This window comes from Eleutherodactylus coqui, unplaced genomic scaffold (assembly GCF_035609145.1).
Source record: "Eleutherodactylus coqui strain aEleCoq1 unplaced genomic scaffold, aEleCoq1.hap1 HAP1_SCAFFOLD_65, whole genome shotgun sequence".
Taxonomy (NCBI): domain Eukaryota; kingdom Metazoa; phylum Chordata; class Amphibia; order Anura; family Eleutherodactylidae; genus Eleutherodactylus; species Eleutherodactylus coqui.
This window is the reverse complement of record NW_027101698.1, coordinates 296,221-439,649: the sequence shown is the minus strand read 5'-3', so window position 1 is coordinate 439,649 and position 143,429 is coordinate 296,221. Positions and strand designations below refer to the sequence as shown.

Genomic DNA, 143,429 nt, shown 5'->3' with positions numbered 1-143,429 from the left:
AGTGAGTTTGTGTTAGACGCGAATCGTGCTCTGATTCATGCTCTAGGCTGGGAGCGCAAGCTTATTGCTTTTTCAAACACGGTCTACACCTCTCAGGTGCCGAGTTATAGGACGGTGAAAACAGTGAGTTTGTGTTAGACGCGAATCGTGCTTGGATTCATGCTCTAGGCTGGGAGCGCAAGCGTAATGCTTTTTCAAACACGGTCTACACCTCTCAGGTGCCGAGGTACAGGACGGTGAAAACAGTGAGTTTGTGTTAGACGCGAATCGTGCTCTGATTCATGCTCTAGGCTGGGAGCGCAAGCTTATTGCTTTTTCAAACACGGTCTACACCTCTCAGGTGCCGAGTTACAGGACGGTGAAAACTGAGTTTGTGTTAGACGCGAATCGTGCTCTGATTCATGCTTTAGGCTGGGAGCTAAAGCTTATTGCTTTTTCAAACACGGTCTACACCTCTCAGGTGCCGAGTTACAGGACGGTGAAAACAGTGAGTTTGTGTTAGACGCGAATCGTGCTCTGATTCATGCTCTAGGCTGGGAGCGCAAGCTTATTGCTTTTTCAAACACGGTCTACATCTCTCAGGTGCCGAGTTACAGGACGGTGAAAACAGTGAGTTTGTGTTAGACGCGAATCGTGCTGGGATTCATGCTCTAGGCTGGGAGCGCAAGCGTAATGCTTTTTCAAACACGGTCTACACCTCTCAGGTGCCGAGGTACAGGACGGTGAAAACAGTGAGTTTGTGTTAGAAGCGAATCATGCTCTGATTCATGCTCTAGGCTGGGAGCTAAAGCTTATTGCTTTTTCAAACACGGTCTACACCTCTCAGGTTCCGAGTTACAGGACGGTGAAAACAGTGAGTTTGTGTTAGACGCGAATCGTGCTCTGATTCATGCTCTAGGCTGGGAGCGCAAGCTTATTGCTTTTTCAAACACGGTCTACATCTCTCAGGTGCCGAGTTACAGGACGGTGAAAACAGTAAGTTTGTGTTAGACGCGAATCGTGCTCTGATTCGTGCTCTAGGCTGGGAGCTAAAGCTTATTGCTTTTTCAAACACGGTCTACTCCTCTCAGGTGCCGAGTTACAGGACGGTGAAAACAGTGAGTTTGTGTTAGACGCGAATCGTGCTCTGATTCATGCTCTAGGCTGGGAGCTAAAGCTTATTGCTTTTTCAAACACGGTCTACACCTCTCAGGTGCCGAGTTACAGGACGGTGAAAACAGTGAGTTTGTGTTAGACGCGAATCGTGCTCTGATTCATGCTCTAGGCTGGGAGCGCAAGCTTATTGCTTTTTCAAACACGGTCTACATCTCTCAGGTGCCGAGTTACAGGACGGTGAAAACAGTGAGTTTGTGTTAGACGCGAATCGTGCTCTGATTCATGCTCTAGGCTGAGAGCTAAAGCTTATTGCTTTTTCAAACACGGTCTACTCCTCTCAGGTGCCGAGTTACAGGACGGTGAAAACAGTGAGTTTGTGTTAGACGCGAATCGTGCTCTGAATTATGCTCTAGGCGGGGAGCTCAAGCTTATTGCTTTTTCAAACACGGTCTACACCTCTCAGGTGCCGAATTACAGGACGGTGAAAACAGTGAGTTTGTGTTTGACGCGAATCGTGCTCTGATTCATGCTCTAGGCGGGGAGCGCAAGCTTATTGCTTTTTCAAACACGGTCTACACCTCTCAGGTGCCGAGTTACAGGACGGTGAAAACAGCGAGTTTGTGTTAGACGCGAATCGTGCTCTGATTCATGCTCTAGGCTGGGAGCGGAAGCTTATTGCTTTTTCAAACACGGTCTACACCTCTCAGGTGCCGAGTTACAGGACGGTGAAAACAGTGAGTTTGTGTTAGACGCGAATCGTGCTCTTATTCATGCTCTAGGCGGGGAGCTCAAGCTTATTGCTTTTTCAAACACGGTCTACACCTCTTAGGTGCCGAGTTACAGGACGGTGAAAACAGTGAGTTTGTGTTAGACGCGAATCGTGCTCTGATTCATGATGTAGGCTGGGAGCTCAAGCTTATTGCTTTTTCAAACACGGTCTACACCTCTCAGGTGCCGAGTTACAGGACGGTGAAAACAGTGAGTTTGTGTTAGACGCGAATCGTGCTCTGATTCATGCTCTATGCTGGGAGCTCAAGCTTATTGCTTTTTCAAACACGGTCTACACCTCTCAGGTGCCGAGTTACAGGACGGTGAAAACAGTGAGTTTGTGTTAGACGCGAATCGTGCTCTGATTCATGCTGTAGGCTGGGAGCTCAAGCTTATTGCTTTTTCAAACACGGTCTACACCTCTCAGGTGCCGAGTTACAGGACGGTGAAAACAGTGAGTTTGTGTTAGACGCGAATCGTGCTCTGATTCATGCTCTAGGCGGGGAGCTCAAGCTTATTGCTTTTTCAAACACGGTCTACACCTCTCAGGTGCCGAGTTACAGGACGGTGAAAACAGTGAGTTTGTGTTAGACGCGAATCGTGCTCTGATTCATGCTCTAGGCTGGGAGCTCAAGCTTATTGCTTTTTCAAACACGGTCTACACCTCTCAGGTGCCGAGTTACAGGACGGTGAAAACAGTGAGTTTGTGTTAGACGCGAATCGTGCTCTGATTCATGCTCTAGGCTGGGAGCTCAAGCTTATTGCTTTTTCAAACACGGTCTACACCTCTCAGGTGCCGAGTTACAGGACGGTGAAAACAGTGAGTTTGTGTTAGACGCGAATCGTGCTCTGATTCATGCTCTAGGCTGGAAGCTCAAGCTTATTACTTTTTCATACACGGTCTACACCTCTCAGGTGCCGAGTTACAGGACGGTGAAAACAGTGAGTTTGTGTTAGACGCGAATCGTGCTCTGAATTATGCTCTAGGCGGGGAGCTCAAGCTTATTGCTTTTTCAAACACGGTCTACACCTCTCAGGTGCCGAATTACAGGACGGTGAAAACAGTGAGTTTGTGTTAGACGCGAATCGTGCTCTGATTCATGCTCTAGGCGGGGAGCGCAAGCTTATTGCTTTTTCAAACACGGTCTACACCTCTCAGGTGCCGAGTTACAGGACGGTGAAAACAGTGAGTTTGTGTTAGACGCGAATCGTGCTCTGATTCATGCTCTAGGCGGGGAGCTCAAGCTTATTGCTTTTTCAAACACGGTCTACACCTCTCAGGTGCCGAGTTACAGGACGGTGAAAACAGCGAGTTTGTGTTAGACGCGAATCGTGCTCTGATTCATGCTCTAGGCTGGGAGAGGAAGCTTATTGCTTTTTCAAACACGGTCTACACCTCTCAGGTGCCGAGTTACAGGACGGTGAAAACAGTGAGTTTGTGTTAGACGCGAATCGTGCTCTGATTCATGCTCTAGGCGGTGAGCGCAAGCTTATTGCTTTTTCAAACACGGTCTACACCTCTCAGGTGCCGAGTTACAGGACGGTGAAAACAGCGAGTTTGTGTTAGACGCGAATCGTGCTCTGATTCATGCTCTAGGCTGGGAGCGGAAGCTTATTGCTTTTTCAAACACGGTCTACACCTCTCAGGTGCCGAGTTACAGGACGGTGAAAACAGTGAGTTTGTGTTAGACGCGAATCGTGCTCTGATTCATGCTCTAGGCTGGGAGCTCAAGCTTATTGCTTTTTCAAACACGGTCTACACCTCTCAGGTGCCGAGTTACAGGACGGTGAAAACAGTGAGTTTGTGTTAGACGCGAATCGTGCTCTGATTCATGCTGTAGGCTGGGAGCTCAAGCTTATTGCTTTTTCAAACACGGTCTACACCTCTCAGGTGCCGAGTTACAGGACGGTGAAAACAGTGAGTTTGTGTTAGACGCGAATCGTGCTCTGATTCATGCTCTAGGCGGGGAGCTCAAGCTTATTGCTTTTTCAAACACGGTCTACACCTCTCAGGTGCCGAGTTACAGGACGGTGAAAACAGTGAGTTTGTGTTAGACGCGAATCGTGCTCTGATTCATGCTCTAGGCTGGGAGCTCAAGCTTATTGCTTTTTCAAACACGGTCTACACCTCTCAGGTGCCGAGTTACAGGACGGTGAAAACAGTGAGTTTGTGTTAGACGCGAATCGTGCTCTGATTCATGCTCTAGGCTGGGAGCTCAAGCCTATTGCTTTTTCAAACACGGTCTACACCTCTCAGGTGCCGAGTTACAGGACGGTGAAAACAGTGAGTTTGTGTTAGACGCAAATCGTGCTGGGATTTATGCTTTAGGCTGGGAGCGCAAGCGTAATGCTTTTCAAACACGGTCTACACCTCTCAGGTGCCGAGGTACAGGACGGTGAAAACAGTGAGTTTGTGTTAGATGCGAATCGTGCTCTGAATTATGCTCTAGGCGGGGAGCTCAAGCTTATTGCTTTTTCAAACACGGTCTACACCTCTCAGGTGCCGAGTTACAGGACGGTGAAAACAGTGAGTTTGTGTTAGACGCGAATCGTGCTCTGATTCATGCTCTAGGCTGGGAGCTCAAGCTTATTGCTTTTTCAAACACGGTCTACACCTCTCAGGTGCCGAGTTACAGGACGGTGAAAACAGTGAGTTTGTGTTAGACGCGAATCGTGCTCTGATTCATGCTCTAGGCTGGAAGCTCAAGCTTATTACTTTTTCATACACGGTCTACACCTCTCAGGTGCCGAGTTACAGGACGGTGAAAACAGTGAGTTTGTGTTAGACGCGAATCGTGCTCTGAATTATGCTCTAGGCGGGGAGCTCAAGCTTATTGCTTTTTCAAACACGGTCTACACCTCTCAGGTGCCGAATTACAGGACGGTGAAAACAGTGAGTTTGTGTTAGACGCGAATCGTGCTCTGATTCATGCTCTAGGCGGGGAGCGCAAGCTTATTGCTTTTTCAAACACGGTCTACACCTCTCAGGTGCCGAGTTACAGGACGGTGAAAACAGTGAGTTTGTGTTAGACGCGAATCGTGCTCTGATTCATGCTCTAGGCGGGGAGCTCAAGCTTATTGCTTTTTCAAACACGGTCTACACCTCTCAGGTGCCGAGTTACAGGACGGTGAAAACAGCGAGTTTGTGTTAGACGCGAATCGTGCTCTGATTCATGCTCTAGGCTGGGAGAGGAAGCTTATTGCTTTTTCAAACACGGTCTACACCTCTCAGGTGCCGAGTTACAGGACGGTGAAAACAGTGAGTTTGTGTTAGACGCGAATCGTGCTCTGATTCATGCTCTAGGCGGTGAGCGCAAGCTTATTGCTTTTTCAAACACGGTCTACACCTCTCAGGTGCCGAGTTACAGGACGGTGAAAACAGCGAGTTTGTGTTAGACGCGAATCGTGCTCTGATTCATGCTCTAGGCTGGGAGCGGAAGCTTATTGCTTTTTCAAACACGGTCTACACCTCTCAGGTGCCGAGTTACAGGACGGTGAAAACAGTGAGTTTGTGTTAGACGCGAATCGTGCTCTGATTCATGCTCTAGGCTGGGAGCTCAAGCTTATTGCTTTTTCAAACACGGTCTACACCTCTCAGGTGCCGAGTTACAGGACGGTGAAAACAGTGAGTTTGTGTTAGACGCGAATCGTGCTCTGATTCATGCTGTAGGCTGGGAGCTCAAGCTTATTGCTTTTTCAAACACGGTCTACACCTCTCAGGTGCCGAGTTACAGGACGGTGAAAACAGTGAGTTTGTGTTAGACGCGAATCGTGCTCTGATTCATGCTCTAGGCGGGGAGCTCAAGCTTATTGCTTTTTCAAACACGGTCTACACCTCTCAGGTGCCGAGTTACAGGACGGTGAAAACAGTGAGTTTGTGTTAGACGCGAATCGTGCTCTGATTCATGCTCTAGGCTGGGAGCTCAAGCTTATTGCTTTTTCAAACACGGTCTACACCTCTCAGGTGCCGAGTTACAGGACGGTGAAAACAGTGAGTTTGTGTTAGACGCGAATCGTGCTCTGATTCATGCTCTAGGCTGGGAGCTCAAGCCTATTGCTTTTTCAAACACGGTCTACACCTCTCAGGTGCCGAGTTACAGGACGGTGAAAACAGTGAGTTTGTGTTAGACGCAAATCGTGCTGGGATTTATGCTTTAGGCTGGGAGCGCAAGCGTAATGCTTTTCAAACACGGTCTACACCTCTCAGGTGCCGAGGTACAGGACGGTGAAAACAGTGAGTTTGTGTTAGATGCGAATCGTGCTCTGAATTATGCTCTAGGCGGGGAGCTCAAGCTTATTGCTTTTTCAAACACGGTCTACACCTCTCAGGTGCCGAGTTACAGGACGGTGAAAACAGTGAGTTTGTGTTAGACGCGAATCGTGCTCTGATTCATGCTCTAGGCTGGGAGCGCAAGCTTATTGCTTTTTCAAACACGGTCTACACCTCTCAGGTGCCGAGTTATAGGACGGTGAAAACAGTGAGTTTGTGTAGACGCGAATCGTGCTTGGATTCATGCTCTAGGCTGGGAGCGCAAGCGTAATGCTTTTTCAAACACGGTCTACACCTCTCAGGTGCCGAGGTACAGGACGGTGAAAACAGTGAGTTTGTGTTAGACGCGAATCGTGCTCTGATTCATGCTCTAGGCTGGGAGCGCAAGCTTATTGCTTTTTCAAACACGGTCTACACCTCTCAGGTGCCGAGTTACAGGACGGTGAAAACTGAGTTTGTGTTAGACGCGAATCGTGCTCTGATTCATGCTTTAGGCTGGGAGCTAAAGCTTATTGCTTTTTCAAACACGGTCTACACCTCTCAGGTGCCGAGTTACAGGACGGTGAAAACAGTGAGTTTGTGTTAGACGCGAATCGTGCTCTGATTCATGCTCTAGGCTGGGAGCGCAAGCTTATTGCTTTTTCAAACACGGTCTACATCTCTCAGGTGCCGAGTTACAGGACGGTGAAAACAGTGAGTTTGTGTTAGACGCGAATCGTGCTGGGATTCATGCTCTAGGCTGGGAGCGCAAGCGTAATGCTTTTTCAAACACGGTCTACACCTCTCAGGTGCCGAGGTACAGGACGGTGAAAACAGTGAGTTTGTGTTAGAAGCGAATCATGCTCTGATTCATGCTCTAGGCTGGGAGCTAAAGCTTATTGCTTTTTCAAACACGGTCTACACCTCTCAGGTTCCGAGTTACAGGACGGTGAAAACAGTGAGTTTGTGTTAGACGCGAATCGTGCTCTGATTCATGCTCTAGGCTGGGAGCGCAAGCTTATTGCTTTTTCAAACACGGTCTACATCTCTCAGGTGCCGAGTTACAGGACGGTGAAAACAGTAAGTTTGTGTTAGACGCGAATCGTGCTCTGATTCGTGCTCTAGGCTGGGAGCTAAAGCTTATTGCTTTTTCAAACACGGTCTACTCCTCTCAGGTGCCGAGTTACAGGACGGTGAAAACAGTGAGTTTGTGTTAGACGCGAATCGTGCTCTGATTCATGCTCTAGGCTGGGAGCTAAAGCTTATTGCTTTTTCAAACACGGTCTACACCTCTCAGGTGCCGAGTTACAGGACGGTGAAAACAGTGAGTTTGTGTTAGACGCGAATCGTGCTCTGATTCATGCTCTAGGCTGGGAGCGCAAGCTTATTGCTTTTTCAAACACGGTCTACATCTCTCAGGTGCCGAGTTACAGGACGGTGAAAACAGTGAGTTTGTGTTAGACGCGAATCGTGCTCTGATTCATGCTCTAGGCTGAGAGATAAAGCTTATTGCTTTTTCAAACACGGTCTACTCCTCTCAGGTGCCGAGTTACAGGACGGTGAAAACAGTGAGTTTGTGTTAGACGCGAATCGTGCTCTGATTCATGCTCTAGGCTGGGAGCTAAAGCTTATTGCTTTTTCAAACACGGTCTACACCTCTCAGGTGCCGAGTTACAGGACGGTGAAAACAGTGAGTTTGTGTTAGACGCGAATCGTGCTCTGATTCATGCTTTAGGCTGGGAGCGCAAGCTTATTGCTTTTTCAAACACGGTCTACACCTCTCAGGTGCCGAGTTACAGGACGGTGAAAACAGTGAGTTTGTGTTAGACGCGAATCGTGCTCTGATTCATGCTCTAGGCTGGGAGCGCAAGCTTATTGCTTTTTCAAACACGGTCTACATCTCTCAGGTGCCGAGTTACAGGACGGTGAAAACAGTGAGTTTGTGTTAGACGCGAATCGTGCTGGGATTCATGCTCTAGGCTGGGAGCGCAAGCGTAATGCTTTTTCAAACACGGTCTACACCTCTCAGGTGCCGAGGTACAGGACGGTGAAAACAGTGTTTGTGTTAGAAGCGAATCGTGCTCTGATTCATGCTCTAGGCTGGGAGCTAAAGCTTATTGCTTTTTCAAACACGGTCTACACCTCTCAGGTGCCGAGTTACAGGACGGTGAAAACAGTGAGTTTGTGTTAGACGCGAATCGTGCTCTGATTCATGCTCTAGGCTGGGAGCGCAAGCTTATTGCTTTTTCAAACACGGTCTACATCTCTCAGGTGCCGAGTTACAGGACGGTGAAAACAGTGAGTTTGTGTTAGACGCGAATCGTGCTGGGATTCATGCTCTAGGCTGGGAGCGCAAGCGTAATGCTTTTTCAAACACGGTCTACACCTCTCAGGTGCCGAGGTACAGGACGGTGAAAACAGTGAGTTTGTGTTAGACGCGAATCGTGCTCTGATTCTTGCTCTAGGCTGGGAGCTAAAGCTTATTGCTTTTTCAAACACGGTCTACTCCTCTCAGGTGCCGAGTTACAGGACGGTGAAAACAGTGAGTTTGTGTTAGACGCGAATCGTGCTCTGATTCATGCTCTAGGCTGGGAGCTAAAGCTTACTGCTTTTTCAAACACGGTCTACACCTCTCAGGTGCCGAGTTACAGGACGGTGAAAACAGTGAGTTTGTGTTAGACGCGAATCGTGCTCTGATTCATGCTCTAGGCTGGGAGCTAAAGCTTATTGCTTTTTCAAACACGGTCTACACCTCTCAGGTGCCGAGTTACAGGACGGTGAAAACAGTGAGTTTGTGTTAGACGCGAATCGTGCTCTGATTCATGCTCTAGGCTGGGAGCGCAAGCTTATTGCTTTTTCAAACACGGTCTACATCTCTCAGGTGCCGAGTTACAGGACGGTGAAAACAGTGAGTTTGTGTTAGACGCGAATCGTGCTGGGATTCATGCTCTAGGCTGGGAGCGCAAGCGTAATGCTTTTTCAAACACGGTCTACACCTCTCAGGTGCCGAGGTACAGGACGGTGAAAACAGTGAGTTTGTGTTAGACGCGAATCGTGCTCTGATTCATGCTCTAGGCTGGGAGCTAAAGCTTATTGCTTTTTCAAACACGGTCTACTCCTCTCAGGTGCCGAGTTACAGGACGGTGAAAACAGTGAGTTTGTGTTAGACGCGAATCGTGCTCTGATTCATGCTCTAGGCTGGGAGCTAAAGCTTATTGCTTTTTCAAACACGGTCTACACCTCTCAGGTGCCGAGTTACAGGACGGTGAAAACAGTGAGTTTGTGTTAGACGCGAATCGTGCTCTGATTCATGCTCTAGGCTGGGAGCGCAAGCTTATTGCTTTTTCAAACACGGTCTACACCTCTCAGGTGCCGAGTTACAGGACGGTGAAAACAGTGAGTTTGTGTTAGACGCGAATCGTGCTCTGATTCATGCTCTAGGCTGGGAGCGCAAGCTTATTGCTTTTTCAAACACGGTCTACATCTCTCAGGTGCCGAGTTGCAGGACGGTGAAAACAGTGAGTTTGTGTTAGACGCGAATCGTGCTGGGATTCATGCTCTAGGCTGGGAGCTAAAGCTTATTGCTTTTTCAAACACGGTCTACACCTCTCAGGTGCCGAGTTACAGGACGGTGATAACAGTGAGTTTGTGTTAGACGCGAATCGTGCTCTGATTCATGCTCTAGGCTGGGAGCTAAAGCTTATTGCTCTTTCAAACACGGTCTACTCCTCTCAGGTGCCGAGTTACAGGACGGTGAAAACAGTGAGTTTGTGTTAGACGCGAATCGTGCTCTGATTCATGCTCTAGGCTGGGAGCTAAAGCTTATTGCTTTTTCAAACACGGTCTACACCTCTCAGGTGCCGAGTTACAGGACGGTGTAAACAGTGAGATTGTGTTAGACGCGAATCGTGCTCTGATTCATGCTCTAGGCTGGGAGCTAAAGCTTATTGCTTTTTCAAACACGGTCTACACCTCTCAGGTGCCGAGTTACAGGACGGTGAAAACAGTGAGTTTGTGTTAGACGCGAATCGTGCTCTGATTCATGCTCTAGGCTGGGAGCTAAAGCTTATTGCTTTTCAAACACGGTCTACACCTCTCAGGTGCCGAGTTACAGGACGGTGAAAACAGTGAGTTTGTGTTAGACGCGAATCGTGCTCTGATTCATGCTCTAGGCTGGGAGCGCAAGCTTATTGCTTTTTCAAACACGGTCAACATCTCTCAGGTGCCGAGTTACAGGACGGTGAAAACAGTGAGTTTGTGTTAGACGCGAATCGTGCTTGGATTCATGCTCTAGGCTGGGAGCGCAAGCGTAATGCTTTTTCAAACACGGTCTACACCTCTCAGGTGCCGAGGTACAGGACGGTGAAAACAGTGAGTTTGTGTTAGAAGCGAATCGTGCTCTGATTCATGCTCTAGGCTGGGAGCTAAAGCTTATTGCTTTTTCAAACACGGTCTACACCTCTCAGGTTCCGAGTTACAGGACGGTGAAAACAGTGAGTTTGTGTTAGACGCGAATCGTGCTCTGATTCATGCTCTAGGCTGGGAGCTAAAGCTTATTGCTTTTTCAAACACGGTCTACACCTCTCAGGTGCCGAGTTACAGGACGGTGAAAACAGTGAGTTTGTGTTAGACGCGAATCGTGCTCTGATTCATGCTCTACGCTGGGAGCGCAAGCTTATTGCTTTTTCAAACACGGTCTACACCTCTCAGGTGCCGAGTTACAGGACGGTGAAAACAGTGAGTTTGTGTTAGACGCGAATCGTGCTCTGATTCATGCTCTAGGCTGGGAGCGCAAGCTTATTGCTTTTTCAAACACGGTCTACACCTCTCAGGTGCCGAGTTACAGGACGGTGAAAACAGCGAGTTTGTGTTAGACGCGAATCGTGCTCTGATTCATGCTCTAGGCTGGGAGCGGAAGCTTATTGCTTTTTCAAACACGGTCTACACCTCTCAGGTGCCGAGTTACAGGACGGTGAAAACAGTGAGTTTGTGTTAGACGCGAATCGTGCTCTGATTCATGCTCTAGGCTGGGAGCTCAAGCTTATTGCTTTTTCAAACACGGTCTACACCTCTCAGGTGCCGAGTTACAGGACGGTGAAAACAGTGAGTTTGTGTTAGACGCGAATCGTGCTCTGATTCATGCTGTAGGCTGGGAGCGCAAGCTTATTGCTTTTTCAAACACGGTCTACACCTCTCAGGTGCCGAGTTACAGGACGGTGAAAACAGTGAGTTTGTGTTAGACGCGAATCGTGCTCTGATTCATGCTCTAGGCGGGGAGCTCAAGCTTATTGCTTTTTCAAACACGGTCTACACCTCTCAGGTGCCGAGTTACAGGACGGTGAAAACAGTGAGTTTGTGTTAGACGCGAATCGTGCTCTGATTCATGCTCTAGGCTGGGAGCTCAAGCCTATTGCTTTTTCAAACACGGTCTACACCTCTCAGGTGCCGAGTTACAGGACGGTGAAAACAGTGAGTTTGTGTTAGACGCGAATCGTGCTGGGATTTATGCTTTAGGCTGGGAGCGCAAGCGTAATGCTTTTCAAACACGGTCTACACCTCTCAGGTGCCGAGGTACAGGACGGTGAAAACAGTGAGTTTGTGTTAGATGCGAATCGTGCTCTGAATTATGCTCTAGGCGGGGAGCTCAAGCTTATTGCTTTTTCAAACACGGTCTACACCTCTCAGGTGCCGAGTTACAGGACGGTGAAAACAGTGAGTTTGTGTTAGACGCGAATCGTGCTCTGATTCATGCTCTAGGCGGGGAGCGCAAGCTTAATGCTTTTTCAAACACGGTCTACACCTCTCAGGTGCCGAGTTACAGGACGGTGAAAACAGTGAGTGTGTGTTAGACGCGAATCGTGCTCTGATTCATGCTCTAGGCTGGGAGCGAAAGCTTATTGCTTTTTCAAACACGGTCTACACCTCTCAGGTGCCGAGGTACAGGACGGTGAAAACAGTGAGTTTGTGTTAGACGCGAATCGTGCTCTGATTCATGCTCTAGGCGGGGAGCGCAAGCTTAATGCTTTTTCAAACACGGTCTACACCTCTCAGGTGCCGAGTTACAGGACGGTGAAAACAGTGAGTGTGTGTTAGACGCGAATCGTGCTTTGATTCATGCTCTAGGCTGGGAGCGCAAGCTTATTGCTTTTTCAAACACGGTCTACATCTCTCAGGTGCCGAGTTACAGGACGGTGAAAACAGTGAGTTTGTGTTAGACGCGAATCGTGCTGGGATTCATGCTCTAGGCTGGGAGCGCAAGCGTAATGCTTTTTCAAACACGGTCTACACCTCTCAGGTGCCGAGGTACAGGACGGTGAAAACAGTGAGTTTGTGTTAGACGCGAATCGTGCTCTGATTCATGCTCTAGGCTGGGAGCTAAAGCTTATTGCTTTTTCAAACACGGTCTACTCCTCTCAGGTGCCGAGTTACAGGACGGTGAAAACAGTGAGTTTGTGTTAGACGCGAATCGTGCTCTGATTCATGCTCTAGGCTGGGAGCTCAAGCTTATTGCTTTTTCAAACACGGTCTACACCTCTCAGGTGCCGAGTTACAGGACGGTGAAAACAGTGAGTTTGTGTTAGACGCGAATCGTGCTCTGATTCATGCTGTAGGCTGATAGCTAAAGCTTATTGCTTTTTCAAACACGGTCTACACCTCTCAGGTGCCGAGTTACAGGACGGTGAAAACAGTGAGTTTGTGTTAGACGCGAATCGTGCTCTGATTCATGCTCTAGGCGGGGAGCTCAAGCTTATTGCTTTTTCAAACACGGTCTACACCTCTCAGGTGCCGAGTTACAGGACGGTGAAAACAGTGAGTTTGTGTTAGACGCGAATCGTGCTCTGATTCATGCTCTAGGCTGGGAGCTCAAGCTTATTGCTTTTTCAAACACGGTCTACACCTCTCAGGTGCCGAGTTACAGGACGGTGAAAACAGTGAGTTTGTGTTAGACGCGAATCGTGCTCTGATTCATGCTCTAGGCTGGGAGCTCAAGCTTATTGCTTTTTCAAACACGGTCTACACCTCTCAGGTGCCGAGTTACAGGACGGTGAAAACAGTGAGTTTGTGTTAGACGCGAATCGTGCTCTGATTCATGCTCTAGGCTGGAAGCTCAAGCTTATTACTTTTTCATACACGGTCTACACCTCTCAGGTGCCGAGTTACAGGACGGTGAAAACAGTGAGTTTGTGTTAGACGCGAATCGTGCTCTGAATTATGCTCTAGGCGGGGAGCTCAAGCTTATTGCTTTTTCAAACACGGTCTACACCTCTCAGGTGCCGAATTACAGGACGGTGAAAACAGTGAGTTTGTGTTAGACGCGAATCGTGCTCTGATTCATGCTCTAGGCGGGGAGCGCAAGCTTATTGCTTTTTCAAACACGGTCTACAGCTCTCAGGTGCCGAGTTACAGGACGGTGAAAACAGTGAGTTTGTGTTAGACGCGAATCGTGCTCTGATTCATGCTCTAGGCGGGGAGCTCAAGCTTATTGCTTTTTCAAACACGGTCTACACCTCTCAGGTGCCGAGTTACAGGACGGTGAAAACAGCGAGTTTGTGTTAGACGCGAATCGTGCTCTGATTCATGCTCTAGGCTGGGAGAGGAAGCTTATTGCTTTTTCAAACACGGTCTACACCTCTCAGGTGCCGAGTTACAGGACGGTGAAAACAGTGAGTTTGTGTTAGACGCGAATCGTGCTCTGATTCATGCTCTAGGCGGTGAGCGCAAGCTTATTGCTTTTTCAAACACGGTCTACACCTCTCAGGTGCCGAGTTACAGGACGGTGAAAACAGCGAGTTTGTGTTAGACGCGAATCGTGCTCTGATTCATGCTCTAGGCTGGGAGCTCAAGCTTATTGCTTTTTCAAACACGGTCTACACCTCTCAGGTGCCGAGTTACAGGACGGTGAAAACAGTGAGTTTGTGTTAGACGCGAATCGTGCTCTGATTCATGCTGTAGGCTGGGAGCTTAAGCTTATTGCTTTTTCAAACACGGTCTACACCTCTCAGGTGCCGAGTTACAGGACGGTGAAAACAGTGAGTTTGTGTTAGACGCGAATCGTGCTCTGATTCATGCTCTAGGCGGGGAGCTCAAGCTTATTGCTTTTTCAAACACGGTCTACACCTCTCAGGTGCCGAGTTACAGGACGGTGAAAACAGTGAGTTTGTGTTAGACGCGAATCGTGCTCTGATTCATGCTCTAGGCTGGGAGCTCAAGCTTATTGCTTTTTCAAACACGGTCTACACCTCTCAGGTGCCGAGTTACAGGACGGTGAAAACAGTGAGTTTGTGTTAGACGCGAATCGTGCTCTGATTCATGCTCTAGGCTGGGAGCTCAAGCCTATTGCTTTTTCAAACACGGTCTACACCTCTCAGGTGCCGAGTTACAGGACGGTGAAAACAGTGAGTTTGTGTTAGACGCGAATCGTGCTGGGATTTATGCTTTAGGCTGGGAGCGCAAGCGTAATGCTTTTCAAACACGGTCTACACCTCTCAGGTGCCGAGGTACAGGACGGTGAAAACAGTGAGTTTGTGTTAGACGCGAATCGTGCTCTGATTCATGCTCTAGGCTGGGAGCTCAAGCTTATTGCTTTTTCAAACACGGTCTACACCTCTCAGGTGCCGAGTTACAGGACGGTGAAAACAGTGAGTTTGTGTTAGACGCGAATCGTGCTCTGATTCATGCTCTAGGCGGGGAGCGCAAGCTTAATGCTTTTTCAAACACGGTCTACACCTCTCAGGTGCCGAGTTACAGGACGGTGAAAACAGTGAGTTTGTGTTAGACGCGAATCGTGCTCTGATTCATGCTCTAGGCTGGGAGCTAAAGCTTATTGCTTTTTCAAACACGGTCTACACCTCTCAGGTGCCGAGTTACAGGACGGTGAAAACAGTGAGTTTGTGTTAGACGCGAATCGTGCTGGGATTCATGCTCTAGGCTGGGAGCGCAAGCGTAATGCTTTTTCAAACACGGTCTACACCTCTCAGGTGCCGAGGTACAGGACGGTGAAAACAGTGAGTTTGTGTTAGAAGCGAATCGTGCTCTGATTCATGCTCTAGGCTGGGAGCTAAAGCTTATTGCTTTTTCAAACACGGTCTACACCTCTCAGGTGCCGATTTACAGGACGGTGAAAACAGTGAGTTTGTGTTAGACGCGAATCGTGCTCTGATTCATGCTCTAGGCTGGAAGCTCAAGCTTATTACTTTTTCATACACGGTCTACACCTCTCAGGTGCCGAGTTACAGGACGGTGAAAACAGTGAGTTTGTGTTAGACGCGAATCGTGCTCTGAATTATGCTCTAGGCGGGGAGCTCAAGCTTATTGCTTTTTCAAACACGGTCTACACCTCTCAGGTGCCGAATTACAGGACGGTGAAAACAGTGAGTTTGTGTTTGACGCGAATCGTGCTCTGATTCATGCTCTAGGCGGGGAGCGCAAGCTTATTGCTTTTTCAAACACGGTCTACACCTCTCAGGTGCCGAGTTACAGGACGGTGAAAACAGCGAGTTTGTGTTAGACGCGAATCGTGCTCTGATTCATGCTCTAGGCTGGGAGCGGAAGCTTATTGCTTTTTCAAACACGGTCTACACCTCTCAGGTGCCGAGTTACAGGACGGTGAAAACAGTGAGTTTGTGTTAGACGCGAATCGTGCTCTTATTCATGCTCTAGGCGGGGAGCTCAAGCTTATTGCTTTTTCAAACACGGTCTACACCTCTCAGGTGCCGAGTTACAGGACGGTGAAAACAGTGAGTTTGTGTTAGACGCGAATCGTGCTCTGATTCATGCTCTAGGCGGGGAGCTCAAGCTTATTGCTTTTTCAAACACGGTCTACACCTCTCAGGTGCCGAGTTACAGGACGGTGAAAACAGTGAGTTTGTGTTAGACGCGAATCGTGCTCTGATTCATGCTCTAGGCTGGGAGCTCAAGCTTATTGCTTTTTCAAACACGGTCTACACCTCTCAGGTGCCGAGTTACAGGACGGTGAAAACAGTGAGTTTGTGTTAGACGCGAATCGTGCTCTGATTCATGCTCTAGGCTGGGAGCTCAAGCCTATTGCTTTTTCAAACACGGTCTACACCTCTCAGGTGCCGAGTTACAGGACGGTGAAAACAGTGAGTTTGTGTTAGACGCAAATCGTGCTGGGATTTATGCTTTAGGCTGGGAGCGCAAGCGTAATGCTTTTCAAACACGGTCTACACCTCTCAGGTGCCGAGGTACAGGACGGTGAAAACAGTGAGTTTGTGTTAGATGCGAATCGTGCTCTGAATTATGCTCTAGGCGGGGAGCTCAAGCTTATTGCTTTTTCAAACACGGTCTACACCTCTCAGGTGCCGAGTTACAGGACGGTGAAAACAGTGAGTTTGTGTTAGACGCGAATCGTGCTCTGATTCATGCTCTAGGCTGGGAGCGCAAGCTTATTGCTTTTTCAAACACGGTCTACACCTCTCAGGTGCCGAGTTATAGGACGGTGAAAACAGTGAGTTTGTGTAGACGCGAATCGTGCTTGGATTCATGCTCTAGGCTGGGAGCGCAAGCGTAATGCTTTTTCAAACACGGTCTACACCTCTCAGGTGCCGAGGTACAGGACGGTGAAAACAGTGAGTTTGTGTTAGACGCGAATCGTGCTCTGATTCATGCTCTAGGCTGGGAGCGCAAGCTTATTGCTTTTTCAAACACGGTCTACACCTCTCAGGTGCCGAGTTACAGGACGGTGAAAACTGAGTTTGTGTTAGACGCGAATCGTGCTCTGATTCATGCTTTAGGCTGGGAGCTAAAGCTTATTGCTTTTTCAAACACGGTCTACACCTCTCAGGTGCCGAGTTACAGGACGGTGAAAACAGTGAGTTTGTGTTAGACGCGAATCGTGCTCTGATTCATGCTCTAGGCTGGGAGCGCAAGCTTATTGCTTTTTCAAACACGGTCTACATCTCTCAGGTGCCGAGTTACAGGACGGTGAAAACAGTGAGTTTGTGTTAGACGCGAATCGTGCTGGGATTCATGCTCTAGGCTGGGAGCGCAAGCGTAATGCTTTTTCAAACACGGTCTACACCTCTCAGGTGCCGAGGTACAGGACGGTGAAAACAGTGAGTTTGTGTTAGAAGCGAATCATGCTCTGATTCATGCTCTAGGCTGGGAGCTAAAGCTTATTGCTTTTTCAAACACGGTCTACACCTCTCAGGTTCCGAGTTACAGGACGGTGAAAACAGTGAGTTTGTGTTAGACGCGAATCGTGCTCTGATTCATGCTCTAGGCTGGGAGCGCAAGCTTATTGCTTTTTCAAACACGGTCTACATCTCTCAGGTGCCGAGTTACAGGACGGTGAAAACAGTAAGTTTGTGTTAGACGCGAATCGTGCTCTGATTCGTGCTCTAGGCTGGGAGCTAAAGCTTATTGCTTTTTCAAACACGGTCTACTCCTCTCAGGTGCCGAGTTACAGGACGGTGAAAACAGTGAGTTTGTGTTAGACGCGAATCGTGCTCTGATTCATGCTCTAGGCTGGGAGCTAAAGCTTATTGCTTTTTCAAACACGGTCTACACCTCTCAGGTGCCGAGTTACAGGACGGTGAAAACAGTGAGTTTGTGTTAGACGCGAATCGTGCTCTGATTCATGCTCTAGGCTGGGAGCGCAAGCTTATTGCTTTTTCAAACACGGTCTACATCTCTCAGGTGCCGAGTTACAGGACGGTGAAAACAGTGAGTTTGTGTTAGACGCGAATCGTGCTCTGATTCATGCTCTAGGCTGAGAGATAAAGCTTATTGCTTTTTCAAACACGGTCTACTCCTCTCAGGTGCCGAGTTACAGGACGGTGAAAACAGTGAGTTTGTGTTAGACGCGAATCGTGCTCTGATTCATGCTCTAGGCTGGGAGCTAAAGCTTATTGCTTTTTCAAACACGGTCTACACCTCTCAGGTGCCGAGTTACAGGACGGTGAAAACAGTGAGTTTGTGTTAGACGCGAATCGTGCTCTGATTCATGCTTTAGGCTGGGAGCGCAAGCTTATTGCTTTTTCAAACACGGTCTACACCTCTCAGGTGCCGAGTTACAGGACGGTGAAAACAGTGAGTTTGTGTTAGACGCGAATCGTGCTCTGATTCATGCTCTAGGCTGGGAGCGCAAGCTTATTGCTTTTTCAAACACGGTCTACATCTCTCAGGTGCCGAGTTACAGGACGGTGAAAACAGTGAGTTTGTGTTAGACGCGAATCGTGCTGGGATTCATGCTCTAGGCTGGGAGCGCAAGCGTAATGCTTTTTCAAACACGGTCTACACCTCTCAGGTGCCGAGGTACAGGACGGTGAAAACAGTGTTTGTGTTAGAAGCGAATCGTGCTCTGATTCATGCTCTAGGCTGGGAGCTAAAGCTTATTGCTTTTTCAAACACGGTCTACACCTCTCAGGTGCCGAGTTACAGGACGGTGAAAACAGTGAGTTTGTGTTAGACGCGAATCGTGCTCTGATTCATGCTCTAGGCTGGGAGCGCAAGCTTATTGCTTTTTCAAACACGGTCTACATCTCTCAGGTGCCGAGTTACAGGACGGTGAAAACAGTGAGTTTGTGTTAGACGCGAATCGTGCTGGGATTCATGCTCTAGGCTGGGAGCGCAAGCGTAATGCTTTTTCAAACACGGTCTACACCTCTCAGGTGCCGAGGTACAGGACGGTGAAAACAGTGAGTTTGTGTTAGACGCGAATCGTGCTCTGATTCTTGCTCTAGGCTGGGAGCTAAAGCTTATTGCTTTTTCAAACACGGTCTACTCCTCTCAGGTGCCGAGTTACAGGACGGTGAAAACAGTGAGTTTGTGTTAGACGCGAATCGTGCTCTGATTCATGCTCTAGGCTGGGAGCTAAAGCTTACTGCTTTTTCAAACACGGTCTACACCTCTCAGGTGCCGAGTTACAGGACGGTGAAAACAGTGAGTTTGTGTTAGACGCGAATCGTGCTCTGATTCATGCTCTAGGCTGGGAGCTAAAGCTTATTGCTTTTTCAAACACGGTCTACACCTCTCAGGTGCCGAGTTACAGGACGGTGAAAACAGTGAGTTTGTGTTAGACGCGAATCGTGCTCTGATTCATGCTCTAGGCTGGGAGCGCAAGCTTATTGCTTTTTCAAACACGGTCTACATCTCTCAGGTGCCGAGTTACAGGACGGTGAAAACAGTGAGTTTGTGTTAGACGCGAATCGTGCTGGGATTCATGCTCTAGGCTGGGAGCGCAAGCGTAATGCTTTTTCAAACACGGTCTACACCTCTCAGGTGCCGAGGTACAGGACGGTGAAAACAGTGAGTTTGTGTTAGACGCGAATCGTGCTCTGATTCATGCTCTAGGCTGGGAGCTAAAGCTTATTGCTTTTTCAAACACGGTCTACTCCTCTCAGGTGCCGAGTTACAGGACGGTGAAAACAGTGAGTTTGTGTTAGACGCGAATCGTGCTCTGATTCATGCTCTAGGCTGGGAGCTAAAGCTTATTGCTTTTTCAAACACGGTCTACACCTCTCAGGTGCCGAGTTACAGGACGGTGAAAACAGTGAGTTTGTGTTAGACGCGAATCGTGCTCTGATTCATGCTCTAGGCTGGGAGCGCAAGCTTATTGCTTTTTCAAACACGGTCTACACCTCTCAGGTGCCGAGTTACAGGACGGTGAAAACAGTGAGTTTGTGTTAGACGCGAATCGTGCTCTGATTCATGCTCTAGGCTGGGAGCGCAAGCTTATTGCTTTTTCAAACACGGTCTACATCTCTCAGGTGCCGAGTTGCAGGACGGTGAAAACAGTGAGTTTGTGTTAGACGCGAATCGTGCTGGGATTCATGCTCTAGGCTGGGAGCTAAAGCTTATTGCTTTTTCAAACACGGTCTACACCTCTCAGGTGCCGAGTTACAGGACGGTGATAACAGTGAGTTTGTGTTAGACGCGAATCGTGCTCTGATTCATGCTCTAGGCTGGGAGCTAAAGCTTATTGCTCTTTCAAACACGGTCTACTCCTCTCAGGTGCCGAGTTACAGGACGGTGAAAACAGTGAGTTTGTGTTAGACGCGAATCGTGCTCTGATTCATGCTCTAGGCTGGGAGCTAAAGCTTATTGCTTTTTCAAACACGGTCTACACCTCTCAGGTGCCGAGTTACAGGACGGTGTAAACAGTGAGATTGTGTTAGACGCGAATCGTGCTCTGATTCATGCTCTAGGCTGGGAGCTAAAGCTTATTGCTTTTTCAAACACGGTCTACACCTCTCAGGTGCCGAGTTACAGGACGGTGAAAACAGTGAGTTTGTGTTAGACGCGAATCGTGCTCTGATTCATGCTCTAGGCTGGGAGCTAAAGCTTATTGCTTTTCAAACACGGTCTACACCTCTCAGGTGCCGAGTTACAGGACGGTGAAAACAGTGAGTTTGTGTTAGACGCGAATCGTGCTCTGATTCATGCTCTAGGCTGGGAGCGCAAGCTTATTGCTTTTTCAAACACGGTCAACATCTCTCAGGTGCCGAGTTACAGGACGGTGAAAACAGTGAGTTTGTGTTAGACGCGAATCGTGCTTGGATTCATGCTCTAGGCTGGGAGCGCAAGCGTAATGCTTTTTCAAACACGGTCTACACCTCTCAGGTGCCGAGGTACAGGACGGTGAAAACAGTGAGTTTGTGTTAGAAGCGAATCGTGCTCTGATTCATGCTCTAGGCTGGGAGCTAAAGCTTATTGCTTTTTCAAACACGGTCTACACCTCTCAGGTTCCGAGTTACAGGACGGTGAAAACAGTGAGTTTGTGTTAGACGCGAATCGTGCTCTGATTCATGCTCTAGGCTGGGAGCTAAAGCTTATTGCTTTTTCAAACACGGTCTACACCTCTCAGGTGCCGAGTTACAGGACGGTGAAAACAGTGAGTTTGTGTTAGACGCGAATCGTGCTCTGATTCATGCTCTACGCTGGGAGCGCAAGCTTATTGCTTTTTCAAACACGGTCTACACCTCTCAGGTGCCGAGTTACAGGACGGTGAAAACAGTGAGTTTGTGTTAGACGCGAATCGTGCTCTGATTCATGCTCTAGGCTGGGAGCGCAAGCTTATTGCTTTTTCAAACACGGTCTACACCTCTCAGGTGCCGAGTTACAGGACGGTGAAAACAGCGAGTTTGTGTTAGACGCGAATCGTGCTCTGATTCATGCTCTAGGCTGGGAGCGGAAGCTTATTGCTTTTTCAAACACGGTCTACACCTCTCAGGTGCCGAGTTACAGGACGGTGAAAACAGTGAGTTTGTGTTAGACGCGAATCGTGCTCTGATTCATGCTCTAGGCTGGGAGCTCAAGCTTATTGCTTTTTCAAACACGGTCTACACCTCTCAGGTGCCGAGTTACAGGACGGTGAAAACAGTGAGTTTGTGTTAGACGCGAATCGTGCTCTGATTCATGCTGTAGGCTGGGAGCGCAAGCTTATTGCTTTTTCAAACACGGTCTACACCTCTCAGGTGCCGAGTTACAGGACGGTGAAAACAGTGAGTTTGTGTTAGACGCGAATCGTGCTCTGATTCATGCTCTAGGCGGGGAGCTCAAGCTTATTGCTTTTTCAAACACGGTCTACACCTCTCAGGTGCCGAGTTACAGGACGGTGAAAACAGTGAGTTTGTGTTAGACGCGAATCGTGCTCTGATTCATGCTCTAGGCTGGGAGCTCAAGCCTATTGCTTTTTCAAACACGGTCTACACCTCTCAGGTGCCGAGTTACAGGACGGTGAAAACAGTGAGTTTGTGTTAGACGCGAATCGTGCTGGGATTTATGCTTTAGGCTGGGAGCGCAAGCGTAATGCTTTTCAAACACGGTCTACACCTCTCAGGTGCCGAGGTACAGGACGGTGAAAACAGTGAGTTTGTGTTAGATGCGAATCGTGCTCTGAATTATGCTCTAGGCGGGGAGCTCAAGCTTATTGCTTTTTCAAACACGGTCTACACCTCTCAGGTGCCGAGTTACAGGACGGTGAAAACAGTGAGTTTGTGTTAGACGCGAATCGTGCTCTGATTCATGCTCTAGGCGGGGAGCGCAAGCTTAATGCTTTTTCAAACACGGTCTACACCTCTCAGGTGCCGAGTTACAGGACGGTGAAAACAGTGAGTGTGTGTTAGACGCGAATCGTGCTCTGATTCATGCTCTAGGCTGGGAGCGAAAGCTTATTGCTTTTTCAAACACGGTCTACACCTCTCAGGTGCCGAGGTACAGGACGGTGAAAACAGTGAGTTTGTGTTAGACGCGAATCGTGCTCTGATTCATGCTCTAGGCGGGGAGCGCAAGCTTAATGCTTTTTCAAACACGGTCTACACCTCTCAGGTGCCGAGTTACAGGACGGTGAAAACAGTGAGTGTGTGTTAGACGCGAATCGTGCTCTGATTCATGCTCTAGGCTGGGAGCGCAAGCTTATTGCTTTTTCAAACACGGTCTACATCTCTCAGGTGCCGAGTTACAGGACGGTGAAAACAGTGAGTTTGTGTTAGACGCGAATCGTGCTGGGATTCATGCTCTAGGCTGGGAGCGCAAGCGTAATGCTTTTTCAAACACGGTCTACACCTCTCAGGTGCCGAGGTACAGGACGGTGAAAACAGTGAGTTTGTGTTAGACGCGAATCGTGCTCTGATTCATGCTCTAGGCTGGGAGCTAAAGCTTATTGCTTTTTCAAACACGGTCTACTCCTCTCAGGTGCCGAGTTACAGGACGGTGAAAACAGTGAGTTTGTGTTAGACGCGAATCGTGCTCTGATTCATGCTCTAGGCTGGGAGCTCAAGCTTATTGCTTTTTCAAACACGGTCTACACCTCTCAGGTGCCGAGTTACAGGACGGTGAAAACAGTGAGTTTGTGTTAGACGCGAATCGTGCTCTGATTCATGCTGTAGGCTGATAGCTAAAGCTTATTGCTTTTTCAAACACGGTCTACACCTCTCAGGTGCCGAGTTACAGGACGGTGAAAACAGTGAGTTTGTGTTAGACGCGAATCGTGCTCTGATTCATGCTCTAGGCGGGGAGCTCAAGCTTATTGCTTTTTCAAACACGGTCTACACCTCTCAGGTGCCGAGTTACAGGACGGTGAAAACAGTGAGTTTGTGTTAGACGCGAATCGTGCTCTGATTCATGCTCTAGGCTGGGAGCTCAAGCTTATTGCTTTTTCAAACACGGTCTACACCTCTCAGGTGCCGAGTTACAGGACGGTGAAAACAGTGAGTTTGTGTTAGACGCGAATCGTGCTCTGATTCATGCTCTAGGCTGGGAGCTCAAGCTTATTGCTTTTTCAAACACGGTCTACACCTCTCAGGTGCCGAGTTACAGGACGGTGAAAACAGTGAGTTTGTGTTAGACGCGAATCGTGCTCTGATTCATGCTCTAGGCTGGAAGCTCAAGCTTATTACTTTTTCATACACGGTCTACACCTCTCAGGTGCCGAGTTACAGGACGGTGAAAACAGTGAGTTTGTGTTAGACGCGAATCGTGCTCTGAATTATGCTCTAGGCGGGGAGCTCAAGCTTATTGCTTTTTCAAACACGGTCTACACCTCTCAGGTGCCGAATTACAGGACGGTGAAAACAGTGAGTTTGTGTTAGACGCGAATCGTGCTCTGATTCATGCTCTAGGCGGGGAGCGCAAGCTTATTGCTTTTTCAAACACGGTCTACAGCTCTCAGGTGCCGAGTTACAGGACGGTGAAAACAGTGAGTTTGTGTTAGACGCGAATCGTGCTCTGATTCATGCTCTAGGCGGGGAGCTCAAGCTTATTGCTTTTTCAAACACGGTCTACACCTCTCAGGTGCCGAGTTACAGGACGGTGAAAACAGCGAGTTTGTGTTAGACGCGAATCGTGCTCTGATTCATGCTCTAGGCTGGGAGAGGAAGCTTATTGCTTTTTCAAACACGGTCTACACCTCTCAGGTGCCGAGTTACAGGACGGTGAAAACAGTGAGTTTGTGTTAGACGCGAATCGTGCTCTGATTCATGCTCTAGGCGGTGAGCGCAAGCTTATTGCTTTTTCAAACACGGTCTACACCTCTCAGGTGCCGAGTTACAGGACGGTGAAAACAGCGAGTTTGTGTTAGACGCGAATCGTGCTCTGATTCATGCTCTAGGCTGGGAGCTCAAGCTTATTGCTTTTTCAAACACGGTCTACACCTCTCAGGTGCCGAGTTACAGGACGGTGAAAACAGTGAGTTTGTGTTAGACGCGAATCGTGCTCTGATTCATGCTGTAGGCTGGGAGCTTAAGCTTATTGCTTTTTCAAACACGGTCTACACCTCTCAGGTGCCGAGTTACAGGACGGTGAAAACAGTGAGTTTGTGTTAGACGCGAATCGTGCTCTGATTCATGCTCTAGGCGGGGAGCTCAAGCTTATTGCTTTTTCAAACACGGTCTACACCTCTCAGGTGCCGAGTTACAGGACGGTGAAAACAGTGAGTTTGTGTTAGACGCGAATCGTGCTCTGATTCATGCTCTAGGCTGGGAGCTCAAGCTTATTGCTTTTTCAAACACGGTCTACACCTCTCAGGTGCCGAGTTACAGGACGGTGAAAACAGTGAGTTTGTGTTAGACGCGAATCGTGCTCTGATTCATGCTCTAGGCTGGGAGCTCAAGCCTATTGCTTTTTCAAACACGGTCTACACCTCTCAGGTGCCGAGTTACAGGACGGTGAAAACAGTGAGTTTGTGTTAGACGCGAATCGTGCTGGGATTTATGCTTTAGGCTGGGAGCGCAAGCGTAATGCTTTTCAAACACGGTCTACACCTCTCAGGTGCCGAGGTACAGGACGGTGAAAACAGTGAGTTTGTGTTAGACGCGAATCGTGCTCTGATTCATGCTCTAGGCTGGGAGCTCAAGCTTATTGCTTTTTCAAACACGGTCTACACCTCTCAGGTGCCGAGTTACAGGACGGTGAAAACAGTGAGTTTGTGTTAGACGCGAATCGTGCTCTGATTCATGCTCTAGGCGGGGAGCGCAAGCTTAATGCTTTTTCAAACACGGTCTACACCTCTCAGGTGCCGAGTTACAGGACGGTGAAAACAGTGAGTTTGTGTTAGACGCGAATCGTGCTCTGATTCATGCTCTAGGCTGGGAGCTAAAGCTTATTGCTTTTTCAAACACGGTCTACACCTCTCAGGTGCCGAGTTACAGGACGGTGAAAACAGTGAGTTTGTGTTAGACGCGAATCGTGCTGGGATTCATGCTCTAGGCTGGGAGCGCAAGCGTAATGCTTTTTCAAACACGGTCTACACCTCTCAGGTGCCGAGGTACAGGACGGTGAAAACAGTGAGTTTGTGTTAGAAGCGAATCGTGCTCTGATTCATGCTCTAGGCTGGGAGCTAAAGCTTATTGCTTTTTCAAACACGGTCTACACCTCTCAGGTGCCGATTTACAGGACGGTGAAAACAGTGAGTTTGTGTTAGACGCGAATCGTGCTCTGATTCATGCTCTAGGCTGGAAGCTCAAGCTTATTACTTTTTCATACACGGTCTACACCTCTCAGGTGCCGAGTTACAGGACGGTGAAAACAGTGAGTTTGTGTTAGACGCGAATCGTGCTCTGAATTATGCTCTAGGCGGGGAGCTCAAGCTTATTGCTTTTTCAAACACGGTCTACACCTCTCAGGTGCCGAATTACAGGACGGTGAAAACAGTGAGTTTGTGTTTGACGCGAATCGTGCTCTGATTCATGCTCTAGGCGGGGAGCGCAAGCTTATTGCTTTTTCAAACACGGTCTACACCTCTCAGGTGCCGAGTTACAGGACGGTGAAAACAGCGAGTTTGTGTTAGACGCGAATCGTGCTCTGATTCATGCTCTAGGCTGGGAGCGGAAGCTTATTGCTTTTTCAAACACGGTCTACACCTCTCAGGTGCCGAGTTACAGGACGGTGAAAACAGTGAGTTTGTGTTAGACGCGAATCGTGCTCTTATTCATGCTCTAGGCGGGGAGCTCAAGCTTATTGCTTTTTCAAACACGGTCTACACCTCTTAGGTGCCGAGTTACAGGACGGTGAAAACAGTGAGTTTGTGTTAGACGCGAATCGTGCTCTGATTCATGATGTAGGCTGGGAGCTCAAGCTTATTGCTTTTTCAAACACGGTCTACACCTCTCAGGTGCCGAGTTACAGGACGGTGAAAACAGTGAGTTTGTGTTAGACGCGAATCGTGCTCTGATTCATGCTCTAGGCGGGGAGCGCAAGCTTAATGCTTTTTCAAACACGGTCTACACCTCTCAGGTTCCGAGTTACAGGACGGTGAAAACAGTGAGTTTGTGTTAGACGCGAATCGTGCTCTGATTCATGCTCTAGGCTGGGAGCGCAAGCTTATTGCTTTTTCAAACACGGTCTACAACTCTCAGGTGCCGAGTTACAGGACGGTGAAAACAGTGAGTTTGTGTTAGACGCGAATCGTGCTCTGATTCATGCTCTAGGCTGGGAGCGCAAGCTTATTGCTTTTTCAAACACGGTCTACATCTCTCAGGTGCCGAGTTACAGGACGGTGAAAACAGTGAGTTTGTGTTAGACGCGAATCGTGCTCTGATTCATGCTGTAGGCTGGGAGCTCAAGCTTATTGCTTTTTCAAACACGGTCTACACCTCTCAGGTGCCGAGTTACAGGACGGTGAAAACAGTGAGTTTGTGTTAGACGCGAATCGTGCTCTGATTCATGCTCTAGGCTAGGAGCTCAAGCTTATTGCTTTTTCAAACACGGTCTACACCTCTCAGGTGCCGAGTTACAGGACGGTGAAAACAGTGAGTTTGTGTTAGACGCGAATCGTGCTCTGATTCATGCTCTAGGCTGGGAGCTCAAGCTTATTGCTTTTTCAAACACGGTCTACACCTCTCAGGTGCCGAGTTACAGGACGGTGAAAACAGTGAGTTTGTGTTAGACGCGAATCGTGCTCTGATTCATGCTCTAGGCGGGGAGCTCAAGCTTATTGCTTTTTCAAACACGGTCTACACCTCTCAGGTGCCGAGTTACAGGACGGTGAAAACAGTGAGTTTGTGTTAGACGCGAATCGTGCTCTGATTCATGCTCTAGGCTGGGAGCTCAAGCTTATTGCTTTTTCAAACACGGTCTACACCTCTCAGGTGCCGAGTTACAGGACGGTGAAAACAGTGAGTTTGTGTTAGACGCGAATCGTGCTCTGATTCATGCTCTAGGCTGGGAGCTAAAGCTTATTGCTTTTTCAAACACGGTCTACACCTCTCAGGTGCCGAGTTACAGGACGGTGAAAACAGTGAGTTTGTGTTAGACGCGAATCGTGCTCTGATTCATGCTCTAGGCTGGAAGCTCAAGCTTATTACTTTTTCATACACGGTCTACACCTCTCAGGTGCCGAGTTACAGGACGGTGAAAACAGTGAGTTTGTGTTAGACGCGAATCGTGCTCTGAATTATGCTCTAGGCGGGGAGCTCAAGCTTATTGCTTTTTCAAACACGGTCTACACCTCTCAGGTGCCGAATTACAGGACGGTGAAAACAGTGAGTTTGTGTTAGACGCGAATCGTGCTCTGATTCATGCTCTAGGCGGGGAGCGCAAGCTTATTGCTTTTTCAAACACGGTCTACACCTCTCAGGTGCCGAGTTACAGGACGGTGAAAACAGTGAGTTTGTGTTAGACGCGAATCGTGCTCTGATTCATGCTCTAGGCGGGGAGCTCAAGCTTATTGCTTTTTCAAACACGGTCTACACCTCTCAGGTGCCGAGTTACAGGACGGTGAAAACAGCGAGTTTGTGTTAGACGCGAATCGTGCTCTGATTCATGCTCTAGGCTGGGAGAGGAAGCTTATTGCTTTTTCAAACACGGTCTACACCTCTCAGGTGCCGAGTTACAGGACGGTGAAAACAGTGAGTTTGTGTTAGACGCGAATCGTGCTCTGATTCATGCTCTAGGCGGTGAGCGCAAGCTTATTGCTTTTTCAAACACGGTCTACACCTCTCAGGTGCCGAGTTACAGGACGGTGAAAACAGCGAGTTTGTGTTAGACGCGAATCGTGCTCTGATTCATGCTCTAGGCTGGGAGCGGAAGCTTATTGCTTTTTCAAACACGGTCTACACCTCTCAGGTGCCGAGGTACAGGACGGTGAAAACAGTGAGTTTGTGTTAGACGCGAATCGTGCTCTGATTCATGCTCTAGGCTGGGAGCTCAAGCTTATTGCTTTTTCAAACACGGTCTACACCTCTCAGGTGCCGAGTTACAGGACGGTGAAAACAGTGAGTTTGTGTTAGACGCGAATCGTGCTCTGATTCATGCTGTAGGCTGGGAGCTCAAGCTTATTGCTTTTTCAAACACGGTCTACACCTCTCAGGTGCCGAGTTACAGGACGGTGAAAACAGTGAGTTTGTGTTAGACGCGAATCGTGCTCTGATTCATGCTCTAGGCGGGGAGCTCAAGCTTATTGCTTTTTCAAACACGGTCTACACCTCTCAGGTGCCGAGTTACAGGACGGTGAAAACAGTGAGTTTGTGTTAGACGCGAATCGTGCTCTGATTCATGCTCTAGGCTGGGAGCTCAAGCTTATTGCTTTTTCAAACACGGTCTACACCTCTCAGGTGCCGAGTTACAGGACGGTGAAAACAGTGAGTTTGTGTTAGACGCGAATCGTGCTCTGATTCATGCTCTAGGCTGGGAGCTCAAGCTTATTGCTTTTTCAAACACGGTCTACACCTCTCAGGTGCCGAGTTACAGGACGGTGAAAACAGTGAGTTTGTGTTAGACGCGAATCGTGCTGGGATTTATGCTTTAGGCTGGGAGCGCAAGCGTAATGCTTTTCAAACACGGTCTACACCTCTCAGGTGCCGAGGTACAGGACGGTGAAAACAGTGAGTTTGTGTTAGACGCGAATCGTGCTCTGAATTATGCTCTCGGCGGGGAGCTCAAGCTTATTGCTTTTTCAAACACGGTCTACACCTCTCAGGTGCCGAGTTACAGGACGGTGAAAACAGTGAGTTTGTGTTAGATGCGAATCGTGCTCTGATTCATGCTCTAGGCGGGGAGCGCAAGCTTAATGCTTTTTCAAACACGGTCTACACCTCTCAGGTGCCGAGTTACAGGACGGTGAAAACAGTGAGTGTGTGTTAGACGCGAATCGTGCTCTGATTCATGCTCTAGGCTGGGAGCGAAAGCTTATTGCTTTTTCAAACACGGTCTACACCTCTCAGGTGCCGAGGTACAGGACGGTGAAAACAGTGAGTTTGTGTTAGACGCGAATCGTGCTCTGATTCATGCTCTAGGCGGGGAGCGCAAGCTTAATGCTTTTTCAAACACGGTCTACACCTCTCAGGTGCCGAGTTACAGGACGGTGAAAACAGTGAGTGTGTGTTAGACGCGAATCGTGCTCTGATTCATGCTCTAGGCTGGGAGCGCAAGCTTATTGCTTTTTCAAACACGGTCTACACCTCTCAGGTGCCGAGTTCTCTCGTTGCTCTCCCTAAGGAGGATTCATGCCAGCTCCCTCATTTGCATATTACCCACAGGAGCGTGCATGGCCAGGTGCGTCTACTTACTCAGTTTATAGTTGCGCTCCCTAAGAAGGATTCATGTCAGCTCTTATTTGCATATTACCCAGAGGAGCGTGCATGGCCAGGTGCGTCTCCTTACTCAGATTGTAGTTGCTCTCCCTAAGGAGGATTCATGCCAGCTCCCTTATTTGCATATTACCCAGAGGAGCGTGCATGGCCAGGTGCGTCTACTTACCCAGTTTGTAGGTGCTCTCCCTAAGGAGGATTTATGCCAGCTCCCTTATTTGCATATTACCCAGAGGAGCGTGCACGGCCAGGTGCTTCTACTTACTCAATTTGTAATTGCTCTCCCTAAGGAGGATTCATGCCAGCTCCCTTATTTGCATATTACCCAGAGGAGCGTGCATCGCCAGGTTCGTCTCCTTACTCAGTTTGTAGGTGCTCTCCCTAAGGAGGATTCATGCCAGCTCCCTCATTTGCATATTACCCAGAGGAGCGTGCACAGCCAGGTGCGTCTACTTACTCAATTTGTACTTGCTCTCCCTAAGGAGGATTTATGCCAGCTCCCTTATTTGCATATTACCCAGAGGAGTATGCATGGCCAGGTGCGTCTACTTACTCAGTTTGTAGTTGCTCTCCCTAAGGAGGATTCATGCCAGCTCCCTTATTTGCATATTACCCAGAGGAGCATGCATGGCCAGGTGCGTCTCCTTACTCAGTTTGTAGTTGCTCTCCCTAGGGAGGATTCATGCCAGCTCCCTCATTTGCATATTACCCAGAGGAGCGTGCATGGCCAGGTGCGTCTCCTTACTCAGTTTGTAGTTGCTCTTCCTGAGGAGGATTCATGCCAGCTCCCTCATTTGCATATTACCCAGAGGAGCGTGCATGGCCAGGTGCGGCTACTTACTCAGTTTGTAGTTGCGCTCCCTAAGGAGGATACATGCCAGCTTTCTCATTTGCATATTACCCAGAGGAGCGTGCATGGCCAGGTGCGTTTCCTTACTCAGTTTGTAGTTGCTCTCCCTAAGGAGGATTCATGCCAGCTCCCTCATTTGCATATTACCCAGAGGAGCGTGCATGGCCAGGTGCATCTACTTACTCAGTTTGTATTTGCTCTCCCTAAGGAGGATTCATGCCAGCTCCCTTATTTGCATATTACCCAGAGGAGCGTGCATGGCCAGGTGTGTCTCCTTACTCAGTTTGTAGTTGCTCTCCCTAAGTAGGATTCATGCCAGCTCCCTCATTTACATATTACCCAGAGGAGCTACCTGCGGGCACCGACAGCATGAAGCTGTCACGTCCAGACACAAGTTTTTACGTCCTCAGGGATTAAGGCCCACTTGGGCAGGATGTAAAAACACTATGTGCTGGTCATTAAGGGGTTAAGAATTAAATTATGCAAACTGAATAATACGAAATGTAACGATTGGCCAATTTTGCATCTTTCAAATAATGTGGAATATGATTTAGACCCGTTACCACTGAGAAACAAGGCGAGGTTCATCCATAGACTCATCACAACAGTTCTTTTGTTTTATTATATACTTTATTATTGTGATTTGCATTTGATCCGCGGACCTTACCCCGGCGATCAGCGAGAGGAGATAAAACATCTTCTCGGAGGCTTCCGCATTTGAATCCAGATGCGGTTATCCTCCATGGACCTTTCCGGCCTCTGCGCATGTGCCCGCCGGCAAAATGCTGGACACATTCGCAGGAGCCCAGGAAATTTTAAACCTCCCTGCTGTCGGCGACCAACGGTCGCGGAGTGCTTGGAGCAGTGATTGGTGGCCTTGATGAGCGGTCCCTAGTCACGTGATAAAAAAGTAGGGATCTAACATTGGGCCGGTCTCACACGGCCGGATAGGAATTACAGGTTCTGCATGCGCTTGATCAGCGGTAATCCATGGATCAATCACAATTCCCCCCAATTAGCGAGTCAGAATTACCTAATCCACTCGCAGAAAACAGAACACAGCATGTTATATTTTACCGTGGATATCCACGACCTCGAGCCCATTGTGCTCTATAGTCGCGGATATACCCGCAGCCCATACGCAACTATATTGTGCATGGGCTGCGGGTACCCGAGTCATATCTAAGTGATGGTACGGGAACTACAAACAAAAACCGGTACTGCGCATAAACAGGCGGTCATGCGCAGTACACAGTTTTTTGTTTGCCAAATCCGCAGCTACGGTTGTGGATCGGCTGCGGTGAGCTGCTGTCCAAATCCGCAGCTATGGTTGTGGATCGGCTGCAGTGATCTGCTGTCCAAATCCGCAGCTATGGTTGTGGATCGGCTGCAGTGATCTGCTGTCCAAATCCGCAGCTATGGTTGTGGTTTACACAGAGAGACGACAAGGAGCCGTTCGTGTTTAGCCCGTGTAAAGGACGCCATCAGCCAACAAATGAGCCCCCCACCCATCCTTCCCCTCTGAAGGTAATATGGAGCTCACTAGCTCCACAAGACTAGATTGGAGCGGCTCCTCTCTTCAGTAGCTCCACTCTAGCCACTTCACTGATCTGCTGGCTAGAATGTATTGGCTGTGCGCTAATTGTGGAGACGCGGCCACCTGAGATTTGTGCGCTGTGCGCTACGTGTGGAGACGCCACTTGAAATTAGTGCGCTGTGCGCTACGTGTGGTGAGTACCCACCTGAGATTTGTGCGCTGCGTGTGGAGATGCAACCACCTGAGATTCGTGCGCTACGTGTGGAGACGCGGCCACCTGAGATTCGTGCGCTACGTGTGGAGACGCAGCCACCTGAGATTCGTGCGCTACGTGTGGAGACGCGGCCACCTGAGATTCGTGCACTACGTGTGGAGACGCGGCCACCTGAGATTCGTGTGCTACGTGTGGAGACGCGGCCACCCGAGATTTGTGCGCTATGTGTGGTGAGTATGTCACCTGAAATTTGCGCCACGCCACCTGACTTTTTTTTGCAGATTCGTGCGCTACGTGTGGAGACGCGGCCACCCGAGATTCGTGCGCTATGTGTGGTGAGTATGTCACCTGAAATTTGCGCCACGCCACCTGACTTTTTTTTGCAGATTCGTGCGCTACGTGTGGAGACGCGGCCATCCGAGATTCGTGCGCTACGTGTGGAGACGCGGCCACCTGAGATTCGTGCGCTACGTGTGGAGACGCGGCCACCCGAGATTCGTGCGCTACGTGTGGTGAGTATGTCACCTGAGATTTGCACCACGCCACCTGATTTATTTTTGCAGATTCGTGCGCTACGTGTGGAGACGCGGCCACCCGAGATTCGTGCGCTACGTGTGGTGAGTACGTCACCTGAGATTTGCGCGACGCCACCTGACTTTTGTTTGCAGAATTGTGCGCTACGTGTGGAGACGCGGCCACCCGAGATTTGTGCGCCTTTTTGCAAACTTGCGTGTGGAGAGGATCCTGACGTTTGGACGCGTTTTGAGAAGAATTTCGCTTCGCTCAGACACCAGCTGACATAACTCGTTGAGGTAAGCTGCTGCATCTGCCAAAATTTTCATTGCGTGCATCTGCTCATATGTGCACATTTTGTGCCTAGTTGCAGGTTTTTGCTTGCATCTGCTCATATGTGCATATTTGCAGGTTTTCGCTTGCATCTGCTCATATGTGCATGTTTACATGTTTTCACTAGCATCTGCTCATATGTGCATATTTGGCGCATATTTGCAGGTTTTCACTTGCATCTGCTCATATGTTCATATATGTATATATATTACTGTGTGTGTATGTACGTACACGTACGTGTATGTACGTATATACGTGTATGTATGTACGTACGTGCGTGTACGTACGTGCGTGTGTGTACGTACGTGCGTGTACGTACGTGTGTGTATGTACGTATGTGTGTACGTACGTACGCGTGTGTACACGTACGTCGAATTTGGACAATAATTTGCTGTGTTAAAACTTCATCTTATAGGCCGGATAACAGATTACATAAAATTTTTGAATTTTTATTTTTTATTTGGCATTTTTGGATACACTAATAGCTTTTATTTATTTTCTAGCAAACGTACAGGTGCCATCACAATACTGTACCAAATTAGCACACAGCTAACAAAGCTTCGGAAAAACATACCAATTGTCCAAATGAGATGTCTGGATCTATTAAAGTTGTGGTGAAGAAAAGCAGGGACAGTATGTAGCTTATAGCGGTTTAGAGATTTATTAGCCACAAAGTACGCAAACCACCAGAATAAAGCAAACTTTTTTCCTTCTTCTTTACAGGTGAGCTGATAAGTTATTTCAAGATTACCACACTGCGTTTGCTCACAATCATTGTTGAAGCAGCAGAGAGACTGACGGTCCTAGATGTTGGCTCAGTAGGACGCTTTCAAGATGGGCATGTTTGCAAATCGAAGTGATTCTTACATTGTTTTTTCTGTGCCTTGTTGTACTTCGTTTAAGTGGTAAAAATGGGCAGTTAGAAGTTGTGTATATTAATTAAAATTAAGAATATTGACAACATTTTGAATAACTTGTAATTTTTTAACATTTGCAAATGTTATATCTCATATGTGCAAGCATACTCTACAAATCTTTGCCAACATATATTTCCATCTGTTCACTTTATTCTAGACGCACATTTGCAAAAACATCCTTTGTTTGGAACCATTTAGGAGACATTCAAGTTGAATCTTACTTTTCCTCATTTTGATAAACCCTTTTTTCTCCACCGAGCCAAGATTGCAAAGGCTCGTGGGTGTCAGAATACATACCCCCTAAAATGACCCTATTTTACAAAGTACACCCCTTAATGTGTTCACTGAGGGGTGTCAGGAGTATTTAGATCCCACATTTTCAGGAATTAATGCAATTTAGATTTAAAAAAAAAAAAAAGCGTTCGGGTAATGTGCTATTCTAAATTTTTTTCCCCCAAAATCATTTTCATGTGCACTGACACCCCAAAATGGATACCCCTGTTTGTATTGTTTTCAGAAATGTACCCATTGTGGCCCTAATGTTATGTTAGTATGCACAAAGGCAAGGGGTTAAAAGGGTTCCCTGGGACTCCAGTACTGATGATCTATGCGCAGTGAAGTGTTGATCTGAATCTCAGACTCCCTGCCAATCAGCTGATGACGAGTGCGCACCGCTGCCACTTCAGTCTATGCCAGACGCAGCACCGTACATTTCCGGCTGTACACGCCTGCATAGGATTGGATTTCAATACGCAATCCTATGCAGAAGGCCGTGGTTTGTCTATGCGAAATCACGCGCAGAAAACAAACCGCGCCATGCTCTAATTCTATGCGGGGTTCGCAGAGCCCCGGACATAAACGTTACTCGCTGGCTGCCGGCTCTGCGCATGTGCCGTCTGCTGGCACATGAGTCAGAGCTGCGGGAGCGGGCGAGTTCCGCACTGCTCTCTGCAGGTGCTCAGGTCGGGTCCCGTTGCGAGCAGCTGGATGCGACACGGCCGTCTGCAGGCGGCCTTAGGCCTCATGTCCACTGGAAAAATACAATCCGCGTAGAATCAGCTTTCTATTGTATAATTTTTTCATGCAGATATCTGCACACATTGCTATCAATGTGATAGCAATGTGGCCGATCCGCGGTAAAATGGAGCATGCCGGGTTTTTTTCTCCCACGCGTGAAAAACGCAATTCTATTAAAATTCCATCCGCGGGTGCAAAAATCAGTTTAATGGACCACGGATGGCCAATGATTCCCTAGGGGCAAATCCGCTGCGGAAACCGCAATTCCATCTTGCTAGTGGACATGAGGCCTTAAGGCTCCTTCCCACAGACGGATCTATTCAACCTAATAGCTCAATGCTTACGGTGCGGAATTTCACAGCGGAATTCCGCACCGTAAAATCACCCGTCCTCCCCCACGGCATGCTCTATTTGCCGCGGGTGTACGCGCGGACGGCTTCCATTGCAGTCTGTGGAAGCCGTCCATTCACGCTATCTTCCGCTGTAGCACAGCGGAAGATAGCGTGAAACCGCCTCTACGCCTACTGCGTCACATGCCGCTGCGGTGCGTCACGCGCTCGATTGCCCATGTGCGCTGAGGCGTCATGCGGGACTCCGAAACTGGAGGTAAGTATTGGGGTCTCTTGGGGCCGCCGTGACGGGCTCCGCCCCGGAATTCCATGGCGGAGCCCGTCACAGCCATGTGCAGCCGGCTTTACAGCGTGGGTAATCAGGAGTTAAAACATAAATAAGGTAAAACAAAAAAACAAATTCAAATCACGTTTTATTATTTATTAAAAATGTGGATTTTACACCAAGTGTCATTCCCTGATAAACCAAAGGCCGCTGTGTTTGGGTATCTTTTCTGTTTACTCAATCGGTGTAAAATATTGCGCAGTTTTTCAGGATCCTCCGTCATAATTCTTTGAAAGAAAAAGCTTATAAAAAAAAAAAAAAAGGTGAGTCACAGGCAAAAAGCAGTCCATAAAACGAAGGGTTTCAAGATTGCTGAACGTCGAGGGTCTCTTCACTGTCGGACAGCCTTCCCATTCTGAAGGACGTCAGATCTGCAGGAAATTATGAAAAATCAGCAGGTTAACAGTCACATCACACCAGTATTACTGATCCCTAGATCCGCGCCACCCACTTACATTGACCACTACTCCCCCAACCTGGTCAGAACAATCATATATAATAAATATATATACATACGTACACGTACGGCAATGCCTCATCAGTTACAGTAGTGATCATAGGTAATGGCAAGCAGGGACACCTGTTGTCATGGCAACCCATCGGCCCGCCATGATTACAAGGGCCAGACGACATAACATAGGGAGCACGCTCCCTCGGGGAATCCTTTACTTGCTGCCATCTCAAAACTTTGCAGGACAACCTATGGTTTCTCTTGGTATCATTTTGGACTACATGCCACTTTTTCATCGTTTTTTATGATATTTTGGGGGGGGGGAGGGGGAATTGAATGACCCAAAAAGTACAATTCTGACATTTTGGCTTTTTTTCTGACAATATAAATGATGCTGATTTTTTGAGAGTTCAAATTGTTATGGACACGAAGATACCAAATAGATTTTAGATGTTCTTATTTCATCACCGGTGCTCAGGAAAGATGTTACAGTATTGGAGGGGGTTCAAAGAAGAGCGACTAAACTAATACAGGGGACTCAGGCTAGCTGTGGTCCAGTCGCAAGGGCTGTGAAAAACCCTGTGGTAGACCCGGAGAGCTTGCCTTAGCTTGCTCGATGGGCCTGCCTCGATCTGGGAGGTCGAGGAGGGTCAACCGTTGAGGGCTGCGGGGTAGTGTAGGGACAGTTAGTAAAACAGACAGTTTCATTACTGCTAACCGTCATCAGAATATGCAGCATGATAGAAACACACGCTCATAACCTCAGGACACATTTTACCTGCACATAACCCTCAGGCGTCATTTGACGACACATTGCTCATTCTCGCCCCTGCCCTCTCCATCAAACTCGGAGAGATGGCGCTGATTTTGTACCTGAAACCACGTGATATCGGACGTCCATGACTACAGCAACTCACGCAGGACCGGATGGAAAAATACCATATTTGGACCACCCAATCCCATGCTTTGATTCCCAACCACGTATTGCTTCCTGCTGCCCATAAAGAGCAATTAACTCATCATGCTATATAAGATGCTATACGCCTACTAATAAACAGTCAGGAAGACTTTCTACACTGACAGTCTTGTCTCCGTGTGATTTCTTACATTGTGCGCACAATCTCTGAACATAAATCTGGAAGGGTACAAACATTCCTATTGATTACGCCGTAGACCCCAAAATAAATCCACATCACTGAGAAGCTCCACTGAAATCAATGGAGGTGTTTTACAGTGTTTACCGTGGCTTTTTAAACGCCGAGCTAAATGCTGTAAAAACTGTCTGTGTGAGAGCGGCCCTAGTGACGAAGTCTGTTTGCTCCTTAACCCCTTAGTGACTTCCTGCCTAAGTGGGCTTTAATCTCCAGGGCCGTAAAAAGACACTTGCTCTGGGGATTAAAGCCCTGGGGGCTGTGGACATGACAGCTCCCTGCTGTTGGCGCGACCACCAGTCACCCTTAAAAGTAAACAGAAAGTAAAAAAATGGTAAAATGTAATCTTCGCTCATATTCTACCTAAGGCCCCCGGATTTACCCTTGGACCTCACCTCGGCTTCTGCGCACGCGCCCGTCGTCAACGTTGGCCGATGCAAGAGCCGCAGTTTCCTGAGTAATTTAAGATATCCCTGCTCCTGGCTACCAAACATAGCCGAGAGCCTGGAGATTTCATGGTGGGCCGCAGTACATGGTCCCCAGTCACGTGATTGCCGTTAGCCAATGGATATCCATTTCGTAACGAATCCAATCCGTAAAGGAAGGTGAAAATATTTCTATAGGCCTCCGGCGATGTCCCCCGGGATCCTTATCCTCGGTTGGATAACGGCGATCATGTAAAAGTTAAGAAAAAGTTGAAGTTTAATCTCCCCTCTTCGATCGGTGAGAGGAGATGAAACTTCTTACCGGAGGCCTCCGTATTTGAACCTCAATGTGATCCTCCTCCGTGGACCTTCTCCGGCTTCTGCGCATGAACCTGCCTTAAAATGCCAGACACATGCGCAGCAGCTGGGGAGCCCGGTAAATTTTAAATCTCTGTGCTCCCGGCTACCAAAGGTCACCGAGAGCCTGGAGCAGTGATCGGTGGTCTCGTTGAGCTGTCCCTGGTCACGTGATAAAAAGGTAGTGATCTACCAAAGGCCGGTCTCACACGACTGGATATGTTATACAGCCAGCCGCGGCGAAGGGAAGATCCGGAGCAGGTGAGTAAATTCCGATTTTGGTCTCCCGCACGAAAATGGAGCATGGTCCAGATTTTTTCATGCTCCATTTTTAAAAAAATCACTTGTATAATTATATAATTTATATATTTATATTATATATTTATATAATGGGCCTTTTTTGATATGTCATGGTGTATCACATTATAGGATGCCCATCATGTGATTACATGGGAAGGAGCTTTACATGTCAGCCGGGATAATAGGTGACGGTTAGCCCACCCCTCCCGCTGTGAACCCCATACGTAATGTGACGTGTCTGTGCCGGTCACATGACAGTGCCGGTCACGTGACCTCCTGACTGTCAATTCCATCTGCGGTGTCACATGACATTGCCAGTCATGTGACCGCTTGCTCCGCCCACTTTTCGGCATCATCACAGGTCCTCCAGCAGCGTTATTATGACGCGTGAGCCGGTGGCAATGCAGGGACGCACGCCAGGATGTATACTTCGCCCGATACAACGTGGCTCTTCCAGGTTATTGAATTGTATGTCTAGGTCTAGTAGTTTTATATTTAAGTTAGCTATCTATGAGTGGCAGGATATACTTGAAAAAGGCTTCCAACAGCCGAAACGCGTTGTATGTATATGCCGGGTCCCCTCAAAAAGGGACCTATTTGTGTTTGTTTAATAATAAAAACTATTTCCTGATATTGGATCGTGAGGAAGCAACTTTCGATTCTGGTGGAGGTAGTCTTCGGAGTTAACAATTGTTTAGAGCCATCTCGGACTCCTGAGGGGGGAGGCTGACACTCCCCTCTCCTAAGTGAGTATACATCATCTATCCTGTGTGTTCGCAGCGCAGCTTTATTGTGATCGTTACACGACTGGATATGTTATACAGCCAGCCGCGGCAAAGGGAAGATCCGGAGCAGGTGAGTAAATTCCGATTTTGGTCTCCCGCACGAAAATGGAGCATGGTCCATGTGAGCGCATGTGCCCATCAGCAAGATGGTGGACGCAAGCGCAGAAGCTGCAGAGGGCCTGGTAAATTTAAAGTCTCCTTGCTCCTGGCTACTAAAGGTAGCCGAGAGCCTGGAGCAGTGACTGAGGGCCGCAGTGAGTGGTCCCCGGTCATGTGATCGCCGTTATCCGATGGATAATGGCGATTACGTAAAAGTTAAGACACAGTTGACGTTTGATGCGCCTTTCGGTTTGGGCCCTGTTGTGCATACGGTCATAATATTAGGGCCACAATGGGTAAAAGAAGAATTAAAATCCGCAGCGGATCACCCGCACGCGGATCCGCACCCCATAGGGATGCATTGACCACCCGCGGATAGATAAATATCTGCGGATGGTCAATAAAAGTGAATTAAGAAAAATGTGGACATGCTCCATTTAGGTGCGGGTCTCCCGCGGGGACGGCTCCCGCAGGCTTCTATTGAAGCCTATAGAAGCCGTCCGGATCCGCGGGAGACCTAAAATAAGAATAACTTACCCGTAGCGGACCGGGCAGATCTTCTCTTCTTTGCGGCCAGATCTTCTTTCTTCGGCCCGGCGGATGTGCCCGGCGCACGCGCGCGGCACGCCTATAGCAGTTTGTCTCCTCACCAACCATATGTATCAGTGTTATGGTGGATGGTCTATATTGCATCTATTACTCCTAGTTCTAGCTGGTTGTCATCCCTTTGATGAGTAGTCGGTGGCTTTCAGAACTGAAATTTAGCATGAAGGGGATTTCGGCCCCATAGCACGCTTGTAGAGCCCTTGAGCGGCCAAAACGACAGAGAACCCCTACAAATGACCCCATTTTGAAAACTAGACCCCTTAACGAATTCATCTAGTGGTGTACTGCGTATTTTTACCCTACAATTTTTTAATAAATCTAAGCAGTAGGAAAAATTTCAATTTTCATTATTTTGGCAGTTGTATCAATTTAATCGGACGTAAAAACACTATGGACTGGTCGTTAAGGGGTTAAACCATCGGATGGTTGGCTCTGAGCCAGTCATATATGTATCTCATGGGCTAGAGATGTACCTTGAAGCTTCTAGGGCCCTAACAGGGCTTTCCCCACCATGTGCCATTTATAATACTAGTGTGGCAGGAGAGTGACTGCCACCTCTGTACACCTTATTTCTCTATCAAGGAGTACAGTCATTGCCTCTAGGGAGTACTTAGTCTGTCCTGGTATTGTGATGAAGGTAGGTACAACACATAGTGCGATGATAACCTTTGCTGAATTTTTAAGTAATTTATTTGAGAAGGGAATACTTGGCCAAGGAATGTTGGAAAACCCTATTCTAGATGCTCATGGTCTGCTTGCATCTTGTGCGCACTCTTCTCTGAACACACACCCTTAGGGCTAATTCACATGGACATATGTCTCCCAATGTGAAAAATACATGCGTCAGTCTGCTATCGGCACTCCTCTATTACTGTCTGCATTAGACAGAACAAGCCGAGAGCAGACTGCCTACTGACAGCAGCACGGAGGAGTGAGGGAACTTACTGCACAGGCGGCGGGCCGGATTCGGCCCGCGGGCATTGTTTGACACCTGTGCTCTAGATCATACAAACTTCTAGGCTGTGGGAGTTGCCGTCCTAAATGCGCAGACCGGTGCCAGCGGCCGGCGAGTGACATTTCTGTGCGGGTTCTGCGATCCCCGCACAGAAATAGAGCATGCCGCGGTTTGTTTTCCACGTGTGATTTCGTGCGGACAAACCGCGGCCGTCTGCCTAGGATTGCGTTTTCTAACGCAATCCTATGGCAGCTTCCATGGGTGGAAATTCTGCGGGAAATCCGGCAGCGGAATATCTGCCCGTGTGCACGGGGCCTAAGGCTGCTCTAAGACGTGCATTCAGAAAACACAGCTTAAAATCGTGGGTTTCCCCCAGTCGTCTCCACGACAGCACCAATGAGATTGCCTCCTCCTGGTAGGACAGGAACATACTGAGAGGTTAAAAGCTCCCCCCCTTCCCCACTTTCCTCAGTGTCTTCCTGTCCTGCCAGGAGGCAGGATCTATGAGAGGAGCTGGTGGAGAAGCCAGCGAAAGTATACAGGCGGATCGGAAGGCAGTGGCTCACCCTGTCATCCCTTCGCAGCCAGACGACTCCCGGGACGCCACATCAGGGTGGTAACCCCCGGGCCAGGTTCCTCCCGCGGCGGCCCATGGGGGGTTCAAAGCGGGAGCCTCAGTCCCCCTCGTCCTCCGGCAGAAATTACAGCGCGGCGCTCCAGGAAGCCCTTTGACGGCAGGGGGCGGGGCGCCGCATCTCACGTCCAGCGCGATGACGTCATCGCGTCTGCATTAGGAGCGGAGGGGGCGGGGCTTAGCGCAGGAGCGCGAAAATTCAAATAGGAACCTGAGAGAAGCCAGAACACCAGCACTACAGGTCGCAAGGTGTCTGCAGCACTGGTATAAAGATGAGTGCTCCAGCCCCAGAGACAGCTGAAACCTCAGCCTCAGCGGCCGTAAGTAGCCAGTGCGGCAAAAACACAATGCAAATATCCAGTATGTTGTATATGGAAAAATTGCATGTTTACCCGCAAAAATGCTTTGTCTGTCAGGGGGATAAAAAAGACATCCCCCCCAGAACAAAACTGCGAAAGTGCGTGGAATGCGGGACGAGACTGCCAGCCACGTATCAGAGGCCTCTATGCAAGGCATGCGTGGCTAGGCTAGTCAGAGAGGAATCGGGGGGATTCCTGGATGACGTTAGGAAGCTGGTGAAGGAGGAGGTTCAATCAGCTCTAACGTCACTGCCGGCACCGCCAGCGAAACGCCAAAGAAAGGCATATGTTCCCGAGGAGCCTTCTGATTCCGAGAATTCCTTCGGATCAGAGCAAGAGGAACAGGCGGCCGAAGAGTCCTCAGAGGAGGAGGACTACAGGAAATATTTGTTCCATCAAGACGAGTTGACGGAACTAATTAAATCAGTCAGGGCTACGTTAAAAATAGAACAGCCCAGAGAGCCGCGGACCCGACAGGATGAGATATTCAGTGGACTTGGGGAGAGGCGCAAACATACCTTCCCGGTCCACAAAAACATCTCTAAAATAATTCAGAGAGAGTGGAGTAAACCAGACGCAGGTTCCTACTCCTCTCGAGGCGTAAAAAGGAGATACCCCCTGGAGGAGGAAGCTTGCGCAAGCTGGGACGAAATACCTAAGGTAGACGTCCCGGTGGCCAAGGTAGCCAAGAGGACGACTCTTCCCTTTGAGGATGCTGCACAGCTAAAAGACCCCATGGATCGCAAGGCAGAGGGACTCCTAAAGAAATCATGGGAGGCAGCGGCAAACATCCTTAGGCCAGGGATCGCAGCCACTTGCGTGGCGCGGACCCTGGGGGTATGGTTAGAGCAGCTGGAACTACATCTGACCAACAAAACACCGAGGGATCAGATCCTTAACTCCCTTCCCATCTTGCGCATGGCCACTAACTTCCTAGCGGACGCCGCGGCCGAGACCGTCAAACTCTCAGCAAAAGCCACAGCCCGCGCTAACTCAGCCAGAAGGGTGTTATGGCTGAGATCATGGTCAGGCGACCTGGCCTCGAAAAACAAATTGTGTGCCCTCCCATTCTACGGCCAATTTCTATTCGGACCGGACCTAGATAAAATTCTAGAGAAGGCGGCCGACAGGAAAAAAGGGTTCCCTGAGGAAAAACCACAGAGAGTGAAGACCTTTCCCCGGGCCCCAATGCAGCAGCCCGAGGCCTACCGAGGCAAGGGCAAGACAGGCCGCTGGAGTTACCCCAAGGGGGGCAGAGGAAGGAATATCCTCTTCAACCCCCACCAGGGGGAGCCGAAGCAAAGACCCTGACGCCATCCCCGTAGGGGCAAGGCTGGGGAGCTTTGTGGATCAATGGGCCGCAATCTGCGGGGGCCCATGGATCCCAAAGATCCTACAGTACGGATACCAGATAGAGCTGGTGTCCATCCCCAGAAGGAAATTTATTACCACGCGAGCCCCAAAAAAACAGCTACATTTACTAAGGCAAAGCGTGCGCGACTTGCAACGGTTAAGCGCAATATCTCCTGTACCGCGAAACGAGGAAACCCAGGGCTATTACTCCAGGCTCTTTTTAGTAAAAAAACCCGGCGGGAAACACCGGACGATAATAAACCTGAAAGACCTAAACACCTGCGTCCGATACAGGAGATTCAAAATGGAGACCATCTCCTCGACAATAAAGTTGATCCCCAGAGGAGCCTACATGGCGTCCATCGATCTAAAGGACGCTTATTTTCACATCCCGATCCACAAAGATTCACAGAAATACCTGCGGTTCGCATTGGACATGGGCGGAAGAATAGAGCACCACCAGTTCAGATGCCTGCCCTTCGGGATATCCTCAGCTCCCAGAATCTTTACCAAGATTATGGCAGAGGTAGCCGCCCACTTGAGAGAAAAATCGATCCTAGTAGTACCGTACCTGGACGATATTCTATTAATAGCAGAGTCCAAAAAACTCCTAACCAAACACCTGGAGACAGTGCTACAACTTCTCCAATCATTGGGATGGATTATAAACTGGGAAAAATCCAGCCTGGATCCCGGCAAGCAGAAGACGTTTCTGGGAATAACTCTCGACTCAGAATCGCAATGCTCCTACCTACCCGAGGAGAGAATACAAAAAATCCGCAGAATAGTCAAAACCTTCCTACGAAGACGATTCTGCACAATTCGGGAGGCAATGTCTCTCCTGGGGAGCTTGACATCATGCATCCCAGGAGTAGCATGGGCCCAGGCCCACACCAGAGCCCTGCAGGCCGTAGTCCTATCCTCGTGGGACAAAAGGCAGTCCTCGTTAGGGGCAAGGATGTACATCCCAAACAGGGCAAAAACATCCCTGCGTTGGTGGACATCCCCAGAGAACCTGCGGAGAGGGGTTCACTGGCTACAAAACCCAGCCATCCACATCACAACAGACGCAAGCGCCTGTGGATGGGGAGCGCATGTGGGGAACCAATTCTTTCAGGGTCCCTGGCCTCAGAGGATAAAAGAACAGTCCTCAAATTTCAGAGAACTACAGGCAGTTTGGCAGGTTCTACAGCAGTTGGGCAACTCGCTACAGAACCAACACATAAAAATACTGTCAGACAATGTCACCGCGGTCGCTCACATACGACACCAAGGGGGCACAAGATCTCCCCCACTGCAAAGCATCGCACAGAAAATCTTTCACTGGGCGAAGGGCCGGATCCTCTCGATCACGGCAACCCACTTAAAGGGGACACTAAACGGAAAAGCAGACTTCCTCAGCAGGAAGCAGTTAGACCCAGGAGAGTGGTCCCTCTGCCCAGAGGCATTCAGAATCTTAACCAACCGGTGGGGGACCCCACAGCTGGACCTCTTCGCAACCAGGGAGAACACAAAAGTAGGCAACTTTTTCTCCCTCCGGCCAGGAGATCGTCCGATAGCGGTAGACGCCCTAGGCCAGAACTGGGGACAAGGACTGGCCTACGCCTTTCCCCCCATACCACTAATCCCCAGGGTTTTACAGCACTTCAGAACCCAGGGATGCACGCTAATCCTAGTGACCCCCTTCTGGCCGAAAAGAAGCTGGTTCGGTCTTCTGACAACACTGAGCGTCCAGGACCCAGTCACCTTCCCTACCTGGACGGATCTTCTATCGCAGGGGCCACTGAACCACCCCGGCCTAGACAAACTCCATTTAACGGCATGGCTCTTGAGGAATCCTCGCTAAGAAAGAAAGGATTCTCAGAGAAAGTAGTAGAAACCCTAATGTCCAGTAGGAAAAAGACGACCCACCTGATCTACCAGAAGGTCTGGAGAAAGTTTTCCTCATGGAGACAGGGAAGGGATCGCGGGGATTCTATCCCCGACACTCCGCTAATCTTAGAATTCCTGCAGGAGGGCTTAGAGATGGGCCTCTCCCCGAGCACCCTAAAAGTCCAAGTTTCAGCCCTTAGCGCTATCTGCGACACAAAATTCGCAGACGATAGATGGGTCCACAGGTTCCTAACAGCAGCAGCTAGATTACGCCCTAGGCCCATAAACCTGTTCCCAGACTGGAACCTTAATTGGGTTCTAGGGGCCATGACAGCGGTACCATTCGAACCGATCGAGGCGCTACCTATAAGAATGCTTACAATCAAGACCATCTTCCTAGTAGCCATTACATCCGCAAGACGGGTTAGCGAACTACAGGCCTTGTCCATCCGCCACCCGTTTATGAAAATTGCAGACACCAAACTAATATTTAAAACAGACCCGGCCTTTATGCCGAAAGTAGTGTCAGATTTTCATAGGTCCCAGGATATAATAATCCCCTCATTCTTCAGCAACCCAAAAAACGAGGAGGAAAGAACCCTAAGCTGCCTGGACGTTAGGAGAGCAGTCCTAACCTACATAGATACAACGAGCCACTGGAGGCGGGACGACAACCTGTTCGTCCAGTTCAGTGGCCCAAATAAGGGTAGCAAAGCAGCGAAAAGGTCCATAGCCAGGTGGATCCGCCTGGCCATCATAGAATCCTATAAAGCCCTCGGGAAGGAGATCCCGTTAGCTCTTAAAGCCCATTCCACAAGGGCAGTAGCGTCCTCATGGGCCGAACACAGTTCAGCCTCGGTCGAGCAAATTTGCAAGGCCGCAGTCTGGAAAAAACCCCACACGTTCACTAAACACTATAGGGTAAAAGTGCAGCAGGATGAGGACATGGCCTTCGGCCGCAAAGTCCTCTCGGCAGCGATCCCACCCTAATAAACTTTAGTTGGTACGTCTCATTGGTGCTGTCGTGGAGACGACTGGGGGAAAAAGTGGATTATACCCACCTGATAATCAGGTTTCCAGTAGTCTCCACGACAGCACCCGTACCTTTCCCGCCCTATAAAAATAAAATAATAAATTTAAAAATAAAAAAAAAAAACCCCGGTTAGGGGAAGAAATTTAAGTTTAGCTCCTGCCCCGGCAATTCGTTAGAATCCACTGAGGAAAGTGGGGAAGGGGGGGAGCTTTTAACCTCTCAGTATGTTCCTGTCCTACCAGGAGGAGGCAATCTCATTGGTGCTGTCGTGGAGACTACTGGAAACCTGATTATCAGGTGGGTATAATCCACTTTTTTTTACCTCAATTTTGAGCAGCACTTTTGAACGCATGGTAAAGCGGTTTTAATGCACCCCACAATTGTGATGGGTGGGGAGGTGCGTTAGAAAACGCAAATACAGTCAATCCCACGAGAAAAATAACACACCTGGAACTCATTAGGCCTCATGTCCACGGGGAAAATCAGGCCCGCTACGGATTCGCCATGGAGGTAGTAAAATATCTGCGGATGTCATTTATCCCTGCAGGCGCGGGTCCCGTGTGCAGGAAAAAAATCCACTTTGGCTGAAATAACAGTTGAATTGTGTTACCACGTTACTACTGACAGTCCTCACCTCTTTAGTAACCGGTGGCATGGCTGAAGCCTCATCACAGTATTTCAGTGCCAGAGCTTTCTGTCCTCGGTCTTTGTAGCACTGGGATGAAAGATAAAAAACACCAAAAAAAGCAAAAACCAGTAAAGCAATAGAATCTTACAGTAACTTTGGGGCATTACAGCAGCACACAATGTCCCTGCAAGTTGGATTACAGATGAGTGCTGCTGTATGGTGCCTTCATACCTCTAGGGCAGGATACCTACCTGATATGTATTGTCATGGGGCGCACCAAGATCTTGTCTCAGGCTTTGCTTGCAGTCCTACCATATCGCACTAAATGCAGAAGTGCAGTAAATGCAGCTTTTTACCTAAAATAGTAAAAATTGGTCAAAGCCTCATGCAGTGTATTACCTGACCCTGGAATAACATCAATGGCAATTATAAGAATAATGCTGATAATAATACAAATTCTGTATGTCTGTTTTCAGCCTTACAAAACTATAACTATAGAAGTTTAAATTTATACGTAAAGCTAGATATTTTTAGAAATATCTATATTGATATATAACTATCTATTTTTATAGCTAGATATATATCTATGCAGTAAGATACATTAGATCGATGGTGACACACGCACCCGAAACAAGGACCACAGGTTGTAAGCAGCCATTTTTCCGTCAGTCTCCACTGGAGTCTCTCCCAGGCCCAAACTGAACCTACCTACCTGAATTGTAAGTACCTACCTTCTTGTTCTCTATGAAAGAACTGAGCGTACCTTTTAAAAAAATGGCGGCGGCAGCAGCAACCAATCAGATTTTGTATAGTTTATGTATAGCTACCTGCCATGCTGTCCATTGGTTTCTACAGTAACATTGCAGCGCCCTCTGTTGGTTTTACAGAAACGTGTTGCACCACCTATTGGATTTACCCAAACTTACAGCACATAGAGATTAGCGGGTCACCTCCCAGTTCTCCATCTTTTTGCCCTATTTTTCTCTAGGGTGGTTTCAAACCGGCGGGTAAAATCGCGCCATTTTTAACCGATGCGTTGGTTATTGAAAAAAAAAAAAGCAGATTTCGCAGCCACGTAAATAATAGAATCAGAAGCGGCGCTCCAATGGTGTGCAAGAAAATTTAAAACAGAATAAATAGGAAGGAGACTCACCGCAACTGAACCGGTCCTATGGTCAGTTCGTGGGTCCACTGGGGCTTTTCGAACCAATTTAAGGCAAAATACGTTGGTGGTCCTAAGACATCCCCTGAGGGAGAGCAGCAGCGAGCAACTCCGAAACCATTGTGTCAAGGAGGAAAGAAATGTATATTCAATATAAGCAAAAGGACTCACTTAATGCGCTCCGTCCAACCGTATCAAAGTATTGAATTCTTACTTGAAGCGGGGTGCCTGGACTCCTGGCACCCCGATATCCAAAGGAAACAGGGAAATTCCAACGAGGCAGGAGTATTCTTCATAAAACAATTTATTGCATACAGAAACAGGTGGGTATCGCAACGCGTTTCGGCTTTTGACAAGCCATTTTCAAGCATAGGGAGCAGTTATCAAGTGCTTCTTATTTATAGCAAACAAACACTAAAGGAAAAGGAAAGGGAGGAGCTTAGATGTGAACAATCACTATTTGCAATCTCTAAATAATTCTGTACATAGTGTCCTATCCTCATTTATAGTGGCATACTATTATAATTATTAATGCAATGCATGCAAAATTACATATATCTAATGATCCCCATAGGAAACATTCCGCTGGTCAAACACGTGATCGGAACTCAACAAGGAGAGGGGGAAGTAATAAGATGTTACACTGTAAGGTGGAACATCCCTTTAGACCGATACGACCAGCGTCCGGTATCCTTGGATACAGGAAGAGGGCGGGTTCCCATTACGTCTCATCCAGGGGATATTTTGCCTTGTCTTCCGGGAGGTCACGTGATATTACGCTGGACGTAATGACGTGATGACGGGATATTTTGCCTTATCTTCGGAGAGGTCACATGGTATTACGCTGGACGTAGTGACGTGTGACGTGGTGACGTTCAATATGTTAATCGTCCCATGTCACAGTCACATGGAATTGCATGTGCGTGGTGACGTATAGCGTTCAGAGACGTTGGGTCACATGATCGCACTATAGAAGTGCTATGGGGGACAGGAATTACTCGTATATTCTTATGTAACTAGCTATGGTGGCCCCTTGGGACCAGAATTAGATAGGAGAAACATATCCTAGAAGACAGCAGCATGCCAAATGGCTATAAAAATAATATTGTTGTTTGGTGTACTCCTTTCTCAGGATTTTAAACAAAAATAAATGATGATAAAAAATATAGAGGGATAAATAAAGAAAAAGAAGAAAAAGAAAAAGGAAGAGAAAAAGGAAGAATAAAAAGGGGAAAGGGAAGGGAATGGGGTCACACAATTCTATGCACTGCATCATATTCAACCGCTTATCAAAAGATAAAAAATATATATATATATAAAATTTAACCTTAAAATCAAATGAATTTCTCTTATTCATGTAACGTTACTAAAATTATTAATAAAATTTCTCCAGTGTTTCATTTAGTCCTATAGGGTGTAATGTATTAAATTTAAATATATAAAACATTTCTTTCCTTACTAACCTAGAGTGATTCCCTGATGTAATTTGCTCCAAGGGGGTGATGGATAATCCCGAGGGGTCCGCATTGTGATAGATCGAAAAGTGTTTAGATACACTATGTGATAAAAATTGTCTTTTAATATTATAACGGTGCTGATTAAGTCTGCACCGTAATGTATTTGATGTTCGCCCTATATAACGTAAAGAGCAAGGACATTCAATAAGATAAATTATATTCTTGGCGTTACATGTTAGAAACTGTTTAATTTGGTGGGATGGAATGGTTGGACCTAAATCAACAGATTTTCTCTTGTTACAAATGTTATCACAACATTTGCAACTGGTTTTTCCACATTTATAGGATCCTATTGTTTGAAATATTTTATTTTTCTTATGATTTATTTTTGAATCGATTAATTGAGGGCAAGATGGGGCCAGGATATTCCCAAAAGTTTTATTTTTACGGTATGTTAGGTTCGGTTTTAACGGAATTTCTGACGATAAATATGGATCTGCCTTAAGAATATTCCAGTGTTTTGTTATGATTTGTTTCAATTCTTTATGTTTATTATTGTATTTTGTGATGAAGCGTAGCACTCCCTTTTCTGCTGATTGAAATGATGTTTTGTTTTGTTTTCCCACTATTCTTTCCTCGTCTCTAGCCTTCCTATAGGAATCGTTTATAAGGGTCATCGGGTATTTCTTTTCTCGAAACCTATCACACAAGATTTTGGCTTGTTTTTCAAAGTTTCCATTAGAGGTACAGTTTCTTCTGATCCTCTTAAGTTGTCCATAGGGGGCGTTAGTTTTCCATGCTTTATGGTGATTACTCCGGAAATCCAACAGGCTGTTAGCATCTACTTCTTTAAAGTGTGTCTGGGTCTCAATTTTACCTCCCTTGATACTGATATCTAAGTCTAAGAATGTGACTTCAGTAGGACTAAGGGTTCCTGTGAATTTAAGGTTCCAATTGTTGGAATTTAATTTGGAAACAAAATTGTTTGCTTCATCGATTGTCCCATCCCATATCATGATGATATCATCGATGAAGCGTCTATAGAAACGTATGCAGGGGTTTGTAATAGTCTCCTCAAATGCCCCCATGTAAAGGTTGGCAAAACAGGGGGCACACTTCGTGCCCATTGCTGTACCACGGGTCTGGACATAGTATAAATGAGGATAGGACACTATGTACAGAATTATTTAGAGATTGCAAATAGTGATTGTTCACATCTAAGCTCCTCCCTTTCCTTTTCCTTTAGTGTTTGTTTGCTATAAATAAGAAGCACTTGATAACTGCTCCCTATGCTTGAAAAAGGCTTGTCAAAAGCCGAAACGCGTTGCGATACCCACCTGTTTCTGTATGCAATAAATTGTTTTATGAAGAATACTCCTGCCTCGTTGGAATTTCCCTGTTTCCTTTGGATATCGGGGTGCCAGGAGTCCAGGCACCCCGCTTCAAGTAAGAATTCAATACTTTGATACGGTTGGACGGAGCGCATTAAGTGAGTCCTTTTGCTTATATAGATTTCGCAGCCAATGATTCCCGACGGTTCCCTTCCCTTCAGCAAGGTTTTCACTGATGTGATGTTGAGAGAGAAAATCGCAGCCTGCTGTGTCCTTCTGCGCAGTGCGTTTTTTAAAATCTCCCATGTAATCCTATGGAGGCTGCGTTTTATCGCATCACAAGGCGACAAATATGCGCTGCAATGTTAACATTGGAAAGTCCTACCGACTTGCGCGTTAAACAAAAACATGCGGTTTTTAATGTGCGCGGCAGCGATGCGATTTAATCCTCTAAAAAAAAGCATCGCTGGTGATGGTCACGGCCGTATATTGGGACAAAACTAAGCCTAAGATTTCTGTGGTTTCGTTTTCACCAGCAGTATTCTCTCCCGTTAATACTTGACCGAGAAAATATAGGACCTCCCCTATGAATACTATGTGCGTGAAAGATCAGGCGGCCGCCATATTCCCACCATTTATTTTGTTTCTTACAGTTGCTCTTACAGCGGTGTGTGTGTGTTTGTTTATGTATGTGTATATATTTTACACACATACACACATCGCAATGCATTGTTCTTACAAGGCGCACTGCACTGCCAGACACACTCGCATATTTGCCATGCGAGATATTGGTTTGAGTTTCTCGGGCTGATAAAGTGCTCACTTGTGTAAAATCAGCCACAGAGAATGAATTTAACATCACCAAAGACATAAAGCTATACATTGCCCTCTATTGTCAGCATGCTGTTATCCTGACCCCCAAGTGTCAATGCATAATGCATCCCAAGTGGCAGCTTGCCCACCCATATCACGTCTTGTATCCAAGCTAGAGGCGATACAACAGGGTCTGTTTCACATTTTGTATCCAAGCTAGAGGTAGTACAACTTTAACTTTTTTCCTTCTGCTTTGCTCAGATTCATTCAAATACTGTGGGTCAAAATACGCAGCACAGCCCTAGAGGAATTCGTTAAGGGGTCTAGTTTTTTAAACAGGGTCATTTGTGGGGGTTCTCCAAAGTGCTCAAGGGCTCCACAAGTGAGCAATGGGACCTAAAACACTTTCATGCAAAATAACTGTTCACAAAGCCACCGGCTGCTCCTTTCGGTTTGGGCCCCATTGTGCATACGGACACAAGATTAGGGCCACAATGGGTATATCTCTGAACACGGGACATACGGGGGGTCTCCATTTTGGGGTGCCAATCCTCATCTTCATGTGCAATATAGAAAAAAAGCCCATCATTAAAATTAAAATGACATATTTGCAAAAATATGAAATTTAATTTCTTCCCCTCCAAATTGCATTAATTCTTGACAAAACCTGTGGGGTAAAAATCCTCCTGACCCCCTCAGTGAATACATTAAGGGGTGTAGTTTATAAAATGGGGTCATTTGTGGGGGGATCTATCATTTGGACACCCATGAGACTTTGCAATCTTGGCTTGGTGCAGGAAAAAAAAGTGTTCCTCAAAATGTTAAAAATCAATGTAAAATTTGTACGTCTCCTAAATTGTTAAAAAAACCCTGAAGTTTTTCTAATGTGCGTCCAGAATAAAGTAAACAGATGGAAATATATATCTTATCAAAGATTTGTACAGTATGTTTGCACATGTTTGAGATATTGTGGCTGAAAATAAATTACATTTTTATAAATTTTTTCTCAATTTTGACGCTTTTAATAAATATACACTAATTTTATCAGACTATTTTCACCACCTAAATGAAGTACAACATGTGGCAAAAAAACAATATCAGAATCACTTGGATATGCAGAGCCTTTAGGCCTCATGTCCACGGGGAAAAGAAGAATTAAAATCCGCAGCGGATCACCCGCACGCGGATCCGCACCCCATAGGGATGCATTGACCACCCGCGGGTAGATAAATACCCGCGGATGGTCAATAAAAGTGAATTAAGAAAAATGTGGAGCATGAAAAAAAAAATGGACATGCTCCATTTAGGTGCGGGTCTCCCGCAGGCTTCTATTGAAGCCTATGGAAGCCGTCCGGATCCGCGGGAGACCTAAAATAAGAATAACTTACCCGTAGCGGACCGGGCAGATCTTCTCTTCTTTGCGGCCCGATCTTCTTTCTTCGGCCCGGCAGATGTGCCCGGCGCACGCACGCGGCACGCCTATAACAGTTTGTCTCCTCACCAACCATATGTATCAGTGTTATGGTGGATGGTCTATATTGCATCTATTACTCCTAGTTCTAGCTGGTTGTCATCCCTTTGATGACTGTCAGGATCCAACAACCCCCCCCCCTCCCACCCATCAGGATCCACCAGCCCCCCCACCCATCAGGATCCAACAGCGCCCCACCCATCAGGATCCAGCGGCCCCCCACCCATCAGGATCCAGCGGCCCCCCACCCATCAGGATCCAGCGGCCCCCCACCCATCCTTCCACAAGACTAGATTGGAGCTCCTCTCTTCAGTAGCTCCACTCTAGCCACTTCACTGATCTGCTGGCTAGAATGTATTGGCTGGTGGTAGGATCTCCCAGCAGCCAATACACTCCAGACGCACCATCCAATCAGTGAGCGGGGGCGGGGCTAGTGAGCGGCAGCTCTGGGGAGGACGCAGCAGTTCTGAACTCACAATATTTTTGTGTCTTAGTGAACTGAATATGGCCACCACCACAACTTGCCTCCAGCTTTCCTAGTCTTCTGCACAACATCATTACATGTCTACACCACTTTGTTTTCAGGAGCCGAGGCAAGTGGTGTGACGACTACCGAGCGAGGCTCTGTTCGTGTCAGCGGTAGGGGGCTCCATGATGGTCATCAGGTTACCAACAGTTCTGTCACCCAGCTTTCCTAGTCCCTGAATGGCCAGTCAGCCTCCTTTTGTCATATCACTGTAGGGCAGTGACTCCCACCTCCAGTCCTCGGGACCCCACAGGTCATGTTTTCAGGACTTCCTCAGTGTTGTACAGGTGATGTAATTATCATCGGTACCTCAGACATTGCCACAGGTGTTCTTACTATACGAGATCCTGTACATGACCTGTTGGGGGCGCTGAGGGGCGGAGGTGGGGAGCACTGCTCTAGAGGGTTCTAGGAAAGCTGGGAGATCCATTGTGTTGGCATTAGGTTAGCTGAACCCCCAGCGATCCGCTGTAATCCAAGGAAGATCTGGCAGTAAGGCTAATGTCACACAGTGAGTGCGATACCAGGCCGTGAATCGCGGCCCGTTTTCGCGCTCGCTAACGTACGACTTTTCTGTGGATGTGAGTCATTTTTGTAATAAAACTGCCTCCCCTCCCTCCCGCTGCGGCTGTCCGCTCCTAGCACGCGGTGCGATGCTGCTGCCAGCCCCATTAAAACAATGGGTGATGCAAGGCCCCGCCCAAAGATAGAACGAGCCGCGGTTCATATACGTGCAATATTTGCTCTGCCACGTGAAAAAGGCCGAAGTGTTCAATTCCCCTGCAACGCCCCCGCAGGAGAAATTAAGTATTACGCCGTCCTTCTGCCATATGATGAACAGACATGTTGGCTGCACCATATGGTAAACTGGAGTCGGGTAATAGTGAAACGCTCAAACGTGGGAATACAACCGTTTATGTTCCATCTGAATATTGGCGCATTTACGGTTGGCGTTCGGAGGCAGAACACGTCTTAAGCAGGATTTTCACACAATGAACACAGAAACAGCAAACCTGCTGTGAAGTCGAGGAGCGTCCGACACGTTCGCAGCAATACTTACAAATCTGCCGCAGGACACCGACAGCGGAGATTATTAGCACCACGTGGTCCAGCAAGCTACAAACATGGCCTAAATGTTAGGAGGCTCGTATATATTAGGGAGTCCCCTAATACTCAGGCCGCGTTTACATGAGCGACAAAGTCACACTGCGACAAATCACGTGTTTGTTCGGCCTATGCTTTCCAATGGGGCAATTCACATGTTTTGGAGGGTGCGACATCCCGATATGCCCGCGACTCGTGAGGTTTCGTGGCCCATGTTATCCTATGGAGCCTTCCTCTCTGTTGCATCGCATGAAAGCGTAATTTTTGTGCGGTGCGATGCAACTTTGACAGGAGGAAATCCTATCATCACAGCCATAACCTAAGGCCTATATATATACACACACATCACCTAGGAGCGCTGCCCGGCGCTGCTGCAGCTTCCTCCCAGTATGTATATATATATATATATATATACACACACACTGGGAGCTGTCCAAATCCGCAGCTATGGTTGTGGTTTACACGGAGAGACGACAAGGAGCCGTTCATGTTTAGCCCATGTAAAGGACGCCATCAGCCAACAAATGAGCATTTCCTCGTTAGTCCGCTCATCGCTGCCATGTTCACACGAGGTAATGAGCGGGCACCAGTCAGTGGCCACGAACCTTCGGCCACTGCAGATATTGGCGCGGACTTCCATTTTACGGGAACCCGTGGCCAGCTGTTAGCCCAGTAAACCAATCCCACGGGTACAATGGTGTCGCATCTGTAAGAAGTCCCCGCGCCGCACGCAAATGGCGCAGAGCGGTGCAGTTGGGGCCGCACCGTCTCCGCTAGGTGCTGTTGTACACCCGCCCCTCCAGCCTCCTGTGCGACGACAGCCACGCATGAAGACTTGGCCTGCGCTGTGCAGCTGCTTCTGTTGTGCACATAAACCTCTCCATTTATGACCCCACCAGTCCCAGCGAAGACTAGAGAGCCCCCCCCCAATTACCCACAATGCCCCAGCGGAGACTATGGCCCCGCCCATTACCCACAATGCCCTGGTTAAAGCAGCTGTAAACACTAATGCCCACTAGAGATATGATGGCCTCACCTGCTGGATGTGCAGCTCTGCCTGCAGGAACTGAAGCCCGGCCACCGCACCCACCCCAGAAGACATGGAGTTCAGAACTGCTGCGTCCTCCCCAGAGCTGCCGCTCACTAGCCCTGCTCCCCGCTCACTGATTGGATGGTGCGTCTGGAGTGTAGTGGCTGCTGGGAGATCCTACCACTAGCCAATACATTCTATCCAGCAGATCAGTGAAGTGGCTAGAGTGGAGCTACTGAAGAGAGGAGCATTTTAGTATTCCCTAAAATAACGTAAACTGCGTTTTATGTCCGACGGCGGGGGTAATTACAGAGGCTGGTTGGGATGGGCACATGGGGCAAGAAAACCAGGTTTCCCCCCTCCTCTAATGCTTTTTGGGGTATTTCTTGACCTCAGCGACGGGTATGGGTTGTAAAAAGTGGCGCTCTGTGAAGCTGGCCATTCAGGAACTAGGAAAGCTGGGTGACAGAACATGTTGGTAACCTGATGACCATCATGGAGCTCCCTACCAGTGACACGAACAGAGCCTCGCTCGGTAGTCGTCACCCCACTTGCCTCGGCTCCTGAAAACAAAGTGGTGTAGACATGTAATGATGTTGTGCAGAAGACTAGGAAAGCTGGAGGCAAGTTGTGGTGGCGGCCATATTCAGTTCACTTAGATACAAAAATATCGGATTAGTCATCTTAGTGACTTGGCGGAAGATGATGATTGGGATTTGTTCCCGCCAGGAACTTTTGTTCTAAAAGGAAGAATCCCATGGCCCCTTCAGCAGCACTCTGCGCTCTCACACTAACCTGCTATAGTGTGAGTGCAGAGCGCTGCTGAAGGGGCAGCTTTAAAATCCACCCCACAGGTCAATTTAAACTGTAGATTGTTTTTCCGCATTATATGGATGAGATTTCTTTAAACGTGTGACTACTTCTCCATTCACTTCTGTGGAGCTGACGGAGATGGTCAAGCACTGAGCTCCCATGAACGGCGGAGTCGTAGTCATGCAATGAGACTAGTGCTACGCGACCAAGATTGCTGTATAGCCCTGCGACCTCACACTCTCGGGCCGGCTTCACACCACCGCTTTCCTATTGTTCAATCCGCAGTCGTCGTCCACACGGAGGATCCGCAGCAAATCACACGCATTGAAAGATACATACTACTGCTACTTCCTTCACTCTCGCGGTCATCCGCATTGCAGATTCTGCAGGAACGCAGGGTCACCGTCTGGGTTAACGGCCAGATTCCGCAGTGGTATCCCGCATTCGGAATGTGAAGCGGTCGTGTGCAACCAGCCTTACTGAAGACAATGGAGTTGCGATACAACTCACAAGTAGCTGCGACCAATATATTGCAAAAATCCAACCTCGTAGCGGAAGATAGCGTGAAAAAACGCTTCCCCGCCTACCGCCGCGCGTCATATGACGCGGCCGGCGCGTCACGTGACACGGCCGGCCGCGTCATGTGACGCGGTGGGCGTGTCACATGACGCGACGGCGGTGGGCAGGGAAGCGTCTTCACGCGATCTTCCGCTGGTAAGTATGGGGTCTCTGGGGGGCGCCGTGACGGGCTTCTCTGCGTAATATTACGCGGCGGAGCCCGTCACGCTCGTGGGAAGGAGGCCTTAGGGGCCTCCTTGCTCTTTCTAATGGGCAAGGATTGGCTTTGTTTAGTGCTTTGAGAAAGGGATGAGAAGAGGTTCAGGTCCTGGTTATCTCTGTTTTGGCCACTAGATGGTGCTGTGGTGCATTGATATTTGAATTGCACTATACTTTAATGGAGCCTGCTGTCGGTCTGAGAGCTCCGGGGAGAGGACCTCCGTTCCCCCGCTGCACGTCAGAAATAGTGAGTACTGCTTTAAACTTTGCCTGGTGTTGATGTGCTGGGAGGATCACAGTATCCTCTCTTTTTTACTTTTCTGCTCTGGTCTGGCTAGTATGCCAAGCAGCCTGCTCGACTCAGGGGGGAGGGGGGGCGAGATGGCCGCTGCCTCACAGGGAGCTAAAGACTAGGTGCAGATCTTCCAGTGTGCCCGCCCGTGCTGATTGTCGGCTCTGGGGAGCAGGAGGGGGAAAACCACCAGCGTGGGGATTAGTCCAGCGGGGGATCACCCTGATGATTGTATGTGCCGCCGAGCTGCAGGTTGGTGGCCACGGCGGTATATTCAGAGGGAGGGAGCCGCGGCTGTGTATTTGCAAGGCGCTGCGGTGAGAGCGCGGGCACTGAGGGTGACAGAGCCTCCCCTCCAAGTCGGCAGGGGTTACCTTGTGCCATAGTCCTCTGCTTGGGGCTCCGTGAGCGGTCCTCGCCGGGTGTTTCTGAGCGCGGTACTTGTCGGGTTAGGGCGCGGGCCGCTGTGCAGGGCCGCGGCTCTTCGGCTTCTTTTTGGCGGCTGGAGATCACCAGGTGAGCCTTGTCCGGGCCGGTTGTGGGTTCTGGTGGGTCCCCAGGTGCTGTGCTCTTGTCTGCCTCTGTTTGGGTCACTGATTTGACCCAGAAAAGGGCTGAAAAGGGAGATTCTGTGGAGGAGCAAAACAGCGTGCGACCTCTCTCCTTGCTTGCTAAGCCACGCCCTGGGCCATAGTGTTTTTACGTCCTCCCGAAGTGGGCTTTATTCTCTGAGGAAGTAAAAACATGTGTCCTGCAGAGAATAAAGCCCCTCGGGCTCTGGACGTGACAGCTCCATGCTGTCGGTGTCCGCAGCATGGAGCTGTCATCCCGGGCTGTTCGGACCCCCCCACCCCCGACATTGCGATCGGCGCTATGCAATGGATATGGATGCATTAGACACCTGCAGGTAGTAAAATACCTGCGGATGTCATTTTTCCCTGCAGGCGCGGGTCCCGCGTGCAGGAAAAAATCCGGACATGCTCCATTCAGGCGCGGGTCTCCCGCGGGGACGGCTCACCCTGGTTGAGAAGGCGTTGGGCGGGGCTATGCAAAGGTCTTCCGGCTCCCTTAGTGCATTGTGGGTGTGCCCGGAGTGCTGGCTGAGCGTGTTGCATCTGATACGTCCCCTATCTGGGGATCATATATTAAATGGATATTTAGAACAGGGAGCTGGAAAAAGTGCTTGCTCTGTCCACTCCGCACATTGACCTGGTATTGCAGTACCTCCAGTACTGGTGCACCCCCTTTCCTACAGCAGTTTCCAAAAGCAGGAAAAAAAACTGATGAGCAAGAGGTGCAGCGCAGCTGCGGCTGCTAACAACCAAGCACTTAGATTTAGGCTTCATGTCCACGTGATACATGGCGGAAGTATCGCATGATACTTGTGCGACGGCTCGTGTTTTTGCGTGATGTCCTGTAGTTTTTATTTGTACCATTTTGGAGTTTATAAGACTTTATCGCTGTTTATTATAACTTTTTTTGGAGATAGGAATCGGTTACGTGCACACTTCCCATAGACTTGTACAGGGACCCTTGGTGCGCAAATGTGCACAAAAATAGAGCATGGTGAGGTTTTGCACGCATGCGAAATGTGTGAGTAAAGAGAATTCTGAAGGCATCCATTGAAACAAATATGTTTGTGTGAAGCGGCCCTTACTGTACTTTTGTTAGCACGAATCAAGCACATTTGCAAGCGCAAAAAAACACGCAACCATGCCGCCATTTATTGAAATGGGCTCTCTTGGAGCGTTAAGGATATGGGGGCGTGGTCAGACCATGATATTGTTCCAATATCCGCCTGTAAAACCCCCTCGAGGCCTGCCCGCGGCAGCAGGAACATATCTATCCTAGAATAAGATGCATGTGGCGCGGAGAGAAACGTGTAGTCCCTCTACGATCCATGCATGCACCTCCACACGTCGTATAATTCTTCTGAGTGTATGATTGGGACAATGGGTGACATGCCCCTGCCGCTCGCGGTGGAGTCCAAGGTAGGGTCCACCACTGAGTTTAGATCTCCTCCGATCACCAAATTCCCCTCTCGAATTTTAGCCACTTCGGAAAGAACATGTTTGAAGAATTTGGCCTGCCTTTTAAATGGGAAGTAGACATTTACTAGAGTGTAGGTGGTGGCGTTAATTACGCAGACTAATATTAGAAATCGCCCGCCTGGGTCCACGTATACGTTTTTTTGGGAAAATGTAACGTTCCAGCTAATGGCTATCATTACGCCTTTCTTTTTTTCCCCTTCATTTGATGCCAGGAAAATGTTTGGAAATTTAGGGTGGTTGCAGGGGGGGTGTTTATCTCTCAGGAAGTGTGTCTCTTGGGCGAGGAAGATGTCTGAGTGGGACTTAAGAGCCTGTCTCCAAAGCATGCTACGTTTATAGGGGCTGTTCAGGCCTTTTACATTTAGGGATGTGATGCTAATGGGCATAACTGGTAGGTGGTTTATACGCTGGGGAGTCGTTGTGTTTTTTCATATTAAGTATGGTGGGGGGGGGTAGGGAAGTGGCCTCCTACTGAACCTTTTATAACTATATTTGACATAAGGAAAAAAAACATCATTAACAGTTAACAAAATCAAAATATTGTTCATCCAGCGCCTATCTGCACTGGATGAATGAACCTTAGGTAGGGGTGACATTTTAAACCATCCACTTTAGGCTCCGTAAAGGAGAAATATAACTATGGGTTCAAGACCCTTTACAACATCAATTTATGCGTGTCTGCCATGCTTATCTGATGTTTTCCAGTCTTGTTCGATTCTTGTAGGAGATTCTACCGCCGTCCTCAGAGGCTTCTGAAGGATAGGGATCCCCCATTGTTTCAGGAACGAGACGCCTTCTTCTGGCGAGGTGGCAACCTGGATGGTTCCATTTTTTGAGATCCGTAGTTTGGTTGGGAATCCCCATCTATACTTGATGTGCGCCTCTCGTAGTGCTGCTGTAACTTCTGTAAACTTTCTCCGAGACTGCAGAGTGGCGGCTGAAAGATCTGGAAATATTTGTATGTCTTCATATGGAGTCGGTAGTGTGCCTCTACGCCTTCCAACTGCCAAGACTTCCTCTTTTATTTTATGGAAGTGTATTCTTGCTAAGATTTCTCTGGGGGCTGACTCAGGGACAGAGCGTGCTTTTGGAATTCTGTGGGCTCTGTCAACTGCATATTCGATCTCGGGAAGGTCCGGGAGGAGCGTTTGGAGTAATTTGAGTATATATTGTGGAATGTCAGGGGGGGTCACAGTCTCTGGAACTCCCCTAAATTTGAGATTGTTTCTTCTGGATCGGTCTTCCAAGTCTATGACCTTCTCTCTCAAATATGCGACTTCTTCCATACTGCCATGCGCATCTACCAACTCGTTGTGGGCTTTGGTAAATTCTCCCATTTTCCGTTCAAGGTGGTCAGTTCTGGTAGCTAGGTGGTCGATGTTAGATTGTAATTGACCAGAGAGGCTCTGTATATCTTTAGAAATGTCCTTTTGCAGCGAGATTAGCATAGTCTTCAGAGCGTTTATAGTTAAGGGGCTTTCAGAGTCGGGATAAGCTTGGAGATTGTTGATAGGATCTGTCTGCGGGGGAGTTTCTTGTGGATTGTTATTTTGGCTCTTTTTTGCCGCCGGTCCTTTTGGGGAGGGGGAGGCTGGTAGGGGGTCCTGAACATTCCTTTTCCCTCCGCTTCCAGGGGAGGTGTTGGGATTGGCTGGGGTAGGCGGGACAGATCCTGTGGAGGAGTATGGAGACAGAGCCGCAGGGCTGTGGGTGTTGGGTATTTCTTCGGTTACGGGGATGTTTGAATGAGATGTGGCGGGTTTGTTTTTGTTGCTCTGTGTGCCAGGCGGGAAGTACTCTGAGAGTCTCCTGGGGGCCGTTGCTTTAATACGTCGCTTATCCATCCTGAATAGTTAATTCTTGGATATGCGCTGTGGATTGGTCGCTATTTGTTGTATAGTGGTCTACTGGGTGGCGTATTCTTTATGGAGGCGTTGGAAGGCGTAGTTGTTTGTTAAAAGTTCCTTTAGAAGCTCATTGATGTTGAGTGGTCCTGTTATGTGTTGCTGAGGAGCCTCATGTGGCGGGTGGAGTTAGAACATAGAGTCCTGCTATTCCATCTTGAGTGCCTTAGGTAGCGCTCCTGTAGAGTTTTGAAGATTTGTTAAGTGTGGCTTTGCCTGATAAGAGTCCTTTCTTTTTTTAGAACTATCAGTATTTGCTGAGAAGAAAGTGTTTGGGATTGAGGAGTCCGCTGGGTCGCACCGGGAATTTGATATTTGCGTCTGCGAGGCGCGCGATGTATTGCTTCCTTGGGTGTTGCGGGGGCTGGGACTTGCTTCCAGGCTATTTTGTAATGCTGAGGAGGCTATATAGTGTTTTTCTGTCAGTACCCTTTGGCACAGGGTCTGTCTTTGTGGGTTGCTGACAGTTTCTATATAGCAGTCTGGCTATGCAGATATTCCTCCACAGATCACTTGGCAGTAAGGTGGGGAGGTATTCTCCTTGTAGTTAACTGTGGGTCCCTCTTCTCAACACACTTAGGCCTCATGTCCACGGGGAAAATCAGATCCGCTGCAGATTCTCCATGTAGAATCTGCAGCGGGTCACTCCTGCCCCGCGGACATGAGCGCTGAAAATGGGAATAAATGAGAATAAACTCACCTCCCATCCGCTCCGTTTCTTCTCTTCGCGGCGGTGTCATCTTCTCTCGTCGCGGCCGGATCTTCATTCTTCGGCTCGGCGGATGTGCATGATGACGTCGGTGACGTGCCTCGCGCATGCGCCGGGCCGAAGCAAAATGATCCGGCCGCGACTGAGAGAAGATGGCGCGGCGCCGAAGAGAAGAACCGGAGCGTGTAAGTAAAATATGATTTTTGTGTCCCGCGGATCCGGACGGCTTCCATAGGCTTCAATAGAAGCCCGCGGGAGCCGTCCCCGCGGGAGACCCGCATGAAAATGGAGCATGGTCCAGATTTTTTTCATGCTCCATTTTTTTTAAAATCACTTTTATTGACGATCCGCGGGTATTTATCTACCCGCGGGTGGTCAATGCATCCCTATGGGGTGCGGATCCGCGCGCGGGAGAAGAGTTAAAATCCGCTGCGGATTTTAATTCTTATTTTCCCCGTGGACATGAGGCCTTAGGCCTCCTTCCCACGAACGGATTTACGCCGCGTAAATCCGCGGCAAAAATCCGCTGCGTTGCCCCATGCTATTAGGTTCTATTGAACCTAATAGCACAATGCACACGATGCGTAATTCCACCGCGGAATTACGCACCGTGAAATCTCCCGTTGTCACCCGCAGCATGTTCTATTTGCTGCGGGTGTACGCGCTGACGGCTTCCGTTCACGCTATCTCCCGCTGCAACCAGCGGAAGATAGCGTGAAAAAACGCTTCCCCGCCTACCGCCGCGCGTCATATGACGCGGCCGGCGCGTCACGTGACACGGCCGGCCGCGTCATGTGACGCGGTGGGCGTGTCACATGACGCGACGGCGGTGTGCAGGGAAGTGTCTTCACGCGATCTTCCGCTGGTAAGTATGGGGTCTCTGGGGGGCGCCGTGACGGGCTTCACTGCGTAATATTACGCGGCGGAGCCCGTCACGCTCGTGGGAAGGAGGCCTTAGGGGCCTCGTTGCTCTTTCTAATGGGCAAGGATTGGCTTTGTTTAGTGCTTTGAGAAAGGGATGAGAAGAGGTTCAGGTCCTGGTTATCTCTGTTTTGGCCACTAGATGGTGCTGTGGTGCATTGATATTTGAATTGCACTATACTTTAATGGAGCCTGCTGTCGGTCTGAGAGCTCCGGGGAGAGGACCTCCGTTCCCCCGCTGCACGTCAGAAATAGTGAGTACTGCTTTAAACTTTGCCTGGTGTTGATGTGCTGGGAGGATCACAGTATCCTCTCTTTTTTACTTTTCTGCTCTGGTCTGGCTAGTATGCCAAGCAGCCTGCTCGACTCAGGGGGGAGGGGGGGCGAGATGGCCGCTGCCTCACAGGGAGCTAGAGACTAGGTGCAGATCTTCCGGTGTGCCCGCCCGTGCTGATTGTCGGCTCTGGGGAGCAGGAGGGGGAAAACCACCAGCGTGGGGATTAGTCCAGCGGGGGATCACCCTGATGATTGTATGTGCCGCCGAGTTGCAGGTTGGTGGCCACGGCGGTATATTCAGAGGGAGGGAGCCGCGGCTGTGTATTTGCAAGGCGCTGCGGTGAGAGCGCGGGCACTGAGGGTGACAGAGCCTCCCCTCCAAGTCGGCAGGGGTTACCTTGTGCCATAGTCCTCTGCTTGGGGCTCCGTGAGCGGTCCTCGCCGGGTGTTTCTGAGCGCGGTACTTGTCGGGTTAGGGCGCGGGCCGCTGTGCAGGGCCGCGGCTCTTCGGCTTCTTTTTGGCGGCTGGAGATCACCAGGTGAGCCTTGTCCGGGCCGGTTGTGGGTTCTGGTGGGTCCCCAGGTGCTGTGCTCTTGTCTGCCTCTGTTTGGGTCACTGATTTGACCCAGAAAAGGGCTGAAAAGGGAGATTCTGTGGAGGAGCAAAACAGCGTGCGACCTCTCTCCTTGCTTGCTAAGCCACGGCCCGGGCCATAGTGTTTTTACGTCCTCCCGAAGTGGGCTTTATTCTCTGAGGAAGTAAAAACATTTGTCCTGAGGAGAATAAAGCCCCTCGGGCTCTGGACGTGACAGCTCCATGCTGTCGGTGTCCGCAGCATGGAGCTGTCATCCCCGGCTGTTCGGACCCCCCCACCCCCGACATTGCGATCGGCGCTATGCAATGGATATGGATGCATTAGACACCTGCAGGTAGTAAAATACCTGCGGATGTCATTTTTCCCTGCAGGCGCGGGTCCCGCGTGCAGGAAAAAATCCGGACATGCTCCATTCAGGCGCGGGTCTCCCGCGGGGACGGCTCACCCTGGTTGAGAAGGCGTTGGGCGGGGCTATGCAAAGGTCTTCCGGCTCCCTCAGTGCATTGTGGGTGTGCCCGGAGTGCTGGCTGAGCGTGTTGCATCTGATACGTCCCCTATCTGGGGATCATATATTAAATGGATTTTTAGAACAGGGAGCTGGAAAAAGTGCTTGCTCTGTCCACTCCGCACATTGACCTGGTATTGCAGTACCTCCAGTACTGGTGCACCCCCTTTCCTACAGCAGTTTCCAAAAGCAGGAAAAAAAACTGATGAGCAAGAGGTGCAGCGCAGCTGCGGCTGCTAACAACCAAGCACTTAGATTTAGGCCTCATGTCCACGTGATACATGGCGGAAGTATCGCATGATACTTGTGCGACGGCTCGTGTTTTTGCGTGATGTCCTGTAGTTTTTATTTGTACCATTTTGGAGTTTATAAGACTTTATCGCTGTTTATTATAACTTTTTTTGGAGATAGGAATCGGTTACGTGCACACTTCCCATAGACTTGTACAGGGACCCTTGGTGCGCAAATGTGCACAAAAATAGAGCATGGTGAGGTTTTGCACGCATGCGAAATGTGTGAGTAAAGAGAATTCTGAAGGCATCCATTGAAACAAATATGTTTGTGTGAAGCGGCCCTTACTGTACTTTTGTTAGCACGAATCAAGCACATTTGCAAGCGCAAAAAAAACACGCAACCATGCCGCCATTTATTGAAATGGGCTCTCTTGGAGCGTTAAGGATATGGGGGCGTGGTCAGACCATGATATTGTTCCAATATCCGCCTGTAAAACCCCCTCGAGGCCTGCCCGCGGCAGCAGGAACATATCTATCCTAGAATAAGATGCATGTGGCGCGGAGAGAAACGTGTAGTCCCTCTATGATCCATGCATGCACCTCCACACGTCGTATAATTCTTCTGAGTGTATGATTGGGACAATGGGTGACATGCCCCTGCCGCTCGCGGTGGAGTCCAAGGTAGGGTCCACCACTGAGTTTAGATCTCCTCCGATCACCAAATTCCCCTCTCGAATTTTAGCCACTTCGGAAAGAACATGTTTGAAGAATTTGGCCTGCCTTTTAAATGGGAAGTAGACATTTACTAGAGTGTAAGTGGTGGCGTTAATTACGCAGACTAATATTAGAAATCGCCCGCCTGGGTCCACGTATACGTTTTTTTGGGAAAATGTAACGTTCCGGCTAATGGCTATCATTACGCCTTTCTTTTTTTTCCCTTCATTTGATGCCAGGAAAATGTTTGGAAATTTAGGGTGGTTGCAGGGGGGGTGTTTATCTCTCAGGAAGTGTGTCTCTTGGGCGAGGAAGATGTCTGAGTGGGACTTAAGAGCCTGTCTCCAAAGCATGCTACGTTTATAGGGGCTGTTCAGGCCTTTTACATTTAGGGATGTGATGCTAATGGGCATAACTGGTAGGTGGTTTATACGCTGGGGAGTCGTTGTGTTTTTTGATATTAAGTATGGTGGGGGGGGGGGTAGGGAAGTGGCCTCCTACTGAACCTTTCATAACTATATTTGACATAAGGAAAAAAAACATCATTAACAGTTAACAAAATCAAAATATTGTTCATCCAGCGCCTATCTGCACTGGATGAATGAACCTTAGGTAGGGGTGGCATTTTAAACCATCCACTTTAGGCTCCGTAAAGGAGAAATATAACTATGGGTTCAAGACCCTTTACAACATCAATTTATGCGTGTCTGCCATGCTTATCTGATGTTTTCCAGTCTTGTTCGATTCTTGTAGGAGATTCTACCGCCGTCCTCAGAGTCTTCTGAAGGATAGGGATCCCCCATTGTTTCAGGAACGAGACGCCTTCTTCTGGCGAGGTGGCAACCTGGATGGTTCCATTTTTTGAGATCAGTAGTTTGGTTGGGAATCCCCATCTATACTTGATGTGCGCCTCTCGTAGTGCTGCTGTAACTTCTGTAAACTTTCTCCGAGACTGCAGAGTGGCGGCTGAAAGATCTAGAAATATTTGTATGTCTTCATATGGAGTCGGTAGTGTGCCTCTACGCCTTCCAACTGCCAAGACTTCCTCTTTTATTTTATGGAAGTGTATTCTTGCTAAGATTTCTCTGGGGGCTGACTCAGGGACAGAGCGTGCTTTTGGAATTCTGTGGGCTCTGTCAACTGCATATTCGATCTCGGGAAGGTCCGGGAGGAGCGTTTGGAGTAATTTGAGTATATATTGTGGAATGTCAGGGGGGGTCACAGTCTCTGGAACTCCCCTAAATTTGAGATTGTTTCTTCTGGATCGGTCTTCCAAGTCTATGACCTTCTCTCTCAAATATGCGACTTCTTCCATACTGCCATGCGCATCTACCAACTCGTTGTGGGCTTTGGTAAATTCTCCCATTTTCCGTTCAAGGTGGTCAGTTCTGGTAGCTAGGTGGTCGATGTTAGATTGTAATTGACCAGAGAGGCTCTGTATATCTTTAGAAATGTCCTTTTGCAGCGAGATTAGCATAGTCTTCAGAGCGTTTATAGTTAAGGGGCTTTCAGAGTCGGGATAAGCTTGGAGATTGTTGATAGGATCTGTCTGCGGGGGAGTTTCTTGTGGATTGTTATTTTGGCTCTTTTTTGCCGCCGGTCCTTTTGGGGAGGGGGAGGCTGGTAGGGGGTCCTGAACATTCCTTTTCCCTCCGCTTCCAGGGGAGGTGTTGGGATTGGCTGGGGTAGGCGGGACAGATCCTGTGGAGGAGTATGGAGACAGAGCCGCAGGGCTGTGGGTGTTGGGTATTTCTTCGGTTACGGGGATGTTTGAATGAGATGTGGCGGGTTTGTTTTTGTTGCTCTGTGTGCCAGGCGGGAAGTACTCTGAGAGTCTCCTGGGGGCCGTTGCTTTAATACGTCGCTTATCCATCCTGAATAGTTAATTCTTGGATATGCGCTGTGGATTGGTCGCTATTTGTTGTATAGTGGTCTACTGGGTGGCGTATTCTTTATGGAGGCGTTGGAAGGCGTAGTTGTTTGTTAAAAGTTCCTTTAGAAGCTCATTGATGTTGAGTGGTCCTGTTATGTGTTGCTGAGGAGCCTCATGTGGCGGGTGGAGTTAGAACATAGAGTCCTGCTATTCCATCTTGAGTGCCTTAGGTAGCGCTCCTGTAGAGTTTTGAAGATTTGTTAAGTGTGGCTTTGCCTGATAAGAGTCCTTTCTTTTTTTAGAACTATCAGTATTTGCTGAGAAGAAAGTGTTTGGGATTGAGGAGTCCGCTGGGTCGCACCGGGAATTTGATATTTGCGTCTGCGAGGCGCGCGATGTATTGCTTCCTTGGGTGTTGCGGGGGCTGGGACTTGCTTCCAGGCTATTTTGTAATGCTGAGGAGGCTATATAGTGTTTTTCTGTCAGTACCCTTTGGCACAGGGTCTGTCTTTGTGGGTTGCTGACAGTTTCTATATAGCAGTCTGGCTATGCAGATATTCCTCCACAGATCACTTGGCAGTAAGGTGGGGAGGTATTCTCCTTGTAGTTAACTGTGGGTCCCTCTTCTCAACACACTTAGGCCTCATGTCCACGGGGAAAATCAGATCCGCTGCAGATTCTCCATGTAGAATCTGCAGCGGGTCACTCCTGCCCCGCGGACATGAGCGCTGAAAATGGGAATAAATGAGAATAAACTCACCTCCCATCCGCTCCGTTTCTTCTCTTCGCGGCGGCGTCATCTTCTCTCGTCGCGGCCGGATCTTCATTCTTCGGCTCGGCGGATGTGCATGATGACGTCGGTGACGTGCCTCGCGCATGCGCCGGGCCGAAGCAAAATGATCCGGCCGCGACTGAGAGAAGATGGCGCGGCGCCGAAGAGAAGAACCGGAGCGTGTAAGTAAAATATGATTTTTGTGTCCCGCGGATCCGGACGGCTTCCATAGGCTTCAATAGAAGCCCGCGGGAGCCGTCCCCGCGGGAGACCCGCATGAAAATGGAGCATGGTCCAGATTTTTTTCATGCTCCATTTTTTTTAAAATCACTTTTATTGACGATCCGCGGGTATTTATCTACCCGCGGGTGGTCAATGCATCCCTATGGGGTGCGGATCCGCGCGCGGGAGAAGAGTTAAAATCCGCTGCGGATTTTAATTCTTATTTTCCCCGTGGACATGAGGCCTTAGGCCTCCTTCCCACGAACGGATTTACGCCGCGTAAATTCGCGGCAAAAATCCGCTGCGTTGCCCCATGCTATTAGGTTCTATTGAACCTAATAGCACAATGCACACGATGCGTAATTCCACCGCGGAATTACGCACCGTGAAATCTCCCGTTGTCACCCGCAGCATGTTCTATTTGCTGCGGGTGTACGCGCTGACGGCTTCCGTTCACGCTATCTCCCGCTGCAACCAGCGGAAGATAGCGTGAAAAAACGCTTCCCCGCCTACCGCCGCGCGTCATATGACGCGGCCGGCGCGTCACGTGACACGGCCGGCCGCGTCATGTGACGCGGTGGGCGTGTCACATGACGCGACGGCGGTGTGCAGGGAAGTGTCTTCACGCGATCTTCCGCTGGTAAGTATGGGGTCTCTGGGGGGCGCCGTGACGGGCTTCACTGCGTAATATTACGCGGCGGAGCCCGTCACGCTCGTGGGAAGGAGGCCTTAGGGGCCTCGTTGCTCTTTCTAATGGGCAAGGATTGGCTTTGTTTAGTGCTTTGAGAAAGGGATGAGAAGAGGTTCAGGTCCTGGTTATCTCTGTTTTGGCCACTAGATGGTGCTGTGGTGCATTGATATTTGAATTGCACTATACTTTAATGGAGCCTGCTGTCGGTCTGAGAGCTCCGGGGAGAGGACCTCCGTTCCCCCGCTGCACGTCAGAAATAGTGAGTACTGCTTTAAACTTTGCCTGGTGTTGATGTGCTGGGAGGATCACAGTATCCTCTCTTTTTTACTTTTCTGCTCTGGTCTGGCTAGTATGCCAAGCAGCCTGCTCGACTCAGGGGGGAGGGGGGGCGAGATGGCCGCTGCCTCACAGGGAGCTAGAGACTAGGTGCAGATCTTCCGGTGTGCCCGCCCGTGCTGATTGTCGGCTCTGGGGAGCAGGAGGGGGAAAACCACCAGCGTGGGGATTAGTCCAGCGGGGGATCACCCTGATGATTGTATGTGCCGCCGAGTTGCAGGTTGGTGGCCACGGCGGTATATTCAGAGGGAGGGAGCCGCGGCTGTGTATTTGCAAGGCGCTGCGGTGAGAGCGCGGGCACTGAGGGTGACAGAGCCTCCCCTCCAAGTCGGCAGGGGTTACCTTGTGCCATAGTCCTCTGCTTGGGGCTCCGTGAGCGGTCCTCGCCGGGTGTTTCTGAGCGCGGTACTTGTCGGGTTAGGGCGCGGGCCGCTGTGCAGGGCCGCGGCTCTTCGGCTTCTTTTTGGCGGCTGGAGATCACCAGGTGAGCCTTGTCCGGGCCGGTTGTGGGTTCTGGTGGGTCCCCAGGTGCTGTGCTCTTGTCTGCCTCTGTTTGGGTCACTGATTTGACCCAGAAAAGGGCTGAAAAGGGAGATTCTGTGGAGGAGCAAAACAGCGTGCGACCTCTCTCCTTGCTTGCTAAGCCACGGCCCGGGCCATAGTGTTTTTACGTCCTCCCGAAGTGGGCTTTATTCTCTGAGGAAGTAAAAACATTTGTCCTGAGGAGAATAAAGCCCCTCGGGCTCTGGACGTGACAGCTCCATGCTGTCGGTGTCCGCAGCATGGAGCTGTCATCCCCGGCTGTTCGGACCCCCCCACCCCCGACATTGCGATCGGCGCTATGCAATGGATATGGATGCATTAGACACCTGCAGGTAGTAAAATACCTGCGGATGTCATTTTTCCCTGCAGGCGCGGGTCCCGCGTGCAGGAAAAAATCCGGACATGCTCCATTCAGGCGCGGGTCTCCCGCGGGGACGGCTCACCCTGGTTGAGAAGGCGTTGGGCGGGGCTATGCAAAGGTCTTCCGGCTCCCTCAGTGCATTGTGGGTGTGCCCGGAGTGCTGGCTGAGCGTGTTGCATCTGATACGTCCCCTATCTGGGGATCATATATTAAATGGATTTTTAGAACAGGGAGCTGGAAAAAGTGCTTGCTCTGTCCACTCCGCACATTGACCTGGTATTGCAGTACCTCCAGTACTGGTGCACCCCCTTTCCTACAGCAGTTTCCAAAAGCAGGAAAAAAAACTGATGAGCAAGAGGTGCAGCGCAGCTGCGGCTGCTAACAACCAAGCACTTAGATTTAGGCCTCATGTCCACGTGATACATGGCGGAAGTATCGCATGATACTTGTGCGACGGCTCGTGTTTTTGCGTGATGTCCTGTAGTTTTTATTTGTACCATTTTGGAGTTTATAAGACTTTATCGCTGTTTATTATAACTTTTTTTGGAGATAGGAATCGGTTACATGCACACTTCCCATAGACTTGTACAGGGACCCTTGGTGCGCAAATGTGCACAAAAATAGAGCATGGTGAGGTTTTGCACGCATGCGAAATGTGTGAGTAAAGAGAATTCTGAAGGCATCCATTGAAACAAATATGTTTGTGTGAAGCGGCCCTTACTGTACTTTTGTTAGCACGAATCAAGCACATTTGCAAGCGCAAAAAAACACGCAACCATGCCGCCATTTATTGAAATGGGCTCTCTTGGAGCGTTAAGGATATGGGGGCGTGGTCAGACCATGATATTGTTCCAATATCCGCCTGTAAAACCCCCTCGAGGCCTGCCCGCGGCAGCAGGAACATATCTATCCTAGAATAAGATGCATGTGGCGCGGAGAGAAACGTGTAGTCCCTCTATGATCCATGCATGCACCTCCACACGTCGTATAATTCTTCTGAGTGTATGATTGGGACAATGGGTGACATGCCCCTGCCGCTCGCGGTGGAGTCCAAGGTAGGGTCCACCACTGAGTTTAGATCTCCTCCGATCACCAAATTCCCCTCTCGAATTTTAGCCACTTCGGAAAGAACATGTTTGAAGAATTTGGCCTGCCTTTTAAATGGGAAGTAGACATTTACTAGAGTGTAAGTGGTGGCGTTAATTACGCAGACTAATATTAGAAATCGCCCGCCTGGGTCCACGTATACGTTTTTTTGGGAAAATGTAACGTTCCGGCTAATGGCTATCATTACGCCTTTCTTTTTTTTCCCTTCATTTGATGCCAGGAAAATGTTTGGAAATTTAGGGTGGTTGCAGGGGGGGTGTTTATCTCTCAGGAAGTGTGTCTCTTGGGCGAGGAAGATGTCTGAGTGGGACTTAAGAGCCTGTCTCCAAAGCATGCTACGTTTATAGGGGCTGTTCAGGCCTTTTACATTTAGGGATGTGATGCTAATGGGCATAACTGGTAGGTGGTTTATACGCTGGGGAGTCGTTGTGTTTTTTGATATTAAGTATGGTGGGGGGGGGGGGGTAGGGAAGTGGCCTCCTACTGAACCTTTTATAACTATATTTGACATAAGGAAAAAAAACATCATTAACAGTTAACAAAATCAAAATATTGTTCATCCAGCGCCTATCTGCACTGGATGAATGAACCTTAGGTAGGGGTGGCATTTTAAACCATCCACTTTAGGCTCCGTAAAGGAGAAATATAACTATGGGTTCAAGACCCTTTACAACATCAATTTATGCGTGTCTGCCATGCTTATCTGATGTTTTCCAGTCTTGTTCGATTCTTGTAGGAGATTCTACCGCCGTCCTCAGAGTCTTCTGAAGGATAGGGATCCCCCATTGTTTCAGGAACGAGACGCCTTCTTCTGGCGAGGTGGCAACCTGGATGGTTCCATTTTTTGAGATCAGTAGTTTGGTTGGGAATCCCCATCTATACTTGATGTGCGCCTCTCGTAGTGCTGCTGTAACTTCTGTAAACTTTCTCCGAGACTGCAGAGTGGCGGCTGAAAGATCTAGAAATATTTGTATGTCTTCATATGGAGTCGGTAGTGTGCCTCTACGCCTTCCAACTGCCAAGACTTCCTCTTTTATTTTATGGAAGTGTATTCTTGCTAAGATTTCTCTGGGGGCTGACTCAGGGACAGAGCGTGCTTTTGGAATTCTGTGGGCTCTGTCAACTGCATATTCGATCTCGGGAAGGTCCGGGAGGAGCGTTTGGAGTAATTTGAGTATATATTGTGGAATGTCAGGGGGGGTCACAGTCTCTGGAACTCCCCTAAATTTGAGATTGTTTCTTCTGGATCGGTCTTCCAAGTCTATGACCTTCTCTCTCAAATATGCGACTTCTTCCATACTGCCATGCGCATCTACCAACTCGTTGTGGGCTTTGGTAAATTCTCCCATTTTCCGTTCAAGGTGGTCAGTTCTGGTAGCTAGGTGGTCGATGTTAGATTGTAATTGACCAGAGAGGCTCTGTATATCTTTAGAAATGTCCTTTTGCAGCGAGATTAGCATAGTCTTCAGAGCGTTTATAGTTAAGGGGCTTTCAGAGTCGGGATAAGCTTGGAGATTGTTGATAGGATCTGTCTGCGGGGGAGTTTCTTGTGGATTGTTATTTTGGCTCTTTTTTGCCGCCGGTCCTTTTGGGGAGGGGGAGGCTGGTAGGGGGTCCTGAACATTCCTTTTCCCTCCGCTTCCAGGGGAGGTGTTGGGATTGGCTGGGGTAGGCGGGACAGATCCTGTGGAGGAGTATGGAGACAGAGCCGCAGGGCTGTGGGTGTTGGGTATTTCTTCGGTTACGGGGATGTTTGAATGAGATGTGGCGGGTTTGTTTTTGTTGCTCTGTGTGCCAGGCGGGAAGTACTCTGAGAGTCTCCTGGGGGCCGTTGCTTTAATACGTCGCTTATCCATCCTGAATAGTTAATTCTTGGATATGCGCTGTGGATTGGTCGCTATTTGTTGTATAGTGGTCTACTGGGTGGCGTATTCTTTATGGAGGCGTTGGAAGGCGTAGTTGTTTGTTAAAAGTTCCTTTAGAAGCTCATTGATGTTGAGTGGTCCTGTTATGTGTTGCTGAGGAGCCTCATGTGGCGGGTGGAGTTAGAACATAGAGTCCTGCTATTCCATCTTGAGTGCCTTAGGTAGCGCTCCTGTAGAGTTTTGAAGATTTGTTAAGTGTGGCTTTGCCTGATAAGAGTCCTTTCTTTTTTTAGAACTATCAGTATTTGCTGAGAAGAAAGTGTTTGGGATTGAGGAGTCCGCTGGGTCGCACCGGGAATTTGATATTTGCGTCTGCGAGGCGCGCGATGTATTGCTTCCTTGGGTGTTGCGGGGGCTGGGACTTGCTTCCAGGCTATTTTGTAATGCTGAGGAGGCTATATAGTGTTTTTCTGTCAGTACCCTTTGGCACAGGGTCTGTCTTTGTGGGTTGCTGACAGTTTCTATATAGCAGTCTGGCTATGCAGATATTCCTCCACAGATCACTTGGCAGTAAGGTGGGGAGGTATTCTCCTTGTAGTTAACTGTGGGTCCCTCTTCTCAACACACTTAGGCCTCATGTCCACGGGGAAAATCAGATCCGCTGCAGATTCTCCATGTAGAATCTGCAGCGGGTCACTCCTGCCCCGCGGACATGAGCGCTGAAAATGGGAATAAATGAGAATAAACTCACCTCCCATCCGCTCCGTTTCTTCTCTTCGCGGCGGCGTCATCTTCTCTCGTCGCGGCCGGATCTTCATTCTTCGGCTCGGCGGATGTGCATGATGACGTCGGTGACGTGCCTCGCGCATGCGCCGGGCCGAAGCAAAATGATCCGGCCGCGACTGAGAGAAGATGGCGCGGCGCCGAAGAGAAGAACCGGAGCGTGTAAGTAAAATATGATTTTTGTGTCCCGCGGATCCGGACGGCTTCCATAGGCTTCAATAGAAGCCCGCGGGAGCCGTCCCCGCGGGAGACCCGCATGAAAATGGAGCATGGTCCAGATTTTTTTCATGCTCCATTTTTTTTAAAATCACTTTTATTGACGATCCGCGGGTATTTATCTACCCGCGGGTGGTCAATGCATCCCTATGGGGTGCGGATCCGTGCGCGGGAGAAGAGTTAAAATCCGCTGCGGATTTTAATTCTTATTTTCCCCGTGGACATGAGGCCTTAGGCCTCCTTCCCACGAACGGATTTACGCCGCGTAAATTCGCGGCAAAAATCCGCTGCGTTGCCCCATGCTATTAGGTTCTATTGAACCTAATAGCACAATGCACACGATGCGTAATTCCACCGCGGAATTACGCACCGTGAAATCTCCCGTTGTCACCCGCAGCATGTTCTATTTGCTGCGGGTGTACGCGCTGACGGCTTCCGTTCACGCTATCTCCCGCTGCAACCAGCGGAAGATAGCGTGAAAAAACGCTTCCCCGCCTACCGCCGCGCGTCATACGACGCGGCCGGCGCGTCACGTGACACGGCCGGCCGCGTCATGTGACGCGGTGGGCGTGTCACATGACGCGACGGCGGTGTGCAGGGAAGTGTCTTCACGCGATCTTCCGCTGGTAAGTATGGGGTCTCTGGGGGGCGCCGTGACGGGCTTCACTGCGTAATATTACGCGGCGGAGCCCGTCACGCTCGTGGGAAGGAGGCCTTAGGGGCCTCGTTGCTCTTTCTAATGGGCAAGGATTGGCTTTGTTTAGTGCTTTGAGAAAGGGATGAGAAGAGGTTCAGGTCCTGGTTATCTCTGTTTTGGCCACTAGATGGTGCTGTGGTGCATTGATATTTGAATTGCACTATACTTTAATGGAGCCTGCTGTCGGTCTGAGAGCTCCGGGGAGAGGACCTCCGTTCCCCCGCTGCACGTCAGAAATAGTGAGTACTGCTTTAAACTTTGCCTGGTGTTGATGTGCTGGGAGGATCACAGTATCCTCTCTTTTTTACTTTTCTGCTCTGGTCTGGCTAGTATGCCAAGCAGCCTGCTCGACTCAGGGGGGAGGGGGGGCGAGATGGCCGCTGCCTCACAGGGAGCTAGAGACTAGGTGCAGATCTTCCGGTGTGCCCGCCCGTGCTGATTGTCGGCTCTGGGGAGCAGGAGGGGGAAAACCACCAGCGTGGGGATTAGTCCAGCGGGGGATCACCCTGATGATTGTATGTGCCGCCGAGTTGCAGGTTGGTGGCCACGGCGGTATATTCAGAGGGAGGGAGCCGCGGCTGTGTATTTGCAAGGCGCTGCGGTGAGAGCGCGGGCACTGAGGGTGACAGAGCCTCCCCTCCAAGTCGGCAGGGGTTACCTTGTGCCATAGTCCTCTGCTTGGGGCTCCGTGAGCGGTCCTCGCCGGGTGTTTCTGAGCGCGGTACTTGTCGGGTAAGGGCGCGGGCCGCTGTGCAGGGCCGCGGCTCTTCGGCTTCTTTTTGGCGGCTGGAGATCACCAGGTGAGCCTTGTCCGGGCCGGTTGTGGGTTCTGGTGGGTCCCCAGGTGCTGTGCTCTTGTCTGCCTCTGTTTGGGTCACTGATTTGACCCAGAAAAGGGCTGAAAAGGGAGATTCTGTGGAGGAGCAAAACAGCGTGCGACCTCTCTCCTTGCTTGCTAAGCCACGGCCCGGGCCATAGTGTTTTTACGTCCTCCCGAAGTGGGCTTTATTCTCTGAGGAAGTAAAAACATTTGTCCTGAGGAGAATAAAGCCCCTCGGGCTCTGGACGTGACAGCTCCATGCTGTCGGTGTCCGCAGCATGGAGCTGTCATCCCCGGCTGTTCGGACCCCCCCACCCCCGACATTGCGATCGGCGCTATGCAATGGATATGGATGCATTAGACACCTGCAGGTAGTAAAATACCTGCGGATGTCATTTTTCCCTGCAGGCGCGGGTCCCGCGTGCAGGAAAAAATCCGGACATGCTCCATTCAGGCGCGGGTCTCCCGCGGGGACGGCTCACCCTGGTTGAGAAGGCGTTGGGCGGGGCTATGCAAAGGTCTTCCGGCTCCCTCAGTGCATTGTGGGTGTGCCCGGAGTGCTGGCTGAGCGTGTTGCATCTGATACGTCCCCTATCTGGGGATCATATATTAAATGGATTTTTAGAACAGGGAGCTGGAAAAAGTGCTTGCTCTGTCCACTCCGCACATTGACCTGGTATTGCAGTACCTCCAGTACTGGTGCACCCCCTTTCCTACAGCAGTTTCCAAAAGCAGGAAAAAAAACTGATGAGCAAGAGGTGCAGCGCAGCTGCGGCTGCTAACAACCAAGCACTTAGATTTAGGCCTCATGTCCACGTGATACATGGCGGAAGTATCGCATGATACTTGTGCGACGGCTCGTGTTTTTGCGTGATGTCCTGTAGTTTTTATTTGTACCATTTTGGAGTTTATAAGACTTTATCGCTGTTTATTATAACTTTTTTTGGAGATAGGAATCGGTTACGTGCACACTTCCCATAGACTTGTACAGGGACCCTTGGTGCGCAAATGTGCACAAAAATAGAGCATGGTGAGGTTTTGCACGCATGCGAAATGTGTGAGTAAAGAGAATTCTGAAGGCATCCATTGAAACAAATATGTTTGTGTGAAGCGGCCCTTACTGTACTTTTGTTAGCACGAATCAAGCACATTTGCAAGCGCAAAAAAACACGCAACCATGCCGCCATTTATTGAAATGGGCTCTCTTGGAGCGTTAAGGATATGGGGGCGTGGTCAGACCATGATATTGTTCCAATATCCGCCTGTAAAACCCCCTCGAGGCCTGCCCGCGGCAGCAGGAACATATCTATCCTAGAATAAGATGCATGTGGCGCGGAGAGAAACGTGTAGTCCCTCTATGATCCATGCATGCACCTCCACACGTCGTATAATTCTTCTGAGTGTATGATTGGGACAATGGGTGACATGCCCCTGCCGCTCGCGGTGGAGTCCAAGGTAGGGTCCACCACTGAGTTTAGATCTCCTCCGATCACCAAATTCCCCTCTCGAATTTTAGCCACTTCGGAAAGAACATGTTTGAAGAATTTGGCCTGCCTTTTAAATGGGAAGTAGACATTTACTAGAGTGTAGGTGGTGGCGTTAATTACGCAGACTAATATTAGAAATCGCCCGCCTGGGTCCACGTATACGTTTTTTTGGGAAAATGTAACGTTCCGGCTAATGGCTATCATTACGCCTTTCTTTTTTTTCCCTTCATTTGATGCCAGGAAAATGTTTGGAAATTTAGGGTGGTTGCAGGGGGGGTGTTTATCTCTCAGGAAGTGTGTCTCTTGGGCGAGGAAGATGTCTGAGTGGGACTTAAGAGCCTGTCTCCAAAGCATGCTACGTTTATAGGGGCTGTTCAGGCCTTTTACATTTAGGGATGTGATGCTAATGGGCATAACTGGTAGGTGGTTTATACGCTGGGGAGTCGTTGTGTTTTTTCATATTAAGTATGGTGGGGGGGGGGTAGGGAAGTGGCCTCCTACTGAACCTTTTATAACTATATTTGACATAAGGAAAAAAAACATCATTAACAGTTAACAAAATCAAAATATTGTTCATCCAGCGCCTATCTGCACTGGATGAATGAACCTTAGGTAGGGGTGGCATTTTAAACCATCCACTTTAGGCTCCGTAAAGGAGAAATATAACTATGGGTTCAAGACCCTTTACAACATCAATTTATGCGTGTCTGCCATGCTTATCTGATGTTTTCCAGTCTTGTTCGATTCTTGTAGGAGATTCTACCGCCGTCCTCAGAGGTTTCTGAAGGATAGGGATCCCCCATTGTTTCAGGAACGAGACGCCTTCTTCTGGTGAGGTGGCAACCTGGATGGTTCCATTTTTTGAGATCAGTAGTTTGGTTGGGAATCCCCATCTATACTTGATGTGCGCCTCTCGTAGTGCTGCTGTAACTTCTGTAAACTTTCTCCGAGACTGCAGAGTGGCGGCTGAAAGATCTAGAAATATTTGTATGTCTTCATATGGAGTCGGTAGTGTGCCTCTACGCCTTCCAACTGCCAAGACTTCCTCTTTTATTTTATGGAAGTGTATTCTTGCTAAGATTTCTCTGGGGGCTGACTCAGGGACAGAGCGTGCTTTTGGAATTCTGTGGGCTCTGTCAACTGCATATTCGATCTCGGGAAGGTCCGGGAGGAGCGTTTGGAGTAATTTGAGTATATATTGTGGAATGTCAGGGGGGGTCACAGTCTCTGGAACTCCCCTAAATTTGAGATTGTTTCTTCTGGATCGGTCTTCCAAGTCTATGACCTTCTCTCTCAAATATGCGACTTCTTCCATACTGCCATGCGCATCTACCAACTCGTTGTGGGCTTTGGTAAATTCTCCCATTTTCCGTTCAAGGTGGTCAGTTCTGGTAGCTAGGTGGTCGATGTTAGATTGTAATTGACCAGAGAGGCTCTGTATATCTTTAGAAATGTCCTTTTGCAGCGAGATTAGCATAGTCTTCAGAGCGTTTATAGTTAAGGGGCTTTCAGAGTCGGGATAAGCTTGGAGATTGTTGATAGGATCTGTCTGCGGGGGAGTTTCTTGTGGATTGTTATTTTGGCTCTTTTTTGCCACCGGTCCTTTTGGGGAGGGGGAGGCTGGTAGGGGGTCCTGAACATTCCTTTTCCCTCCGCTTCCAGGGGAGGTGTTGGGATTGGCTGGGGTAGGCGGGAGAGATCCTGTGGAGGAGTATGGAGACAGAGCCGCAGGGCTGTGGGTGTTGGGTATTTCTTCGGTTACGGGGATGTTTGAATGAGATGTGGCGGGTTTGTTTTTGTTGCTCTGTGTGCCAGGCGGGAAGTACTCTGAGAGTCTCCTGGGGGCCGTTGCTTTAATATGTCGCTTAACCATCCTGAATAGTTAATTCTTGGATATGCGCTGTGGATTGGTCGCTATTTGTTGTATAGTGGTCTACTGGGTGGCGTATTCTTTATGGAGGCGTTGGAAGGCGTAGTTGTTTGTTAAAAGTTCCTTTAGAAGCTCATTGATGTTGAGTGGTCCTGTTATGTGTTGCTGAGGAGCCTCATGTGGCGGGTGGAGTTAGAACATAGAGTCCTGCTATTCCATCTTGAGTGCCTTAGGTAGCGCTCCTGTAGAGTTTTGAAGATTTGTTAAGTGTGGCTTTGCCTGATAAGAGTCCTTTCTTTTTTTAGAACTATCAGTATTTGCTGAGAAGAAAGTGTTTGGGATTGAGGAGTCCGCTGGGTCGCACCGGGAATTTGATATTTGCGTCTGCGAGGCGCGCGATGTATTGCTTCCTTGGGTGTTGCGGGGGCTGGGACTTGCTTCCAGGCTATTTTGTAATGCTGAGGAGGCTATATAGTGTTTTTCTGTCAGTACCCTTTGGCACAGGGTCTGTCTTTGTGGGTTGCTGACAGTTTCTATATAGCAGTCTGGCTATGCAGATATTCCTCCACAGATCACTTGGCAGTAAGGTGGGGAGGTATTCTCCTTGTAGTTAACTGTGGGTCCCTCTTCTCAACACACTTAGGCCTCATGTCCACGGGGAAAATCAGATCCGCTGCAGATTCTCCATGTAGAATCTGCAGCGGGTCCCTCCTGCCCCGCGGACATGAGCGCTGAAAATGGGAATAAATGAGAATAAACTCACCTCCCATCCGCTCCGTTTCTTCTCTTCGCGGCGGCGTCATCTTCTCTCGTCGCGGCCGGATCTTCATTCTTCGGCTCGGCGGTTGTGCATGATGACGTCGGTGACGTGCCTCGCGCATGCGCCGGGCCGAAGCAAAATGATCCGGCCGCGACTGAGAGAAGATGGCGCGGCGCCGAAGAGAAGAACCGGAGCGTGTAAGTAAAATATGATTTTTGTGTCCCGCGGATCCGGACGGCTTCCATAGGCTTCAATAGAAGCCCGCGGGAGCCGTCCCCGCGGGAGACCCGCATGAAAATGGAGCATGGTCCAGATTTTTTTCATGCTCCATTTTTTTTAAAATCACTTTTATTGACGATCCGCGGGTATTTATCTACCCGCGGGTGGTCAATGCATCCCTATGGGGTGCGGATCCGCGCGCGGGAGAAGAGTTAAAATCCGCTGCGGATTTTAATTCTTATTTTCCCCGTGGACATGAGGCCTTAGGCCTCCTTCCCACGAACGGATTTACGCCGCGTAAATCCGCGGCAAAAATCCGCTGCGTTGCCCCATGCTATTAGGTTCTATTGAACCTAATAGCACAATGCACACGATGCGTAATTCCACCGCGGAATTACGCACCGTGAAATCTCCCGTTGTCACCCGCAGCATGTTCTATTTGCTGCGGGTGTACGCGCTGACGGCTTCCGTTCACGCTATCTCCCGCTGCAACCAGCGGAAGATAGCGTGAAAAAACGCTTCCCCGCCTACCGCCGCGCGTCATATGACGCGGCCGGCGCGTCACGTGACACGGCCGGCCGCGTCATGTGACGCGGTGGGCGTGTCACATGACGCGACGGCGGTGTGCAGGGAAGCGTCTTCACGCGATCTTCCGCTGGTAAGTATGGGGTCTCTGGGGGGCGCCGTGACGGGCTTCACTGCGTAATATTACGCGGCGGAGCCCGTCACGCTCGTGGGAAGGAGGCCTTAGGGGCCTCGTTGCTCTTTCTAATGGGCAAGGATTGGCTTTGTTTAGTGCTTTGAGAAAGGGATGAGAAGAGGTTCAGGTCCTGGTTATCTCTGTTTTGGCCACTAGATGGTGCTGTGGTGCATTGATATTTGAATTGCACTATACTTTAATGGAGCCTGCTGTCGGTCTGAGAGCTCCGGGGAGAGGACCTCCGTTCCCCCGCTGCACGTCAGAAATAGTGAGTACTGCTTTAAACTTTGCCTGGTGTTGATGTGCTGGGAGGATCACAGTATCCTCTCTTTTTTACTTTTCTGCTCTGGTCTGGCTAGTATGCCAAGCAGCCTGCTCGACTCAGGGGGGAGGGGGGGCGAGATGGCCGCTGCCTCACAGGGAGCTAGAGACTAGGTGCAGATCTTCCGGTGTGCCCGCCCGTGCTGATTGTCGGCTCTGGGGAGCAGGAGGGGGAAAACCACCAGCGTGGGGATTAGTCCAGCGGGGGATCACCCTGATGATTGTATGTGCCGCCGAGCTGCAGGTTGGTGGCCACGGCGGTATATTCAGAGGGAGGGAGCCGCGGCTGTGTATTTGCAAGGCGCTGCGGTGAGAGCGCGGGCACTGAGGGTGACAGAGCCTCCCCTCCAAGTCGGCAGGGGTTACCTTGTGCCATAGTCCTCTGCTTGGGGCTCCGTGAGCGGTCCTCGCCGGGTGTTTCTGAGCGCGGTACTTGTCGGGTTAGGGCGCGGGCCGCTGTGCAGGGCCGCGGCTCTTCGGCTTCTTTTTGGCGGCTGGAGATCACCAGGTGAGCCTTGTCCGGGCCGGTTGTGGGTTCTGGTGGGTCCCCAGGTGCTGTGCTCTTGTCTGCCTCTGTTTGGGTCACTGATTTGACCCAGAAAAGGGCTGAAAAGGGAGATTCTGTGGAGGAGCAAAACAGCGTGCGACCTCTCTCCTTGCTTGCTAAGCCACGCCCTGGGCCATAGTGTTTTTACGTCCTCCCGAAGTGGGCTTTATTCTCTGAGGAAGTAAAAACATGTGTCCTGCAGAGAATAAAGCCCCTCGGGCTCTGGACGTGACAGCTCCATGCTGTCGGTGTCCGCAGCATGGAGCTGTCATCCCGGGCTGTTCGGACCCCCCCACCCCCGACATTGCGATCGGCGCTATGCAATGGATATGGATGCATTAGACACCTGCAGGTAGTAAAATACCTGCGGATGTCATTTTTCCCTGCAGGCGCGGGTCCCGCGTGCAGGAAAAAATCCGGACATGCTCCATTCAGGCGCGGGTCTCCCGCGGGGACGGCTCACCCTGGTTGAGAAGGCGTTGGGCGGGGCTATGCAAAGGTCTTCCGGCTCCCTCAGTGCATTGTGGGTGTGCCCGGAGTGCTGGCTGAGCGTGTTGCATCTGATACGTCCCCTATCTGGGGATCATATATTAAATGGATATTTAGAACAGGGAGCTGGAAAAAGTGCTTGCTCTGTCCACTCCGCACATTGACCTGGTATTGCAGTACCTCCAGTACTGGTGCACCCCCTTTCCTACAGCAGTTTCCAAAAGCAGGAAAAAAAACTGATGAGCAAGAGGTGCAGCGCAGCTGCGGCTGCTAACAACCAAGCACTTAGATTTAGGCCTCATGTCCACGTGATACATGGCGGAAGTATCGCATGATACTTGTGCGACGGCTCGTGTTTTTGCGTGATGTCCTGTAGTTTTTATTTGTACCATTTTGGAGTTTATAAGACTTTATCGCTGTTTATTATAACTTTTTTTGGAGATAGGAATCGGTTACGTGCACACTTCCCATAGACTTGTACAGGGACCCTTGGTGCGCAAATGTGCACAAAAATAGAGCATGGTGAGGTTTTGCACGCATGCGAAATGTGTGAGTAAAGAGAATTCTGAAGGCATCCATTGAAACAAATATGTTTGTGTGAAGCGGCCCTTACTGTACTTTTGTTAGCACGAATCAAGCACATTTGCAAGCGCAAAAAAACACGCAACCATGCCGCCATTTATTGAAATGGGCTCTCTTGGAGCGTTAAGGATATGGGGGCGTGGTCAGACCATGATATTGTTCCAATATCCGCCTGTAAAACCCCCTCGAGGCCTGCCCGCGGCAGCAGGAACATATCTATCCTAGAATAAGATGCATGTGGCGCGGAGAGAAACGTGTAGTCCCTCTACGATCCATGCATGCACCTCCACACGTCGTATAATTCTTCTGAGTGTATGATTGGGACAATGGGTGACATGCCCCTGCCGCTCGCGGTGGAGTCCAAGGTAGGGTCCACCACTGAGTTTAGATCTCCTCCGATCACCAAATTCCCCTCTCGAATTTTAGCCACTTCGGAAAGAACATGTTTGAAGAATTTGGCCTGCCTTTTAAATGGGAAGTAGACATTTACTAGAGTGTAGGTGGTGGCGTTAATTACGCAGACTAATATTAGAAATCGCCCGCCTGGGTCCACGTATACGTTTTTTTGGGAAAATGTAACATTCCGGCTAATGGCTATCATTACGCCTTTCTTTTTTTTCCCTTCATTTGATGCCAGGAAAATGTTTGGAAATTTAGGGTGGTTGCAGGGGGGGTGTTTATCTCTCAGGAAGTGTGTCTCTTGGGCGAGGAAGATGTCTGAGTGGGACTTAAGAGCCTGTCTCCAAAGCATGCTACGTTTATAGGGGCTGTTCAGGCCTTTTACATTTAGGGATGTGATGCTAATGGGCATAACTGGTAGGTGGTTTATACGCTGGGGAGTCGTTGTGTTTTTTCATATTAAGTATGGGGGGGGGGGTAGGGAAGTGGCCTCCTACTGAACCTTTTATAACTATATTTGACATAAGGAAAAAAAACATCATTAACAGTTAACAAAATCAAAATATAGTTCATCCAGCGCCTATCTGCACTGGATGAATGAACCTTAGGTAGGGGTGGCATTTTAAACCATCCACTTTAGGCTCCGTAAAGGAGAAATATAACTATGGGTTCAAGACCCTTTACAACATCAATTTATGCGTGTCTGCCATGCTTATCTGATGTTTTCCAGTCTTGTTCGATTCTTGTAGGAGATTCTACCGCCGTCCTCAGAGGCTTCTGAAGGATAGGGATCCCCCATTGTTTCAGGAACGAGACGCCTTCTTCTGGCGAGGTGGCAACCTGGATGGTTCCATTTTTTGAGATCAGTAGTTTGGTTGGGAATCCCCATCTATACTTGATGTGCGCCTCTCGTAGTGCTGCTGTAACTTCTGTAAACTTTCTCCGAGACTGCAGAGTGGCGGCTGAAAGATCTGGAAATATTTGTATGTCTTCATATGGAGTCGGTAGTGTGCCTCTACGCCTTCCAACTGCCAAGACTTCCTCTTTTATTTTATGGAAGTGTATTCTTGCTAAGATTTCTCTGGGGGCTGACTCAGGGACAGAGCGTGCTTTTGGAATTCTGTGGGCTCTGTCAACTGCATATTCGATCTCGGGAAGGTCCGGGAGGAGCGTTTGGAGTAATTTGAGTATATATTGTGGAATGTCAGGGGGGGTCACAGTCTCTGGAACTCCCCTAAATTTGAGATTGTTTCTTCTGGATCGGTCTTCCAAGTCTATGACCTTCTCTCTCAAATATGCGACTTCTTCCATACTGCCATGCGCATCTACCAACTCGTTGTGGGCTTTGGTAAATTCTCCCATTTTCCGTTCAAGGTGGTCAGTTCTGGTAGCTAGGTGGTCGATGTTAGATTGTAATTGACCAGAGAGGCTCTGTATATCTTTAGAAATGTCCTTTTGCAGCGAGATTAGCATAGTCTTCAGAGCGTTTATAGTTAAGGGGCTTTCAGAGTCGGGATAAGCTTGGAGATTGTTGATAGGATCTGTCTGCGGGGGAGTTTCTTGTGGATTGTTATTTTGGCTCTTTTTTGCCACCGGTCCTTTTGGGGAGGGGGAGGCTGGTAGGGGGTCCTGAACATTCCTTTTCCCTCCGCTTCCAGGGGAGGTGTTGGGATTGGCTGGGGTAGGCGGGAGAGATCCTGTGGAGGAGTATGGAGACAGAGCCGCAGGGCTGTGGGTGTTGGGTATTTCTTCGGTTACGGGGATGTTTGAATGAGATGTGGCGGGTTTGTTTTTGTTGCTCTGTGTGCCAGGCGGGAAGTACTCTGAGAGTCTCCTGGGGGCCGTTGCTTTAATATGTCGCTTAACCATCCTGAATAGTTAATTCTTGGATATGCGCTGTGGATTGGTCGCTATTTGTTGTATAGTGGTCTACTGGGTGGCGTATTCTTTATGGAGGCGTTGGAAGGCGTAGTTGTTTGTTAAAAGTTCCTTTAGAAGCTCATTGATGTTGAGTGGTCCTGTTATGTGTTGCTGAGGAGCCTCATGTGGCGGGTGGAGTTAGAACATAGAGTCCTGCTATTCCATCTTGAGTGCCTTAGGTAGCGCTCCTGTAGAGTTTTGAAGATTTGTTAAGTGTGGCTTTGCCTGATAAGAGTCCTTTCTTTTTTTAGAACTATCAGTATTTGCTGAGAAGAAAGTGTTTGGGATTGAGGAGTCCGCTGGGTCGCACCGGGAATTTGATATTTGCGTCTGCGAGGCGCGCGATGTATTGCTTCCTTGGGTGTTGCGGGGGCTGGGACTTGCTTCCAGGCTATTTTGTAATGCTGAGGAGGCTATATAGTGTTTTTCTGTCAGTACCCTTTGGCACAGGGTCTGTCTTTGTGGGTTGCTGACAGTTTCTATATAGCAGTCTGGCTATGCAGATATTCCTCCACAGATCACTTGGCAGTAAGGTGGGGAGGTATTCTCCTTGTAGTTAACTGTGGGTCCCTCTTCTCAACACACTTAGGCCTCATGTCCACGGGGAAAATCAGATCCGCTGCAGATTCTCCATGTAGAATCTGCAGCGGGTCCCTCCTGCCCCGCGGACATGAGCGCTGAAAATGGGAATAAATGAGAATAAACTCACCTCCCATCCGCTCCGTTTCTTCTCTTCGCGGCGGCGTCATCTTCTCTCGTCGCGGCCGGATCTTCATTCTTCGGCTCGGCGGATGTGCATGATGACGTCGGTGACGTGCCTCGCGCATGCGCCGGGCCGAAGCAAAATGATCCGGCCGCGACTGAGAGAAGATGGCGCGGCGCCGAAGAGAAGAACCGGAGCGTGTAAGTAAAATATGATTTTTGTGTCCCGCGGATCCGGACGGCTTCCATAGGCTTCAATAGAAGCCCGCGGGAGCCGTCCCCGCGGGAGACCCGCATGAAAATGGAGCATGGTCCAGATTTTTTTCATGCTCCATTTTTTTTAAAATCACTTTTATTGACGATCCGCGGGTATTTATCTACCCGCGGGTGGTCAATGCATCCCTATGGGGTGCGGATCCGCGCGCGGGAGAAGAGTTAAAATCCGCTGCGGATTTTAATTCTTATTTTCCCCGTGGACATGAGGCCTTAGGCCTCCTTCCCACGAACGGATTTACGCCGCGTAAATCCGCGGCAAAAATCCGCTGCGTTGCCCCATGCTATTAGGTTCTATTGAACCTAATAGCACAATGCACACGATGCGTAATTCCACCGCGGAATTACGCACCGTGAAATCTCCCGTTGTCACCCGCAGCATGTTCTATTTGCTGCGGGTGTACGCGCTGACGGCTTCCGTTCACGCTATCTCCCGCTGCAACCAGCGGAAGATAGCGTGAAAAAACGCTTCCCCGCCTACCGCCGCGCGTCATATGACGCGGCCGGCGCGTCACGTGACACGGCCGGCCGCGTCATGTGACGCGGTGGGCGTGTCACATGACGCGACGGCGGTGTGCAGGGAAGCGTCTTCACGCGATCTTCCGCTGGTAAGTATGGGGTCTCTGGGGGGCGCCGTGACGGGCTTCACTGCGTAATATTACGCGGCGGAGCCCGTCACGCTCGTGGGAAGGAGGCCTTAGGGGCCTCGTTGCTCTTTCTAATGGGCAAGGATTGGCTTTGTTTAGTGCTTTGAGAAAGGGATGAGAAGAGGTTCAGGTCCTGGTTATCTCTGTTTTGGCCACTAGATGGTGCTGTGGTGCATTGATATTTGAATTGCACTATACTTTAATGGAGCCTGCTGTCGGTCTGAGAGCTCCGGGGAGAGGACCTCCGTTCCCCCGCTGCACGTCAGAAATAGTGAGTACTGCTTTAAACTTTGCCTGGTGTTGATGTGCTGGGAGGATCACAGTATCCTCTCTTTTTTACTTTTCTGCTCTGGTCTGGCTAGTATGCCAAGCAGCCTGCTCGACTCAGGGGGGAGGGGGGGCGAGATGGCCGCTGCCTCACAGGGAGCTAGAGACTAGGTGCAGATCTTCCGGTGTGCCCGCCCGTGCTGATTGTCGGCTCTGGGGAGCAGGAGGGGGAAAACCACCAGCGTGGGGATTAGTCCAGCGGGGGATCACCCTGATGATTGTATGTGCCGCCGAGCTGCAGGTTGGTGGCCACGGCGGTATATTCAGAGGGAGGGAGCCGCGGCTGTGTATTTGCAAGGCGCTGCGGTGAGAGCGCGGGCACTGAGGGTGACAGAGCCTCCCCTCCAAGTCGGCAGGGGTTACCTTGTGCCATAGTCCTCTGCTTGGGGCTCCGTGAGCGGTCCTCGCCGGGTGTTTCTGAGCGCGGTACTTGTCGGGTTAGGGCGCGGGCCGCTGTGCAGGGCCGCGGCTCTTCGGCTTCTTTTTGGCGGCTGGAGATCACCAGGTGAGCCTTGTCCGGGCCGGTTGTGGGTTCTGGTGGGTCCCCAGGTGCTGTGCTCTTGTCTGCCTCTGTTTGGGTCACTGATTTGACCCAGAAAAGGGCTGAAAAGGGAGATTCTGTGGAGGAGCAAAACAGCGTGCGACCTCTCTCCTTGCTTGCTAAGCCACGCCCCGGGCCATAGTGTTTTTACGTCCTCCCGAAGTGGGCTTTATTCTCTGAGGAAGTAAAAACATGTGTCCTGCAGAGAATAAAGCCCCTCGGGCTCTGGACGTGACAGCTCCATGCTGTCGGTGTCCGCAGCATGGAGCTGTCATCCCGGGCTGTTCGGACCCCCCCACCCCCGACATTGCGATCGGCGCTATGCAATGGATATGGATGCATTAGACACCTGCAGGTAGTAAAATACCTGCGGATGTCATTTTTCCCTGCAGGCGCGGGTCCCGCGTGCAGGAAAAAATCCGGACATGCTCCATTCAGGCGCGGGTCTCCCGCGGGGACGGCTCACCCTGGTTGAGAAGGCGTTGGGCGGGGCTATGCAAAGGTCTTCCGGCTCCCTCAGTGCATTGTGGGTGTGCCCGGAGTGCTGGCTGAGCGTGTTGCATCTGATACGTCCCCTATCTGGGGATCATATATTAAATGGATTTTTAGAACAGGGAGCTGGAAAAAGTGCTTGCTCTGTCCACTCCGCACATTGACCTGGTATTGCAGTACCTCCAGTACTGGTGCACCCCCTTTCCTACAGCAGTTTCCAAAAGCAGGAAAAAAAACTGATGAGCAAGAGGTGCAGCGCAGCTGCGGCTGCTAACAACCAAGCACTTAGATTTAGGCCTCATGTCCACGTGATACATGGCGGAAGTATCGCATGATACTTGTGCGACGGCTCGTGTTTTTGCGTGATGTCCTGTAGTTTTTATTTGTACCATTTTGGAGTTTATAAGACTTTATCGCTGTTTATTATAACTTTTTTTGGAGATAGGAATCGGTTACGTGCACACTTCCCATAGACTTGTACAGGGACCCTTGGTGCGCAAATGTGCACAAAAATAGAGCATGGTGAGGTTTTGCACGCATGCGAAATGTGTGAGTAAAGAGAATTCTGAAGGCATCCATTGAAACAAATATGTTTGTGTGAAGCGGCCCTTACTGTACTTTTGTTAGCACGAATCAAGCACATTTGCAAGCGCAAAAAAACACGCAACCATGCCGCCATTTATTGAAATGGGCTCTCTTGGAGCGTTAAGGATATGGGGGCGTGGTCAGACCATGATATTGTTCCAATATCCGCCTGTAAAACCCCCTCGAGGCCTGCCCGCGGCAGCAGGAACATATCTATCCTAGAATAAGATGCATGTGGCGCGGAGAGAAACGTGTAGTCCCTCTACGATCCATGCATGCACCTCCACACGTCGTATAATTCTTCTGAGTGTATGATTGGGACAATGGGTGACATGCCCCTGCCGCTCGCGGTGGAGTCCAAGGTAGGGTCCACCACTGAGTTTAGATCTCCTCCGATCACCAAATTCCCCTCTCGAATTTTAGCCACTTCGGAAAGAACATGTTTGAAGAATTTGGCCTGCCTTTTAAATGGGAAGTAGACATTTACTAGAGTGTAGGTGGTGGCGTTAATTACGCAGACTAATATTAGAAATCGCCCGCCTGGGTCCACGTATACGTTTTTTTGGGAAAATGTAACGTTCCGGCTAATGGCTATCATTACGCCTTTCTTTTTTTTCCCTTCATTTGATGCCAGGAAAATGTTTGGAAATTTAGGGTGGTTGCAGGGGGGGTGTTTATCTCTCAGGAAGTGTGTCTCTTGGGCGAGGAAGATGTCTGAGTGGGACTTAAGAGCCTGTCTCCAAAGCATGCTACGTTTATAGGGGCTGTTCAGGCCTTTTACATTTAGGGATGTGATGCTAATGGGCATAACTGGTAGGTGGTTTATACGCTGGGGAGTCGTTGTGTTTTTTCATATTAAGTATGGGGGGGGGGGTAGGGAAGTGGCCTCCTACTGAACCTTTTATAACTATATTTGACATAAGGAAAAAAAACATCATTAACAGTTAACAAAATCAAAATATAGTTCATCCAGCGCCTATCTGCACTGGATGAATGAACCTTAGGTAGGGGTGGCATTTTAAACCATCCACTTTAGGCTCCGTAAAGGAGAAATATAACTATGGGTTCAAGACCCTTTACAACATCAATTTATGCGTGTCTGCCATGCTTATCTGATGTTTTCCAGTCTTGTTCGATTCTTGTAGGAGATTCTACCGCCGTCCTCAGAGGCTTCTGAAGGATAGGGATCCCCCATTGTTTCAGGAACGAGACGCCTTCTTCTGGCGAGGTGGCAACCTGGATGGTTCCATTTTTTGAGATCAGTAGTTTGGTTGGGAATCCCCATCTATACTTGATGTGCGCCTCTCGTAGTGCTGCTGTAACTTCTGTAAACTTTCTCCGAGACTGCAGAGTGGCGGCTGAAAGATCTGGAAATATTTGTATGTCTTCATATGGAGTCGGTAGTGTGCCTCTACGCCTTCCAACTGCCAAGACTTCCTCTTTTATTTTATGGAAGTGTATTCTTGCTAAGATTTCTCTGGGGGCTGACTCAGGGACAGAGCGTGCTTTTGGAATTCTGTGGGCTCTGTCAACTGCATATTCGATCTCGGGAAGGTCCGGGAGGAGCGTTTGGAGTAATTTGAGTATATATTGTGGAATGTCAGGGGGGGTCACAGTCTCTGGAACTCCCCTAAATTTGAGATTGTTTCTTCTGGATCGGTCTTCCAAGTCTATGACCTTCTCTCTCAAATATGCGACTTCTTCCATACTGCCATGCGCATCTACCAACTCGTTGTGGGCTTTGGTAAATTCTCCCATTTTCCGTTCAAGGTGGTCAGTTCTGGTAGCTAGGTGGTCGATGTTAGATTGTAATTGACCAGAGAGGCTCTGTATATCTTTAGAAATGTCCTTTTGCAGCGAGATTAGCATAGTCTTCAGAGCGTTTATAGTTAAGGGGCTTTCAGAGTCGGGATAAGCTTGGAGATTGTTGATAGGATCTGTCTGCGGGGGAGTTTCTTGTGGATTGTTATTTTGGCTCTTTTTTGCCACCGGTCCTTTTGGGGAGGGGGAGGCTGGTAGGGGGTCCTGAACATTCCTTTTCCCTCCGCTTCCAGGGGAGGTGTTGGGATTGGCTGGGGTAGGCGGGAGAGATCCTGTGGAGGAGTATGGAGACAGAGCCGCAGGGCTGTGGGTGTTGGGTATTTCTTCGGTTACGGGGATGTTTGAATGAGATGTGGCGGGTTTGTTTTTGTTGCTCTGTGTGCCAGGCGGGAAGTACTCTGAGAGTCTCCTGGGGGCCGTTGCTTTAATATGTCGCTTAACCATCCTGAATAGTTAATTCTTGGATATGCGCTGTGGATTGGTCGCTATTTGTTGTATAGTGGTCTACTGGGTGGCGTATTCTTTATGGAGGCGTTGGAAGGCGTAGTTGTTTGTTAAAAGTTCCTTTAGAAGCTCATTGATGTTGAGTGGTCCTGTTATGTGTTGCTGAGGAGCCTCATGTGGCGGGTGGAGTTAGAACATAGAGTCCTGCTATTCCATCTTGAGTGCCTTAGGTAGCGCTCCTGTAGAGTTTTGAAGATTTGTTAAGTGTGGCTTTGCCTGATAAGAGTCCTTTCTTTTTTTAGAACTATCAGTATTTGCTGAGAAGAAAGTGTTTGGGATTGAGGAGTCCGCTGGGTCGCACCGGGAATTTGATATTTGCGTCTGCGAGGCGCGCGATGTATTGCTTCCTTGGGTGTTGCGGGGGCTGGGACTTGCTTCCAGGCTATTTTGTAATGCTGAGGAGGCTATATAGTGTTTTTCTGTCAGTACCCTTTGGCACAGGGTCTGTCTTTGTGGGTTGCTGACAGTTTCTATATAGCAGTCTGGCTATGCAGATATTCCTCCACAGATCACTTGGCAGTAAGGTGGGGAGGTATTCTCCTTGTAGTTAACTGTGGGTCCCTCTTCTCAACACACTTAGGCCTCATGTCCACGGGGAAAATCAGATCCGCTGCAGATTCTCCATGTAGAATCTGCAGCGGGTCCCTCCTGCCCCGCGGACATGAGCGCTGAAAATGGGAATAAATGAGAATAAACTCACCTCCCATCCGCTCCGTTTCTTCTCTTCGCGGCGGCGTCATCTTCTCTCGTCGCGGCCGGATCTTCATTCTTCGGCTCGGCGGATGTGCATGATGACGTCGGTGACGTGCCTCGCGCATGCGCCGGGCCGAAGCAAAATGATCCGGCCGCGACTGAGAGAAGATGGCGCGGCGCCGAAGAGAAGAACCGGAGCGTGTAAGTAAAATATGATTTTTGTGTCCCGCGGATCCGGACGGCTTCCATAGGCTTCAATAGAAGCCCGCGGGAGCCGTCCCCGCGGGAGACCCGCATGAAAATGGAGCATGGTCCAGATTTTTTTCATGCTCCATTTTTTTTTAAAATCACTTTTATTGACGATCCGCGGGTATTTATCTACCCGCGGGTGGTCAATGCATCCCTATGGGGTGCGGATCCGCGCGCGGGAGAAGAGTTAAAATCCGCTGCGGATTTTAATTCTTATTTTCCCCGTGGACATGAGGCCTTAGGCCTCCTTCCCACGAACGGATTTACGCCGCGTAAATCCGCGGCAAAAATCCGCTGCGTTGCCCCATGCTATTAGGTTCTATTGAACCTAATAGCACAATGCACACGATGCGTAATTCCACCGCGGAATTACGCACCGTGAAATCTCCCGTTGTCACCCGCAGCATGTTCTATTTGCTGCGGGTGTACGCGCTGACGGCTTCCGTTCACGCTATCTCCCGCTGCAACCAGCGGAAGATAGCGTGAAAAAACGCTTCCCCGCCTACCGCCGCGCGTCATATGACGCGGCCGGCGCGTCACGTGACACGGCCGGCCGCGTCATGTGACGCGGTGGGCGTGTCACATGACGCGACGGCGGTGTGCAGGGAAGCGTCTTCACGCGATCTTCCGCTGGTAAGTATGGGGTCTCTGGGGGGCGCCGTGACGGGCTTCACTGCGTAATATTACGCGGCGGAGCCCGTCACGCTCGTGGGAAGGAGGCCTTAGGGGCCTCGTTGCTCTTTCTAATGGGCAAGGATTGGCTTTGTTTAGTGCTTTGAGAAAGGGATGAGAAGAGGTTCAGGTCCTGGTTATCTCTGTTTTGGCCACTAGATGGTGCTGTGGTGCATTGATATTTGAATTGCACTATACTTTAATGGAGCCTGCTGTCGGTCTGAGAGCTCCGGGGAGAGGACCTCCGTTCCCCCGCTGCACGTCAGAAATAGTGAGTACTGCTTTAAACTTTGCCTGGTGTTGATGTGCTGGGAGGATCACAGTATCCTCTCTTTTTTACTTTTCTGCTCTGGTCTGGCTAGTATGCCAAGCAGCCTGCTCGACTCAGGGGGGAGGGGGGGCGAGATGGCCGCTGCCTCACAGGGAGCTAGAGACTAGGTGCAGATCTTCCGGTGTGCCCGCCCGTGCTGATTGTCGGCTCTGGGGAGCAGGAGGGGGAAAACCACCAGCGTGGGGATTAGTCCAGCGGGGGATCACCCTGATGATTGTATGTGCCGCCGAGCTGCAGGTTGGTGGCCACGGCGGTATATTCAGAGGGAGGGAGCCGCGGCTGTGTATTTGCAAGGCGCTGCGGTGAGAGCGCGGGCACTGAGGGTGACAGAGCCTCCCCTCCAAGTCGGCAGGGGTTACCTTGTGCCATAGTCCTCTGCTTGGGGCTCCGTGAGCGGTCCTCGCCGGGTGTTTCTGAGCGCGGTACTTGTCGGGTTAGGGCGCGGGCCGCTGTGCAGGGCCGCGGCTCTTCGGCTTCTTTTTGGCGGCTGGAGATCACCAGGTGAGCCTTGTCCGGGCCGGTTGTGGGTTCTGGTGGGTCCCCAGGTGCTGTGCTCTTGTCTGCCTCTGTTTGGGTCACTGATTTGACCCAGAAAAGGGCTGAAAAGGGAGATTCTGTGGAGGAGCAAAACAGCGTGCGACCTCTCTCCTTGCTTGCTAAGCCACGCCCCGGGCCATAGTGTTTTTACGTCCTCCCGAAGTGGGCTTTATTCTCTGAGGAAGTAAAAACATGTGTCCTGCAGAGAATAAAGCCCCTCGGGCTCTGGACGTGACAGCTCCATGCTGTCGGTGTCCGCAGCATGGAGCTGTCATCCCGGGCTGTTCGGACCCCCCCACCCCCGACATTGCGATCGGCGCTATGCAATGGATATGGATGCATTAGACACCTGCAGGTAGTAAAATACCTGCGGATGTCATTTTTCCCTGCAGGCGCGGGTCCCGCGTGCAGGAAAAAATCCGGACATGCTCCATTCAGGCGCGGGTCTCCCGCGGGGACGGCTCACCCTGGTTGAGAAGGCGTTGGGCGGGGCTATGCAAAGGTCTTCCGGCTCCCTCAGTGCATTGTGGGTGTGCCCGGAGTGCTGGCTGAGCGTGTTGCATCTGATACGTCCCCTATCTGGGGATCATATATTAAATGGATATTTAGAACAGGGAGCTGGAAAAAGTGCTTGCTCTGTCCACTCCGCACATTGACCTGGTATTGCAGTACCTCCAGTACTGGTGCACCCCCTTTCCTACAGCAGTTTCCAAAAGCAGGAAAAAAAACTGATGAGCAAGAGGTGCAGCGCAGCTGCGGCTGCTAACAACCAAGCACTTAGATTTAGGCCTCATGTCCACGTGATACATGGCGGAAGTATCGCATGATACTTGTGCGACGGCTCGTGTTTTTGCGTGATGTCCTGTAGTTTTTATTTGTACCATTTTGGAGTTTATAAGACTTTATCGCTGTTTATTATAACTTTTTTTGGAGATAGGAATCGGTTACGTGCACACTTCCCATAGACTTGTACAGGGACCCTTGGTGCGCAAATGTGCACAAAAATAGAGCATGGTGAGGTTTTGCACGCATGCGAAATGTGTGAGTAAAGAGAATTCTGAAGGCATCCATTGAAACAAATATGTTTGTGTGAAGCGGCCCTTACTGTACTTTTGTTAGCACGAATCAAGCACATTTGCAAGCGCAAAAAAACACGCAACCATGCCGCCATTTATTGAAATGGGCTCTCTTGGAGCGTTAAGGATATGGGGGCGTGGTCAGACCATGATATTGTTCCAATATCCGCCTGTAAAACCCCCTCGAGGCCTGCCCGCGGCAGCAGGAACATATCTATCCTAGAATAAGATGCATGTGGCGCGGAGAGAAACGTGTAGTCCCTCTACGATCCATGCATGCACCTCCACACGTCGTATAATTCTTCTGAGTGTATGATTGGGACAATGGGTGACATGCCCCTGCCGCTCGCGGTGGAGTCCAAGGTAGGGTCCACCACTGAGTTTAGATCTCCTCCGATCACCAAATTCCCCTCTCGAATTTTAGCCACTTCGGAAAGAACATGTTTGAAGAATTTGGCCTGCCTTTTAAATGGGAAGTAGACATTTACTAGAGTGTAGGTGGTGGCGTTAATTACGCAGACTAATATTAGAAATCGCCCGCCTGGGTCCACGTATACGTTTTTTTGGGAAAATGTAACGTTCCGGCTAATGGCTATCATTACGCCTTTCTTTTTTTTCCCTTCATTTGATGCCAGGAAAATGTTTGGAAATTTAGGGTGGTTGCAGGGGGGGTGTTTATCTCTCAGGAAGTGTGTCTCTTGGGCGAGGAAGATGTCTGAGTGGGACTTAAGAGCCTGTCTCCAAAGCATGCTACGTTTATAGGGGCTGTTCAGGCCTTTTACATTTAGGGATGTGATGCTAATGGGCATAACTGGTAGGTGGTTTATACGCTGGGGAGTCGTTGTGTTTTTTCATATTAAGTATGGTGGGGGGGGGGGTAGGGAAGTGGCCTCCTACTGAACCTTTTATAACTATATTTGACATAAGGAAAAAAAACATCATTAACAGTTAACAAAATCAAAATATTGTTCATCCAGCGCCTATCTGCACTGGATGAATGAACCTTAGGTAGGGGTGGCATTTTAAACCATCCACTTTAGGCTCCGTAAAGGAGAAATATAACTATGGGTTCAAGACCCTTTACAACATCAATTTATGCGTGTCTGCCATGCTTATCTGATGTTTTCCAGTCTTGTTCGATTCTTGTAGGAGATTCTACCGCCGTCCTCAGAGGTTTCTGAAGGATAGGGATCCCCCATTGTTTCAGGAACGAGACGCCTTCTTCTGGTGAGGTGGCAACCTGGATGGTTCCATTTTTTGAGATCAGTAGTTTGGTTGGGAATCCCCATCTATACTTGATGTGCGCCTCTCGTAGTGCTGCTGTAACTTCTGTAAACTTTCTCCGAGACTGCAGAGTGGCGGCTGAAAGATCTAGAAATATTTGTATGTCTTCATATGGAGTCGGTAGTGTGCCTCTACGCCTTCCAACTGCCAAGACTTCCTCTTTTATTTTATGGAAGTGTATTCTTGCTAAGATTTCTCTGGGGGCTGACTCAGGGACAGAGCGTGCTTTTGGAATTCTGTGGGCTCTGTCAACTGCATATTCGATCTCGGGAAGGTCCGGGAGGAGCGTTTGGAGTAATTTGAGTATATATTGTGGAATGTCAGGGGGGGTCACAGTCTCTGGAACTCCCCTAAATTTGAGATTGTTTCTTCTGGATCGGTCTTCCAAGTCTATGACCTTCTCTCTCAAATATGCGACTTCTTCCATACTGCCATGCGCATCTACCAACTCGTTGTGGGCTTTGGTAAATTCTCCCATTTTCCGTTCAAGGTGGTCAGTTCTGGTAGCTAGGTGGTCGATGTTAGATTGTAATTGACCAGAGAGGCTCTGTATATCTTTAGAAATGTCCTTTTGCAGCGAGATTAGCATAGTCTTCAGAGCGTTTATAGTTAAGGGGCTTTCAGAGTCGGGATAAGCTTGGAGATTGTTGATAGGATCTGTCTGCGGGGGAGTTTCTTGTGGATTGTTATTTTGGCTCTTTTTTGCCGCCGGTCCTTTTGGGGAGGGGGAGGCTGGTAGGGGGTCCTGAACATTCCTTTTCCCTCCGCTTCCAGGGGAGGTGTTGGGATTGGCTGGGGTAGGCGGGAGAGATCCTGTGGAGGAGTATGGAGACAGAGCCGCAGGGCTGTGGGTGTTGGGTATTTCTTCGGTTACGGGGATGTTTGAATGAGATGTGGCGGGTTTGTTTTTGTTGCTCTGTGTGCCAGGCGGGAAGTACTCTGAGAGTCTCCTGGGGGCCGTTGCTTTAATATGTCGCTTAACCATCCTGAATAGTTAATTCTTGGATATGCGCTGTGGATTGGTCGCTATTTGTTGTATAGTGGTCTACTGGGTGGCGTATTCTTTATGGAGGCGTTGGAAGGCGTAGTTGTTTGTTAAAAGTTCCTTTAGAAGCTCATTGATGTTGAGTGGTCCTGTTATGTGTTGCTGAGGAGCCTCATGTGGCGGGTGGAGTTAGAACATAGAGTCCTGCTATTCCATCTTGAGTGCCTTAGGTAGCGCTCCTGTAGAGTTTTGAAGATTTGTTAAGTGTGGCTTTGCCTGATAAGAGTCCTTTCTTTTTTTAGAACTATCAGTATTTGCTGAGAAGAAAGTGTTTGGGATTGAGGAGTCCGCTGGGTCGCACCGGGAATTTGATATTTGCGTCTGCGAGGCGCGCGATGTATTGCTTCCTTGGGTGTTGCGGGGGCTGGGACTTGCTTCCAGGCTATTTTGTAATGCTGAGGAGGCTATATAGTGTTTTTCTGTCAGTACCCTTTGGCACAGGGTCTGTCTTTGTGGGTTGCTGACAGTTTCTATATAGCAGTCTGGCTATGCAGATATTCCTCCACAGATCACTTGGCAGTAAGGTGGGGAGGTATTCTCCTTGTAGTTAACTGTGGGTCCCTCTTCTCAACACACTTAGGGCTCATGTCCACGGGCAAAATATGATTTAAGATCCGCAGCGGATCTCCCGCATGCGGATCCGCATCCCATAGGGATGCATTGACCACCCGCGGGTAGATAAATACCCGCGGATCGTCAATAAAAGGGATTTAAAAAAAAATGGAGCATGGAAAAATCCGGACCATGCTCCATTTTCGTGCGGGTCTCCCGCGGGGACGGCTCCCGCGGGCTTCTATTGAAGCCTATGGAAGCCGTCCGGATCCGCGGGAGACCTAAAATAGGAATTTAAAGTATTTACCATCCGGCGCGGGCGGGGAAGGTCAGCTGTTCCTCACGGCCGCATCTTCCTTGCTTCGGCTCGGCGGATGTGCCCGGCGCATGCGCGCGGCACGTCGGCGACGTGCCGGCGACGTGCCGCCGGCGTCAGGAATTCATCCGCCGGCCGAAAATGAAGATCCGGCCGTGAGAAACAGCTGATCTTCTCCGCCCGCGCCGGATGGTAAATACTTTTAAATTCTTATTTTCGGCGCTCATGTCCGCGGGGCAGGAGGGACCCGCTGCAGATTCTACATGTAGAATCTGCAGCGGATCTGATTTTCCCCGTGGACATGAGGCCTTAGGCCTCATGTCCACGGGGAAAATCAGATCCGCTGCAGATTCTCCATGTAGAATCTGCAGCGGGTCCCTCCTGCCCCGCGGACATGAGCGCTGAAAATGGGAATAAATGAGAATAAACTCACCTCCCATCCGCTCCGTTTCTTCTCTTCGCGGCGGCGTCATCTTCTCTCGTCGCGGCCGGATCTTCATTCTTCGGCTCGGCGGATGTGCATGATGACGTCGGTGACGTGCCTCGCGCATGCGCCGGGCCGAAGCAAAATGATCCGGCCGCGACTGAGAGAAGATGGCGCGGCGCCGAAGAGAAGAACCGGAGCGTGTAAGTAAAATATGATTTTTGTGTCCCGCGGATCCGGACGGCTTCCATAGGCTTCAATAGAAGCCCGCGGGAGCCGTCCCCGCGGGAGACCCGCATGAAAATGGAGCATGGTCCAGATTTTTTTCATGCTCCATTTTTTTTAAAATCACTTTTATTGACGATCCGCGGGTATTTATCTACCCGCGGGTGGTCAATGCATCCCTATGGGGTGCGGATCCGCGCGCGGGAGAAGAGTTAAAATCCGCTGCGGATTTTAATTCTTATTTTCCCCGTGGACATGAGGCCTTAGGCCTCCTTCCCACGAACGGATTTACGCCGCGTAAATCCGCGGCAAAAATCCGCTGCGTTGCCCCATGCTATTAGGTTCTATTGAACCTAATAGCACAATGCACACGATGCGTAATTCCACCGCGGAATTACGCACCGTGAAATCTCCCGTTGTCACCCGCAGCATGTTCTATTTGCTGCGGGTGTACGCGCTGACGGCTTCCGTTCACGCTATCTCCCGCTGCAACCAGCGGAAGATAGCGTGAAAAAACGCTTCCCCGCCTACCGCCGCGCGTCATATGACGCGGCCGGCGCGTCACGTGACACGGCCGGCCGCGTCATGTGACGCGGTGGGCGTGTCACATGACGCGACGGCGGTGTGCAGGGAAGCGTCTTCACGCGATCTTCCGCTGGTAAGTATGGGGTCTCTGGGGGGCGCCGTGACGGGCTTCACTGCGTAATATTACGCGGCGGAGCCCGTCACGCTCGTGGGAAGGAGGCCTTAGGGGCCTCGTTGCTCTTTCTAATGGGCAAGGATTGGCTTTGTTTAGTGCTTTGAGAAAGGGATGAGAAGAGGTTCAGGTCCTGGTTATCTCTGTTTTGGCCACTAGATGGTGCTGTGGTGCATTGATATTTGAATTGCACTATACTTTAATGGAGCCTGCTGTCGGTCTGAGAGCTCCGGGGAGAGGACCTCCGTTCCCCCGCTGCACGTCAGAAATAGTGAGTACTGCTTTAAACTTTGCCTGGTGTTGATGTGCTGGGAGGATCACAGTATCCTCTCTTTTTTACTTTTCTGCTCTGGTCTGGCTAGTATGCCAAGCAGCCTGCTCGACTCAAGGGGGAGGGGGGGGGCGAGATGGCCGCTGCCTCACAGGGAGCTAGAGACTAGGTGCAGATCTTCCGGTGTGCCCGCCCGTGCTGATTGTCGGCTCTGGGGAGCAGGAGGGGGAAAACCACCAGCGTGGGGATTAGTCCAGCGGGGGATCACCCTGATGATTGTATGTGCCGCCGAGCTGCAGGTTGGTGGCCACGGCGGTATATTCAGAGGGAGGGAGCCGCGGCTGTGTATTTGCAAGGCGCTGCGGTGAGAGCGCGGGCACTGAGGGTGACAGAGCCTCCCCTCCAAGTCGGCAGGGGTTACCTTGTGCCATAGTCCTCTGCTTGGGGCTCCGTGAGCGGTCCTCGCCGGGTGTTTCTGAGCGCGGTACTTGTCGGGTTAGGGCGCGGGCCGCTGTGCAGGGCCGCGGCTCTTCGGCTTCTTTTTGGCGGCTGGAGATCACCAGGTGAGCCTTGTCCGGGCCGGTTGTGGGTTCTGGTGGGTCCCCAGGTGCTGTGCTCTTGTCTGCCTCTGTTTGGGTCACTGATTTGACCCAGAAAAGGGCTGAAAAGGGAGATTCTGTGGAGGAGCAAAACAGCGTGCGACCTCTCTCCTTGCTTGCTAAGCCACGCCCTGGGCCATAGTGTTTTTACGTCCTCCCGAAGTGGGCTTTATTCTCTGAGGAAGTAAAAACATGTGTCCTGCAGAGAATAAAGCCCCTCGGGCTCTGGACGTGACAGCTCCATGCTGTCGGTGTCCGCAGCATGGAGCTGTCATCCCGGGCTGTTCGGACCCCCCCACCCCCGACATTGCGATCGGCGCTATGCAATGGATATGGATGCATTAGACACCTGCAGGTAGTAAAATACCTGCGGATGTCATTTTTCCCTGCAGGCGCGGGTCCCGCGTGCAGGAAAAAATCCGGACATGCTCCATTCAGGCGCGGGTCTCCCGCGGGGACGGCTCACCCTGGTTGAGAAGGCGTTGGGCGGGGCTATGCAAAGGTCTTCCGGCTCCCTCAGTGCATTGTGGGTGTGCCCGGAGTGCTGGCTGAGCGTGTTGCATCTGATACGTCCCCTATCTGGGGATCATATATTAAATGGATATTTAGAACAGGGAGCTGGAAAAAGTGCTTGCTCTGTCCACTCCGCACATTGACCTGGTATTGCAGTACCTCCAGTACTGGTGCACCCCCTTTCCTACAGCAGTTTCCAAAAGCAGGAAAAAAAACTGATGAGCAAGAGGTGCAGCGCAGCTGCGGCTGCTAACAACCAAGCACTTAGATTTAGGCCTCATGTCCACGTGATACATGGCGGAAGTATCGCATGATACTTGTGCGACGGCTCGTGTTTTTGCGTGATGTCCTGTAGTTTTTATTTGTACCATTTTGGAGTTTATAAGACTTTATCGCTGTTTATTATAACTTTTTTTGGAGATAGGAATCGGTTACGTGCACACTTCCCATAGACTTGTACAGGGACCCTTGGTGCGCAAATGTGCACAAAAATAGAGCATGGTGAGGTTTTGCACTCATGCGAAATGTGTGAGTAAAGAGAATTCTGAAGGCATCCATTGAAACAAATATGTTTGTGTGAAGCGGCCCTTACTGTACTTTTGTTAGCACGAATCAAGCACATTTGCAAGCGCAAAAAAACACGCAACCATGCCGCCATTTATTGAAATGGGCTCTCTTGGAGCGTTAAGGATATGGGGGCGTGGTCAGACCATGATATTGTTCCAATATCCGCCTGTAAAACCCCCTCGAGGCCTGCCCGCGGCAGCAGGAACATATCTATCCTAGAATAAGATGCATGTGGCGCGGAGAGAAACGTGTAGTCCCTCTACGATCCATGCATGCACCTCCACACGTCGTATAATTCTTCTGAGTGTATGATTGGGACAATGGGTGACATGCCCCTGCCGCTCGCGGTGGAGTCCAAGGTAGGGTCCACCACTGAGTTTAGATCTCCTCCGATCACCAAATTCCCCTCTCGAATTTTAGCCACTTCGGAAAGAACATGTTTGAAGAATTTGGCCTGCCTTTTAAATGGGAAGTAGACATTTACTAGAGTGTAGGTGGTGGCGTTAATTACGCAGACTAATATTAGAAATCGCCCGCCTGGGTCCACGTATACGTTTTTTTGGGAAAATGTAACGTTCCGGCTAATGGCTATCATTACGCCTTTCTTTTTTTTCCCTTCATTTGATGCCAGGAAAATGTTTGGAAATTTAGGGTGGTTGCAGGGGGGGTGTTTATCTCTCAGGAAGTGTGTCTCTTGGGCGAGGAAGATGTCTGAGTGGGACTTAAGAGCCTGTCTCCAAAGCATGCTACGTTTATAGGGGCTGTTCAGGCCTTTTACATTTAGGGATGTGATGCTAATGGGCATAACTGGTAGGTGGTTTATACGCTGGGGAGTCGTTGTGTTTTTTCATATTAAGTATGGTGGGGGGGGGGGGGTAGGGAAGTGGCCTCCTACTGAACCTTTTATAACTATATTTGACATAAGGAAAAAAAACATCATTAACAGTTAACAAAATCAAAATATTGTTCATCCAGCGCCTATCTGCACTGGATGAATGAACCTTAGGTAGGGGTGGCATTTTAAACCATCCACTTTAGGCTCCGTAAAGGAGAAATATAACTATGGGTTCAAGACCCTTTACAACATCAATTTATGCGTGTCTGCCATGCTTATCTGATGTTTTCCAGTCTTGTTCGATTCTTGTAGGAGATTCTACCGCCGTCCTCAGAGGTTTCTGAAGGATAGGGATCCCCCATTGTTTCAGGAACGAGACGCCTTCTTCTGGTGAGGTGGCAACCTGGATGGTTCCATTTTTTGAGATCAGTAGTTTGGTTGGGAATCCCCATCTATACTTGATGTGCGCCTCTCGTAGTGCTGCTGTAACTTCTGTAAACTTTCTCCGAGACTGCAGAGTGGCGGCTGAAAGATCTAGAAATATTTGTATGTCTTCATATGGAGTCGGTAGTGTGCCTCTACGCCTTCCAACTGCCAAGACTTCCTCTTTTATTTTATGGAAGTGTATTCTTGCTAAGATTTCTCTGGGGGCTGACTCAGGGACAGAGCGTGCTTTTGGAATTCTGTGGGCTCTGTCAACTGCATATTCGATCTCGGGAAGGTCCGGGAGGAGCGTTTGGAGTAATTTGAGTATATATTGTGGAATGTCAGGGGGGGTCACAGTCTCTGGAACTCCCCTAAATTTGAGATTGTTTCTTCTGGATCGGTCTTCCAAGTCTATGACCTTCTCTCTCAAATATGCGACTTCTTCCATACTGCCATGCGCATCTACCAACTCGTTGTGGGCTTTGGTAAATTCTCCCATTTTCCGTTCAAGGTGGTCAGTTCTGGTAGCTAGGTGGTCGATGTTAGATTGTAATTGACCAGAGAGGCTCTGTATATCTTTAGAAATGTCCTTTTGCAGCGAGATTAGCATAGTCTTCAGAGCGTTTATAGTTAAGGGGCTTTCAGAGTCGGGATAAGCTTGGAGATTGTTGATAGGATCTGTCTGCGGGGGAGTTTCTTGTGGATTGTTATTTTGGCTCTTTTTTGCCGCCGGTCCTTTTGGGGAGGGGGAGGCTGGTAGGGGGTCCTGAACATTCCTTTTCCCTCCGCTTCCAGGGGAGGTGTTGGGATTGGCTGGGGTAGGCGGGAGAGATCCTGTGGAGGAGTATGGAGACAGAGCCGCAGGGCTGTGGGTGTTGGGTATTTCTTCGGTTACGGGGATGTTTGAATGAGATGTGGCGGGTTTGTTTTTGTTGCTCTGTGTGCCAGGCGGGAAGTACTCTGAGAGTCTCCTGGGGGCCGTTGCTTTAATATGTCGCTTAACCATCCTGAATAGTTAATTCTTGGATATGCGCTGTGGATTGGTCGCTATTTGTTGTATAGTGGTCTACTGGGTGGCGTATTCTTTATGGAGGCGTTGGAAGGCGTAGTTGTTTGTTAAAAGTTCCTTTAGAAGCTCATTGATGTTGAGTGGTCCTGTTATGTGTTGCTGAGGAGCCTCATGTGGCGGGTGGAGTTAGAACATAGAGTCCTGCTATTCCATCTTGAGTGCCTTAGGTAGCGCTCCTGTAGAGTTTTGAAGATTTGTTAAGTGTGGCTTTGCCTGATAAGAGTCCTTTCTTTTTTTAGAACTATCAGTATTTGCTGAGAAGAAAGTGTTTGGGATTGAGGAGTCCGCTGGGTCGCACCGGGAATTTGATATTTGCGTCTGCGAGGCGCGCGATGTATTGCTTCCTTGGGTGTTGCGGGGGCTGGGACTTGCTTCCAGGCTATTTTGTAATGCTGAGGAGGCTATATAGTGTTTTTCTGTCAGTACCCTTTGGCACAGGGTCTGTCTTTGTGGGTTGCTGACAGTTTCTATATAGCAGTCTGGCTATGCAGATATTCCTCCACAGATCACTTGGCAGTAAGGTGGGGAGGTATTCTCCTTGTAGTTAACTGTGGGTCCCTCTTCTCAACACACTTAGGCCTCATGTCCACGGGGAAAATCAGATCCGCTGCAGATTCTCCATGTAGAATCTGCAGCGGGTCCCTCCTGCCCCGCGGACATGAGCGCTGAAAATGGGAATAAATGAGAATAAACTCACCTCCCATCCGCTCCGTTTCTTCTCTTCGCGGCGGCGTCATCTTCTCTCGTCGCGGCCGGATCTTCATTCTTCGGCTCGGCGGATGTGCATGATGACGTCGGTGACGTGCCTCGCGCATGCGCCGGGCCGAAGCAAAATGATCCGGCCGCGACTGAGAGAAGATGGCGCGGCGCCGAAGAGAAGAACCGGAGCGTGTAAGTAAAATATGATTTTTGTGTCCCGCGGATCCGGACGGCTTCCATAGGCTTCAATAGAAGCCCGCGGGAGCCGTCCCCGCGGGAGACCCGCATGAAAATGGAGCATGGTCCAGATTTTTTTCATGCTCCATTTTTTTTTAAAATCACTTTTATTGACGATCCGCGGGTATTTATCTACCCGCGGGTGGTCAATGCATCCCTATGGGGTGCGGATCCGCGCGCGGGAGAAGAGTTAAAATCCGCTGCGGATTTTAATTCTTATTTTCCCCGTGGACATGAGGCCTTAGGCCTCCTTCCCACGAACGGATTTACGCCGCGTAAATCCGCGGCAAAAATCCGCTGCGTTGCCCCATGCTATTAGGTTCTATTGAACCTAATAGCACAATGCACACGATGCGTAATTCCACCGCGGAATTACGCACCGTGAAATCTCCCGTTGTCACCCGCAGCATGTTCTATTTGCTGCGGGTGTACGCGCTGACGGCTTCCGTTCACGCTATCTCCCGCTGCAACCAGCGGAAGATAGCGTGAAAAAACGCTTCCCCGCCTACCGCCGCGCGTCATATGACGCGGCCGGCGCGTCACGTGACACGGCCGGCCGCGTCATGTGACGCGGTGGGCGTGTCACATGACGCGACGGCGGTGTGCAGGGAAGCGTCTTCACGCGATCTTCCGCTGGTAAGTATGGGGTCTCTGGGGGGCGCCGTGACGGGCTTCACTGCGTAATATTACGCGGCGGAGCCCGTCACGCTCGTGGGAAGGAGGCCTTAGGGGCCTCGTTGCTCTTTCTAATGGGCAAGGATTGGCTTTGTTTAGTGCTTTGAGAAAGGGATGAGAAGAGGTTCAGGTCCTGGTTATCTCTGTTTTGGCCACTAGATGGTGCTGTGGTGCATTGATATTTGAATTGCACTATACTTTAATGGAGCCTGCTGTCGGTCTGAGAGCTCCGGGGAGAGGACCTCCGTTCCCCCGCTGCACGTCAGAAATAGTGAGTACTGCTTTAAACTTTGCCTGGTGTTGATGTGCTGGGAGGATCACAGTATCCTCTCTTTTTTACTTTTCTGCTCTGGTCTGGCTAGTATGCCAAGCAGCCTGCTCGACTCAGGGGGGAGGGGGGGCGAGATGGCCGCTGCCTCACAGGGAGCTAGAGACTAGGTGCAGATCTTCCGGTGTGCCCGCCCGTGCTGATTGTCGGCTCTGGGGAGCAGGAGGGGGAAAACCACCAGCGTGGGGATTAGTCCAGCGGGGGATCACCCTGATGATTGTATGTGCCGCCGAGCTGCAGGTTGGTGGCCACGGCGGTATATTCAGAGGGAGGGAGCCGCGGCTGTGTATTTGCAAGGCGCTGCGGTGAGAGCGCGGGCACTGAGGGTGACAGAGCCTCCCCTCCAAGTCGGCAGGGGTTACCTTGTGCCATAGTCCTCTGCTTGGGGCTCCGTGAGCGGTCCTCGCCGGGTGTTTCTGAGCGCGGTACTTGTCGGGTTAGGGCGCGGGCCGCTGTGCAGGGCCGCGGCTCTTCGGCTTCTTTTTGGCGGCTGGAGATCACCAGGTGAGCCTTGTCCGGGCCGGTTGTGGGTTCTGGTGGGTCCCCAGGTGCTGTGCTCTTGTCTGCCTCTGTTTGGGTCACTGATTTGACCCAGAAAAGGGCTGAAAAGGGAGATTCTGTGGAGGAGCAAAACAGCGTGCGACCTCTCTCCTTGCTTGCTAAGCCACGCCCCGGGCCATAGTGTTTTTACGTCCTCCCGAAGTGGGCTTTATTCTCTGAGGAAGTAAAAACATGTGTCCTGCAGAGAATAAAGCCCCTCGGGCTCTGGACGTGACAGCTCCATGCTGTCGGTGTCCGCAGCATGGAGCTGTCATCCCGGGCTGTTCGGACCCCCCCACCCCCGACATTGCGATCGGCGCTATGCAATGGATATGGATGCATTAGACACCTGCAGGTAGTAAAATACCTGCGGATGTCATTTTTCCCTGCAGGCGCGGGTCCCGCGTGCAGGAAAAAATCCGGACATGCTCCATTCAGGCGCGGGTCTCCCGCGGGGACGGCTCACCCTGGTTGAGAAGGCGTTGGGCGGGGCTATGCAAAGGTCTTCCGGCTCCCTCAGTGCATTGTGGGTGTGCCCGGAGTGCTGGCTGAGCGTGTTGCATCTGATACGTCCCCTATCTGGGGATCATATATTAAATGGATATTTAGAACAGGGAGCTGGAAAAAGTGCTTGCTCTGTCCACTCCGCACATTGACCTGGTATTGCAGTACCTCCAGTACTGGTGCACCCCCTTTCCTACAGCAGTTTCCAAAAGCAGGAAAAAAAACTGATGAGCAAGAGGTGCAGCGCAGCTGCGGCTGCTAACAACCAAGCACTTAGATTTAGGCCTCATGTCCACGTGATACATGGCGGAAGTATCGCATGATACTTGTGCGACGGCTCGTGTTTTTGCGTGATGTCCTGTAGTTTTTATTTGTACCATTTTGGAGTTTATAAGACTTTATCGCTGTTTATTATAACTTTTTTTGGAGATAGGAATCGGTTACGTGCACACTTCCCATAGACTTGTACAGGGACCCTTGGTGCGCAAATGTGCACAAAAATAGAGCATGGTGAGGTTTTGCACGCATGCGAAATGTGTGAGTAAAGAGAATTCTGAAGGCATCCATTGAAACAAATATGTTTGTGTGAAGCGGCCCTTACTGTACTTTTGTTAGCACGAATCAAGCACATTTGCAAGCGCAAAAAAACACGCAACCATGCCGCCATTTATTGAAATGGGCTCTCTTGGAGCGTTAAGGATATGGGGGCGTGGTCAGACCATGATATTGTTCCAATATCCGCCTGTAAAACCCCCTCGAGGCCTGCCCGCGGCAGCAGGAACATATCTATCCTAGAATAAGATGCATGTGGCGCGGAGAGAAACGTGTAGTCCCTCTATGATCCATGCATGCACCTCCACACGTCGTATAATTCTTCTGAGTGTATGATTGGGACAATGGGTGACATGCCCCTGCCGCTCGCGGTGGAGTCCAAGGTAGGGTCCACCACTGAGTTTAGATCTCCTCCGATCACCAAATTCCCCTCTCGAATTTTAGCCACTTCGGAAAGAACATGTTTGAAGAATTTGGCCTGCCTTTTAAATGGGAAGTAGACATTTACTAGAGTGTAAGTGGTGGCGTTAATTACGCAGACTAATATTAGAAATCGCCCGCCTGGGTCCACGTATACGTTTTTTTGGGAAAATGTAACGTTCCGGCTAATGGCTATCATTACGCCTTTCTTTTTTTTCCCTTCATTTGATGCCAGGAAAATGTTTGGAAATTTAGGGTGGTTGCAGGGGGGGTGTTTATCTCTCAGGAAGTGTGTCTCTTGGGCGAGGAAGATGTCTGAGTGGGACTTAAGAGCCTGTCTCCAAAGCATGCTACGTTTATAGGGGCTGTTCAGGCCTTTTACATTTAGGGATGTGATGCTAATGGGCATAACTGGTAGGTGGTTTATACGCTGGGGAGTCGTTGTGTTTTTTGATATTAAGTATGGTGGGGGGGGGGGGGGGGTAGGGAAGTGGCCTCCTACTGAACCTTTTATAACTATATTTGACATAAGGAAAAAAAACATCATTAACAGTTAACAAAATCAAAATATTGTTCATCCAGCGCCTATCTGCACTGGATGAATGAACCTTAGGTAGGGGTGGCATTTTAAACCATCCACTTTAGGCTCCGTAAAGGAGAAATATAACTATGGGTTCAAGACCCTTTACAACATCAATTTATGCGTGTCTGCCATGCTTATCTGATGTTTTCCAGTCTTGTTCGATTCTTGTAGGAGATTCTACCGCCGTCCTCAGAGTCTTCTGAAGGATAGGGATCCCCCATTGTTTCAGGAACGAGACGCCTTCTTCTGGCGAGGTGGCAACCTGGATGGTTCCATTTTTTGAGATCAGTAGTTTGGTTGGGAATCCCCATCTATACTTGATGTGCGCCTCTCGTAGTGCTGCTGTAACTTCTGTAAACTTTCTCCGAGACTGCAGAGTGGCGGCTGAAAGATCTAGAAATATTTGTATGTCTTCATATGGAGTCGGTAGTGTGCCTCTACGCCTTCCAACTGCCAAGACTTCCTCTTTTATTTTATGGAAGTGTATTCTTGCTAAGATTTCTCTGGGGGCTGACTCAGGGACAGAGCGTGCTTTTGGAATTCTGTGGGCTCTGTCAACTGCATATTCGATCTCGGGAAGGTCCGGGAGGAGCGTTTGGAGTAATTTGAGTATATATTGTGGAATGTCAGGGGGGGTCACAGTCTCTGGAACTCCCCTAAATTTGAGATTGTTTCTTCTGGATCGGTCTTCCAAGTCTATGACCTTCTCTCTCAAATATGCGACTTCTTCCATACTGCCATGCGCATCTACCAACTCGTTGTGGGCTTTGGTAAATTCTCCCATTTTCCGTTCAAGGTGGTCAGTTCTGGTAGCTAGGTGGTCGATGTTAGATTGTAATTGACCAGAGAGGCTCTGTATATCTTTAGAAATGTCCTTTTGCAGCGAGATTAGCATAGTCTTCAGAGCGTTTATAGTTAAGGGGCTTTCAGAGTCGGGATAAGCTTGGAGATTGTTGATAGGATCTGTCTGCGGGGGAGTTTCTTGTGGATTGTTATTTTGGCTCTTTTTTGCCGCCGGTCCTTTTGGGGAGGGGGAGGCTGGTAGGGGGTCCTGAACATTCCTTTTCCCTCCGCTTCCAGGGGAGGTGTTGGGATTGGCTGGGGTAGGCGGGACAGATCCTGTGGAGGAGTATGGAGACAGAGCCGCAGGGCTGTGGGTGTTGGGTATTTCTTCGGTTACGGGGATGTTTGAATGAGATGTGGCGGGTTTGTTTTTGTTGCTCTGTGTGCCAGGCGGGAAGTACTCTGAGAGTCTCCTGGGGGCCGTTGCTTTAATACGTCGCTTATCCATCCTGAATAGTTAATTCTTGGATATGCGCTGTGGATTGGTCGCTATTTGTTGTATAGTGGTCTACTGGGTGGCGTATTCTTTATGGAGGCGTTGGAAGGCGTAGTTGTTTGTTAAAAGTTCCTTTAGAAGCTCATTGATGTTGAGTGGTCCTGTTATGTGTTGCTGAGGAGCCTCATGTGGCGGGTGGAGTTAGAACATAGAGTCCTGCTATTCCATCTTGAGTGCCTTAGGTAGCGCTCCTGTAGAGTTTTGAAGATTTGTTAAGTGTGGCTTTGCCTGATAAGAGTCCTTTCTTTTTTTAGAACTATCAGTATTTGCTGAGAAGAAAGTGTTTGGGATTGAGGAGTCCGCTGGGTCGCACCGGGAATTTGATATTTGCGTCTGCGAGGCGCGCGATGTATTGCTTCCTTGGGTGTTGCGGGGGCTGGGACTTGCTTCCAGGCTATTTTGTAATGCTGAGGAGGCTATATAGTGTTTTTCTGTCAGTACCCTTTGGCACAGGGTCTGTCTTTGTGGGTTGCTGACAGTTTCTATATAGCAGTCTGGCTATGCAGATATTCCTCCACAGATCACTTGGCAGTAAGGTGGGGAGGTATTCTCCTTGTAGTTAACTGTGGGTCCCTCTTCTCAACACACTTAGGCCTCATGTCCACGGGGAAAATCAGATCCGCTGCAGATTCTCCATGTAGAATCTGCAGCGGGTCCCTCCTGCCCCGCGGACATGAGCGCTGAAAATGGGAATAAATGAGAATAAACTCACCTCCCATCCGCTCCGTTTCTTCTCTTCGCGGCGGCGTCATCTTCTCTCGTCACGGCCGGATCTTCATTCTTCGGCTCGGCGGATGTGCATGATGACGTCGGTGACGTGCCTCGCGCATGCGCCGGGCCGAAGCAAAATGATCCGGCCGCGACTGAGAGAAGATGGCGCGGCGCCGAAGAGAAGAACCGGAGCGTGTAAGTAAAATATGATTTTTGTGTCCCGCGGATCCGGACGGCTTCCATAGGCTTCAATAGAAGCCCGCGGGAGCCGTCCCCGCGGGAGACCCGCATGAAAATGGAGCATGGTCCAGATTTTTTTCATGCTCCATTTTTTTTAAAATCACTTTTATTGACGATCCGCGGGTATTTATCTACCCGCGGGTGGTCAATGCATCCCTATGGGGTGCGGATCCGCGCGCGGGAGAAGAGTTAAAATCCGCTGCGGATTTTAATTCTTATTTTCCCCGTGGACATGAGGCCTTAGGCCTCCTTCCCACGAACGGATTTACGCCGCGTAAATCCGCGGCAAAAATCCGCTGCGTTGCCCCATGCTATTAGGTTCTATTGAACCTAATAGCACAATGCACACGATGCGTAATTCCACCGCGGAATTACGCACCGTGAAATCTCCCGTTGTCACCCGCAGCATGTTCTATTTGCTGCGGGTGTACGCGCTGACGGCTTCCGTTCACGCTATCTCCCGCTGCAACCAGCGGAAGATAGCGTGAAAAAACGCTTCCCCGCCTACCGCCGCGCGTCATATGACGCGGCCGGCGCGTCACGTGACACGGCCGGCCGCGTCATGTGACGCGGTGGGCGTGTCACATGACGCGACGGCGGTGTGCAGGGAAGTGTCTTCACGCGATCTTCCGCTGGTAAGTATGGGGTCTCTGGGGGGCGCCGTGACGGGCTTCACTGCGTAATATTACGCGGCGGAGCCCGTCACGCTCGTGGGAAGGAGGCCTTAGGGGCCTCGTTGCTCTTTCTAATGGGCAAGGATTGGCTTTGTTTAGTGCTTTGAGAAAGGGATGAGAAGAGGTTCAGGTCCTGGTTATCTCTGTTTTGGCCACTAGATGGTGCTGTGGTGCATTGATATTTGAATTGCACTATACTTTAATGGAGCCTGCTGTCGGTCTGAGAGCTCCGGGGAGAGGACCTCCGTTCCCCCGCTGCACGTCAGAAATAGTGAGTACTGCTTTAAACTTTGCCTGGTGTTGATGTGCTGGGAGGATCACAGTATCCTCTCTTTTTTACTTTTCTGCTCTGGTCTGGCTAGTATGCCAAGCAGCCTGCTCGACTCAAGGGGGAGGGGGGGGCGAGATGGCCGCTGCCTCACAGGGAGCTAGAGACTAGGTGCAGATCTTCCGGTGTGCCCGCCCGTGCTGATTGTCGGCTCTGGGGAGCAGGAGGGGGAAAACCACCAGCGTGGGGATTAGTCCAGTGGGGGATCACCCTGATGATTGTATGTGCCGCCGAGTTGCAGGTTGGTGGCCACAGCGGTATATTCAGAGGGAGGGAACCGCGGCTGTGTATTTGCAAGGGGCTGCGGTGAGAGCGCGGGCACTGAGGGTGACAGAGCCTCCCCTCCAAGTCGGCAGGGGTTACCTTGTGCCATAGTCCTCTGCTTGGGGCTCCGTGAGCGGTCCTCGCCGGGTGTTTCTGAGCGCGGTACTTGTCGGGTTAGGGCGCGGGCCGCTGTGCAGGGCCACGGCTCTTCGGCTTCTTTTTGGCGGCTGGAGATCACCAGGTGAGCCTTGTCCGGGCCGGTTGTGGGTTCTGGTGGGTCCCCAGGTGCTGTGCTCTTGTCTGCCTCTGTTTGGGTCACTGATTTGACCCAGAAAAGGGCTGAAAAGGGAGATTCTGTGGAGGAGCAAAACAGCGTGCGACCTCTCTCCTTGCTTGCTAAGCCACGCCCCGGGCCATAGTGTTTTTACGTCCTCCCGAAGTGGGCTTTATTCTCTGAGGAAGTAAAAACATGTGTCCTGCAGAGAATAAAGCCCCTCGGGCTCTGGACGTGACAGCTCCATGCTGTCGGTGTCCGCAGCATGGAGCTGTCATCCCGGGCTGTTCGGACCCCCCCACCCCCGACATTGCGATCGGCGCTATGCAATGGATATGGATGCATTAGACACCTGCAGGTAGTAAAATACCTGCGGATGTCATTTTTCCCTGCAGGCGCGGGTCCCGCGTGCAGGAAAAAATCCGGACATGCTCCATTCAGGCGCGGGTCTCCCGCGGGGACGGCTCACCCTGGTTGAGAAGGCGTTGGGCGGGGCTATGCAAAGGTCTTCCGGCTCCCTCAGTGCATTGTGGGTGTGCCCGGAGTGCTGGCTGAGCGTGTTGCATCTGATACGTCCCCTATCTGGGGATCATATATTAAATGGATTTTTAGAACAGGGAGCTGGAAAAAGTGCTTGCTCTGTCCACTCCGCACATTGACCTGGTATTGCAGTACCTCCAGTACTGGTGCACCCCCTTTCCTACAGCAGTTTCCAAAAGCAGGAAAAAAAACTGATGAGCAAGAGGTGCAGCGCAGCTGCGGCTGCTAACAACCAAGCACTTAGATTTAGGCCTCATGTCCACGTGATACATGGCGGAAGTATCGCATGATACTTGTGCGACGGCTCGTGTTTTTGCGTGATGTCCTGTAGTTTTTATTTGTACCATTTTGGAGTTTATAAGACTTTATCGCTGTTTATTATAACTTTTTTTGGAGATAGGAATCGGTTACGTGCACACTTCCCATAGACTTGTACAGGGACCCTTGGTGCGCAAATGTGCACAAAAATAGAGCATGGTGAGGTTTTGCACGCATGCGAAATGTGTGAGTAAAGAGAATTCTGAAGGCATCCATTGAAACAAATATGTTTGTGTGAAGCGGCCCTTACTGTACTTTTGTTAGCACGAATCAAGCACATTTGCAAGCGCAAAAAAACACGCAACCATGCCGCCATTTATTGAAATGGGCTCTCTTGGAGCGTTAAGGATATGGGGGCGTGGTCAGACCATGATATTGTTCCAATATCCGCCTGTAAAACCCCCTCGAGGCCTGCCCGCGGCAGCAGGAACATATCTATCCTAGAATAAGATGCATGTGGCGCGGAGAGAAACGTGTAGTCCCTCTACGATCCATGCATGCACCTCCACACGTCGTATAATTCTTCTGAGTGTATGATTGGGACAATGGGTGACATGCCCCTGCCGCTCGCGGTGGAGTCCAAGGTAGGGTCCACCACTGAGTTTAGATCTCCTCCGATCACCAAATTCCCCTCTCGAATTTTAGCCACTTCGGAAAGAACATGTTTGAAGAATTTGGCCTGCCTTTTAAATGGGAAGTAGACATTTACTAGAGTGTAGGTGGTGGCGTTAATTACGCAGACTAATATTAGAAATCGCCCGCCTGGGTCCACGTATACGTTTTTTTGGGAAAATGTAACGTTCCGGCTAATGGCTATCATTACGCCTTTCTTTTTTTTCCCTTCATTTGATGCCAGGAAAATGTTTGGAAATTTAGGGTGGTTGCAGGGGGGGTGTTTATCTCTCAGGAAGTGTGTCTCTTGGGCGAGGAAGATGTCTGAGTGGGACTTAAGAGCCTGTCTCCAAAGCATGCTACGTTTATAGGGGCTGTTCAGGCCTTTTACATTTAGGGATGTGATGCTAATGGGCATAACTGGTAGGTGGTTTATACGCTGGGGAGTCGTTGTGTTTTTTCATATTAAGTATGGGGGGGGGGGTAGGGAAGTGGCCTCCTACTGAACCTTTTATAACTATATTTGACATAAGGAAAAAAAACATCATTAACAGTTAACAAAATCAAAATATAGTTCATCCAGCGCCTATCTGCACTGGATGAATGAACCTTAGGTAGGGGTGGCATTTTAAACCATCCACTTTAGGCTCCGTAAAGGAGAAATATAACTATGGGTTCAAGACCCTTTACAACATCAATTTATGCGTGTCTGCCATGCTTATCTGATGTTTTCCAGTCTTGTTCGATTCTTGTAGGAGATTCTACCGCCGTCCTCAGAGGCTTCTGAAGGATAGGGATCCCCCATTGTTTCAGGAACGAGACGCCTTCTTCTGGCGAGGTGGCAACCTGGATGGTTCCATTTTTTGAGATCAGTAGTTTGGTTGGGAATCCCCATCTATACTTGATGTGCGCCTCTCGTAGTGCTGCTGTAACTTCTGTAAACTTTCTCCGAGACTGCAGAGTGGCGGCTGAAAGATCTGGAAATATTTGTATGTCTTCATATGGAGTCGGTAGTGTGCCTCTACGCCTTCCAACTGCCAAGACTTCCTCTTTTATTTTATGGAAGTGTATTCTTGCTAAGATTTCTCTGGGGGCTGACTCAGGGACAGAGCGTGCTTTTGGAATTCTGTGGGCTCTGTCAACTGCATATTCGATCTCGGGAAGGTCCGGGAGGAGCGTTTGGAGTAATTTGAGTATATATTGTGGAATGTCAGGGGGGGTCACAGTCTCTGGAACTCCCCTAAATTTGAGATTGTTTCTTCTGGATCGGTCTTCCAAGTCTATGACCTTCTCTCTCAAATATGCGACTTCTTCCATACTGCCATGCGCATCTACCAACTCGTTGTGGGCTTTGGTAAATTCTCCCATTTTCCGTTCAAGGTGGTCAGTTCTGGTAGCTAGGTGGTCGATGTTAGATTGTAATTGACCAGAGAGGCTCTGTATATCTTTAGAAATGTCCTTTTGCAGCGAGATTAGCATAGTCTTCAGAGCGTTTATAGTTAAGGGGCTTTCAGAGTCGGGATAAGCTTGGAGATTGTTGATAGGATCTGTCTGCGGGGGAGTTTCTTGTGGATTGTTATTTTGGCTCTTTTTTGCCACCGGTCCTTTTGGGGAGGGGGAGGCTGGTAGGGGGTCCTGAACATTCCTTTTCCCTCCGCTTCCAGGGGAGGTGTTGGGATTGGCTGGGGTAGGCGGGAGAGATCCTGTGGAGGAGTATGGAGACAGAGCCGCAGGGCTGTGGGTGTTGGGTATTTCTTCGGTTACGGGGATGTTTGAATGAGATGTGGCGGGTTTGTTTTTGTTGCTCTGTGTGCCAGGCGGGAAGTACTCTGAGAGTCTCCTGGGGGCCGTTGCTTTAATATGTCGCTTAACCATCCTGAATAGTTAATTCTTGGATATGCGCTGTGGATTGGTCGCTATTTGTTGTATAGTGGTCTACTGGGTGGCGTATTCTTTATGGAGGCGTTGGAAGGCGTAGTTGTTTGTTAAAAGTTCCTTTAGAAGCTCATTGATGTTGAGTGGTCCTGTTATGTGTTGCTGAGGAGCCTCATGTGGCGGGTGGAGTTAGAACATAGAGTCCTGCTATTCCATCTTGAGTGCCTTAGGTAGCGCTCCTGTAGAGTTTTGAAGATTTGTTAAGTGTGGCTTTGCCTGATAAGAGTCCTTTCTTTTTTTAGAACTATCAGTATTTGCTGAGAAGAAAGTGTTTGGGATTGAGGAGTCCGCTGGGTCGCACCGGGAATTTGATATTTGCGTCTGCGAGGCGCGCGATGTATTGCTTCCTTGGGTGTTGCGGGGGCTGGGACTTGCTTCCAGGCTATTTTGTAATGCTGAGGAGGCTATATAGTGTTTTTCTGTCAGTACCCTTTGGCACAGGGTCTGTCTTTGTGGGTTGCTGACAGTTTCTATATAGCAGTCTGGCTATGCAGATATTCCTCCACAGATCACTTGGCAGTAAGGTGGGGAGGTATTCTCCTTGTAGTTAACTGTGGGTCCCTCTTCTCAACACACTTAGGCCTCATGTCCACGGGGAAAATCAGATCCGCTGCAGATTCTCCATGTAGAATCTGCAGCGGGTCCCTCCTGCCCCGCGGACATGAGCGCTGAAAATGGGAATAAATGAGAATAAACTCACCTCCCATCCGCTCCGTTTCTTCTCTTCGCGGCGGCGTCATCTTCTCTCGTCGCGGCCGGATCTTCATTCTTCGGCTCGGCGGATGTGCATGATGACGTCGGTGACGTGCCTCGCGCATGCGCCGGGCCGAAGCAAAATGATCCGGCCGCGACTGAGAGAAGATGGCGCGGCGCCGAAGAGAAGAACCGGAGCGTGTAAGTAAAATATGATTTTTGTGTCCCGCGGATCCGGACGGCTTCCATAGGCTTCAATAGAAGCCCGCGGGAGCCGTCCCCGCGGGAGACCCGCATGAAAATGGAGCATGCTCCAGATTTTTTTCATGCTCCATTTTTTTTAAAATCACTTTTATTGACGATCCGCGGGTATTTATCTACCCGCGGGTGGTCAATGCATCCCTATGGGGTGCGGATCCGCGCGCGGGAGAAGAGTTAAAATCCGCTGCGGATTTTAATTCTTATTTTCCCCGTGGACATGAGGCCTTAGGCCTCCTTCCCACGAACGGATTTACGCCGCGTAAATCCGCGGCAAAAATCCGCTGCGTTGCCCCATGCTATTAGGTTCTATTGAACCTAATAGCACAATGCACACGATGCGTAATTCCACCGCGGAATTACGCACCGTGAAATCTCCCGTTGTCACCCGCAGCATGTTCTATTTGCTGCGGGTGTACGCGCTGACGGCTTCCGTTCACGCTATCTCCCGCTGCAACCAGCGGAAGATAGCGTGAAAAAACGCTTCCCCGCCTACCGCCGCGCGTCATATGACGCGGCCGGCGCGTCACGTGACACGGCCGGCCGCGTCATGTGACGCGGTGGGCGTGTCACATGACGCGACGGCGGTGTGCAGGGAAGCGTCTTCACGCGATCTTCCGCTGGTAAGTATGGGGTCTCTGGGGGGCGCCGTGACGGGCTTCACTGCGTAATATTACGCGGCGGAGCCCGTCACGCTCGTGGGAAGGAGGCCTTAGGGGCCTCGTTGCTCTTTCTAATGGGCAAGGATTGGCTTTGTTTAGTGCTTTGAGAAAGGGATGAGAAGAGGTTCAGGTCCTGGTTATCTCTGTTTTGGCCACTAGATGGTGCTGTGGTGCATTGATATTTGAATTGCACTATACTTTAATGGAGCCTGCTGTCGGTCTGAGAGCTCCGGGGAGAGGACCTCCGTTCCCCCGCTGCACGTCAGAAATAGTGAGTACTGCTTTAAACTTTGCCTGGTGTTGATGTGCTGGGAGGATCACAGTATCCTCTCTTTTTTACTTTTCTGCTCTGGTCTGGCTAGTATGCCAAGCAGCCTGCTCGACTCAGGGGGGAGGGGGGGCGAGATGGCCGCTGCCTCACAGGGAGCTAGAGACTAGGTGCAGATCTTCCGGTGTGCCCGCCCGTGCTGATTGTCGGCTCTGGGGAGCAGGAGGGGGAAAACCACCAGCGTGGGGATTAGTCCAGCGGGGGATCACCCTGATGATTGTATGTGCCGCCGAGCTGCAGGTTGGTGGCCACGGCGGTATATTCAGAGGGAGGGAGCCGCGGCTGTGTATTTGCAAGGCGCTGCGGTGAGAGCGCGGGCACTGAGGGTGACAGAGCCTCCCCTCCAAGTCGGCAGGGGTTACCTTGTGCCATAGTCCTCTGCTTGGGGCTCCGTGAGCGGTCCTCGCCGGGTGTTTCTGAGCGCGGTACTTGTCGGGTTAGGGCGCGGGCCGCTGTGCAGGGCCGCGGCTCTTCGGCTTCTTTTTGGCGGCTGGAGATCACCAGGTGAGCCTTGTCCGGGCCGGTTGTGGGTTCTGGTGGGTCCCCAGGTGCTGTGCTCTTGTCTGCCTCTGTTTGGGTCACTGATTTGACCCAGAAAAGGGCTGAAAAGGGAGATTCTGTGGAGGAGCAAAACAGCGTGCGACCTCTCTCCTTGCTTGCTAAGCCACGCCCTGGGCCATAGTGTTTTTACGTCCTCCCGAAGTGGGCTTTATTCTCTGAGGAAGTAAAAACATGTGTCCTGCAGAGAATAAAGCCCCTCGGGCTCTGGACGTGACAGCTCCATGCTGTCGGTGTCCGCAGCATGGAGCTGTCATCCCGGGCTGTTCGGACCCCCCCACCCCCGACATTGCGATCGGCGCTATGCAATGGATATGGATGCATTAGACACCTGCAGGTAGTAAAATACCTGCGGATGTCATTTTTCCCTGCAGGCGCGGGTCCCGCGTGCAGGAAAAAATCCGGACATGCTCCATTCAGGCGCGGGTCTCCCGCGGGGACGGCTCACCCTGGTTGAGAAGGCGTTGGGCGGGGCTATGCAAAGGTCTTCCGGCTCCCTCAGTGCATTGTGGGTGTGCCCGGAGTGCTGGCTGAGCGTGTTGCATCTGATACGTCCCCTATCTGGGGATCATATATTAAATGGATATTTAGAACAGGGAGCTGGAAAAAGTGCTTGCTCTGTCCACTCCGCACATTGACCTGGTATTGCAGTACCTCCAGTACTGGTGCACCCCCTTTCCTACAGCAGTTTCCAAAAGCAGGAAAAAAAACTGATGAGCAAGAGGTGCAGCGCAGCTGCGGCTGCTAACAACCAAGCACTTAGATTTAGGCCTCATGTCCACGTGATACATGGCGGAAGTATCGCATGATACTTGTGCGACGGCTCGTGTTTTTGCGTGATGTCCTGTAGTTTTTATTTGTACCATTTTGGAGTTTATAAGACTTTATCGCTGTTTATTATAACTTTTTTTGGAGATAGGAATCGGTTACGTGCACACTTCCCATAGACTTGTACAGGGACCCTTGGTGCGCAAATGTGCACAAAAATAGAGCATGGTGAGGTTTTGCACGCATGCGAAATGTGTGAGTAAAGAGAATTCTGAAGGCATCCATTGAAACAAATATGTTTGTGTGAAGCGGCCCTTACTGTACTTTTGTTAGCACGAATCAAGCACATTTGCAAGCGCAAAAAAACACGCAACCATGCCGCCATTTATTGAAATGGGCTCTCTTGGAGCGTTAAGGATATGGGGGCGTGGTCAGACCATGATATTGTTCCAATATCCGCCTGTAAAACCCCCTCGAGGCCTGCCCGCGGCAGCAGGAACATATCTATCCTAGAATAAGATGCATGTGGCGCGGAGAGAAACGTGTAGTCCCTCTACGATCCATGCATGCACCTCCACACGTCGTATAATTCTTCTGAGTGTATGATTGGGACAATGGGTGACATGCCCCTGCCGCTCGCGGTGGAGTCCAAGGTAGGGTCCACCACTGAGTTTAGATCTCCTCCGATCACCAAATTCCCCTCTCGAATTTTAGCCACTTCGGAAAGAACATGTTTGAAGAATTTGGCCTGCCTTTTAAATGGGAAGTAGACATTTACTAGAGTGTAGGTGGTGGCGTTAATTACGCAGACTAATATTAGAAATCGCCCGCCTGGGTCCACGTATACGTTTTTTTGGGAAAATGTAACGTTCCAGCTAATGGCTATCATTACGCCTTTCTTTTTTTTCCCTTCATTTGATGCCAGGAAAATGTTTGGAAATTTAGGGTGGTTGCAGGGGGGGTGTTTATCTCTCAGGAAGTGTGTCTCTTGGGCGAGGAAGATGTCTGAGTGGGACTTAAGAGCCTGTCTCCAAAGCATGCTACGTTTATAGGGGCTGTTCAGGCCTTTTACATTTAGGGATGTGATGCTAATGGGCATAACTGGTAGGTGGTTTATACGCTGGGGAGTCGTTGTGTTTTTTCATATTAAGTATGGTGGGGGGGGGTAGGGAAGTGGCCTCCTACTGAACCTTTTATAACTATATTTGACATAAGGAAAAAAAACATCATTAACAGTTAACAAAATCAAAATATTGTTCATCCAGCGCCTATCTGCACTGGATGAATGAACCTTAGGTAGGGGTGGCATTTTAAACCATCCACTTTAGGCTCCGTAAAGGAGAAATATAACTATGGGTTCAAGACCCTTTACAACATCAATTTATGCGTGTCTGCCATGCTTATCTGATGTTTTCCAGTCTTGTTCGATTCTTGTAGGAGATTCTACCGCCGTCCTCAGAGGTTTCTGAAGGATAGGGATCCCCCATTGTTTCAGGAACGAGACGCCTTCTTCTGGTGAGGTGGCAACCTGGATGGTTCCATTTTTTGAGATCAGTAGTTTGGTTGGGAATCCCCATCTATACTTGATGTGCGCCTCTCGTAGTGCTGCTGTAACTTCTGTAAACTTTCTCCGAGACTGCAGAGTGGCGGCTGAAAGATCTAGAAATATTTGTATGTCTTCATATGGAGTCGGTAGTGTGCCTCTACGCCTTCCAACTGCCAAGACTTCCTCTTTTATTTTATGGAAGTGTATTCTTGCTAAGATTTCTCTGGGGGCTGACTCAGGGACAGAGCGTGCTTTTGGAATTCTGTGGGCTCTGTCAACTGCATATTCGATCTCGGGAAGGTCCGGGAGGAGCGTTTGGAGTAATTTGAGTATATATTGTGGAATGTCAGGGGGGGTCACAGTCTCTGGAACTCCCCTAAATTTGAGATTGTTTCTTCTGGATCGGTCTTCCAAGTCTATGACCTTCTCTCTCAAATATGCGACTTCTTCCATACTGCCATGCGCATCTACCAACTCGTTGTGGGCTTTGGTAAATTCTCCCATTTTCCGTTCAAGGTGGTCAGTTCTGGTAGCTAGGTGGTCGATGTTAGATTGTAATTGACCAGAGAGGCTCTGTATATCTTTAGAAATGTCCTTTTGCAGCGAGATTAGCATAGTCTTCAGAGCGTTTATAGTTAAGGGGCTTTCAGAGTCGGGATAAGCTTGGAGATTGTTGATAGGATCTGTCTGCGGGGGAGTTTCTTGTGGATTGTTATTTTGGCTCTTTTTTGCCACCGGTCCTTTTGGGGAGGGGGAGGCTGGTAGGGGGTCCTGAACATTCCTTTTCCCTCCGCTTCCAGGGGAGGTGTTGGGATTGGCTGGGGTAGGCGGGAGAGATCCTGTGGAGGAGTATGGAGACAGAGCCGCAGGGCTGTGGGTGTTGGGTATTTCTTCGGTTACGGGGATGTTTGAATGAGATGTGGCGGGTTTGTTTTTGTTGCTCTGTGTGCCAGGCGGGAAGTACTCTGAGAGTCTCCTGGGGGCCGTTGCTTTAATATGTCGCTTAACCATCCTGAATAGTTAATTCTTGGATATGCGCTGTGGATTGGTCGCTATTTGTTGTATAGTGGTCTACTGGGTGGCGTATTCTTTATGGAGGCGTTGGAAGGCGTAGTTGTTTGTTAAAAGTTCCTTTAGAAGCTCATTGATGTTGAGTGGTCCTGTTATGTGTTGCTGAGGAGCCTCATGTGGCGGGTGGAGTTAGAACATAGAGTCCTGCTATTCCATCTTGAGTGCCTTAGGTAGCGCTCCTGTAGAGTTTTGAAGATTTGTTAAGTGTGGCTTTGCCTGATAAGAGTCCTTTCTTTTTTTAGAACTATCAGTATTTGCTGAGAAGAAAGTGTTTGGGATTGAGGAGTCCGCTGGGTCGCACCGGGAATTTGATATTTGCGTCTGCGAGGCGCGCGATGTATTGCTTCCTTGGGTGTTGCGGGGGCTGGGACTTGCTTCCAGGCTATTTTGTAATGCTGAGGAGGCTATATAGTGTTTTTCTGTCAGTACCCTTTGGCACAGGGTCTGTCTTTGTGGGTTGCTGACAGTTTCTATATAGCAGTCTGGCTATGCAGATATTCCTCCACAGATCACTTGGCAGTAAGGTGGGGAGGTATTCTCCTTGTAGTTAACTGTGGGTCCCTCTTCTCAACACACTTAGGCCTCATGTCCACGGGGAAAATCAGATCCGCTGCAGATTCTCCATGTAGAATCTGCAGCGGGTCCCTCCTGCCCCGCGGACATGAGCGCTGAAAATGGGAATAAATGAAAATAAACTCACCTCCCATCCGCTCCGTTTCTTCTCTTCGCGGCGGCGTCATCTTCTCTCGTCGCGGCCGGATCTTCATTCTTCGGCTCGGCGGATGTGCATGATGACGTCGGTGACGTGCCTCGCGCATGCGCCGGGCCGAAGCAAAATGATCCGGCCGCGACTGAGAGAAGATGGCGCGGCGCCGAAGAGAAGAACCGGAGCGTGTAAGTAAAATATGATTTTTGTGTCCCGCGGATCCGGACGGCTTCCATAGGCTTCAATAGAAGCCCGCGGGAGCCGTCCCCGCGGGAGACCCGCATGAAAATGGAGCATGGTCCAGATTTTTTTCATGCTCCATTTTTTTTAAAATCACTTTTATTGACGATCCGCGGGTATTTATCTACCCGCGGGTGGTCAATGCATCCCTATGGGGTGCGGATCCGCGCGCGGGAGAAGAGTTAAAATCCGCTGCGGATTTTAATTCTTATTTTCCCCGTGGACATGAGGCCTTAGGCCTCCTTCCCACGAACGGATTTACGCCGCGTAAATCCGCGGCAAAAATCCGCTGCGTTGCCCCATGCTATTAGGTTCTATTGAACCTAATAGCACAATGCACACGATGCGTAATTCCACCGCGGAATTACGCACCGTGAAATCTCCCGTTGTCACCCGCAGCATGTTCTATTTGCTGCGGGTGTACGCGCTGACGGCTTCCGTTCACGCTATCTCCCGCTGCAACCAGCGGAAGATAGCGTGAAAAAACGCTTCCCCGCCTACCGCCGCGCGTCATATGACGCGGCCGGCGCGTCACGTGACACGGCCGGCCGCGTCATGTGACGCGGTGGGCGTGTCACATGACGCGACGGCGGTGTGCAGGGAAGTGTCTTCACGCGATCTTCCGCTGGTAAGTATGGGGTCTCTGGGGGGCGCCGTGACGGGCTTCACTGCGTAATATTACGCGGCGGAGCCCGTCACGCTCGTGGGAAGGAGGCCTTAGGGGCCTCGTTGCTCTTTCTAATGGGCAAGGATTGGCTTTGTTTAGTGCTTTGAGAAAGGGATGAGAAGAGGTTCAGGTCCTGGTTATCTCTGTTTTGGCCACTAGATGGTGCTGTGGTGCATTGATATTTGAATTGCACTATACTTTAATGGAGCCTGCTGTCGGTCTGAGAGCTCCGGGGAGAGGACCTCCGTTCCCCCGCTGCACGTCAGAAATAGTGAGTACTGCTTTAAACTTTGCCTGGTGTTGATGTGCTGGGAGGATCACAGTATCCTCTCTTTTTTACTTTTCTGCTCTGGTCTGGCTAGTATGCCAAGCAGCCTGCTCGACTCAAGGGGGAGGGGGGGGCGAGATGGCCGCTGCCTCACAGGGAGCTAGAGACTAGGTGCAGATCTTCCGGTGTGCCCGCCCGTGCTGATTGTCGGCTCTGGGGAGCAGGAGGGGGAAAACCACCAGCGTGGGGATTAGTCCAGCGGGGGATCACCCTGATGATTGTATGTGCCGCCGAGTTGCAGGTTGGTGGCCACAGCGGTATATTCAGAGGGAGGGAACCGCGGCTGTGTATTTGCAAGGCGCTGCGGTGAGAGCGCGGGCACTGAGGGTGACAGAGCCTCCCCTCCAAGTCGGCAGGGGTTACCTTGTGCCATAGTCCTCTGCTTGGGGCTCCGTGAGCGGTCCTCGCCGGGTGTTTCTGAGCGCGGTACTTGTCGGGTTAGGGCGCGGGCCGCTGTGCAGGGCCACGGCTCTTCGGCTTCTTTTTGGCGGCTGGAGATCACCAGGTGAGCCTTGTCCGGGCCGGTTGTGGGTTCTGGTGGGTCCCCAGGTGCTGTGCTCTTGTCTGCCTCTGTTTGGGTCACTGATTTGACCCAGAAAAGGGCTGAAAAGGGAGATTCTGTGGAGGAGCAAAACAGCGTGCGACCTCTCTCCTTGCTTGCTAAGCCACGCCCCGGGCCATAGTGTTTTTACGTCCTCCCGAAGTGGGCTTTATTCTCTGAGGAAGTAAAAACATGTGTCCTGCAGAGAATAAAGCCCCTCGGGCTCTGGACGTGACAGCTCCATGCTGTCGGTGTCCGCAGCATGGAGCTGTCATCCCGGGCTGTTCGGACCCCCCCACCCCCGACATTGCGATCGGCGCTATGCAATGGATATGGATGCATTAGACACCTGCAGGTAGTAAAATACCTGCGGATGTCATTTTTCCCTGCAGGCGCGGGTCCCGCGTGCAGGAAAAAATCCGGACATGCTCCATTCAGGCGCGGGTCTCCCGCGGGGACGGCTCACCCTGGTTGAGAAGGCGTTGGGCGGGGCTATGCAAAGGTCTTCCGGCTCCCTCAGTGCATTGTGGGTGTGCCCGGAGTGCTGGCTGAGCGTGTTGCATCTGATACGTCCCCTATCTGGGGATCATATATTAAATGGATTTTTAGAACAGGGAGCTGGAAAAAGTGCTTGCTCTGTCCACTCCGCACATTGACCTGGTATTGCAGTACCTCCAGTACTGGTGCACCCCCTTTCCTACAGCAGTTTCCAAAAGCAGGAAAAAAAACTGATGAGCAAGAGGTGCAGCGCAGCTGCGGCTGCTAACAACCAAGCACTTAGATTTAGGCCTCATGTCCACGTGATACATGGCGGAAGTATCGCATGATACTTGTGCGACGGCTCGTGTTTTTGCGTGATGTCCTGTAGTTTTTATTTGTACCATTTTGGAGTTTATAAGACTTTATCGCTGTTTATTATAACTTTTTTTGGAGATAGGAATCGGTTACGTGCACACTTCCCATAGACTTGTACAGGGACCCTTGGTGCGCAAATGTGCACAAAAATAGAGCATGGTGAGGTTTTGCACGCATGCGAAATGTGTGAGTAAAGAGAATTCTGAAGGCATCCATTGAAACAAATATGTTTGTGTGAAGCGGCCCTTACTGTACTTTTGTTAGCACGAATCAAGCACATTTGCAAGCGCAAAAAAACACGCAACCATGCCGCCATTTATTGAAATGGGCTCTCTTGGAGCGTTAAGGATATGGGGGCGTGGTCAGACCATGATATTGTTCCAATATCCGCCTGTAAAACCCCCTCGAGGCCTGCCCGCGGCAGCAGGAACATATCTATCCTAGAATAAGATGCATGTGGCGCGGAGAGAAACGTGTAGTCCCTCTACGATCCATGCATGCACCTCCACACGTCGTATAATTCTTCTGAGTGTATGATTGGGACAATGGGTGACATGCCCCTGCCGCTCGCGGTGGAGTCCAAGGTAGGGTCCACCACTGAGTTTAGATCTCCTCCGATCACCAAATTCCCCTCTCGAATTTTAGCCACTTCGGAAAGAACATGTTTGAAGAATTTGGCCTGCCTTTTAAATGGGAAGTAGACATTTACTAGAGTGTAGGTGGTGGCGTTAATTACGCAGACTAATATTAGAAATCGCCCGCCTGGGTCCACGTATACTTTTTTTTTGGAAAATGTAACGTTCCGACTAATGGCTATCATTACGCCTTTCTTTTTTTTCCCTTCATTTGATGCCAGGAAAATGTTTGGAAATTTAGGGTGGTTGCAGGGGGGGTGTTTATCTCTCAGGAAGTGTGTCTCTTGGGCGAGGAAGATGTCTGAGTGGGACTTAAGAGCCTGTCTCCAAAGCATGCTACGTTTATAGGGGCTGTTCAGGCCTTTTACATTTAGGGATGTGATGCTAATGGGCATAACTGGTAGGTGGTTTATACGCTGGGGAGTCGTTGTGTTTTTTCATATTAAGTATGGGGGGGGGGTAGGGAAGTGGCCTCCTACTGAACCTTTTATAACTATATTTGACATAAGGAAAAAAAACATCATTAACAGTTAACAAAATCAAAATATAGTTCATCCAGCGCCTATCTGCACTGGATGAATGAACCTTAGGTAGGGGTGGCATTTTAAACCATCCACTTTAGGCTCCGTAAAGGAGAAATATAACTATGGGTTCAAGACCCTTTACAACATCAATTTATGCGTGTCTGCCATGCTTATCTGATGTTTTCCAGTCTTGTTCGATTCTTGTAGGAGATTCTACCGCCGTCCTCAGAGGCTTCTGAAGGATAGGGATCCCCCATTGTTTCAGGAACGAGACGCCTTCTTCTGGCGAGGTGGCAACCTGGATGGTTCCATTTTTTGAGATCAGTAGTTTGGTTGGGAATCCCCATCTATACTTGATGTGCGCCTCTCGTAGTGCTGCTGTAACTTCTGTAAACTTTCTCCGAGACTGCAGAGTGGCGGCTGAAAGATCTGGAAATATTTGTATGTCTTCATATGGAGTCGGTAGTGTGCCTCTACGCCTTCCAACTGCCAAGACTTCCTCTTTTATTTTATGGAAGTGTATTCTTGCTAAGATTTCTCTGGGGGCTGACTCAGGGACAGAGCGTGCTTTTGGAATTCTGTGGGCTCTGTCAACTGCATATTCGATCTCGGGAAGGTCCGGGAGGAGCGTTTGGAGTAATTTGAGTATATATTGTGGAATGTCAGGGGGGGGTCACAGTCTCTGGAACTCCCCTAAATTTGAGATTGTTTCTTCTGGATCGGTCTTCCAAGTCTATGACCTTCTCTCTCAAATATGCGACTTCTTCCATACTGCCATGCGCATCTACCAACTCGTTGTGGGCTTTGGTAAATTCTCCCATTTTCCGTTCAAGGTGGTCAGTTCTGGTAGCTAGGTGGTCGATGTTAGATTGTAATTGACCAGAGAGGCTCTGTATATCTTTAGAAATGTCCTTTTGCAGCGAGATTAGCATAGTCTTCAGAGCGTTTATAGTTAAGGGGCTTTCAGAGTCGGGATAAGCTTGGAGATTGTTGATAGGATCTGTCTGCGGGGGAGTTTCTTGTGGATTGTTTGTTTGGCTCTTTTTTGCCGCCGGTCCTTTTGGGGAGGGGGAGGCTGGTAGGGGGTCCTGAACATTCCTTTTCCCTCCGCTTCCAGGGGAGGTGTTGGGATTGGCTGGGGTAGGCGGGAGAGATCCTGTGGAGGAGTATGGAGACAGAGCCGCAGGGCTGTGGGTGTTGGGTATTTCTTCGGTTACGGGGATGTTTGAATGAGATGTGGCGGGTTTGTTTTTGTTGCTCTGTGTGCCAGGCGGGAAGTACTCTGAGAGTCTCCTGGGGGCCGTTGCTTTAATACGTCGCTTAACCATCCTGAATAGTTAATTCTTGGATATGCGCTGTGGATTGGTCGCTATTTGTTGTATAGTGGTCTACTGGGTGGCGTATTCTTTATGGAGGCGTTGGAAGGCGTAGTTGTTTGTTAAAAGTTCCTTTAGAAGCTCATTGATGTTGAGTGGTCCTGTTATGTGTTGCTGAGGAGCCTCATGTGGCGGGTGGAGTTAGAACATAGAGTCCTGCTATTCCATCTTGAGTGCCTTAGGTAGCGCTCCTGTAGAGTTTTGAAGATTTGTTAAGTGTGGCTTTGCCTGCTAAGAGTCCTTTCTTTTTTTAGAACTATCAGTATTTGCTGAGAAGAAAGTGTTTGGGATTGAGGAGTCCGCTGGGTCGCACCGGGAATTTGATATTTGCGTCTGCGAGGCGCGCGATGTATTGCTTCCTTGGGTGTTGCGGGGGCTGGGACTTGCTTCCAGGCTATTTTGTAATGCTGAGGAGGCTATATAGTGTTTTTCTGTCAGTACCCTTTGGCACAGGGTCTGTCTTTGTGGGTTGCTGACAGTTTCTATATAGCAGTCTGGCTATGCAGATATTCCTCCACAGATCACTTGGCAGTAAGGTGGGGAGGTATTCTCCTTGTAGTTAACTGTGGGTCCCTCTTCTCAACACACTTAGGCCTCATGTCCACGGGGAAAATCAGATCCGCTGCAGATTCTCCATGTAGAATCTGCAGCGGGTCCCTCCTGCCCCGCGGACATGAGCGCTGAAAATGGGAATAAATGAGAATAAACTCACCTCCCATCCGCTCCGTTTCTTCTCTTCGCGGCGGCGTCATCTTCTCTCGTCGCGGCCGGATCTTCATTCTTCGGCTCGGCGGATGTGCATGATGACGTCGGTGACGTGCCTCGCGCATGCGCCGGGCCGAAGCAAAATGATCCGGCCGCGACTGAGAGAAGATGGCGCGGCGCCGAAGAGAAGAACCGGAGCGTGTAAGTAAAATATGATTTTTGTGTCCCGCGGATCCGGACGGCTTCCATAGGCTTCAATAGAAGCCCGCGGGAGCCGTCCCCGCGGGAGACCCGCATGAAAATGGAGCATGGTCCAGATTTTTTTCATGCTCCATTTTTTTTAAAATCACTTTTATTGACGATCCGCGGGTATTTATCTACCCGCGGGTGGTCAATGCATCCCTATGGGGTGCGGATCCGCGCGCGGGAGAAGTGTTAAAATCCGCTGCGGATTTTAATTCTTATTTTCCCCGTGGACATGAGGCCTTAGGCCTCCTTCCCACGAACGGATTTACGCCGCGTAAATCCGCGGCAAAAATCCGCTGCGTTGCCCCATGCTATTAGGTTCTATTGAACCTAATAGCACAATGCACACGATGCGTAATTCCACCGCGGAATTACGCACCGTGAAATCTCCCGTTGTCACCCGCAGCATGTTCTATTTGCTGCGGGTGTACGCGCTGACGGCTTCCGTTCACGCTATCTCCCGCTGCAACCAGCGGAAGATAGCGTGAAAAAACGCTTCCCCGCCTACCGCCGCGCGTCATATGACACGGCCGGCGCGTCACGTGACACGGCCGGCCGCGTCATGTGACGCGGTGGGCGTGTCACATGACGCGACGGCGGTGTGCAGGGAAGTGTCTTCACGCGATCTTCCGCTGGTAAGTATGGGGTCTCTGGGGGGCGCCGTGACGGGCTTCACTGCGTAATATTAGAAAGAAAATCCATAAAAATATATATCGATATATATGCATTTCTATATATTTATATAGATATTTATCTATACACAGAAACAGATAGATAGATAGATAGATTGATAGAAAGACTGTATGCAATAACCCTGGATGTCTGACAGTTGAAGCAGACTGGTGATGTCATTAAGGCTCTTTTATGACACGTACAGCTTGGAAGCATAAATACTACAGCACGGCAGCCATTTATAGCCAGTCTCCATTGGAGATGGAAGTGGGCAGGAATGTACTGGCCTATCTTCCCAAGACGCCACAGCAGCCGGACAAATTGTATGTTCGACAGAATGGCTGTTTTATTCAGCCCATAAGGGTGACTACCCACTACAGTTTTTTTTTTTCACTGCGAAATTCGTAGCAGTTTTTTTTCTGCAGGGGTCTATGGGAATTGTAATGTTAAAATCGAAATCACGCAAATTCGCAATTTACCGCGAAATCGCGATTTTAACATTACAAGTCCCATAGACTCCTGCAGAAAAAAAAACGCTGCGAATTTCGCAGTGAAAAAAAACTGTAGTGGGTAGTCATCCTAAGGGGGAAACGGCGGCCTACAAAATCTGATTGGTCGCTGCTGCCACCATTTATGAAAAGGTCGGCTCAGTTCTTCCATGGATAAGAATAAGGTAGGTACATAGGCAGGCAGGTAGGTTCAGTTTTTGTAGGTTGAGGAATGCTTATGGGCAAGGCCTTATGTCTGAACGCTGGCGCATGAAATGGCAGAGAGGCCCGGCCCTGTGCATTCACTGATTATTGCCGTCAGCTGCTGTCTGCTTTCAAGCATGAATCAGGGGCTTCACACTTATCAACTGGCTTTGATTGTGGGTCACGCAGGTTGGTTGCAATGCCCTAGTATTAACGATACCTGGAACACAAGCCAGTCCTCAGGATGCATTCTAACTCAAGAGCACGATCACGTTGTGCCTGACCAATGTTTCCATCTTGGGTAATAGCACAGTCCTAAGCGATATGGAGTGGAGTTGGCATATGAGCTGGTCTGTGGTTTTGCTTCCAACAGTTTCTACCGCACGCAGATGCTCGGTGGATACAATGTTGCGCGCTGGGGAAAACCCCAGGAATAATCCACAGCAGGCAGGCAAGCAAAGTATAAATAAGGGGGGGATTGGTTAGCTGCCTGCAACTCTTGCTTGTACCCGAATAAGGTTTTGCCTGCAACGCGGCCTTGTACTGCTTGAGGCGACGTGACATTCATGCACAAGGCACAAGTGCTGGCAGGTTTCTGCGGGCACCCACAGTGCAGCGTTGCATTCTTGAAACCGTTGCTTGACCCTTTCCCTAAAATCAGGAAGATTCGCTTACACCTCTTATGGCTTATAATAGCCGTCTCCTGGGATAACAATAGCAATACTGAGAATAATGAAAATAAAACGCATCATAGGCTGAAGAAATTAAACGCTCGGCACGTCTTTTCTTCAGCCTTACATGACTATATATCTATATATGTATACATCCATATATTTGGGTAGAAATCCATAAAAATATATATCGATATATATGCATTTCTATATATTTATATAGATATTTATCTATACACAGAAACAGATAGATAGATAGATTGATAGAAAGACTGTATGCAATAACCCTGGATGTCTGACAGTTGAAGCAGACTGGTGATGTCATTAAGGCTCTATTATGACACGTACAGCTTGGAAGCATAAATACTACAGCACGGCAGCCATTTATAGCCAGTCTCCATTGGAGATGGAAGTGGGCAGGAATGTACTGGCCTATCTTCCCAAGACGCCACAGCAGCCGGACAAATTGTATGTTCGACAGAATGGCTGTTTTATTCAGCCCATAAGGGTGACTACCCACTACAGTTTTTTTTTTTCACTGCGAAATTCGTAGCAGTTTTTTTTCTGCAGGGGTCTATGGGAATTGTAATGTTAAAATCGAAATCACGCAAATTCGCAATTTACCGCGAAATCGCGATTTTAACATTACAAGTCCCATAGACTCCTGCAGAAAAAAAAACGCTGCGAATTTCGCAGTGAAAAAAAACTGTAGTGGGTAGTCATCCTAAGGGGGAAACGGCGGCCTACAAAATCTGATTGGTCGCTGCTGCCACCATTTATGAAAAGGTCGGCTCAGTTCTTCCATGGATAAGAATAAGGTAGGTACATAGGCAGGCAGGTAGGTTCAGTTTTTGTAGGTTGAGGAATGCTTATGGGCAAGGCCTTATGTCTGAACGCTGGCGCATGAAATGGCAGAGAGGCCCGGCCCTGTGCATTCACTGATTATTGCCGTCAGCTGCTGTCTGCTTTCAAGCATGAATCAGGGGCTTCACACTTATCAACTGGCTTTGATTGTGGGTCACGCAGGTTGGTTGCAATGCCCTAGTATTAACGATACCTGGAACACAAGCCAGTCCTCAGGATGCATTCTAACTCAAGAGCACGATCACGTTGTGCCTGACCAATGTTTCCATCTTGGGTAATAGCACAGTCCTAAGCGATATGGAGTGGAGTTGGCATATGAGCTGGTCTGTGGTTTTGCTTCCAACAGTTTCTACCGCACGCAGATGCTCGGTGGATACAATGTTGCGCGCTGGGGAAAACCCCAGGAATAATCCACAGCAGGCAGGCAAGCAAAGTATAAATAAGGGGGGGATTGGTTAGCTGCCTGCAACTCTTGCTTGTACCCGAATAAGGTTTTGCCTGCAACGCGGCCTTGTACTGCTTGAGACGACGTGACATTCATGCACAAGGCACAAGTGCTGGCAGGTTTCTGCGGGCACCCACAGTGCAGCGTTGCATTCTTGAAACCGTTGCTTGACCCTTTCCCTAAAATCAGGAAGATTCGCTTACACCTCTTATGGCTTATAATAGCCGTCTCCTGGGATAACAATAGCAATACTGAGAATAATGAAAATAAAACGCATCATAGGCTGAAGAAATTAAACGCTCGGCACGTCTTTTCTTCAGCCTTACATGACTATATATCTATATATGTATACATCCATATATTTGGGTAGAAATCCATAAAAATATATATCGATATATATGCATTTCTATATATTTATATAGATATTTATCTATACACAGAAACAGATAGATAGATAGATAGATAGATAGATAGATTGATAGAAAGACTGTATGCAATAACCCTGGATGTCTGACAGTTGAAGCAGACTGGTGATGTCATTAAGGCTCTATTATGACACGTACAGCTTGGAAGCATAAATACAGCACGGCAGCCATTTATAGCCAGTCTCCATTGGAGATGGAAGTGGGCAGGAATGTACTGGCCTATCTTCCCAAGACGCCACAGCAGCCGGACAAATTGTATGTTCGACAGAATGGCTGTTTTATTCAGCCCATAAGGGTGACTACCCACTACAGTTTTTTTTTTTCACTGCGAAATTCGTAGCAGTTTTTTTTCTGCAGGGGTCTATGGGAATTGTAATGTTAAAATCGAAATCATGCAAATTCGCAATTTACCGCGAAATCGCGATTTTAACATTACAAGTCCCATAGACTCCTGCAGAAAAAAAAACGCTGCGAATTTCGCAGTGAAAAAAAACTGTAGTGGGTAGTCATCCTAAGGGGGAAACGGCGGCCTACAAAATCTGATTGGTCGCTGCTGCCACCATTTATGAAAAGGTCGGCTCAGTTCTTCCATGGATAAGAATAAGGTAGGTACATAGGCAGGCAGGTAGGTTCAGTTTTTGTAGGTTGAGGAATGCTTATGGGCAAGGCCTTATGTCTGAACGCTGGCGCATGAAATGGCAGAGAGGCCCGGCCCTGTGCATTCACTGATTATTGCCGTCAGCTGCTGTCTGCTTTCAAGCATGAATCAGGGGCTTCACACTTATCAACTGGCTTTGATTGTGGGTCACGCAGGTTGGTTGCAATGCCCTAGTATAAACGATACCTGGAACACAAGCCAGTCCTCAGGATGCATTCTAACTCAAGAGCACGATCACGTTGTGCCTGACCAATGTTTCCATCTTGGGTAATAGCACAGTCCTAAGCGATATGGAGTGGAGTTGGCATATGAGCTGGTCTGTGGTTTTGCTTCCAACAGTTTCTACCGCACGCAGATGCTCGGTGGATACAATGTTGCGCGCTGGGGAAAACCCCAGGAATAATCCACAGCAGGCAGGCAAGCAAAGTATAAATAAGGGGGGGATTGGTTAGCTGCCTGCAACTCTTGCTTGTACCCGAATAAGGTTTTGCCTGCAACGCGGCCTTGTACTGCTTGAGACGACGTGACATTCATGCACAAGGCACAAGTGCTGGCAGGTTTCTGCGGGCACCCACAGTGCAGCGTTGCATTCTTGAAACCGTTGCTTGACCCTTTCCCTAAAATCAGGAAGATTCGCTTACACCTCTTATGGCTTATAATAGCCGTCTCCTGGGATAACAATAGCAATACTGAGAATAATGAAAATAAAACGCATCATAGGCTGAAGAAATTAAACGCTCGGCACGTCTTTTCTTCAGCCTTACATGACTATATATCTATATATGTATACATCCATATATTTGGGTAGAAATCCATAAAAATATATATCGATATATATGCATTTCTATATATTTATATAGATATTTATCTATACACAGAAACAGATAGATAGATAGATTGATAGAAAGACTGTATGCAATAACCCTGGATGTCTGACAGTTGAAGCAGACTGGTGATGTCATTAAGGCTCTATTATGACACGTACAGCTTGGAAGCATAAATACAGCACGGCAGCCATTTATAGCCAGTCTCCATTGGAGATGGAAGTGGGCAGGAATGTACTGGCCTATCTTCCCAAGACGCCACAGCAGCCGGACAAATTGTATGTTCGACAGAATGGCTGTTTTATTTAGCCCATAAGGGTGACTACCCACTACAGTTTTTTTTTTTCACTGCGAAATTCGTAGCAGTTTTTTTTCTGCAGGGGTCTATGGGAATTGTAATGTTAAAATCGAAATCATGCAAATTCGCAATTTACCGCGAAATCGCGATTTTAACATTACAAGTCCCATAGACTCCTGCAGAAAAAAAAACGCTGCGAATTTCGCAGTGAAAAAAAACTGTAGTGGGTAGTCATCCTAAGGGGGAAACGGCGGCCTACAAAATCTGATTGGTCGCTGCTGCCACCATTTATGAAAAGGTCGGCTCAGTTCTTCCATGGATAAGAATAAGGTAGGTACATAGGCAGGCAGGTAGGTTCAGTTTTTGTAGGTTGAGGAATGCTTATGGGCAAGGCCTTATGTCTGAACGCTGGCGCATGAAATAGCAGAGAGGCCCGGCCCTGTGCATTCACTGATTATTGCCGTCAGCTGCTGTCTGCTTTCAAGCATGAATCAGGGGCTTCACACTTATCAACTGGCTTTGATTGTGGGTCACGCAGGTTGGTTGCAATGCCCTAGTATAAACGATACCTGGAACACAAGCCAGTCCTCAGGATGCATTCTTACTCAAGAGCACGATCACGTTGTGCCTGACCAATGTTTCCATCTTGGGTAATAGCACAGTCCTAAGCGATATGGAGTGGAGTTGGCATATGAGCTGGTCTGTGGTTTTGCTTCCAACAGTTTCTACCGCACGCAGATGCTCGGTGGATACAATGTTGCGCGCTGGGGAAAACCCCAGGAATAATCCACAGCAGGCAGGCAAGCAAAGTATAAATAAGGGGGGGATTGGTTAGCTGCCTGCAACTCTTGCTTGTACCCGAATAAGGTTTTGCCTGCAACGCGGCCTTGTACTGCTTGAGGCGACGTGACATTCATGCACAAGGCACAAGTGCTGGCAGGTTTCTGCGGGCACCCACAGTGCAGCGTTGCATTCTTGAAACCGTTGCTTGACCCTTTCCCTAAAATCAGGAAGATTCGCTTACACCTCTTATGGCTTATAATAGCCGTCTCCTGGGATAACAATAGCAATACTGAGAATAATGAAAATAAAACGCATCATAGGCTGAAGAAATTAAACGCTCGGCACGTCTTTTCTTCAGCCTTACATGACTATATATCTATATATGTATACATCCATATATTTGGGTAGAAATCCATAAAAATATATATCGATATATATGCATTTCTATATATTTATATAGATATTTATCTATACACAGAAACAGATAGATAGATAGATAGATAGATTGATAGAAAGACTGTATGCAATAACCCTGGATGTCTGACAGTTGAAGCAGACTGGTGATGTCATTAAGGCTCTATTATGACACGTACAGCTTGGAAGCATAAATACAGCACGGCAGCCATTTATAGCCAGTCTCCATTGGAGATGGAAGTGGGCAGGAATGTACTGGCCTATCTTCCCAAGACGCCACAGCAGCCGGACAAATTGTATGTTCGACAGAATGGCTGTTTTATTCAGCCCATAAGGGTGACTACCCACTACAGTTTTTTTTTTTCACTGCGAAATTCGTAGCAGTTTTTTTTCTGCAGGGGTCTATGGGAATTGTAATGTTAAAATCGAAATCATGCAAATTCGCAATTTACCGCGAAATCGCGATTTTAACATTACAAGTCCCATAGACTCCTGCAGAAAAAAAAACGCTGCGAATTTCGCAGTGAAAAAAAACTGTAGTGGGTAGTCATCCTAAGGGGGAAACGGCGGCCTACAAAATCTGATTGGTCGCTGCTGCCACCATTTATGAAAAGGTCGGCTCAGTTCTTCCATGGATAAGAATAAGGTAGGTACATAGGCAGGCAGGTAGGTTCAGTTTTTGTAGGTTGAGGAATGCTTATGGGCAAGGCCTTATGTCTGAACGCTGGCGCATGAAATGGCAGAGAGGCCCGGCCCTGTGCATTCACTGATTATTGCCGTCAGCTGCTGTCTGCTTTCAAGCATGAATCAGGGGCTTCACACTTATCAACTGGCTTTGATTGTGGGTCACGCAGGTTAGTTGCAATGCCCTAGTATAAACGATACCTGGAACACAAGCCAGTCCTCAGGATGCATTCTAACTCAAGAGCACGATCACGTTGTGCCTGACCAATGTTTCCATCTTGGGTAATAGCACAGTCCTAAGCGATATGGAGTGGAGTTGGCATATGAGCTGGTCTGTGGTTTTGCTTCCAACAGTTTCTACCGCACGCAGATGCTCGGTGGATACAATGTTGCGCGCTGGGGAAAACCCCAGGAATAATCCACAGCAGGCAGGCAAGCAAAGTATAAATAAGGGGGGGATTGGTTAGCTGCCTGCAACTCTTGCTTGTACCCGAATAAGGTTTTGCCTGCAACGCGGCCTTGTACTGCTTGAGACGACGTGACATTCATGCACAAGGCACAAGTGCTGGCAGGTTTCTGCGGGCACCCACAGTGCAGCGTTGCATTCTTGAAACCGTTGCTTGACCCTTTCCCTAAAATCAGGAAGATTCGCTTACACCTCTTATGGCTTATAATAGCCGTCTCCTGGGATAACAATAGCAATACTGAGAATAATGAAAATAAAACGCATCATAGGCTGAAGAAATTAAACGCTCGGCACGTCTTTTCTTCAGCCTTACATGACTATATATCTATATATGTATACATCCATATATTTGGGTAGAAATCCATAAAAATATATATCGATATATATGCATTTCTATATATTTATATAGATATTTATCTATACACAGAAACAGATAGATAGATAGATTGATAGAAAGACTGTATGCAATAACCCTGGATGTCTGACAGTTGAAGCAGACTGGTGATGTCATTAAGGCTCTATTATGACACGTACAGCTTGGAAGCATAAATACAGCACGGCAGCCATTTATAGCCAGTCTCCATTGGAGATGGAAGTGGGCAGGAATGTACTGGCCTATCTTCCCAAGACGCCACAGCAGCCGGACAAATTGTATGTTCGACAGAATGGCTGTTTTATTCAGCCCATAAGGGTGACTACCCACTACAGTTTTTTTTTTTCACTGCGAAATTCGTAGCAGTTTTTTTTCTGCAGGGGTCTATGGGAATTGTAATGTTAAAATCGAAATCATGCAAATTCGCAATTTACCGCGAAATCGCGATTTTAACATTACAAGTCCCATAGACTCCTGCAGAAAAAAAAACGCTGCGAATTTCGCAGTGAAAAAAAACTGTAGTGGGTAGTCATCCTAAGGGGGAAACGGCGGCCTACAAAATCTGATTGGTCGCTGCTGCCACCATTTATGAAAAGGTCGGCTCAGTTCTTCCATGGATAAGAATAAGGTAGGTACATAGGCAGGCAGGTAGGTTCAGTTTTTGTAGGTTGAGGAATGCTTATGGGCAAGGCCTTATGTCTGAACGCTGGCGCATGAAATGGCAGAGAGGCCCGGCCCTGTGCATTCACTGATTATTGCCGTCAGCTGCTGTCTGCTTTCAAGCATGAATCAGGGGCTTCACACTTATCAACTGGCTTTGATTGTGGGTCACGCAGGTTGGTTGCAATGCCCTAGTATAAACGATACCTGGAACACAAGCCAGTCCTCAGGATGCATTCTTACTCAAGAGCACGATCACGTTGTGCCTGACCAATGTTTCCATCTTGGGTAATAGCACAGTCCTAAGCGATATGGAGTGGAGTTGGCATATGAGCTGGTCTGTGGTTTTGCTTCCAACAGTTTCTACCGCACGCAGATGCTCGGTGGATACAATGTTGCGCGCTGGGGAAAACCCCAGGAATAATCCACAGCAGGCAGGCAAGCAAAGTATAAATAAGGGGGGGATTGGTTAGCTGCCTGCAACTCTTGCTTGTACCCGAATAAGGTTTTGCCTGCAACGCGGCCTTGTACTGCTTGAGGCGACGTGACATTCATGCACAAGGCACAAGTGCTGGCAGGTTTCTGCGGGCACCCACAGTGCAGCGTTGCATTCTTGAAACCGTTGCTTGACCCTTTCCCTAAAATCAGGAAGATTCGCTTACACCTCTTATGGCTTATAATAGCCGTCTCCTGGGATAACAATAGCAATACTGAGAATAATGAAAATAAAACGCATCATAGGCTGAAGAAATTAAACGCTCGGCATGTCTTTTCTTCAGCCTTACATGACTATATATCTATATATGTATACATCCATATATTTGGGTAGAAATCCATAAAAATATATATCGATATATATGCATTTCTATATATTTATATAGATATTTATCTATACACAGAAACAGATAGATAGATAGATAGATAGATAGATAGATAGATAGATTGATAGAAAGACTGTATGCAATAACCCTGGATGTCTGACAGTTGAAGCAGACTGGTGATGTCATTAAGGCTCTATTATGACACGTACAGCTTGGAAGCATAAATACAGCACGGCAGCCATTTATAGCCAGTCTCCATTGGAGATGGAAGTGGGCAGGAATGTACTGGCCTATCTTCCCAAGACGCCACAGCAGCCGGACAAATTGTATGTTCGACAGAATGGCTGTTTTATTCAGCCCATAAGGGTGACTACCCACTACAGTTTTTTTTTTTCACTGCGAAATTCGTAGCAGTTTTTTTTCTGCAGGGGTCTATGGGAATTGTAATGTTAAAATCGAAATCATGCAAATTCGCAATTTACCGCGAAATCGCGATTTTAACATTACAAGTCCCATAGACTCCTGCAGAAAAAAAAACGCTGCGAATTTCGCAGTGAAAAAAAACTGTAGTGGGTAGTCATCCTAAGGGGGAAACGGCGGCCTACAAAATCTGATTGGTCGCTGCTGCCACCATTTATGAAAAGGTCGGCTCAGTTCTTCCATGGATAAGAATAAGGTAGGTACATAGGCAGGCAGGTAGGTTCAGTTTTTGTAGGTTGAGGAATGCTTATGGGCAAGGCCTTATGTCTGAACGCTGGCGCATGAAATGGCAGAGAGGCCCGGCCCTGTGCATTCACTGATTATTGCCGTCAGCTGCTGTCTGCTTTCAAGCATGAATCAGGGGCTTCACACTTATCAACTGGCTTTGATTGTGGGTCACGCAGGTTGGTTGCAATGCCCTAGTATAAACGATACCTGGAACACAAGCCAGTCCTCAGGATGCATTCTTACTCAAGAGCACGATCACGTTGTGCCTGACCAATGTTTCCATCTTGGGTAATAGCACAGTCCTAAGCGATATGGAGTGGAGTTGGCATATGAGCTGGTCTGTGGTTTTGCTTCCAACAGTTTCTACCGCACGCAGATGCTCGGTGGATACAATGTTGCGCGCTGGGGAAAACCCCAGGAATAATCCACAGCAGGCAGGCAAGCAAAGTATAAATAAGGGGGGGATTGGTTAGCTGCCTGCAACTCTTGCTTGTACCCGAATAAGGTTTTGCCTGCAACGCGGCCTTGTACTGCTTGAGGCGACGTGACATTCATGCACAAGGCACAAGTGCTGGCAGGTTTCTGCGGGCACCCACAGTGCAGCGTTGCATTCTTGAAACCGTTGCTTGACCCTTTCCCTAAAATCAGGAAGATTCGCTTACACCTCTTATGGCTTATAATAGCCGTCTCCTGGGATAACAATAGCAATACTGAGAATAATGAAAATAAAACGCATCATAGGCTGAAGAAATTAAACGCTCGGCATGTCTTTTCTTCAGCCTTACATGACTATATATCTATATATGTATACATCCATATATTTGGGTAGAAATCCATAAAAATATATATCGATATATATGCATTTCTATATATTTATATAGATATTTATCTATACACAGAAACAGATAGATAGATAGATAGATAGATAGATAGATAGATAGATTGATAGAAAGACTGTATGCAATAACCCTGGATGTCTGACAGTTGAAGCAGACTGGTGATGTCATTAAGGCTCTATTATGACACGTACAGCTTGGAAGCATAAATACAGCACGGCAGCCATTTATAGCCAGTCTCCATTGGAGATGGAAGTGGGCAGGAATGTACTGGCCTATCTTCCCAAGACGCCACAGCAGCCGGACAAATTGTATGTTCGACAGAATGGCTGTTTTATTCAGCCCATAAGGGTGACTACCCACTACAGTTTTTTTTTTTCACTGCGAAATTCGTAGCAGTTTTTTTTCTGCAGGGGTCTATGGGAATTGTAATGTTAAAATCGAAATCATGCAAATTCGCAATTTACCGTGAAATCGCGATTTTAACATTACAAGTCCCATAGACTCCTGCAGAAAAAAAAACGCTGCGAATTTCGCAGTGAAAAAAAACTGTAGTGGGTAGTCATCCTAAGGGGGAAACGGCGGCCTACAAAATCTGATTGGTCGCTGCTGCCACCATTTATGAAAAGGTCGGCTCAGTTCTTCCATGGATAAGAATAAGGTAGGTACATAGGCAGGCAGGTAGGTTCAGTTTTTGTAGGTTGAGGAATGCTTATGGGCAAGGCCTTATGTCTGAACGCTGGCGCATGAAATGGCAGAGAGGCCCGGCCCTGTGCATTCACTGATTATTGCCGTCAGCTGCTGTCTGCTTTCAAGCATGAATCAGGGGCTTCACACTTATCAACTGGCTTTGATTGTGGGTCACGCAGGTTGGTTGCAATGCCCTAGTATAAACGATACCTGGAACACAAGCCAGTCCTCAGGATGCATTCTTACTCAAGAGCACGATCACGTTGTGCCTGACCAATGTTTCCATCTTGGGTAATAGCACAGTCCTAAGCGATATGGAGTGGAGTTGGCATATGAGCTGGTCTGTGGTTTTGCTTCCAACAGTTTCTACCGCACGCAGATGCTCGGTGGATACAATGTTGCGCGCTGGGGAAAACCCCAGGAATAATCCACAGCAGGCAGGCAAGCAAAGTATAAATAAGGGGGGGATTGGTTAGCTGCCTGCAACTCTTGCTTGTACCCGAATAAGGTTTTGCCTGCAACGCGGCCTTGTACTGCTTGAGGCGACGTGACATTCATGCACAAGGCACAAGTGCTGGCAGGTTTCTGCGGGCACCCACAGTGCAGCGTTGCATTCTTGAAACCGTTGCTTGACCCTTTCCCTAAAATCAGGAAGATTCGCTTACACCTCTTATGGCTTATAATAGCCGTCTCCTGGGATAACAATAGCAATACTGAGAATAATGAAAATAAAACGCATCATAGGCTGAAGAAATTAAACGCTCGGCACGTCTTTTCTTCAGCCTTACATGACTATATATCTATATATGTATACATCCATATATTTGGGTAGAAATCCATAAAAATATATATCGATATATATGCATTTCTATATATTTATATAGATATTTATCTATACACAGAAACAGATAGATAGATAGATAGATAGATAGAAAGACTGTATGCAATAACCCTGGATGTCTGACAGTTGAAGCAGACTGGTGATGTCATTAAGGCTCTATTATGACACGTACAGCTTGGAAGCATAAATACAGCACGGCAGCCATTTATAGCCAGTCTCCATTGGAGATGGAAGTGGGCAGGAATGTACTGGCCTATCTTCCCAAGACGCCACAGCAGCCGGACAAATTGTATGTTCGACAGAATGGCTGTTTTATTCAGCCCATAAGGGTGACTACCCACTACAGTTTTTTTTTTTCACTGCGAAATTCGTAGCAGTTTTTTTTCTGCAGGGGTCTATGGGAATTGTAATGTTAAAATCGAAATCATGCAAATTCGCAATTTACCGCGAAATCGCGATTTTAACATTACAAGTCCCATAGACTCCTGCAGAAAAAAAAACGCTGCGAATTTCGCAGTGAAAAAAAACTGTAGTGGGTAGTCATCCTAAGGGGGAAACGGCGGCCTACAAAATCTGATTGGTCGCTGCTGCCACCATTTATGAAAAGGTCGGCTCAGTTCTTCCATGGATAAGAATAAGGTAGGTACATAGGCAGGCAGGTAGGTTCAGTTTTTGTAGGTTGAGGAATGCTTATGGGCAAGGCCTTATGTCTGAACGCTGGCGCATGAAATGGCAGAGAGGCCCGGCCCTGTGCATTCACTGATTATTGCCGTCAGCTGCTGTCTGCTTTCAAGCATGAATCAGGGGCTTCACACTTATCAACTGGCTTTGATTGTGGGTCACGCAGGTTGGTTGCAATGCCCTAGTATAAACGATACCTGGAACACAAGCCAGTCCTCAGGATGCATTCTTACTCAAGAGCACGATCACGTTGTGCCTGACCAATGTTTCCATCTTGGGTAATAGCACAGTCCTAAGCGATATGGAGTGGAGTTGGCATATGAGCTGGTCTGTGGTTTTGCTTCCAACAGTTTCTACCGCACGCAGATGCTCGGTGGATACAATGTTGCGCGCTGGGGAAAACCCCAGGAATAATCCACAGCAGGCAGGCAAGCAAAGTATAAATAAGGGGGGGATTGGTTAGCTGCCTGCAACTCTTGCTTGTACCCGAATAAGGTTTTGCCTGCAACGCGGCCTTGTACTGCTTGAGGCGACGTGACATTCATGCACAAGGCACAAGTGCTGGCAGGTTTCTGCGGGCACCCACAGTGCAGCGTTGCATTCTTGAAACCGTTGCTTGACCCTTTCCCTAAAATCAGGAAGATTCGCTTACACCTCTTATGGCTTATAATAGCCGTCTCCTGGGATAACAATAGCAATACTGAGAATAATGAAAATAAAACGCATCATAGGCTGAAGAAATTAAACGCTCGGCACGTCTTTTCTTCAGCCTTACATGACTATATATCTATATATGTATACATCCATATATTTGGGTAGAAATCCATAAAAATATATATCGATATATATGCATTTCTATATATTTATATAGATATTTATCTATACACAGAAACAGATAGATAGATAGATAGATAGATAGAAAGACTGTATGCAATAACCCTGGATGTCTGACAGTTGAAGCAGACTGGTGATGTCATTAAGGCTCTATTATGACACGTACAGCTTGGAAGCATAAATACAGCACGGCAGCCATTTATAGCCAGTCTCCATTGGAGATGGAAGTGGGCAGGAATGTACTGGCCTATCTTCCCAAGACGCCACAGCAGCCGGACAAATTGTATGTTCGACAGAATGGCTGTTTTATTCAGCCCATAAGGGTGACTACCCACTACAGTTTTTTTTTTTCACTGCGAAATTCGTAGCAGTTTTTTTTCTGCAGGGGTCTATGGGAATTGTAATGTTAAAATCGAAATCACGCAAATTCGCAATTTACCGCGAAATCGCGATTTTAACATTACAAGTCCCATAGACTCCTGCAGAAAAAAAAACGCTGCGAATTTCGCAGTGAAAAAAAACTGTAGTGGGTAGTCATCCTAAGGGGGAAACGGCGGCCTACAAAATCTGATTGGTCGCTGCTGCCACCATTTATGAAAAGGTCGGCTCAGTTCTTCCATGGATAAGAATAAGGTAGGTACATAGGCAGGCAGGTAGGTTCAGTTTTTGTAGGTTGAGGAATGCTTATGGGCAAGGCCTTATGTCTGAACGCTGGCGCATGAAATGGCAGAGAGGCCCGGCCCTGTGCATTCACTGATTATTGCCGTCAGCTGCTGTCTGCTTTCAAGCATGAATCAGGGGCTTCACACTTATCAACTGGCTTTGATTGTGGGTCACGCAGGTTGGTTGCAATGCCCTAGTATAAACGATACCTGGAACACAAGCCAGTCCTCAGGATGCATTCTTACTCAAGAGCACGATCACGTTGTGCCTGACCAATGTTTCCATCTTGGGTAATAGCACAGTCCTAAGCGATATGGAGTGGAGTTGGCATATGAGCTGGTCTGTGGTTTTGCTTCCAACAGTTTCTACCGCACGCAGATGCTCGGTGGATACAATGTTGCGCGCTGGGGAAAACCCCAGGAATAATCCACAGCAGGCAGGCAAGCAAAGTATAAATAAGGGGGGGATTGGTTAGCTGCCTGCAACTCTTGCTTGTACCCGAATAAGGTTTTGCCTGCAACGCGGCCTTGTACTGCTTGAGGCGACGTGACATTCATGCACAAGGCACAAGTGCTGGCAGGTTTCTGCGGGCACCCACAGTGCAGCGTTGCATTCTTGAAACCGTTGCTTGACCCTTTCCCTAAAATCAGGAAGATTCGCTTACACCTCTTATGGCTTATAATAGCCGTCTCCTGGGATAACAATAGCAATACTGAGAATAATGAAAATAAAACGCATCATAGGCT

The 143,429-nt window shown here is 49.2% G+C and overlaps 12 pseudogenes; all 12 read left to right on the top strand.

Moving 5' to 3' along the window:
* Window positions 1-58,556: 58,556 nt before the first annotated feature.
* LOC136590874 (U2 spliceosomal RNA) lies at window positions 58,557-58,684 on the top strand (annotated as a pseudogene).
* Window positions 58,685-64,440: 5,756 nt separating this feature from the next.
* On the top strand, window positions 64,441-64,568 carry LOC136590867 (U2 spliceosomal RNA; annotated as a pseudogene).
* Window positions 64,569-70,327: 5,759 nt separating this feature from the next.
* Window positions 70,328-70,455, top strand: LOC136590878 (U2 spliceosomal RNA; annotated as a pseudogene).
* Window positions 70,456-76,215: 5,760 nt separating this feature from the next.
* LOC136590877 (U2 spliceosomal RNA) lies at window positions 76,216-76,343 on the top strand (annotated as a pseudogene).
* Window positions 76,344-82,100: 5,757 nt separating this feature from the next.
* On the top strand, window positions 82,101-82,228 carry LOC136590873 (U2 spliceosomal RNA; annotated as a pseudogene).
* A 5,755-nt stretch (window positions 82,229-87,983) lies between these two features.
* LOC136590876 (U2 spliceosomal RNA) lies at window positions 87,984-88,111 on the top strand (annotated as a pseudogene).
* Window positions 88,112-93,867: 5,756 nt separating this feature from the next.
* LOC136590871 (U2 spliceosomal RNA) lies at window positions 93,868-93,995 on the top strand (annotated as a pseudogene).
* A 6,361-nt stretch (window positions 93,996-100,356) lies between these two features.
* LOC136590870 (U2 spliceosomal RNA) lies at window positions 100,357-100,484 on the top strand (annotated as a pseudogene).
* Window positions 100,485-106,245: 5,761 nt separating this feature from the next.
* Window positions 106,246-106,373, top strand: LOC136590869 (U2 spliceosomal RNA; annotated as a pseudogene).
* A 5,764-nt stretch (window positions 106,374-112,137) lies between these two features.
* LOC136590875 (U2 spliceosomal RNA) lies at window positions 112,138-112,265 on the top strand (annotated as a pseudogene).
* Window positions 112,266-118,020: 5,755 nt separating this feature from the next.
* Window positions 118,021-118,148, top strand: LOC136590868 (U2 spliceosomal RNA; annotated as a pseudogene).
* Window positions 118,149-123,905: 5,757 nt separating this feature from the next.
* Window positions 123,906-124,033, top strand: LOC136590866 (U2 spliceosomal RNA; annotated as a pseudogene).
* The last annotated feature ends 19,396 nt before the right edge of the window (window positions 124,034-143,429 follow it).